The sequence below is a fragment of the Aplidium turbinatum genome, chromosome 14 (genome assembly GCF_918807975.1).
Source record: "Aplidium turbinatum chromosome 14, kaAplTurb1.1, whole genome shotgun sequence".
Lineage (NCBI taxonomy): Eukaryota > Metazoa > Chordata > Ascidiacea > Aplousobranchia > Polyclinidae > Aplidium > Aplidium turbinatum.
Window position 1 is genome coordinate 14199365 of NC_137485.1, and position 144179 is coordinate 14343543.

General features: G+C 36.9%; 5 protein-coding genes and 1 pseudogene across 6 annotated transcripts in view; 2 read left to right on the top strand and 4 right to left on the bottom strand.

The window, feature by feature from the left end:
• Nucleotides 1-12454: 12454 nt before the first annotated feature.
• LOC145783207 (uncharacterized) lies at nucleotides 12455-28559 on the bottom strand. The gene is made up of 4 exons (XM_082595009.1): nucleotides 28278-28559; nucleotides 15924-15980; nucleotides 15345-15418; nucleotides 12455-14952 (listed from the first exon to the last, which is right to left on the bottom strand). The coding sequence occupies exons 1-4, from the start codon at nucleotides 28486-28488 to the stop codon at nucleotides 13831-13833; spliced, it is 1464 nt and encodes a 487-aa protein (XP_082451135.1). The 5' UTR covers nucleotides 28489-28559; the 3' UTR covers nucleotides 12455-13830.
• Nucleotides 28560-36430: 7871 nt separating this feature from the next.
• On the top strand, nucleotides 36431-37515 carry LOC145783695 (uncharacterized; annotated as a pseudogene).
• Nucleotides 37516-47635: 10120 nt separating this feature from the next.
• LOC145783384 (uncharacterized) lies at nucleotides 47636-60862 on the top strand. The gene is made up of 4 exons (XM_082595239.1): nucleotides 47636-47887; nucleotides 57038-57094; nucleotides 58156-58229; nucleotides 59286-60862. The coding sequence occupies exons 1-4, from the start codon at nucleotides 47674-47676 to the stop codon at nucleotides 60438-60440; spliced, it is 1500 nt and encodes a 499-aa protein (XP_082451365.1). The 5' UTR covers nucleotides 47636-47673; the 3' UTR covers nucleotides 60441-60862.
• Nucleotides 60863-60990: 128 nt separating this feature from the next.
• On the bottom strand, nucleotides 60991-69205 carry LOC145783385 (uncharacterized). Of its 2 annotated transcripts, XM_082595240.1 has the most exons (7): nucleotides 69029-69205; nucleotides 68262-68417; nucleotides 66618-66708; nucleotides 66346-66441; nucleotides 64178-64306; nucleotides 62267-62398; nucleotides 60991-62028 (listed from the first exon to the last, which is right to left on the bottom strand). In XM_082595240.1, exons 1-7 carry the CDS (start codon nucleotides 69034-69036, stop codon nucleotides 61351-61353), a joined length of 1290 nt encoding a protein of 429 aa, XP_082451366.1. In that variant the 5' UTR covers nucleotides 69037-69205; the 3' UTR covers nucleotides 60991-61350. The 2 variants fall into 2 exon arrangements, with proteins under 2 accessions (XP_082451366.1, XP_082451367.1); XM_082595241.1 differs by lacking the exon at nucleotides 68262-68417.
• A 7458-nt stretch (nucleotides 69206-76663) lies between these two features.
• Nucleotides 76664-107124, bottom strand: LOC145782919 (transcription intermediary factor 1-alpha-like). Its single transcript, XM_082594679.1, has 27 exons — nucleotides 106570-107124; nucleotides 104082-104386; nucleotides 102776-102891; nucleotides 102313-102433; nucleotides 101879-101948; nucleotides 100450-100622; nucleotides 98102-98237; nucleotides 97220-97337; nucleotides 94698-94818; nucleotides 93330-93429; nucleotides 92822-92909; nucleotides 91481-91694; nucleotides 89645-89760; nucleotides 88858-88913; nucleotides 88412-88535; nucleotides 88062-88211; nucleotides 83609-83687; nucleotides 83213-83354; nucleotides 82770-82884; nucleotides 82143-82234; nucleotides 81601-81722; nucleotides 80365-80473; nucleotides 79952-80026; nucleotides 79172-79324; nucleotides 78815-78974; nucleotides 78299-78414; nucleotides 76664-77965 (listed from the first exon to the last, which is right to left on the bottom strand). The coding sequence occupies exons 1-27, from the start codon at nucleotides 107122-107124 to the stop codon at nucleotides 77798-77800; spliced, it is 3894 nt and encodes a 1297-aa protein (XP_082450805.1). The 3' UTR covers nucleotides 76664-77797.
• Nucleotides 107125-126817: 19693 nt separating this feature from the next.
• The window catches only part of LOC145782920 (uncharacterized), a 24477-nt gene continuing 7115 nt past the window's right edge, over nucleotides 126818-144179 (bottom strand). The window contains exons 7-20 of the mRNA XM_082594680.1: nucleotides 136896-137033; nucleotides 136468-136634; nucleotides 135852-136020; nucleotides 135434-135557; nucleotides 134690-134891; nucleotides 134079-134200; nucleotides 133619-133743; nucleotides 133198-133345; nucleotides 132474-132579; nucleotides 131761-131895; nucleotides 130828-131137; nucleotides 130291-130424; nucleotides 129680-129818; nucleotides 126818-129039 (exon numbers count right to left, since the gene is read on the bottom strand). Of these exons, the coding sequence (XP_082450806.1) occupies nucleotides 128926-129039; nucleotides 129680-129818; nucleotides 130291-130424; nucleotides 130828-131137; nucleotides 131761-131895; nucleotides 132474-132579; nucleotides 133198-133345; nucleotides 133619-133743; nucleotides 134079-134200; nucleotides 134690-134891; nucleotides 135434-135557; nucleotides 135852-136020; nucleotides 136468-136634; nucleotides 136896-137033 (2133 nt within the window). The 3' untranslated portion in view covers nucleotides 126818-128925. The remainder of the gene's footprint in view (nucleotides 129040-129679; nucleotides 129819-130290; nucleotides 130425-130827; nucleotides 131138-131760; nucleotides 131896-132473; nucleotides 132580-133197; nucleotides 133346-133618; nucleotides 133744-134078; nucleotides 134201-134689; nucleotides 134892-135433; nucleotides 135558-135851; nucleotides 136021-136467; nucleotides 136635-136895; nucleotides 137034-144179) is intronic.

Sequence of the window (144179 nt, forward strand, 5' to 3'; positions counted from 1 at the left end):
GTAATAACATTAATATAATACTGTGTAATAAACACACTATTACTGATATTACACAGTCAACAATAATACAAAATTGCATTTTCATCATATTCTGCTAATAATAATGCATCGGCCTGGGGAAGTGAGAATTATAAAAATTCTTACAAAATGTGTTAATTTAAGAACGTCAGTATACATTAAAGAATAGCGTTTTGTAGTCAGGTTCACATTAAGTCTATTGCCAAAACACAGTTCATGTTCCAAAGCAACTTTAAGTGTTATACAAGCACTTTCATGACTCAACTGGCATATTACATAACATCACTCACCAATTGAAGAATCCACTTCCAAAAATAATGGGTATTAGTAGCTTATATTTGTAAAAATGATTGTGTAAATGATAACCCCTTGTTACACAACCAGCATAAAGCGAAAAAATACTGGTGGTTAAAACTATGTGTAAAAGACCCATGGTGCCCAATAAAGGTAAATACTTTATGCAATGAGTCAGAAAGTCAAGTTGTAAAACCCGCTTTTAGTTTAATAACAAAAAAAATTAATATTGCTTCTTTGTTGAAATTAATTCAGAAAAAAAATGTATCATAACACTACTAGTTTAGTGCTGCTGCGTTTAGATTTAAACAAATTTAGAGTGAATGCGGCTGTCACAACGAATATCAGTCATCTTGTGTTACAAGAAGACACTGGTAGTCGTTTCTGTCTTTGGTAAGTCAAATTTCCACCAAGAAAGAATGTCAACATTTTTCGGCAACTTTCTCTGCAGGACACCCAACAAAGCATCAAGCGCGCGAAGGGTCAAATTTCGCGCGGAATCGTGTGACCACGTGACCACATTTGACGCAAACTCAGCAGACACTTCGTGTTGAAAATTAGTTTGTGAAAGTATTTTTCCGGTTTTATTGTAATTTTTCCAGGGTGCTAAAATAGTTTAGGCTTCGTCATGTAGAGCTCCTAACACACGTTGAAAGTCATGTAGACTGAAGAGCTCTTCACACATTGTAAGAAAGTGGTGACTGTTGGGTTATTTTATATAGATTGCGATTAATATATATATACTTACTGCTGGGTTATTTCCGGAGGTGCACAAGAGCCGGAGTTTTGGAGTAATTAGCAGCCGGAGTCTCGGGTTTCTGCCGGAGTCGAAGTGGAGCCGGAGTTTGAATTTCTTGGCAAAAACAGGAGCCAGATTGAAGCCGGAGTCCGAGTTTTTATCACTTGATATTTTTAACGTAGGCCTATAAATATTTAGCCTCCATCCGGAGTCGAAGTGGAGTTTGGAGTTCCCAAAATATTTATAGACATAGTAGGAGTGGAGTTTGGAGTCACAAACTTCAGAGTCGAAGTGGAACAGGAGTCCAAAAAAACTGACTGGGTAGGCTTATACCACTGGTTATTTCACTTTCCAAAAACATTAAAAAGGAACATGTTTTCACATCAATAGGCTAATTGTTTGTTTGCATACGGTAATCGGTAAAAGTATGCAATCTGCTTGGTCACAGCGGTAAACCATAATTTCTTCGTGGGAAAATTGTAACTTAAAGTTCCCGGATCCTTTCGTCTGCATATAATGACCGAAGAAACACACACTTGAACTTCTTTTCAAACAGTGTATTTCTGTAAAAATTAGCCCACGGCTACCAAAAACGAGGGGGTGCAACGCGTACACCACTGAAAACTGTCACTACAGAACAGATTACTTGGATAAAAGACGGAACTTTTGTCCAGCTAGCAAGCACTAAGCCAACAGTTAAATGTGCGGCCAACTTTCAAACAATCATTTTACGAATGACCAGAATAGATATCAATATCTCAAATTCACGTAGAAAGTAACTGTGACGCAATAAATGAAAGACAATTATGAAGTCATTCCAACAGGTGTTTAAGCTGATGTAATATTTCCTGTTTAAACAGGCCCAAACAGGTCTTATGAACGATGGTGCAATTTTGGCACATGCTTTAGGAATTTCCATGACGTAATATTCAGTAGACTTGAACGGTTTTTATATGACGTTTGATTTGGTGAAAATTGTCGGGAACATAGCGGCCCCTAGTTATGACAGTCTGACATGGCATAACTAAAAAGAAATGACGACAATTGTGAGCCAATGAATAAAAACACATGATACACAAATTGTTTGAATCACTCACGTTTAAGTTAATACGCAAATACAAAGGGCATGCAAAGAATGAACAGCAATAAGAATAAACACGACGATACATGAAATTGGTACCATAGGTACACGCTAAATGACGCTATATACAATGGTTGCGCTAATAACCGACTGTTCCGGGCTCAGACAAGGGTCGGCCACCGCAGACAAAACCAGGCTCAAACCCTAACACTTAGGTGTTCTTTACGGGGGCGAGGCACGAAATATCCCTCAACACGTAGTCTACTTTCACTTTCCCCGTACTCTCATCATAGTTGCAGACGGCAACTTTGGCTCTACGAACCACAGGCTTCCCTTTCCTAATTTGTGGAACTACCTCATGCACCCTCCCAAGTTGATACTTCCCACGTTTACCAATGTCTTGGAGAGAACCTACCACTACAAGTTGACCAGGCTCCAAATTCTCGGCCATTTTTAGCCATTTTTTCCGGCCCTGAAGACCTGGCAAGTAAAAATCGATCCATTTATTCCAAAACTGCTGAGAAAGTGACAAATTGAACCGATAATCCCTTCTTAATTGGTCACGATCATGTGGTTGCCCAACAGCACAGTATGGGTCTAAGTATGGGGTCAAAAGTGAGGCAGGGGTGATGACAGTAAAATCCCTAGGGTCGTCACTCAAAGGTACCAAAGGGCGTTCGTTCACGATCCGAACGGCACTGCCTGTGTACGTAAGCAGTTCAATAGAATTGGGCTTACGAATTGAAGAGTCCAAAATGTGAAAAAAGTATTTGGTCACATCAGCCATGAAACCAAATCTTTCAAGCCGAAATCTAGCCAAGACATCTGCCAGAGGGTTTAACAAGTCAGACAATTCAGGACAAGAAGACATTACATCATTTACACAAGTTCCTCGGAATTCAGATTGTTTTAAAGCCTTCTTCTTTAAATCAGCAGCTCTATCTGACGCCAACACAAAATTGTTAGGTAAATCAGTATCTTCCTTCAACGGAACAGGTATCTCAAATCGACCATCTTTCAACTCAATATTCGGTTCGACAAGTTCTCTAGCCAAATTACCCTATCATTGCGAGACAATTCACAGGTTTCATTTTGCAACGTCAAATCCTGAATGACTTTATTCAGGTCTGCTATTTCCATATCACGAGACTCAATTTTACGCTGAAAGCCAGAGATGACATCCGACTCTGAAGACGTCTGCACTCTGCACACTTTAGCAACGCTTTCAACTAAGGGTGACTTACCACCACAAGCCAACCAACCGAGAGGAGTGAGCAAAGCATGCGGTTCACTGCGATTTTCACCAACACGTTCTTCTTTTGCCCACATCAAATAAGCGTTGTCATTGCCAATCAGTACATCTACAGTACTACAATCATTCAAATGAAACATATTCACGTCATGAAAATGACGGAAACCACTTAAATCTTGTTTATGAGGTAAAGTTTTAACATCGTCAGCCCAAGCTGGGTTAACCACCGAGGTTATATCACAAAACAGTTCATCAGTCTCTAACGACTGGATGTTGAGTTTAACAAGGTCAGCACAAGTAGGTTTCTGACCAGCCAGAGTATCTATTTTAAACGACGCTTTATCATACGGTTTAAGACCAAGTTCGCACACCAAGTCACTCGAAACAAAGGTCAACTGCGAACCAGGATCATGCTGACAATACACCAACTTCGATTTGCCAGTCATTGGATTCAAAACACGAGCAGCAGTAACGCGGTTAAAGGCTGCTTTAACATTTCCAATCTTAACATTACGCACAGGAACTCTGGCACCAGCATCATCTTTACCGACCGAATCCAGAGAATCACGTGACGTCACATAAAAATCATGCAGAAGAAAATAGTGTTTCCTATCGTTGGTAGGTCCACACTTACGACAGTTATTTGCATGATTACAGTCTCTAACCATATGCTGGCGCAAACAATTCAAGCATTTGCCAGCTTTCACAATGACATCTCTCCGATCTTTAGGTGTCAAGCGCAAAAATTCTTTACAATTAGACAAAAATGATATTCAACTTGACCACGTGACGAACAACAAAAACACGCCGGTATGTCACTATGTCTGGCCACACCGCCGCGCGGTGCGCCAACAGCAGTCGAGTACTGCGAACTCCCTGAAATCACATTATCATGGGGCTTTACCGACGTCTGCCTAACCGGACATGAAGGCAATTTTCCTTTGCCAAACTTTTTAAAATGCTGCGACTCACCAGAATCGCCCATTAGCATAATGCTAAAATCAGTCGACTTGCGCGTTTCCTCCCGTACTACAAAATCAAACAAACTCTGAAAGGTAGGTTCCTCAGTGCTACCATACTGATCACCTAAAAAGTCAAGATAACGCTGCTTAGCGTCAAACGGGAGTCGCTTAGCCAAATCCAAAACAAAACGTCCTTCTAATTTATCACGCTGACCATAAGCTTTCGCGTAAAGCAAACACTGCGACAATTCATCTTTAAACTCTTTCAAATCACTGGAAGAGATAGAAGTCAATTTGCTACCATAGCGATACTTTCTAATTTCTGGTTCTGCGAAAAGACCTCCACGAACTCCAAAACGTTGGGACAAGCGAGATAACGACATTTCTATCCTGTCTTCCTCTGACAAGCCAGGAGTGTCGGAAACCAAATTAGCAATCGTTTGTGCAGCTGTTCTAACACAAGCTGCTTGCAACAAAGTCAAACGAGTTCCCTTAAAGGGCGAAGCTGCCATCAAGGCCATAACACGATTTTTAAAGAAGACAAATGGCATATTATTACCATCGTAACCAATCAAGGCCGCCTTATCGAAGAACGTCCTACTATTTTGGTATTCAAAAAAGCAATCCTGCTGTTGAGAACTCGATTTAGCGGGAGAAGACAAGCTATATCCCTTAATGGGCTGAGTGGGCTCAGTCACATGCACAGCCCGATCACGATCCTCACATACGTTAAAATCAGGAGACACGATACGCCTCTCACAACCACCCAAATTACGTGTAGCTGGGCGATCAAAAACTAGCGGCGCTGAAAACTGTGAAGGGGGCAAAGCATTACTGCTAATGGCGGCCCCGTGACCTGTACGCTCTGGGGGAGGAGTTCGGTTGTAATTTGCAGACCTTGGCTCTACAGCCTTCGGAAGATCCTTAGCCGCGGCCCCGAGACCTCCTGAAACAGCTGGAAAACATGTGGATTGTACAGGTCCACTTACGGATTGAACAGGCGTGTGGAAAAGGTTAGGTAAATTAAACTGTGATTGATGTTCACTTCTGGAATGCCTAGAAGAGCCCTTCCTAGAGCTACGCCGGGAGCCCAACTCAGAACGATATTCAGCTAAAACTACCTCTTTACGTTGTTCGGCCCTCAACTGAGCGTCTTTGAGTGCGAACTCAGCAGCTCTAGCTTCGGCTCTCGCGGCGGCCTCAGCAGCTCTCGCTTCGGCCTCAGCAGCTCTCGCGTCGGCCTCAGCTCTCGCGGCAGCCTCAGCTCGTATGGCCTCAGCTCGTATGGCCTCAGCTCTTGCGGCAGCCTCTGCTCGTGCGGCAGCCTCAGCTCGTATGGCTTCAGCTCTTGCGATGGCCTCAGCAGCTCTTGCTTCGGCCTCAGCTTGGATCTGGAGCTCCTCTCGTCTTAACTGTAGGTTAATTTGTGCAACTATCCGTGACGAGCTCTCAGACATCCTAGTGCTTACATTTGAGGCGCTATCCTCAGGATGTATGTCAGCATCCAACCTATCTGACAACTCACTTTCTTTTTGTTCGAAGTTATTTTTTAACGAGTTAAATTCGGGATCTACCCTATCACGAAGTTCTGCCAAGATTGCAGAGTTAACAATTTTACTCAAAAGAGCATGGAAATGCCGTAATTCCTCTTCTAAAGTAGATAACTTAGATCTAAAAATTAACAGTTCCTGCTTATCACTCAAAGAACCTAGGGCTACAGAAAGTTTCCCAATTTGAGTCAAAATATCCCGTCTAAGATGCCGGGCCTCTCGAACTGACTTAGCCTCATCGTTAATGGGTCCCTCCCCAGAATGGCCTGCCCGACCGCAAAGAACATCATCAGGCTTAAACTCAGTCGAGTCGACGGCGGTCGAGTCCCTGTCGCCACCGAGTGTAGACATATTAAATGTTAGGTCTAAATTTAACAATTAAAAAATTAAGTTACACAAACACACAAATTACAGTAGTTATAAAAAACTTAACTGCAAAGACCGTAAAAATACAAAAAAGAATTTAAATGCACGATACCGTAGCTGTACGAGTATGTGAAGTCCAAACGTCCACAAAACTTGCTTGGATTCTTCCACTTGAATCTTCATGCACAGATGGATTGCCTTTAATCTTCTTTCTTGCCAATGAATGTCAAAGTTATTTTTTCTTCTGTACCAAACTGAGAAGAAATGTCTTTAATTTTCTTTGCTTCTTTAGACTACCAACCAACAAGATCTTCTTTTATTATTTCTTTGCTTTTGTAGCCTACCAACCAACAACTTCGTCTTTTATTTTTTTATGCTTCTAGTGCTTCTTGGCCTACCAACTGACAAGAACTCGTCTTTTATTTTTTATGGTCACAGCGGTAAACCATAATTTCTTCGTGGGAAAATTGTAACTTAAAGTTCCCGGATCCTTTCGTCTGCATATAATGACCGAAGAAACACACACTTGAACTTCTTTTCAAACAGTGTATTTCTGTAAAAATTAGCCCACGGCTACCAAAAACGAGGGGGTGCAACGCGTACACCACTGAAAACTGTCACTACAGAACAGATTACTTGGATAAAAGACGGAACTTTTGTCCAGCTAGCAAGCACTAAGCCAACAGTTAAATGTGCGGCCAACTTTCAAACAATCATTTTACGAATGACCAGAATAGATATCAATATCTCAAATTCACGTAGAAAGTAACTGTGACGCAATAAATGAAAGACAATTATGAAGTCATTCCAACAGGTGTTTAAGCTGATGTAATATTTCCTGTTTAAACAGGCCCAAACAGGTCTTATGAACGATGGTGCAATTTTGGCACATGCTTTAGGAATTTCCATGACGTAATATTCAGTAGACTTGAACGGTTTTTATATGACGTTTGATTTGGTGAAAATTGTCGGGAACACTGCTATCCGCAACTAAAATTCTGTGATCTTTGAAAAAAGGATTTTAATTGCGCTTGGGCCCCAAAATGATTTCAGTGCAGTATCCTTATCCTCATCAGTCCTGCAGTAACTATCCTATTCCCTTCTTATTAGCCCAACTAAATCGGAATTTCTAGCCGTTTTGTTTCCACACAGATCATCACACTGTGTAGGCCTATCCGACCGGAGTCGTTTATTCACAAGAAAGTAGGCTATAGCCTACCACAAGGATGTGAATTTTATAAAGCAAATTGTGCAAATTTACCAATTGTTTTCACTTGCAAAGTTTCTTTGATTGCAGCCTGCGATGTAGCTTAGCTCTCCACAAATTATGCAAGCAAGATCTTTGACATTGCAGCAAGTCGTCAGCACTCAGCATGAACTCCACCAGGACAATTTTTTTTTAAATCTGAATTACAATTATATTGGTGCGGTACGGTAGTTAAAAAAAAAAAAAAACTTTGAGACAATTTCAGCTTTTTTGATTTAGTGAGGACTGTGAGTTATAGCCTACGGTAGTCTATCTGTTGCAAAAGGAATTCAATCACATAATAGCCTATTTGAAAGCTAAAAAGTGAGACAAAATTCCTAGTGGAAGCAGCAGTGGATCCGGCGTGCAAGCTACTTGATCAAGTGCAGCCCAAAAACAAAAAGACAAGGAAAACCAGCATGTTCTTTTCGTTTTGCAAGATTTTCTAACTCTCTAGTTCATAGGCGTAGCCAGGGGGGGGGGCGAAAGGGGCCATGCTCCCCCCCAAATTTTCAAAGTTTGGATTCCGAAGTTGAGCCCTTTGTTGAAAATATAATAAAATTTGTAGAAATTTATAACGTTTTCCAAGACATCTGGCTATTAACACCCCCAGGAACTTGTTTTAGACACACAGAAAGATACTAATAAATTTTGCAAATCGTAAATCGCGCAAAATTTACGAGATTTACGTTTCTTTTAACTAATTTTTGGAAGCAATTTCAGAATGGCTTACTCTGTTGGGTTTTTGTGTAGTTATCGAGTTTTTGTGTAGCTGAGTTTTTGGTGTTCTCTAATTTTAGCCGCACTTTTTGCCCGTTTGTGTGTAAGAGCTACCTTTAATAAGTTAATAGCTGTTCATCTGCTAATAAATTTTATACAAATATTACCCTAAAAGTGTTTCCAGAAAGCGCTATAATCTATTATTTGAGTGTAATTTGGCAAACATTTTCCGAGAGAGCATGCCCCCGGACTCCCCTAGAATACGCGTGCCTTCGTCACGCTCTAACCCCCATCAGGATACGCCACTGCACATCGGGTGGCGATGGTTTAAATCAAACACTTTGTCGTTTTCTTCAATTCATCAAATATTTGCCCCCGTTCCAAAAAAAATTTCTGGCTACGCCACTGCTCTAGTATCGTAGCCTACCCTGGCTCAATCAGATCACATTAGCATAACCGGTGGCACGCGTGTTATGAATCAGCAGCGGATTTATAGGTCAAGAACTTAGTCAGGTAGGCTACCCCTCGACAACACCCCTCCTCCCCCCCCCCTACATCGCCCCCATCCGGGCTAAAGAGATGCAATAGTTTAGCGAAAACCCCGCAGAATGCAATATAGGGGAGAGCAAAAACCCCACGCGGCGTAAGTTCGACTTCATTCTGCCAATCTCGGTAACCGGCCCAGTGTCAAAGCCTCTACTACAAGTATGCGAACGAAACTACCAGGAATAACAACCAAAACCAAACCAAGCCGAAGAATGTGATATAATATAGGAGAGGAGAGGAGCGATAGCGCATTCTCAAAGAGTTGGAATGATTAGACTGCATATCGACTTAAATATCCGCTCATAGGCCTATAGTCCAAAGTAAAAACCGAACGACTCACGCATACATGATGTCTTATGCTTGTCTACCAACTAACCACTAGGCCTAACCAAATTTGTTCTGTGAATTGAAATCAAGACGTCAGTTTTATCCTTAGCCTACATCAATAGGCTATAGCAGTAGGCCTATTTTACAAAGTTTTTGGATGTTTCAATTTATAATGAAAAGCAGATAAAAATTATCACATCCGTTGATATGATATGTCACTTAATATACAAAAAGATATTTAAACCTTCATATTGCCTTGCTGTAGCCTATGAAAATGATATTAAATAACACAATATTATAAAGTTATATAGCTAGACTAATGCACCATTCTTCGAGCAAAACAAGATTATCAGAGATTGTTGATTTGAGGGTAGGCTACTTTCGCATTATCAAATTTGGTATGCTTTGGGAAAAGTTTGGATACTCCTGGACTACAGTAAAGCTAACTTAAATAACTTCTACTTCTTCGAAACAGCAGCTTCGATCAAAAAGTTAGTAAAAAGCAACATTTTGAAAAAAGATTGACGTAGAAAGCATGGTGGCCGTGGTCTAAAAAATTTTGAAAACCACGTACGCCTAGAAAGGTCAAGCTTGTAAGCTAACGGCTTTGAGGTCTTTGATTTGATCTGAACTGGGATCGGATTATTGATCGGGCCGTAGGCCCCATGCGGTATTCACTTAGTCGTCAGAGCAATTTGAGTTTGAGACCCCTAGATCAGCGGTTCTCAACCAGTGGGCCATGGCTCACTGGTGGGCCATAGAAGCATTTTGAGGTGGGCCACAGACAAATTTACAAAATTGAAACATTTTGTTTCATTTTTGTCACTATTGTCAATTTTAAACTTGTGTGTTTGTTTAGTAATGAATGATGCTGCTGTTTTTAGCTACAAAGTGGCAATCATCATTCTAATTATTGCAACATGCAGTTTTACATCAACTCAGTTTTACAACACTTTATGATATGATTGTAATAGACTAGAGTTTGGTTACAATTAAGCCATCTTTATAGGCTAAGCGGTAGCATTGTTGAACTTCTGCAGATCCGCTTTTTAGCACGTGCAGCATTTTATTTTGTGGATTATTTTGGGGAGGAATTAACAATACTTGAAGCTTTAAGTTTGATGAAAATCACATTCAGTACCGGTATGTACCGTACATCAATCTTTGATAAAAGGAAGAAAAAGGACAGTGTGTATTATGTTGTAAAGTTCTTAGTTATCATTCATTAGGGCTAGCAAAACTGAAACTTCACCTGGAAAAAAGTTCATTCTAATTACAAGGATGAAAATATGAATTTTTTTAACGAAAAGAAGACAGTGTGAAGCGTCAGCGCCTGGATTCAACAAGGGGATTCCAGCAACATCCAAAGGCAATATTCTGCTGCTTTTTGTTTATAAACTTTTTTGTAATTTTTTTCTTACATAAAAACTGAATGGGCCACAGAACTTTCATGCAAACAAAAATGGGCCACGAAAGAAAAAAGGTTGAGAACCACTGCCGTAGATCAAAGTCCACCAGAACCACTGGTAGTAGATTTGAACATTTTTTTCTAGTTTTCTATTTTCAGAGCTAAGTTTTTACCAAGTAATCTAGCTAACACATTTTGCTGCAAGCAAGCTAACTAAGGATATAAGTTTTGTTGTGGGTATGCAACCTTTGTTCGGAGACCAAGTCTGAGAACTATAATTATTAAAAGTTTGCCGCCTCCGAACTCCGAAGCGATGCAGATGTTCAAGAAGGTGCAGCCAGCGCTATGTTTTAGTGCAGTGACTAAAAACTTTTCCTTTAACAACACTTGGGAAGGTGGTCGTGATCTGAACCGGTATAGTTATACTAACACATAGGCCTAGTACTCCACCAGTTTGAGATTGGTAGACGGTAGTTTGTATTAATGATGACGTGGTCTGCGGATTGTTCAATGTTAAAGGAGTGACCGGCGTCGAAAATAAAAAAAAATGTTTAGATCAGTAAACTTTTTCTATTCTGTGTTCTTTGATGCTCATTCATAAGAATTAACCAAACCATTCTGTATTTTGGTTGCATGCAACTAATAAATAAAGTAAAAGCCCAAGTTAGCTGCATCATGTGAGGCTGGAGGTAATCGGTGGCGTTGATAAACGATTTCTAGCGACGTGTGGTAAAGACGACTTTTGGTGGCTAGGATGGCACACAGATCGATTAAACTTCAAAAGACTTTTTTGAAATGACGCATTTTGGGTGAAAGGTGTTGACATGAATTGTAGCGAAACTGTGAATCGTTTAAGCGTTCAAAAAAAAACGTGTTCTTTGCAAGTTATTTATCTGTTTCCAAGTTCGATCATACGATGCCAGATCAATCCATCGTTGCTGTCATTTCGGACACACCTATTGTAAAATTCCTTGCATTAAAGGAGAGATGAACTTTAGCACTAATTTGATAATAATATAAAAAGGTTAAATAACATGATATACGTTCTTCTGGTGCAAACTATGCGGAGCTATCACAAGATGTATAAAGTGATAATCTGGTTTTATTCCAACGATTCGTCGATCAGACACGGCTGACTTCTTCGAGGGACTAGGTCAGGTAGTTGTTCCAGACAATTGTTCACCTAATCAAACGTCATATAAAAACCGTTCAGGTCTACTGAATCTTAGCGTATTACGTCATGGAATTTTTCCTAAAAATGAGCCAAAATTGCACCATCGTTCGTAAGACTTGTGTCAAACCTGTTTAAACATGAAACATTGGATCACCACCTTTGAACACCTGTTAGAATTGCGTGACAATGTCTTTCATTATTGCGTCACAGTTACTGTTTACGTGAGTTTGAGATATCGCAAATTATTCTAGTCATTTTTAAAATTGTTGCTTGAAGAGATTGGTCGCATGTTTAACTGTTTTGCTTAGTGCTTGTCAGCTGGACGAAAATTTCCGTCTTTTATCCAAGTAATCTGTTCTGTAGTGACAAATTTTTTAGTGGTGTATCGCGTTGCACTCCATTTTCGACAGCTTTGAGGCTATTTTTACAGAAATACAATTCTCGAATAGACGTTTCCTGAAGAGTGTTTCTTTTCGGTCATTACATACAGACGAACGGATCTGGGAATCTTAGGTTACAATTTTCCCACGAAGAGATTATGGTTTACAGCTGTGACCAGTAGTAACTGGCATTCTGTGATTTACTTATCACAAGTACAAGTGAAGTTTTATGATGTATGTGAAAGGAGAACCTTGCAAACGATTTTGCTGATTTGTAGCCTACTGTTTGTTTTCTTCCCTTTGCTACTAGAATCACTAAGTTACTTGTTGTCTCCCAGCTGGTTGTCTACCCTTTACAGTACAAAACAAACAAAACTTAAGAACCGATTTTTGTTCAAAGCAACAAAATTTCAAACTTACAACTCGTCATGAAATTCAAATTACGTAAATACACAGTAAATTTGTTGAAATATTTTTAACGCAAAACATTCGATGATTTCAGTCAAAAACAAGCTGTCGTTTTTACATCGCTTAAAACACGACAACTTTTGGTTGACTGGAAGCACTGCCAATGTCTCGGTCTGCTGCATGGCAAGTTGGAAAGCACATTAAGCAACCAAGTAGAGTTTGAAAATTAACAATTTTATTTTTCAAATAAAACAATAGTAAGATTCAACCAAGCATGGGTAACATTTTGCATAAAAATGAAGAAGTAGCTTATGCGGAATACGATTGTAAAGTAAATAAAAACTAAGTCAGCATACAACTGTCATGATTATTCAGCAAATTCCAATAACAACTTGGTAACGTTTTAATAAACAGTCGCGTCAAGAAACGATATCTTTGTTAGCAAGTCTGTCTTCATTATAAAAACAAAAAGAAAATAAAAGAAAACTATCAAATATAAGCAGCCAGGTTACATTTCCCATAATTGTACTTTCCCCATATCTAGTCAGATACTAACGTTTACAAAAGCCAAGTATAAAAAATGTGCAAAAGTTTTCATCACTTTAAAGACAAAACTTACTTAAATTGTGGGTCAAAGCAGAACATTTTTAACAAAAGTTGAAGTTCTATTCCACAGACAAATGTTTAACCATGTGACAAAGCTTTAACAATATCCTATCACACAGTCAACATTATAATGCTGTAAGATAATTCTAGTAGTTTGAAATGAAATCTTCTTAGACCTGTAGAGATTTTTTGTTAATTGCCCAAGACAGGTAGTTGCACTGCGGTTCCTTGTTCTTAGTGGTTTAGTCCAGATCTCAAGACAGAATCCAATATTTGTCTTCTAGACTTTTTTTTCTTACGGTAGGCTTAGGCTACATAAAGCTCTTTATAAAAAAAAAGCATTAACCTTTGTAGGGCTATTTAAAACTGAAATATTTAATAAATTTTTCAAATTTTGAGATATTACGTTTTAATAAAAAAAAGTTCTTAGTTTTGTTTCGTGGGAAACATATTTTGTTTTTGCTGTAAATTCAAACGAAAATGACACTAGTTACCAAAATTATTCAAGAACGAGTGCTCAGCTCCAAAATATTTCGAAATTTTAATACACTTTGCTTCGACACAAATTTCGTTGTCATTATTTCAAGTTAAATATTATGAGCAATTTTTTTCTTGACCAATAAAAATTTGTTTTGAACCACCCTGTAAGTTTTTTCAGCCTACATTTTGATGAAAAATGATATTGTTTCAATCACTCAATAAAATCTTTAAAAGTTAGAAAAATAAATTAAAAAATACTTTTAAAAATTAATTTTAGTAACCTGTAACTTCAAATGTGGAGCCAAAGCCAACCTTTGGAAACCCATTGCTATTAAACGGGGTCAATCCATTTTTTCGCCCCCTGTTGCGCCGACAGTGATCTTGGTAGAGCGAAACCAAATCTCTTCTGTTTGAGTTGTTTTTTCGACTTAAAGTCGATGCATCTGAACTGCTACGTGATCTCCCAAACTCTCCCAGCTTGGAGTTCATAAAGCTTGAGCTTGGACCCACAAGACTGTTCAGAGATGTGTTTGATGAGGAAGCAGATGAGGATGTGATTAGCACTCCTGAATCTGACAACGAGCAAGCTTCAACTTGCTTGAACACATCCTCAGAACTGTTTGCTCTTACTTGTGACAAGGTTAAAGTCCTTGGAATTTGGACGGAGGATGGTTCACTTGCGATGGCGTTTCTTCGTCGCTGATATCTCATTGATGCAGGTGGCTTTGTTTCTTCCTCTTCCTCTTCAATGTTCTCAGGAATGCATGAGATGTTTCTACTTGTATCAATTAGATCTTCCGTGTTGATTGGTTCGGTAAAGTTCTTGAACTGGTGCGCATTTGGAAGGCGCAATATAGGAGCAGTAGCTTGTCTTTTCAGCGTGTTAGTCAAGGAAGATACTAAAACTTCGTTCGCATTACTATTGTGATGATTGTGTGCGATATTTTTAAGCGCTTCAGATGCACATGTGCAAGCGTCTGAATTCAACACTGAAATTTTGTCTTGAATTCTGTAAGAATTTTTTCTTCGATGACTGCTAGATGGCGATCTTGGACTGAGTCTTGAAAACTCACGCCATAAATTTTCAAACACTTCGCTCGATTCGTTCCTTGATTCTTTGACTGATATTTCACGGAAGACATGACATCCCAAATCCCGCGCGAGGGCGACGCCTTCTTCGAACGAAACCATTCTTTCTCTCTCTGCTAAATCAACTTTGTTCCCGACCAGAATCCAAACGGGTGTAAAGTTCGCTCTCAATTTCGAATGCGTGTAGCTTGCAATGAACTTTAACCTTGTCAGCTCATCAAAGCTGTATTTGTCTGTGACGTCATAAACAAAAACGAAGCTTTCTCCCCATTTGCATTTGTCTTCCAACATCAACGGGTTGTCTGCCTGAAACCATAGAAAAACCTTCAAAATGTATTTGCTACCATTGGATGATAAGTTTACACTTACATGAGCTTTGATATCTTGAAAGTGTTGCTAGTCAGCACACAAAACTTTCCTTTTATGTTTATGCAAAACTAAATCGTTACCAAACGTTTTTATCAGGTAAAAACTTAATCTAGTTTTCACATCACTTTTCATTTCAATTGCACTTTTGTAACTTTTTAGAGTAGATTTAAGATTTTCCACTGTGTTTGCAACTCACTTAGATAAGAAAACCGAAGTGAAAATATAAGTTACGAGGACTGAAAAAAAGATAAATTAGCTTAACTAAAAATGTCGATAAATAAAGTAATATTAACAGCATATAATTTCTAAAGTTAAAAGATATTCCTCACTTGTCCAGCTGTGTCCATAATTTCAAAGTTCACCAATTGCTCATCAATGACTGTTGTATGTCGGTAAATAGTTTCTAAAATAAGAATAAATATGTGTGAAGGAACGTTTGATCTGCGTTGCGGGTCTGATTGGCATATGTATTTTGAAAGCTATCAACAACCTCTATTGATCAACATTCTAAACAGTCTTGCGATGACATATCAAAGCATTCTTAGCAAAGCTTGCATTCAGTTTTTGTCACAAAATACAGACTGTATCATAATGATGAAAAAAAAGGTTACGCTTCGATTGCAATCCCTTGAGGCAACTTATCAGAATCTTCTATCAAAGCTACTGCATTGTGTCAATATCATACAAAATCATCTTCACAGCAAATGGCAACATTGTCTGCTTTCAAAACAAATTTTCTTGATGTTTGATCAAACACAGTCTGAAGATTAACGTTTGCCCAAAAAAGTCATGTCAACATGGTTCATTTACAAGGGTTAAAAATCTAAGTGTTGAAAAGAATCACTACTTATCTGGAGGCAGTGTGTGGCCTTTCAAGTTCAAAATAATAACAAAGTAAACAACCTCACCTAACGTCGGGTCGTAGTCTCCTATGAAACGCTTTGTCACGAACCGTACCGACATTGCTGCAAAAGAAGTTTTAAGCATGATACGTTTTAATTCGATTGAATCACTTTACTATTAAGTAACCAAGAAAGCAAGCCAAAGATGACTTTTTGGTTTCGGCAACAACTGAAAAAAAAATCGTTTTTATTTTCGTTTGTTGCGACAGCATACAGTGGCAAGTAACCTAATGTAAAGGTAAATATATTCAGCTTGCCTGTAGCTAAAAAGCAAACTAAAAACTCGACATTCTTTTTGAGCAATTGGTAGAAAGTGATGTAAATTAGTTGCAACCGTGAACAGACAGCGCTTCAACGCTTAAAAAGGAGAAAGCAATCGGTGTTTGACAACATGTCAAACGAGACACCAAAGACAACAACAATTAAGATTTTTCTTAAAACATATTGCAAATTGGATGAATTCTCATTATCTTGTTTTATTTTTAGCAGCTCCTTAGTACTACCTTTTATGGTTGTCCAAAACGACTTGTTCTGAGCAAAACAAACATTTTTACAAATATTTCAATTCGAAATGAAACGAAACCAACAAAAACGTTTCATGCCAAAACAAATAATTTCGCAATATTTTCTGCTTTGAGCATCTTACTGCTTTGGTATATTATGGCAAAGTATACAATGAAATGTGTACTTGAGCATTACTGCTAAACAAAATCTGTTAGTTGACCACTTTACCTTGTTCTTCCATTTATAGAAGAATAAAACCACATGTGTGACTGTGAAAACAGTTTGTACTTCTTTTTTTAAAACTTGGTTTTACGTAAAAAAAAATGTTTTTACAAAAATCAAACGATTTTTATAGAAAGATGTCGGCCTACAAATAAAGCTACATGAATGTTATGAAAGTTTTGTAATAATTGGCTTTTAAAAATGTAGTGTGGCACTCTCGGCCAGTTCTTACATTTACTTTTTGATTAAAAAGAAGAAATTTCTACAACGCTGTTTCAGATGTAGCCTGAGTTTTTTATTGCTAGTTACTTAAATATCTTGAACCATAGACAAATAAAAACCTTAGACTTAAATATCTGTCTACCAAATATTCAAGGTCAATCTAAATTACTTCATCCAAGCGAAGAACGACAAACTCTATTTTCTAAGCATTTTAGAAATCTCTGATATGGTTTTAATGGCAATTACATAAGTTTTGGGTCGAGTTCAAAGTGATTATATCAAACCAAACAGGCAATTGACGAAAAAGCGAACTTGTTAGGAGGCGCCGGTCCCACTTATGAGCGCGGTTACAAAGGTACGGCTGGCTGGCTATGCAAAATGTTTACACACAAATAACTTACATATCATTCTTAACCGTAATACACTGTGGTAACGACAGCACATGGTTATTACTTTCAAATGCACTGTCAGTTCTGTATGATCGACATATGACGCTATTTTCACTTTAGTTTAATATTTAAAGCTATTGGGTTGAAATGAAATCACTTAATAGTTTGATGGAAGTGATGTCTGTGACCTAACTTTTGCAAATTCGATTAAGATCAAAGAAAAGTCTCAACTTTGTCTCTGCAGGAAACTGAGTGAGAAGCACGAAGACATTTAAAAATGTTCATTCACTGCAAAAATGTTATGTAATGAATGGAGCATTATGTGAGAAAACGTTGATGCTGTTGAACTATTTGTTTGATGTAATAATAACTGATCGACTGGTAGAAGACACTTTGCCGCGCAAGCAGAATACCCTTTGGGTTACAAACGCATCAGCTATTTCCCAGACAGCAAATCAGTCATTTTTACATTTTTTACGTTTGTAGACGTTGAATCAATGTAAGAAAAGACTCATTTGCTGTCTGGGTTAGAACTGGAATGGTAGGCTGTGTAGAATTGTAGATTTCCAAATAACCACTCTTTAAAAAGACTGAAAAAAAACATTTGCCTAACCATTGAAGTGAACTAACGAAAGAAGATTGTTTTTAGCATACTTGATAAACAAAGAAAAACATTTATTTTGTACTGAAAAATAACAAAAAAATTTCTTAAACTTTTGCGTAAAGATGTTGTTGATACTACGTTTTTGAAGATTTTTAAAGAAATAATTACACATTTCCAAATACGAGCAGCATTAATTATTATTATTATCAATGCCACAAAGATATCCTTCCAACAAAAGCACCATGTACGCGCAAAAAGCTCAAAGTTATGTCAAAGCAGTAATTTCTTGAAATTGTAACGTCATAACTAAAGCCAAAGTTCGTCAACATTTACGAATATATTCGTCCATGCAAAAGGCGACCCAGCATTGACATTCAAACAAGTGATTAAGATTGATATTGACCGGTAGAAAAATGATTGAAAAATGTGTTATAATGATAATTTTTTTAATTTTCAACAAACAGTTTTACGTGTTTATTACAATAGTTTTCTAGTAACAAACCACTGCCGCATTAAATTGCCAACAGTTTTGATACGTCATCGTCGTACGATCGTGTTTATGATGAAAATGTCTACAATTGTTATTAAGCTGTAAAGAATTTTGTTTTTTTGATGCACTATTTTACTGTCACAAATAGATGTTACGACAGTTAAGCAATATCAAATGCGCTGTGCGTAAGTCATTTATTCTCTTTATGGTAATAAACGCTGTTGACACATAAAATCGCGGAAAAACCCTAAAATACAAAAAATATGTGGGCATTGGTCACCCAAATCTAAAGCATCGATAACATTCAAAAAGACGATAATAGTAACGAAAAATAGAACGTTGATGATGAAAAATGGATTCAAGCAAAACAAAGTCCAGCAAAGACTTACTTGTGAGCAGCTTATTGTATCTATGACCATAGAGGCAAAGGTTGACAAAAGACAGCGTGAGAAACACTGCGCCATTTGACAAATAAAACCGTTTTACTAAATTATAAGTGAGACAAAAGTTTGGCCTTTTGATCCATTTTAATTGTCTCCACTCTCTACCCCTGAGCACAATTCTACCTATGCATGTAAGATAAGGGAATGTAGGACAAACTCTATGGTACGGAAAATAACCAGCCTGGAAAATATCCTTATTTATCAAAAAAGAGGATACTTTCTGAGTAGATGTTTTCCCAGTGAGGAATTTCCAGTTTTCGTGTAGATATTTTCTGTATGGATACTTTCCAGTCGAGATATTTTCTGTGTTGATACTTTCTATATGGATTTTTTCCGTAGGAATTTTTACCGGTTACCGTGATAAAGTGCTCTTTTGATGCTAACATGTTTGCAGTGCCAATCGCTTTATGCTGCTGTTGGCTAATCCTGCAGTTTTTATATTTTGAAAATGACGCTTGAGTTGTATATTGGACTATGCTTTACAAGACTGTTTACATCTGTAGTACTTTGGTTTTCGAAGCGTTTTCTAAACATGAGTTTACCATCCACATTTTGGGTTCTTTATATTTTGGTAAAACAAACAAGCAGTTTGTGGGATAATTCAAACTTTTTGTGACCTAGCTACACTTTAATGGTCACAATTGTTTTGTTGTACATCGCCATAGTGTTGACTATAAATCACACAGGCTATTGACTTAAAAAATACTGAAGAGACGATTAGTCAAAGTGTTAACATTCCTTTAAATTTTTTTAAACTATTTGGTCCTTAATTCCTTTGTAAAAGGATAAGCTCTGTTCAAACAAACTTTTAAACATTTTTTCACAGTTCAGGTTAACAAGCATGTGCTGTCAAGAAAGGATTTTGTTGCTGATCATTATCGTAACTGCATCTGTTTGTTGAGCTATCCTTGAACTTATGATTTGACACTTGCAATGTATTGTATTTCGCCTCCTTAGGAGCAGAGTTACAGCTGAGAACTCATAAAGACTGAGCTGTATATTCTTGCTTCCTAAAATTTCAAACACTCGTCCACCGAAGAAAATAGCAAAGAGGGCAATGAAATTTCTCGGTCACCATGAATTCGAATACGCATCTCCATGGACAACTTGATGTAATTTTAACACTTTCATGTGACTTTTGTCAATAAAATAATGACGATTAAACATATTCTTGAGCTTCATTTGGTACCCACACTAATCAAGTTAAATCGAACAATTAACGTTCTATCACATGTCAACATTTCAAAGCTTTTACAATATCAAACTGCTAAAAAGCAAGCGAAGTTAGATGCTTTTTAAACTTTAACTTTATTTTTGCCTACTATAACCCATGCGTTACGTAACAAACCGAACAAACTTAACAAATAAACGATAATTCGAATCGACGCAACATCAACCTCAGAAAACCCAATATTTCAGGCACATTGCATGAAACTAATCTTTGGGAAATCTAATTTTGACTAGGTTGAAACAAGGCAAGCGTAATAAGGATGATTAAAAAATTAAACACTTAGACAATATCAAAACAAATTACAAGTCTGAAATTCATGGCGGAATTATAAATAAAAACGAAAGACACCATTAAATGGAGACCGTTCATAAAGGAGATCTCAGCCTATCAAGCTTGATCAATCTGTTGAAATAAAGAATAACTTTCATGATAGTACTTTCCTATCCAAAATTTTATCCAGACCTTAAATCAATGTAAAAACTGGTTGATTTGCTGTCTGGGTATGTCTTGAAAAGATTGCTTCTACACACAAAAAAACAGTAGGATATGCATAAGTTTTATTTTTACACGAAGTATTTGTGGTCATGGAGACAAAACCATTCATTTTTGTCATAAAAATATAACTAAAGTTAAAAAATGTGCTTACTAGCATCAAGTACCACAGCGTCACAGTAAAAAAAAGATGCAAAGCACTGATATCCTCTCCCTAACGACCAATAACCCTTGGAGCAGCTTGTTTAACAAACAACATCATAGAGAAAAGTTGATTTTTTCTATAGGCTGTACCATGGCTGTACACTCACTGTGTACAGCATGATGGACCATACTGTACATTTGAAATTTGTTGATTAGAATGCCTGTGATTCAAAAAAAACATTGTAGATTCTAAAAAAATATTGAAACAAAAACAACAAAGATTGTAGAGCAACAGTAACTTGTAGCCAATGTTGATAAACCGTAAAACAAGGTGTTTTTACCAAACTTCACTTATTAAGAAAACTGTGAATTTAAGGTGAAAACAGTTGAAAATAATACGCTAAGATCACGCTTCATTCTGTTAAAAGCTTTTTCAATGCCAAAGTAAAGTTTATTGTTTGATTTTGACGTTCCAGTTCGCTATTATCTTTGACTAATGTACGTTGGAATGTTTGCTGAAAAGCTAGACTGACGCGGAGATGCCCGTTTTAAACCCAAACCAATAGTTTTCTAAGAAACTTTACTCTTCTATACTTCAAATCACGCCTCAACCTTGTATCACTTATGCTGCGCGTTAGATAAGCAGAAACAAGACCCAGTGGTTTGATGTCGAGTTTTATTTCACCGATATTCTTGAATTGGCGATACCGTGACAAATACCTTGAAGAGTTTTATGAATCGTAAATGTATAAATGCTTTAAGCCAATGAACGCTTCGTTTTCTTCATTTGTGCTTTTCAGTGGAAAACCTTTGACACCATATTATGGCATCGCAGTATCTCCAGTCGATAAACATGAATGATTTTCAATAATAATTTTTTTTATCATAAACAGATAAAAATCTGTCTATGGTTGAAGAAAGTCACCTCTTTACCAAAATTGTAGCGACTTCGTTTATCGCCTTCGTTAATTCAAACTAACGCTGTCAAATTCAACATTTTTAACTTAATTAAATGACACTTCGTTACATAAGAAGCTGAATTCAATAGAAACCAAATGACGTTATTATCGACAAATACGTGATTGTCAAACAATTTATCAGATCAATATTTCCCAATCGTTGCGACTCTATTTATTTTTCTCTTTCGGACTGGTTCAAGCAAACAGTATCGAAACGCAACTGCGTCAAACTGCATTGAATCAATTTTGTTAATGTACTCTACTCCAGTTCATTGACCTGATTTGTCGAAAAGAAAAAAAATTAAAAGTTATTAAAACTAACTTTCTAGGCTAACATTTGGTGTTTAAACATAGGCTAGGCTCTGGATGTATCTAATGTATCGAAAATCATGCGTTTGTCAAAGTTTTTTAGTTAAGGAAAGATTTCAATGCACGTCTTCAATATACTGAGCTGATACGTCTGCAAGTTCTTGCAAAAAAGCACAAGTTTTATGCTAGTTTACATATTACTGGCGAAGTGGTAAATAAAATTGAGTAGCCTAGACTTCATCGAAACTATTTGTAATTTTTTAATACATAACTTTTATTAATGTGGTTATTCAAAAAGAATGGGTTATTTTTGTCTAAAAATTAAGAAAAGACCCAGTGGTTTGATGTCGAGTTTTATTTCACCGATATTCTTGAATTGGCGATACCGGGACAAATACCTTGAAAATTTTTATGAATCGTAAATGTATAAATGCAATGTCTTGTATGTCAACAAGACATTTATCGACTAGAGCTAGGGAACACCTGAATTTGAATTCTATACAGAAAAGCGCAATTAAAGATCACATTTTCTTATGTACAGAATGCCAAAATAACGTTTCTGTCAAGCAATTTGAGATCATCTATAGAGGCAGGTCTGAGTATCAAACTAAGATCTTGGAAGCCTTGTACATAAAACGTCACAATCCACTTTTGAACAGACAATTGTATGCTTGCGGCTCGTCTGTCTTGCGCTCTGTATTTTAAAATTAGTTTTTTCGCACCTTGCCTTTCTACCATATCGTGTGATCTGTTTAACACGTTTTGATGCAGTTACCTTTGATTCTCGTGGACCAGCTCAGTGGCCGAGTGGTTTCGCCTTCGGCTCTGGTGCTGGTAGATCTGAGATCGATTCCAGGTCGGGTCAAACCGAAGACTTTAAAAACGGTACCGATTGTGTTCTATCCTGCATGGCGCAGTGAGAATGAGTCGGGTAATAATGTGATAACATCGTAAACCTGATATAAATTAAAAATGAGCCCTGTCGCTAAAAGACCTTAGCTGTTGTAGAGTGACAATAAATAAAAACCATAACATTATTATTATTGATTCTCGTGGAGCCTATCGTTGAGTTTGAGCTAGTCAGAAGTACTGTGCAGTTTTTGTCTTTTCCTGTTGATAGATTTAGTTAACCACTGTATTTTATTCAGATGTAGTTGTTGTATGTATATTACTCCTGAAGAGGACATCTTGTGATGTCGAAAACGTTCGATATTTAATTTGTTGCGTAGTTTTGTGTTAATAAACTTGAAGATGTTAAACTTGATCACGTTACTCGGCTTCATATGCCTATGGTTCAAATTAAGAAAAGATACCAACGAGAAATTACGACAATGACTTAAATTTAGGTTATTCGGCATTTAGAAAAAACAACTTATAAAAATGCATAGTCAATTTTGATATTCTCTACTTAGCTTTCATATTAATATTTTTGTCATTTCGAAAACCTATAGGACTCTATTTTAAATGTGTGGGCTTGTGGATTACCACGTGTAATGTTCGCATTGTCATAGCATTGGTATTTTTGACTTTAGCTTACAAATCAACATAGTCACATAGAACTGTTGCTCCATGAAATATGTTAGCGAATATTTTTCATTGCTGCGGTGTCGTGCACCCAACAGCTATGCTATTGAACACGTTAGATGTGATGCAGAGTTAATAATTCTAAAAACAACTTTATGATTTCTTCTAATCCAACATAGCAAATTTTTATTTATTTCTTTGTTTTTTTACTTAGATAAATTTTAAAATTTCACTTACTCGTTTTTTCTCTTTGTTTCTCTGAATTTAAAATTGTACTAATATGTTGCGACCGTGCCACGATATCCTGTTTCAGTATTAAGCACACCCTAACGTTCACGTTTTGTCGCTTCTACCTCTTTCTAAACCTCAGCTATGTTTGAAATATATTGTTTTTCGTTGTGAAAGTCAGAAATAAAAACAAACTGAACTGAATTACTTTCTGATGAATTGGTATAGCATTTGGAATTTATAGGCACTGCATCTTAGTCATTCAATCCGATAGTCAGCCATTTCCGAAAAATGGAGCCAATATGAACGTTTTAGACAAAACGATGCCATTCGCTCTTCCGTCTCTAAACAAAAAAGACTTTCTGGCCAAGTGGTCTCAAACGACTCGAGAAAATAACATTTGACTAAAAATTGAGCTTTTTGATTTAAAATTGAGCGTTTTTGGCTCCTGGGACTCCAACTAAGTTACAATTAGTGTTCTTTACATTGTTTAAAATAGTGTGCTTACTGCTTACATCCATTACGTCTACCGTGGCCAATCTTTAGGTGGCCATACGTCTACTAAACTAAACAAGTGATCATTTTACAAAATCTCAATTTAAAATCTACCTTACACCTTATCTACCTTCATCTACCTTCACCTTACAAAAAAATTGCAACAACTTGATATTCCGTGACGTGACTAAATGCTCTTTTGATGTATTGTTGTGGAATAATTACAATGTTACATTTACACTACCGGTACATTGCACGTTGTTTGTATTTCAAGTGATAGGGAGTTAATTCCATGGGTCCAAAATTGAACTAAAATGAAGAGCAGGAATTTATTAAAAAACATACTGCTTTTTATGCTAAATGTTTTTATCACCGTTTTGATATTAGTTTTGATATGATGCATCAAAAGTAATTTCAAAAATTACGTTACCACCACGAGATAAACTATATTAAAACTTTAGATATTTTGTTATTGCTGAGGATGTTGGGTGTTGGTGAAACCTTTGATACAGTGAAACAAGGTTTCATGCTTAATTTCATTTAAGCCATGGCTCAACAAGCAACTCAGCTGTTGCGAGTAAGGTTAAAATCTATTGAAGTACCGATAAAAATCAAGCTGTTGGTGGAAGAATCATTACAAGAGATTAACCAGACATAGCGGGGTAGCATACATTCACATCACAAGATTATAGTTGTACATGCAATCATCTGACTGTAAGTTGAACTACTGTACCTCAGGCAACGTCAGGTAAACAGATAACTTGTAGATGACGTCCTTGTTCTTAAATTACTATGTAGACTGCATTTTTATTATACAACAACAGTAGACAAAATTAGGCTACAATTCTCAAAATATTCGGTTATGTTCTGATACGGTTGCGACAACGTTTCTATTTCTACATGATTTATATTAGGTGGTGATGGCAATTGTAGTAAATTTTTATATTTTTGCAAACAAACCATTCAACAAAAGTGGTAATTTAAGGAAAAAATTCACAAACAAAATAGTGAAATCGTACACACTAAATCCCTATCTGAAAGATTTTGAGCTAAAGACACTCTTCTATGAATCGAACATTTCCTTTTTTGTCGGAAATTGTTTATGCAATCTTCAAAGCTACTGTAGAAAGCAAAACTTTCTCAGAATTTGACAGCTAGTTGCACGCTTACATAAAAAGTGAACGTGCATGCGCATGTACTCAAGAATTTTGAAGCCTTCACTTTAAGCCCGTTGTGATGTTGTTTGCAATTTTTTTCAAAAGCAACCTGTTGTACAGAATCAACCAGAAATATTTGGACATGCTGCTACTTTTTCAAACTTTTATTATAGTTCTTGATTGAGAGCAGAAAACGCTTTCTTTTGTAAAATTTTTCGTTTTTCTGGTATATTGGTGCACTTTCTTCATGAACGTGCTTCAGCACCGTAAAATCGCTGGTCTGAATGAGTCATGGACCAATGAAAATCCAGTTTCTATTCTTTTGAAGACAAAGGCTTCTTTATGAAATAAAGGTGAAAAATTCTTGTTTCTAAAGTAGGCTATATGTTTTTCAATTTTTTTTCGGTCGAGTTATGTTCTATCTGCAAAAAATGTGATGATGACAAGTTTAGCCCAAACTTAATCGACCACTGAGGGCGCTGTCAGGAATCCGGAAGTATTTTTCTTTAAATAAATTTGTCAGCCACCTCTTAATATCTTGATACTGCTGCTTTCCGGCTCAAAATCAAAAAATATGTTTCAAAAAATAACAAAAAATCATCATTTTCTCCCAAACGAACATCACATCCGGCCACTCAGAAGAGCATACATCACTTTGTTCCACAACAAAGATGCCAAGTTGTGGAATAAAATCAAAGAATTTAAATGTTAATTATTAAAGAGCGGCAATAAAACGTCATAGTCTGCTTGGCTAAACGATTTCCAATCAATAACAGCCAAACAGATGCATCAGAAGCAAAAGGAAAAGGGTTTGTTTATCTCGTAAAGATGCGTTTTGAGAGTGGATTTTATTTGTTCAATCCCATTGATCAACAGCACATTAGTTTTTCAACCGCATTCTATTCTCGCACGATAAACGCACATCTTGATTTTAACTTTCCAAAATCACCATTCCAATCTGTTAATTTAATTTTGATTAATTTGAACAACGCTTTCTAGGCACTGAACAGTTTATATAAAACGTAAACAATAGATGTATTCAAACCAATATAAAGTAAATTAAGAATGATTTAAATCCAAAAGTTTAACTGTCAATCAGTTTGGAGAAAAATGCCCTTTTGTGGGTTGAGATACAACAAATTCAATAACGTTCCATCACTTGTTGGTGTATTTACCCAAAGCTGACATCCGTTTATTGATACAATCATCCGTACCCTTGACAGGCTATATTGTTTCTTTATATGATATACAGGGTATGATATATAAAGCAAAATAACTTAACTTTTAACTTTAACATTTGAGTTGATTTTTTTAATATGTTATAGTACTGTATCTTTTCCTAATAAAACATGTTAAACCAGCTAAAGTTAGCCTATGCTTCAACAAAGCAAACTCTTTACCAAAGGTTTAATATACAGTAGGCTACACTATAAAAGTAGACACAGAAAAAGTAATTTCGTGCATCTGTGTATAAGAGGTAGCACTGCAAAACAAAAGCATCATGTTATTACAGCTTATTGGAACAATAGACTATATTACTTGACTATAGAACACTTTGAAAGTTTAGGCGTCCAAACTTTGAAAAATCTCTTGATGTTGAGAAGCGTGCATCCAGACAAAAATATATAAGTTTTTCCGTTTACTTTGTCTGACCCACAAAACCAAATCGAGTATCTTTTCACATTTGGGAGAAGCCAAAGTTAAAACAATGCTTCCAGCACTTGATGCAGTTAGAGTTCCCCAGGCTATATTTTGCGAGTAGTGCAAGTTCTTTCAGCATTATCAAGATTTTTAATCTAACAAATTGAGCTAATCGCTTAAACAAACTGTTTTTGCAAATTATGCAAAACAGTGGTGGTCTTTATTGTCATGTTTTAATCATTTTACCACCACGTGCAAAACAGTTCAACAATACTAGGTTGCAAAGTATACAATTTCAAAACAAGCAGTAGGCACACAATACTATGCTGTAGATTTAAGCATTTGAAAATCTGAATTGAAAAGTTTCTCAAGTCCAAAATACGACTTTTGTGAAAAAGCAAGCTAAAGTTTTCTCAAAGTTATAAAATCTTTTATTTCTATGCAAACACCAGCGTGTGTTCAGCAAAATTAATTCGTTTTTCAAATCAAGTTTTGCTCAGGGACAGACATTGTCTATTATACAGAATATTTTTTGGTGATCATTCAATTTCCACAAAATGTGACTTGAGTAGCTTTTAAACTGAGGTCTTCATTTTAAGCACTTAAGCAGTTGTGGATTTTAGCTGCTACATCTACAATAAGATAAACTCATAGCCTTGGTTGAAAGAATGTAGCCTATGCATATTGCACACCACCGAGGTTATATAAGTTTATTCGGCGTAAAAGTGCCTTAGCTTTTCAATCCGGAGCTTAATCACTGGATTGAAACCTATTTACAGATTTTATGCAAACGTTACTGTCTCTTCACAAAAATCAATATTTGCTATGGCATTTTGGAAAGTATGTTGCTAAAAGCTTTTGTAGCGTTGAGTGAATTTGCAGAAGTAACATTTGTATGCTGATGATATTTGGTACAAAGACAACAAAAACGCATTAAGTTTTTGAAATTGTAGGTGCTTGAAAGGATTTAGCGACATGAAGACACGGCTTTTGAAATCATTCAGTCCCACTAATATGCTATGTGCTGACAGATAAACATGTTTAAAACTACGCTACTGAAAGGGCTTTTAGTAAATAGGATGATACAGGATAAAAAACAATGTAGAATTATGCTTTCAAGAATAAACCAAATATACAAAACCAAGGCCGTTGAGAGGATAATTTGTTTATTACAATCTACAAGGTTGTCGGAGTAGTCTAAGCGCTTCCATTTTAGCCATTTCTTCTCCCCTTGACACAACCGTTAGTTATAGTAGCCGTGTACGGTAACTAGATGTAGCCTATGCCATTAAAACACACACCGTACCTGTTTTGCCTACTCCTCCAACTCCCAAAACGACGACGCGGACCGATCTAGAGGTAAGCCCAGTGATGGCTGATTGGCTGCGGCGCATATGATGACGTTTCGGCAGGCTAGCCAACGCTGCCGATCCAACCGATATCGCCCGATGTCTAGCGTTGTTCATTTTGTCGTTGTGGATGCTTTCTTTGACTTTGTGATGGATAAATTCTTGCATCAAACTTTTGAAGATAAAACTTTAATTTGTAGATGTAGGTTTACAGTTTTCAGACCATCGGCAGAAATACATTAAGCTACTCTTGTAAAAATATTTGAAAAAAACGTATACTGAAAAAAATTCACAATTTTTAAAAATGTTTATCTCCGGCCTTTCCATAGCTACAAATTACACTGGTCAACACATTTTTTCGTTTTTTCAATGGATTTAGGGTAATTTTGGGGCGCTGAATCCGAATCTGGTGTTAGTTTTTGCTCATCACATCACGTTTATGAGATATGAAAACTTCTTTTAAATAACATTTTTACCGATTCAAGTTATAAAAATTATGTTGCGTTTAAGCACCCATATATCATGATATATGGAATAATGTTGAATGTCCCTTCAAGAAAAAAAAGTTTTTGTTTTTGACCAGTGTTATAACAGCCCAAAGCATGGCTATCACACAACCTACTGATTACACAAGAGCGGAAAATTTACAAATGTGCTTATGCAAGTGCATAATGTCCGACGTTCATGAAAGTTATTGACAAGATATATTATTTATAACTTCGAACTTGCACCGTTGTAACCTCAATATTGGACTTTTATATTCCAATTAATCAAAGACTACTCCTATACGTTCAGTTAATATTATTTTGAGTTGTTCCATTGGGTAACTTGTAACAACGTGACAGCATTTTTTAAGTTGATAAAGTGTGTTTATTTTCTTTGTGGCTGCATTACTCTGTGGCTGAAGTTTTCTGACTGTGCCTCAAAAATTAAAAACTACTTTTTAAGTTTCTGTGACATATTTCTGTATTTTTTCTAGTAATTTGCCACCCACTTGCAACTGTGCGACTTTCGCTAGACTAAGAATTTCGTAGATTAGTCGCTGTTTTCATAAAGAACAGACTTTTCACGTAGCACGCCGCCTTTTTTCTGCGCCTTTGTTGACTTAAATATAGAACGAACTGACGCCAAGTGCGTGTTCCAACTAAGGAAAATAATTTACGCAAAATCAGTAATAAATTCTTTCATAGTTTGTTGTATTTGCTCACACAACCAGACACACATTTTCAATCACGCGTCGCTACGAATACCGAAAACACTGCTTAATGCAATTTTGACTTCAGAAATAATGTTCTTGACAACATAAGTTTGCAAGTACAACTAAATGACCAAAAGTAGGCTAATGCTTTAACAACTTTTTACACAACCATCACCACTGCACATGTTGATCTTAAATACATCATTTGTCACTGTTTTATACACGCTTGTTGATTGCTATCATACACACCTAAGATCAGGGCCATTTTTCGTGTGATTGCACTTGCCCGCCAGTAGTACAAAAAGCAAACTCTCTCCCAGGTTACGTTTTACTTGATACAGCCACATAGTTTCCAATTCTCACCCCCTCACTGACACCATGTTATTTGTGGCCTTTGAGGTAATAAATTAGACGTAAACACAAAGTTAAAATCTTTAGCCTACTCAAGAGATTATGCTTGAGCTTGTCTGGTGCAATAATCAAAAACTAGAATTGTAGTGACAGTAGCAGCTAAAGGAGACTGGGCTCTTTTAGTATGCTCGGTTTCTCCAACTGGATCTTTGCGTTTGCAACAAAACGAAATTTATCCAGCATTGATTTGGAAAAACGCTGATCACTGTAAAAAAAAAAAAAAAGGAAATAAAACAAAATGGTAGAGGTGATAACAGAATATAGATCGTAGAGTGGAGCCTAATATCCTATAAAAAAAAAGAATAATATTGCAATACAAAATAGCGTCAAATAGAATAGGAAATGGCAATTCTATTTGTTTTGTCCACTGTGGAGCTGTTTGATCTTGAAATGTATTACAGTATTTCGAATTGATTTCTTTTATTTAGCCTATTGCTTCTACAGATGCACATTTTAGGTGACAAATATTTTGTTCACAAAGATTGATAACCCGAAGCATTAGTAACGAAAGCATAAAAAGTTTTCTTTTGAATTTGCTTTTTTCTCCATCATCGTATGGGCATTGTTGACAAGACAATTCTGAACACCAACGTCAAAAAACGCTTTCTTTATCAGATTTTGTAAAATTCCGACTTCTATCTTCACTAAGTCTTCACTAAATACTTTGTTTATATCATTTCTAGCGAATCTGAGACTTGTGTCCTCAGTTGACTTCGCATATTTTCAAGCAAACATATTTTAAATTAAATTTGAAACAACATTATAATTGATATATTCTGTTATCTAATTTTTTTTTTATCTGCACAGCTGTTCATTCACGAATACAATGTAACAAAGAAGGCATAGTGTAAACAGACCAAACATACTTTCCAATTTTTTTAAAGAATATCTTGACTGATCTTCTATTCAATTGGGCGTGATGCGAAAAATATCTTTCACAAGTATTTGTTTAAAAATGTTCGGATGCAGAAAGAACAGTTTGTTTAACAAATGAAGACAAATGCGAAAGGTCATTGAAACTTCATCTTCGTTTGCGTTAGTCTAACGTTAGGTAACGCTTAAAAAGGTTTGAATTAACACATCCAAACAGGGTGTTTTAAAAAACTATCTGACCAATTTTTAGTTCTATCATTGTCATAAGCCCAGTAATCTCAATATGAAAGCGGTACTTGCAAGATGATGAAAACAAACTTCGCTGACCCAAAAGCAAGGGATGTTGTGTGAGTGACCGCTTTCAAATGGGTTTATTCGCATTTTGGAGTGGCCAGTGAGAGATATATACTACAGCTTAGAGAAGTTTCTACATTATTTTTACACCTTTTCGTCGTCTGGCGACTGAAGCCTTACAATCTTTTACGTGACTAACAAAACTGGTACCGGTAATGGCCCAAACTAAACAAAGTTATACTCACTCCGCTCAATGCATTGTGAAATTTTTCTCATGAAATAAGGGAGATACAAAATGGAAAAATATTTTTATGTAATCTTTGCAATTTGTGTTAAAAATAGAAAGACAACTTTTTGCTGGCCTTAATGGAGGAAATAAAAATTTAGATATTTTTGAAGCTATCAGACCACAAAGGCTACAGCGGTAAAATCGAAATTCTTGAAATTTGTAAGGTTTACGAAATTAGACTCTAAAAAATCTCTAAAAAGCATTCTTTGTTACAAAATGCAGCAAGAAGTATTACCGCTTTAAATATGTCAACAACTTTGTGGTTTCAAATCTGACGGTTTGATTTACAAACCGATTCAGACTGTTTTTTTAAAGAAGGGATTAAGCAGCGGATATTAAAGCTTTAGCACCTCGTAAAGTAGTTTTTTGTTTTGTGAGTGTAAGCTTCACTTACCAAACCCCTCACCCGTTATCAAAACAAACTTTGCCATAAACAAAATTGCTCTATTTTTGACTTGCAGTTGCTTGCACGGCAGTATAGGCTATTATGCAGGAGAAACAACTTCACTTCCATTACGTAAAGCTAATTTGAAAAGAAATAAAAATCATTCAACAATCAACAGTCTGTCATACTGCCCAGCCCCAAGCAAGTCTGAGTATCTTGGACCAAAAGACTGACTGCTCTCAATCATGTAGCATCTCGGTATAGTTCCGTGATTCATTGCCAATGTTGGATGCTAAAAGATAAACCTTCGGCCACAAAGGTCTGAACAATGCCGACAACAAAAGAGCATAATCTGCGGCATGTAACCTAATTATAAAAAAATAAAAGCATTTTTCAACTCACACCACAAAGCTACTCTTTTATCGGATTGAGCAAAGCCACCAATTATTTTCTGTCGCTGCTACCTTGCATGTATAATTGTTTACTGTATGCTGATGCCAAATTATCCAAAATTATTTTTTTAAACTTCTAAATTAAAACGTGTTTTGTTGCTGTAAGAAACACAAAGACAGTTTAAAATACTCAAGCATGGTTTTCCAAATATTGTTTAGTTGGACCATACTGTATAACTTTTTGGGTCCTTTTAAACACATGCGTTTTTACATTCCAACTACGTTTGCAAATTTTATTTTTAGAAATTTAAAATGCGTTGAAAAGATGTAAACAACTGTTCATCTGTCCTTAACGTTAATTCAAACATGTTTACTATTGAACATTACAAACAACTTACTGTAGTTAGAAATATCTTGTTGGTTGCAACAATAAATGACAGTCATGAAGCGTCGCATCGTAAACTTAATAACTTTTACGATTACATTTTTTACGTGGCTATTTTTAGCCATCATAAACTCATTGTTGTGGGATTTAGTTGTGACTTGTTATGTTGTTAATGAGCTTAATTATTAACTACAAGGAGTCTGAAATAGTTCACTTGTTGGCATAGATATAAATTATGACATAATTACATTCACTTCTCTTCAGTTTAGACGGCCTTTACAAACACAAACAGTTGACACAGGCTGTGACAGCAAAACATGAAATGCTCGCCTTTCAAGTCAGATTCTGTCGTAGAACTATACAATTCTGGATTTGTGCTAGATAATTGTGAATAATGACCATTTGCTTTGTTGATATTACAAATGAATCAACATCAGTTTCAATAATTTTTTTTGGCTTCATTTTATTAAGTACAAATTAAGTGTCTTATGATTTTTGTTTTTACTTGTTTCCCAATAAAATGCAATTTCAACACATCTAACAACAGCCGAATCTTACCGTAGTACAGCAAGGGGTTCTACTTCTGTAAACTCAATCTGGAGCTGGTTTCATTGCAGAAGATGATCGCTAATAGTAATAGGATATATTTTTTCGATGACAAAGCTTGAAGTTTACAGACCCTTTGTTGAAATAGTGAATTGCTTAAAGCTTTTAGAAAGGGAAGTTTGCATATAATGCATAATATGAAATCTTCTTGATTATCTATATTCTAAGACTATACAGTATACACTCACAGTAGCTGCAACAAAAGTAGACAAGAATGTCAAAAATCTTTTCCTTGTAAGAGGAAACTCTAAGGTAAGTATATAGCAATACTTTGACCTGTCAGGTTTATACCTTGTGCAAGAGAAACGAACCCTGACAAGTACGGCGCAAAAGGTTTATTTGCTTTTGCATAAGCTTCCAATTAATTTTCTAAAACTTGTTAAAGTTGGCTTAAAATTTCAAATCGAAATATATTTTGAAACTGCCACTTTGAAAAGCTTTATTAATTAACAGGTGGTCCACTTGTCATGCCATATAGCTATTGCCTCCTGTGTGTAAACTTATCTGTCGTCAAAAGAAATGACGTAACCAAAATTTTTTTGAAGAAATCACACTTGCTTGTAGTGAATATATCAAAGTTTAAAATGCGTTAGGCATGTTGCTATATTTTACAATGCGATCGTCAAGGCGGGTATTTAGAACAATGGTTTTTAAACTGGTATTCGTGGAACCCTTAGAGATTTTTGATTGAATGCATTGGTTTTAGGAACAGGTAGCCTAGTGGAATTGGAGCTCTAAATTCAAAAGCTTATATTTAAAACAAGCTCACTTTTTCAAAATTTCCACTGAATGGGATTCATGAAAGTTCAGGGGGTTGCAAGCTTGATGCGTTTTAGAAAGAGTTTGTGATTACAAAACAAAAGATTATGAACCACTGGTTTTTGGTAAGAATATAAATTTGACTATGCTTGGCATTTGCCAACAGCACGTTTTTGGCAATGCTAACTTCAAACATTACGCATCACGTTCTTTTTCAAACATCAAGAATTTGTAGTTTTCATAAAATTTAAGCAGTATTGAAACAATTCAAACTGTTAAAAGATATGCTCGTCTTTTCAACAAGTTGGAAACACGAGATGTCTATTTTTAACCATTTGCCAAGGAAGGCGTGCATTAAATTTAAATGTTGCCCGATGTTATTTAAATGTTCTCGCAGAAGAGTTATTTTAAAGTGGTGATAGCCAAAGTCTTGTTTATTCAGAGTTATTTCAAAATTAATTCGTTTCAAAGCTATATTTTATCAGGTCATCAAAGCCTGAAAATTTAATCTGCACACGAAAATTACAACTAGAAAAAAAAATAGCTATAGAATTTATCATTTGATACATGATACTGTTACTGTGCAATTGTGCATGCTTTAGGTGTAGGCTACTTGAAGTTTGAAAAAAATTCAAATGCTTGTCAAGAATCTTGCAAACATGTATAATACGGTAGTTTCTTTTTAGATAAAGTTTTCCAAGTAAATTTGCAAATATCATTGCAAGATAAGTTTTTCACATTTCTTTAAACTATTTATTCTATGAGGTTAAATTTGCCGCGAAGAGAAAAAATTAGAGGGGTAACGCTTTGCGTCTGGCAACACTGTCAGTTCAATTTTCACCATTTAATTTCATTCTCCGAAGTTACTAAACTGTAGCCTAAATGTAAAGTGTTGCTGTTGCAGAACAGCTCCTATAAAACCAAAGCTTTTAAAATGGTATCTGTTGCAAGAGTAGGCACTAGGTAGCACCAGTAATCATACACCATTTTAACATCTTTGGTCTTGTTAAAAACTTTGCTGTAGCAAGCAGTATCAATTTTGCTGACAAAACAGCAAATGTATTTCGGAGTGGCTATTTTTACCCACATATTGCTATGGTCACAATCAGGTTTTGCCAGAGTTAGGATTAAAGTTAGGATGGGTTAAGCTAAGGATCTTTGCCCAGGACTAAAAAAATTTCCAAAATACAAGTTTTGTTTTCAACAGCTTTGAACTTTTCTCAAATTAGGGCAGAATTCCTTATCTGGCAATGCTATTGATCCATATCTAATCTAGTTTGAATTGCTGATTAGAGCAGCTTGTTAATGCTTGAAGATAAACAATAACAATAATATAGCGATAACTTTTTGCACAGAAAATATTACTTAGCAATAGTGCCTAACAGGTTAAGGTTTTAGTGCAGTGATGACACCACAGGGTAGACGTATATTGTGCTGCAGTACTAAGTTATGCTCTATGTTATAATCTGCAATAATGGGTAGGCATTACCCGGCATTATTAGTCATTAGATTATTCAGTTTTGTGATGTGATCTAGGCCGTAGTCAGGATCGAGAGCAGCAATTAAATAGTTTGCATTTTTTCCAAAAATCCTTTTATTAACATTTAGTAATTTGATGTCGAATTTTTGAAAAATATCCTTGTACAAAGCCCAGAAGCAACCAAACTAGAGGAAATTTTGGCTGATATTCCAAAAACCACTTGGTTATAACCAGTATACGGTATATTTGTCAAATGTCACAAGGTTGAACAGACATAATCATCATGCACATTAAAATTTTTCTGTGGAAGTCAAGTGCCTCATTTTCGTCAATATAGCTACAGCCTTTGTTTAGATAGTTTATGTGCTTATACTGTAATTGTACATATTAATTATAAAATATGTTTGTAGCTTTAGCAATATTTGGAATACCGTTAATCGGGGTGACTTTTGACAGTCAGTGTGACTTTGACATTGGTTATCAAAGTCACACTGAACGTCACAATTGAACAATGGTGTCCAAAATTCTGTATAGTTGTGTTTTTATGATAGTAAATTCGTATTTTGTGTTGTCTTTGTAGATACTGATTAAGTTTGATACTATACTGTAACAATTATGCCACAAGTCTACAAATGGAAAGCTGGGTCGAGGGGGTATCAAACTGCATATACTCAAGTAGACCTAGAAAATGCTGTGCGGCAGGTGCAGAATGGACGATTGACCATTCATGCTGCATCGAAGCAGTTTAAAATACCACATGGAACGGTTTGGAACAAGACACGTCCAACAGTGAAACATGCAGGAAAACCAGGTGGACAATCAGTGTTATTGGCTGCTGAAGAGACAGCACTCGTAAAAGTCATCAACCACCTAACTGATTGGAAATTTCTATTATCGTCTTCTGACATTCGTTACCTTGTACAAGATGTTAATCGACAAGGTAAAACCTGCCTGGTTGGGACTGGCTAAAAAAATTTAAGGAACGTCAACATCTTACACAACGACTTGCTGACAATGTGAAGCTAAGCCGTGCTGAAATTAGTTCAACTATCGTGAAAGAATATTTCAAAAACATTTATGAGGAACTGCATGGGGTAGAGCCCCAAAACGTGTACAATTATGATGAAACCAATGTAACAGACAATCCAGGGGCTAAACAGTGCATTGTGAGAAGAGGACTTCGAAGAGTGGAAAGACATCACACTCCAAGCAAGCTGTGAGCATGATGTTTTGCGGAAATACAGTGGGAGAGTATCTCCCTCCGATGGTCGTGTATAAATCAAGAAATCTCTATGCTGGTTGGACGGAAGGTAGCCCACCTGGTGCATTATACAATCACTCAGTTAGTGGTTGGTTTGATTCCACTACGTTTGAGGAGTGGTTCAAGTTGTTTCTGGACCATGTAAAGGAGAAGCCTGGGAAGAAAGTGCTTATTGGGGATAATTTGGCATCACATTTCAGTACACAGGTGATAGCTGATTGTGAAGAAAATGATATCAAGTTTATCAGTTTAGTACCCAATGCAACCCATCTACTTCAACCACTGGATGTTGCCGTATTTGGGCCAGTAAAGAAGATGTGGAGAATGATACTGGAGGACTGGAGAAAGGAGAGCAGAGTGAGGGGCACCATACCAAAGACTGTGTTTCCATCGCTTTTGAAATGACTGTGTAACCAGATGGAGGAGAAAAAGGAAAACCTTGCAGCTGGATTCAAGGCTTGCGGTCTAGTACCTCAGGATGAGCAGCAGGTACTTAAGCGTCTCCCTGATGCAAACAACAATCCAACTGAGGCAGTCCAAGAGGCCCTGGGAGAAGTTGTGGCAAACATGTTGAAGGAGCACCTGTCTCCACCAGCAACAACACGTCAAAAACGTGGCCCCAAAGTAGCAGCAGGGAAGGCATATGTACGTCTGAAGACATAGCTGCACAGAAAGAAATGTCGAAGATGCCATCTGGAACAGGATCTGGAAGTACCAGTAGTCAGAGAGGCAAGAAACGCAAGGTCATTGAAGTACCATCGAGTTCTGAAGAAGAAGATGAAAGCGAAAGTGACAATGACGGTAGCTGTGATACTTTGCCACATCGAATTTTCAAGTTTTGACTGACCAGATTAGCAATTGAACCAAGCATATCAGCGTATGATTACAATTTTATGTTGAATGCTTTTTAACGCATCATTATGTCCATAAATTGTTCAGAAATGTAAAATATTTTGTCTGTTAACCATTGTAAAGCTGTTAGTATATGCAACTTTGTGCAGAAAAGTTACCCCTCTAATTTTTTCTCTTTGCGGCACGATATCCGGCCGTGTTATATCGTAGGCCACGCCCTCACTTGTTTGACTTTGAAACGGCGTTTTTGTGTGACAAATGTGTTTTTTTGCCTTGTAATTTAAAACGACTGAGTCTTTTTAAAAGAATTGATTTAATGAAATCAGCCCATGTAGGTTTAGATTCAAGGGTTAGTTTTTCAATTAAATTGTTTGTAGGCGATGGCTTTAAAGCACTTAAATGTTTTTAAAATCTGTCAACAACAAGCAAAAAATCACCAGAAAGTTTATGGAAAATTAAACTTAAATTTGAATCAGTGCGTATACAAGCTTATCTTCGTTTGTTCCTACAAATCTATTTATAATAACCTATATATTTGAAAATAAAAGTGTTCGATTTACATGACTAAGGTAAGCTATGTTCTGACTCACCATGAAAGTTATGATGTTCTCATCGAGGTTCAGTTTTCGTAACGACAGCACAAAAGTAAGCATTAATGTGTAGGCTACTAATCAACTTTTAACGGTCTTTGAGGCATTAGTGTTTTTGAAAACCAACTGAACGATAAATAATAGGCTACAGCTTAAAGCAAAACAACTTGACACATTTGTGAGACCCAAAACCATGGTTCTTTTGATGATAACTTGTATTTGCAAATATATCAGGCTTGGTTGGTTTTTGTCAATAAAAGGTTTTTTAACTTTTTTATGTTGTTTATCCTGAAAAACTTTCAAGGTAGTCACTACTGCAAATTGCACTGTAGAGCTACTCAAAATATAATCTCATGCTCTTGTCAAACGGGTTGGGGAACCTGATGGTCGGGAACAGGACCGTTAAAAAGATGGTTTGGGCCTGGTACCAATAAGATCCTCCGACCACATATCAAGATACTTCTAAGAAAAACACACTACACGCAATGAATACGCAGTGGTTCCTTCAAGTTTCCTGGTCTCTTGGAGATATTGCAGGCCCCTGAAATCATTCCGGATCCGGGTTCAAAAGTACCCCTGGACCCTCCGTGTCAACGCTACTGATCAGGAAGATGGAAAGCTACCACACCACTTCTATAAAGCTACAGCCATTTCTATTGTTTCACACTCCTGTGTGTGGTCACATCTTTTCTAAAAATAGCCGAACAGTTATCGCTGTGCAATTTAGAAGAGAAGATCGAAAATTTGTGAAATTGTTGAAAGAATGCTACAGATATACACGATAAAAATTTGCTACATCGGCTTGTGGTAAGCCTCAGCAAGTATGTTTAGAATGGGTTGTCGGACTTTCACGTTTAGATTTGTTCCTGATCGAAAGGCGTGAAGTTATCAATAGATTCTGTCACATGGTGGATTAAAATCTTAGTCTCCAATAAAAAAAAAGATCAGATGATAAAGTTACTGTGACGAAAAAGACTGAAAATATCGCCGTGTGTAGGTCTAGCCCACTGAAAACAATTATTGCAAACTTAAAGATCTACAACAGAATACATATAAGAGCGTTTAAGAATTAGGGATAACTCAACCGTCTTAAACGTACATGTTACCAGTCTTTTGAACAAAAATAAACGCACTTAAGTGAACCGCATTACGAAACCACTTTATCGAAAGGTGTGTACGATGTGAACAATATAATAATCAATTAATCATATAACATATTTAGAGATGCGTGCCAGTGACTACAGGCATTTCAAGCAACGCTGGCAACAGTAGCTAACTCTGTATTAGAGCAAGAAGTTTTGGAGTGAGAACAATTTTCACAGGCGGTGACAAGGTGCTATAGCTGGTTGCCTTGCAGTAACAAGGTTTGTCAAATCTTATCAGAACTTGAAAAGCTGCAAGTCACACTTTCTTGACGTTTTAATCACAGCCAGAAAACCCGATTGTGCATGAATATGACAAAAAAGTTTATCCAGCGTCGCTTTAATTTTCCTTTGAAAAATTCGTCATTTATTGAAATCCAAAAAAACTGTCTTTTTCAAAATAAAGTGAAAACATTATATTGCTTGTCTACCACCTAGTCACCTAGTATATAAATATTATACTGTACTTATAAAATAACGATTAAAGGAAAGCCACCTTGACGTGAAATGAAAGAAGTGATGTGAAGTAAAGAGCATAGCCTATAGGCCTAGATTGTGATTAAGTCTGTCCTGTAATTAAATTGTTGGATTTAATGAAACTTTACACATTTTTATCATTCGTTACAAACATACACTAATTTAAAACCATAAAGCTTTTCAAATTAAAGTAAGCTCAGTTTATTTAAAAAATCAAATTTCCGCCGCGACGCCCCTAGAAATTTTGAACGACGCACCAAGGCGTCAGGAAGCACACTTTGTGAGTCAGTGTACTACAGCATAACATCGCTTTTAGAACGGTTGGCTATTTATTTTTAATGTGTTAGTAAACTATAACTTACAATGTACCTTTATCATGGTAAGCATCATGGCTTGAGGATTATAAAGCCTCAGTGTTTGGAGCCAATGTAATATGTAATTTCTCTCCAGTTATAATGAAGTCGGCAAGTTTTCCAGTTTCGCTTCTCCGTTTTCAAGTTCCTGCCATTAAACCCCCTCCACCATATAAGGTGCTCTGCTGTCAAAAACACTTATACTTTTAGTCAAAGTCTTAGACCATGGACATGGTCATAGGAGAGGAGGCTTGGGAGAACATACACCTAGCAAAAAAGTTATCTTGCCCCCAAAAAATATCTTTGTAATGTTATTACAACGTTATAATGACATTGTACAGTATTATATGTTGTATGACGTTTCTTAAATGTTTGGCTGCATGCAGTAGGCTATAGCTTTATTTCAAACATTAAAATATTTGCTCCCCTTCCAATAGTTTCTTTTGCCCCCCAGAAATTTTCTTTGTAGCTACGTCACTGCCCTAGACCAAGCTGTTTTTTTATTACTTTGTTTTATTTCTTTATGCTTCTGTTTTATAGACAATTATTATTTAATCACTATTTAGTAGTCCTTGTTTATTAATTCCACGGTTAATAAGCCCACCCGCTAATTAAGCCAATTTGGCCCGGTCTGGAATTACTCCCATTCATTCCTGCTATAAAAAAAATCCGCTTTATAAGCCCAGAACCCCGCATAATAAGCTTATTATAAGAATTTTATGTTTTAGGCCTGTGGTTTGATTTTAGGTACACCTCATCAGACTCCCGTCCCTTTACAATGGTGAAGAAGGTTTGCTTTAATGGAAATTAATGCTTATTTTCATCTGCAGCTTACAATCTGTATTTTTCTCCTTAGGCCCAACCAAGCTAGAGAGATGAAGAGTAAAAAGACATGTATCGTGTAGTCCTGGACTGTCAGTTAACCATCTGACAATCCATCGAAAGGCTAACAACCCACCATGAAGAATAAATTACTGCAACGAAACCAAAGAAAAAAAAAGGATTTTTCTGAACTAATGTGTTTATGAAAACCAACTCGTGCAAAGTAGCCTGTCAGCTCTTCTCTCAAATACTAGACGCATCTTTGTTGCCCGTGAACTCTCTCGCTATTTCTCATTGCATCGCTCCAGCAAATGATCCACATGCGCGTTCCAGTGACCAGAAATGTCAATTGCTGGTTATTATGTGCGGGGCTCTGAATTGACCCAAAAGATACGAGAGTGACCATAATATTTTCCTGGCTAAATCTATTCTACTTTAAATGATCAAATGGGTGTCTGATCACAGCGTCTGATAGCCTATAATAATAACAACGTTATGGTCTTATTTATTGTCGCTCTACAACAGCTAAGGTGTTTTAGCGACAGGGCTCATTTTTTACTTTTATATCATATTTACGATGTTACCATATTATTACCCGACTTATTCTCGATGCGTTATGCAAGAAAAAACACAATCGGTACCGTTTTTAAAGTTATTGGAATGACCCGACCTGGAATCGACCTCACATCTATCATAACTAGTGCCGAAGGCGAAATCCTTCTGACACTTAGTTGGTATCTCACAAATGTTTGTCTGCAACAACTGCAAACTTTCCCCGTGGGCTTAAAAAATTTAATGAAGGTTTTCCTGTTTCGTGCAGTAACTCGATAAATTTTTCGGAGATGACCTCAATAAAAAAATAGAATACTAAAATAAATCCAATTTATACAGAAATAAGCCAAAGATGCTTGAGAAACTACAAAAAGCTATAAATGTGTTATTGAAAGAAAAGAAGAATCTCCTCAAAAACATAAACGTAGCGTATACCTTAGCACGTAATTTTCATCATACAGGATTCTCACAAATTGAAAACCAGCTTAACTGTTATTTTTGGAAAAGTGTTTTGCAATTTGTTCGTTTTATGATGGTCATTCAGCATCGTTGCAGTAAAACAAAATTTAGGTTGTTTCACCGAAATATTGATTTTCTGTGGACTAACTACATTGTGTTTTGTAAACGATATTATATGTTGGACGGCAAATCTCAATAGACGCAACGGCGACTGTGGGTCAGCCTGCGGTGTTTTCACAAAATATCTAATCACAAGTCTTTGCCTTTTCGTGTGTAGTGGTTGTATCCACGCCAAGCAAGTTGTTTTTGAGCACCAGGCAATAAAGTGTGCTTACGTCAGCTTTTTTACGTCATGGAAAACGGAACTTTATGAGAATGAAGGTTTTGTGGCAGAACAAAAACAACAATCGAACGTTATTTCTATTTATGGAAATGGGCTTCGCTGTAGGTTTTGATCAAAATTAATCGTATGCTATGTCTTTACAATTTTTCAAAGGTCTGACTCTTGCACAGCAATTTCGAATTTTTAACTCTACAGTCCTAGTTTACAACACTTATTTTAATGACTTTAATCAATCTCTAGTTTTAAGATTGATTTAATAAATTGTGGTTATATTACATAATAAAGTGTTCAGCTAGAACGACAGTTCAATAATAAGAAACATTTTTAATCTACTTTTTTTTCAAAAAACGCTACTAGTTATTATTTATTGCTTCACACGAATCTTTATGGAAACATCAAGAGGACAACAAAAATTAAAACTTTGTGCAGCAATACACTGGATATTGCAACTAATTTCTATCATGAAGCAGCAGAGACACGCATCCTATGAACACATTGCTTCTAATTTCAAACTTTTGTTTTCGTTCAGTATAGATTGCAATTCATGGTTTGCTTGAGAAATTGAAACGCAACGCTGACATCTTGTGGTGTGGTTTAAAACTCCATCTATCACCTTAACGCCACATGGGGGCATTGCCTGTCGCATTTCTGATGAGATTCCTAAATTGACGATGATAGTAGCGTAAAGCTGACGAAAGAAGGGTGGTAAAGGCCAGAGCTTCCCGACCCTTGAAGTGGCAAAGATAAAAAAGGTTCACACAAAAAAAAAGAAAAAAAAGAAGAAAATCGAGGCATTGCGCTCAAGATTGCTCGGATGCATATGCGCCCAGGTGGAGTTTAAACGTTTTAGCCTTCTTGCCGAAAAACGCTTCAAAATTTTTTACTCATTTATTGAAGCTACGTAGGTAAGTAGCTTTTGCGTGAATAAAACAGTATGTTACAATACTGACGTTCCTAACTTTTGTATGTTTGTGATACAACAGAGTGATCTTTCTACAAAAGCTCTATTGCACGAAAGGCAAGTGGAAAAAATGGTGTAGCACTGTATAGCATATCACTGAACATAAAAGCCAAAGCTGATTGTTAAGTTAAAGTTGAAGTTTAAAATTATTCTTTTCATATTTGACAAATTGTTTTAGTAAGTTATTTGTGTTTTGAAGAAGCTTTACGAACAATACCATTGCTGGAGTCATTTGTAATAGCTACCGATTGCTATTTCTGTGGTAGATTTTAGCTATAATCCAGTCACATTCTTCACATGCCTCTTGGAAGGTGGGTCCTTGTAAATTAAAACATCGTTCACAAATTCGTTGGAAAATACTTATTTACTTTTCATCTTTTGACCTTGTATTGTAATTTAAACGTGACATGAATCACTTTAATTTTATAATGATGATGTTAGTACTCACAGAAAACCCATCAATATGCAGTGAAAATTTGTAAAAGGAATTTAAATCGTTCAATTATGACAACAATTGTGCTTACACCGATCATTCAACTGCTATTCTTATATTCCAATGTCACACTGTCAGAAAAACAAAGGATAGGTTGTATCTTCTGTCTTTGTTAATGACGTAGGTACAGCACGCATTTATATAAGTAAAAATCTTCAAAACGTGGAATTGACATGATCTCCAAAACGTAAATGATAAACTATGATTTTCTTAAATTAGTTAAATTAATTTGTTTGCTATGGTTCTCGGCAAAAGAACCACTTATACCACCAGCAAATGGAAATTGCTTATACGACAGAGCATTACCTGCCCTAGAAGCATTATCTCACAAACGACAATCTTTTTCTCAGATTTGTTATCTGATGGCCAAAGACATGACACCACGTCAGATGGATGACCTAACACTGGCGCCATAAACTTTTCATTCATTTAATGTCGTACAAAGGAGGCTTTGCAAACGTACAAAGTAAAACAGTAAGAAAAATTTATGGATAGGCCTAAGGAAAGGCTATAGAACAACTTCTCCGGAGGTCTTTATTTTGCTGTATGATTGGAACAAGCCTTTCAATACACAAAACAGCAAATCAGTCGCTTCTTTACATTGATTCAACGTGTGCAGACGTTGAAATCGACTGATTTGCTGTCTAGGACCTTTGTCACAACAACAAGATTATCTGTATCATCAGTTTTATTTGCAAGGATTGTTAGAAAGCATAAAGTAAAAAGTTTAGTTGTTGGAAAGCAATTTTGCTTCTTCATTCGTGTGAGACAGGATTGTTCAGATTTTAAAGCAAATAGTGAAAAGCCAGGTGAGTGTAGCACTGTAGCTTCGTCTAGTGCTGCTATGCCATGCATTCCATTTGGCGCCTTTTAACTCAGCAAACTAAAGATTATTGTTTGTTTTATTAACCGTGTTCTTAAATTATATTATAAAATGTTTGACCCAAGTGGACCAACATCCATGCAGAAAATCGCTTAGATTTAGAAAACTTACTTTACAGCTGATTCTAGATATCACCAAATTTTCTTTGCTTATTTCTTTATTTTATTTCATTTTGAACACTTATCGGATTCATGGTTGCAAATGACACAGCAAACTCGATTGGCACAGCAAACTCATTAAAACAACAACCGTTTGTGAACTACCGCAGTCCACAATTGACTTTACTACAATGCTACTATCACTGCAACATAACCTACAAGAGCTGCCCAGAACTCGCATAAGTACGATAAAATGCACATGAAGAACATGTTTAAAATCACGCAGCCATAGAAACATATTTTAGACCCCTAGATGAGAGTGATCCTTTAGTGGTCCATAAAACTCAGCTCTTTAAAGCCCCTGTTATAGGCTAAGATTGAGTTTTGTTGCCAAGTTTCTAAAATCAGGTAACGTAGCTAAATTGGTTCCTTCTAGTTGTGACTATTTTCATTTCGTTGTAACGATTTCCTGATACAGGGCTCCATAGATGCTAAAAACCTTCAACGTATTTTGTATGCATTTTATTTGAAGGGATCCTAAACTGTGTGTATTATTAATTGATTGTATGTTTGTGGTACATCAGGTAAACTTCTATCAAGAACCAGTTAATTCAAGAGTAGGTCGATTTTTCTGGTCATCTAATAGAGTTGTTCTAATTTGCATGTCATTGACTTGGATACAACGAAATATGCTACGTTTGTGTATTTTGTGTGGTTTTTTACGTTAAACCCATTGCGTAAGAATGTGCCAATCTTTTAAACATGAATAAAGATTAAAAAAACTACTAGCAAAATATAACTTGGATTTGTTCATTGCACTTTTGAAAGGCATTTCTGAAAAGAGACAACCCTACCTATCATTATGACAGCAGTCATGGTGGCAAACGAAATAACTTGCATTAAACTGCATAGTTGTTTTTTCGCTTGTTCTTGAAAGCTTTTACTGACGTCAATAATGATGTAAATTTTCCTTCTGACGAAAGTCAGATGCTAATCAACTTTGTAAACCACAGTTGATACAAATCGAATCAAGCAGTCCTACGCTGCAGAATTAGTTTTACAGATTGCTTAGTGACGTCTAGTTCAAGTTTGAAAAATTAGATCAAAAGCCTTGGTTCAGATTAATTTGGTAACTCGACACTGAACTTGGAGACCGGAATCACGTAGTTTAGTTACAAATTTTCAATTGTACGGAAATTTACAGAACATCTTTTCTCTATCATCATTTTCAGCATTTTCTCTTGCGGTTTAAATACGTTCACAAAATTGGGTCAAAGTTTAACGCAATTGAAATTGTACGTAATTGAAATTGTAACGCATTGAAATTGTATGTAACAAATCGGCAAGGCACACCGATTATTATTTGCATGGTTTCTTTTCGGTCGATGATTGTGAAAAGGCTGCAGACCCTGTTCTATCAGATTAGCCAATTAGGCAACGTCTTGTTTAAGATTCCAGATTTAGATCAAACGTCATGTAGAAGAAGCGACTTTCGTAATTTGATACTGAGCTTAGAGAAGAAAGACATGTAGTTTATTGGATCTTTATTCTATTTCACTAAAATGCACGCAATCACTTTTCTCAACAAACTAAGTTACAAAATTATCAACTGCACTTATAAAATTGGGTCAAAGTTTGAGTTTAACGCAGTGTTAAATCAACTAAGAAATGCGAAGCTTTTGCTACCTAGTTCCAGCATATTGAGAGCACAGGGTAGCCTACACTAATCCTAATAGGTTATAGTTATACTGTATAATATAAGAAAAAAATAGCAATAAGCAATAATTTTATAATTGTAGATTTGCAACAGAAGATTTGAGTTTAAGAACTACAGCTACAAAAACGAGGTTTTGATAACATTGAAATTTATCTTACGATTTAAAGATATCTCACTTACCGGTTAGTATGACATAATGATGCCATTCATCAAATTAACTTGAAACACGGCAAAATGATTTGACCATTAAAATACATAACTTTAGCACAACATGAATTTTTAATAGTCGTTTTTAAGCTCAGCAGACCTTCAAACGTTATGATAAACCGTTTATATACTCCAAATTCTCAAATCTGTTTTACTTGAAATCAGAAACCAGTTTTCTATGGAAGACAATAAAACGTCTTTTAACTTTTTTAAATATACAGCTAGTTATCATTGTCAAAATACAAATATTTAACTTTGTATATCACACAAAGTTTAAACCTGAAACATTTTCTAATCAACTTCATACGTACAATAGAAATATAAAAAAAGATGTAAAAGTCTTATGCGTAACTTCAACATTCCCTTCCAATTCAAAAACAAGTTTCAGCCTAATACCATAACCAATAAAGTATGATCAGGATATCTTTATTATACATTTATAAAAATGCATCAGGCGCCTTTCGTGAATAAATCAGCAAACACGGTTAGTTTCTCGAAGCGACAGTACCAAGATGTGCCAGTTCGAAAAGCAAATTAGCGTGTATACTTTTTACTTTATTGTTTCTCATTTGTCTAGGTATTTTAACAGTTTAACTTGCGAAGTCTGTAATTACGTGAGCAGAAAATCTGAGGTCACCAGCATGTTGCACGCGAAGCCATTTTTAATGTATTTGAAACTAGCAAGAAGAGTGCTCTGGACCGCTGACAGATAAATAGAGACGTGCGTGATAGCGATAAGAAAAAAGTTTTGATGCTGCAAGGTGAGAGATTGTAGTTCATTTGTCAACAGCGCTCTTCAGGTTAAGGTTGCGTACTATAGTTCAACTTTATACAGATAAGAAAGTAGCGGTCGTAGCCTACCGACAATACGTCTTGGATGTGCTGACAAAGTGTTGTGAAACCATAAATATACAGGCATTTTGTTTACACAGTCATTTTTTAAAATTTTCAAATGTAAATTGAAATTTGTTCTTACAAAGTGAATGTACTGATTTCATAATTCTATTTCCAGCTAATTTTTAACTGAGCGAAAATATTAAAACTTAAAACAGAAAATTTAAATTTGATTTCATGCCAGTCCGAATAAATCAAAGTAGGATCAGTCTGGCCTCAGAAGAAAAGTCAGAAAAGAATATTTCCAGTGGCCCTTTAATCTTAATGAATTCAGCCTTGTCCAGCTTGTCCCTTCCTCATGGGATGAGACGGAGTCAGTCAGCAGGTTCCAATCTTTCTCCAAGATCGGTGCGTGTCGTAGTGCTTGGAGCAGGAGGAGTAGGAAAAACAGGTAAGCCATGTATGTTTGATTCTTATTTTTGTAATATCAACACAGATTTGTCAAGTGAAGTGTTTTGTTTTCTTATTTTATAGATAGGCTAATTACTTTAAAACTCACCAGTCTAAAATTTCCTTCGAGAACCTGATGTGTGATATTTTTATGCGCTAACGACTTATGTAAATTTATGAAGCATTCGAACGGTAGTAATGATCAAAAATTTATCGGTGTGTTTTCATAAACAAAGAAATTGGTGATTGCTGCACAAAAAAAGTAAAACTGCTGCGTTTGTTCATGTTCAATGAATCCATAGGCATCAAGTCGTTAAGGAACGTTCTAACTTACAAACGTTTAAGTATTTCAAGCATGAATGTTTGACAATTGTTTGAAAAGTAGAAAATTAGTTTACAGTTAGACCACTATACAACAGCAGAATTAAAAATATGCGATGAAGAAGTTTGAATATAATTACCGTAGTCAACTTACAAAATAAACGAAATAGCGTAAGGTTTTCAATGCGAAAATATTTAAACGTCTACACTATAAAGAAATTAAACGCATCGTTCATAAAGTATTTACGTTGTCCATTTTGAGGCTTGGTCAAAACATGTTATACCAATATTTGCAAACACATCTGAATCTAAATGTTCCATTAACCTGACACAAGCGAATTGAGTTCACCGTTTCATGGATGTCTTCTTTTATTGTTGCACTGGATTCCAAGAATTGATTGATTCTAAGCTTCATGGATGTACTTTTGGCAAAAATATATTGCTAATTGACATACAAAAAATGGAAAACTGGTCGTGGCGCTGGCAAAGTAGTGGTTTTTAGATAACCTAGTAGTCAATATTCCGGGAAAGCATAAATAGCCTACACTTAGTAGGCCTAGTAGTTTTTTTTTATAAAGGTGATATTTACTGAATTCCCTTCATCGATAACCATTTGTAGACATACGACGTTATTTCAACTGCCGATTAAATAAACAGTCTGCAAGTTCTAATGCAGAGCATTAGTTTCTTCTATGCAGTAAGTCATATTAAAAACGTCCTTTTTTAATTAAAATTAATAAATCACGTTGACGTATAGACATGGGTTATGTATGTAATGACCTTAGTCCTTAATAGCAAAAAAAATGTATTTTGTGGCGTAGATTGAATAGTTGGTCTTAAATATATTTAATAGTGAAGTTGTTTTAAGGATTGGTTTACAGTAGACAGACGATTCTTCCATTAAATTCAGCCACGACTTGGTTCCGTTGGTGCAAGATCTAAAGTTCCATTATTTTACATAAATCAATACTCGTGTCAAATTACCTTGAGTGGTTGCTTGAAGTCACAGTAAGGGCCTAAAATAAATTACGTTCTTGCGTCTTTAGAGTTTCAAGATTTAACTCAACATTTGCTTTGAAAACCCAGGAAGGGCGATTGAGTGATTTGATAATTCGATTGAAATTGTAGCTTTTGACATTCCCAATCTGCAAGCTTTGGATATGTTTTAGGTGGCCTATACTCTTGATGTTATCACAATGTATCCATGGACTAGTCTAATTTGTCGTGTAACAAATTTAACTTCGACTAAGAAACGAAATAGACTTTTGCTTCTAAGTTCGTGCAAAATTGTTACGATGAATAGTAAGTTACAAATTCGCAATCTATCTTCAGCTAATTTACTTACTGACCAGAAGAAATTCAAATTACCAAAGGATAAAAATCGTTAGGTCAACGCGATTTGGCTACAAAACACTTTTTATAATATGAAAAAAAACTTTTTGAAGCAGCACATCAAAAACCTATCTCTTGTCGCTGCTGAAATTTACCAGCAGATTTGATCAGTTATCATTTGTTTCTCCTTCTTTCATTTTGGTAACTGTAGTAGTTATAATGTTGCGTTTGCTTTTCAGTTTGGCAAAGAACTTATCTATCACATTTGTTGCCTCTTTTAAAATACTCTACAAACTCCATTCGAAAAATTGGGAATTAGCCTTTTTGTTTTGTGGCGTAGCAGTATGAGAAAGTAACCAAATGCCAATGATTCATCCAACAAACTGCAAGTTAAATTCAACATCATAAGAGTATTCGGTAATCATGAAGGAATTAAAAAAAGAACAAGCATCGCCATAATCCTCGCATAACATAAATTGTCTAATTTTGTGTTTGAGACTGCCGTTTTACAATAAACCTCTTTGTGAGTGTTTTGTGTGCTGATTTTACCAAATAAAGTAATCCGAGTTCACTTGTTTACAAATAACATGTGGTTGTACCATATCACTAAAATGGCAACACGTCGATGAAATATTATTTTTACTCAACCATCTTGACTAAGTAAATCCAACAAAATGGAGAAACACCAAACAAAAGTTTTAAGATTGAAAACCTCATGGTGTGTCAAACCCTACAAAGCAAGAAAAACCGTCGTCTGCCAAAACGTCTACAGACGTTGAATTAATATCAAACCGACCGATTTTGCTTGCTGCGTAACTTTCAGTAGCTAAATTTACAGAATATGTCATACGACGAACGATGTGATATCATAAGCTTTCTATCGAAAGCAAAAAATGCACAGATTTTTTTTATAGAGTGATTCAGTAAATTGGTAAATATGCCACAAAGCTCAAATCAAACAAGATCGAAGTAACGACGCATCTAAATAGGGCAATAGGCTATGTTGACTGAGTTTCACAACCTAATTTTGAAACATCTTGAAACTCACACGTGTACAGGGTTGAATTACCGTAGCACAATTGTGGCAATTCAAAGGATGCTTTTCCAAACTAAAGCAACTAAAGGCATGGTGATCTCGCATGTGTGCATTTTACCCTTGTTTTGACGTCACGTTTAATCATGTTCAGACAATGCAGTCAGTGTAAGACTTAACTTTATCTTGGCACGTGCAAACGTGGCTGATACGTTAAGCTTTGTTATTTCAAGTACTTTTTGAAAGACTCCAGATACTTTGATATTATCCTGGTTCTTCAGCTAAGTCCGACAAGTTTTTGCTACAAACAATGCATAAGTTTCCAGTCGACACCGCTTTAACTTACCGAACAAAACTGTATTTTAAACTGTAAAACAACAACAGGCACCCTATTAAAGAGAAACTAACCGAACAAAACTGTATCTTTCTCTTTGACAGGATGTCTGTTGTCTTGTTTTACAGTTTAAAATACCTTTAAAACGGAATTTTTAACTGGGTTATTGCCATAAGGCGACTTAACATTAAAATGATAACATCTGTGACTTTTAAAAAAAATTCTCCAAACTCTCTTTGATATACCATTTTTCATAAGTCATATGCCAAACCGAAATATTTTATTCTCAACTTGGTAACTGAAAATATAACTCAATATAACACTATGTCCATAAACATAACCAATTAGTAATCTGAGATAGGAGAATATGAAAACTTTGATAGCTTACACTTCAACTAAATAACTCTGTCATTTTACAACTTGTTCCATTTTCTTGCTTTATTTATACTTCGTGTTTTTGTGTTTCAATTTTCATATTGGGCTTCTGACAATGCGTTTAGAAAAAAAGAAATTCTAAGAATTTCTAGTTTAAAGATTAAAATTAGATTAAAATTAGTTTACAGAAATTCTATTGAAATTTCAAAAGCAACATTCTGCTCTGTTAAGTTATCTCAACGTTGCAAGCAACGATTTTCCGATGGATTGGTTGCTCTCATTGAATGGAGCATCACAGTAAGGCCACTAATCTGTGGTTTGGTTTGAGTGTCATTCAGTGTCAAAAGATAGTTCAACTTTTTCTTAATGTTTTCAGCAACAAAAATGACTTTTCATAAATTGTTTGACTTCTCAGCAAAGCTGGAATATACAGTACATCTGCTCATATAAAATAACCTTAGTTTTTATTGTATAGTAGCCAATTACGTTGGGCTAATTTTGCTTTTAGAAGGATTTTGAGTGCAGATCATATCGTTTTATGAAAGTGTGCTAAAGGATTTATCTTTCAAATAAACGCAATTTATCTGAAATACATTCCCATATTACCATAACAGCCTAAAGAGGAAGTTATCTATCATGCTATACAACACTTGAGGTTATAAACTGGAAGCTAAAAGTCAAGATACTCATCAGTGAACGAATGCTGTTAGTTTATAGCAGGAAATCTTGTCAGGATGAGCAACCAGCCATATCTTGCACAAGCTTTTAACTTATTATTTTAAGTTGTTTCCGTTGTACATTTGGTTTCAAAAAATAAGTTCTCCTTACCAAGCAACAACAGAATGGTTGTTGATGCATTGATCTTAAGTTATGAAGCGTTGAATGTATGTCAAAGTAGGCTTACAAAGTTCGCAATCCCATTTTTACCAATTTTTACTTGTTTTTCTAAACATTAAACATTTTCTTCCAATGCTTTTCCCGAATTAGTCCATTAGCCCTTTTTGACTAACCATCTATACAGCGGTCAAAAAACAACAAACACTCCAAACAACTTTTTAGTGATGCGCTTCTATTACGGAGAGTGAGCTTAAAGATTTTAACCACATCACGCGCAATGAGGTGAAAAATCAACAATTTTTTTCTATTTAGACGCAATAATAATATCAGACGTGTGAAACATTGCATAAAGTCGTTAAAGTATGAGTAAATAGGCTTTAACACATCATTTCATCGTATCAGTTTCTACTTCGTTGAATACAATTATTTGTTTCTCCCTCTTACGAAATCGATCAAGTTGGTTGAGGAAGCGTTGGAAATAAGAAAGTTTAGTCGTTTTGCATTCCTGTACTCAGTTGTCATCGTCGACTACGCATTGTCTTGTGTGCGCAAAACGTCTTTTAAAGTGGCAGTCTCAAGCAATTGTAGGTGCTTTACAAACCCTCCATACAAGCTTAGGATAAAATTTTTCTGTTTTTTTGGAAAGTGCTAGATACACCGGATTATGGTAAATGAAGGAAATAGCTGATCTAGGAGGGGGAGGACTTAATCTCGTCTCCCCCTCCAAAAAAAAAAAAAACGAGAAAAGATGCTTTTTTTACGGTTTTGCAAACAAATTTGCTCGGTTTGCTTGCTTTATCCCATTTCATCATCTTTTACAATCAATGACATAAGGGCAAGAGTGTTCCAAGTTGACAGCAGATTTTAGGGAGGACGGAAACAATGCTATTTTGTATGCAAAGGATCCTTGCTTAACTTTATAAAATTAGTAAGGTCAAAGCACATCTGAAGTCGTCCTCTGTTTGGGTTGTTATCAACTTCCTTGGTGAAGGTTAGGGTGCTCAAAACATTATAAAGAAAATAAATGTTTGAAATATTGATACTCCAGTTGTCATATTGAAGAAATGGTTTTAGCATGGAATACAAGTGAACAACTACGACTAATCTAATGCTTGTTGTTTTGAACCATAAAACTGTTACAGCCTACACCAGGGGTCACCAACTGGCGGCCCACGGGCCGCATGCGGCCCGCCATGCTGTTATGTGCAGCCCGCAGAAGGTATCAGCGTACAAGTATTACCACAAATGCTTTTCTTGAGGAGTTAAGAGCATGAATGCAAAAAATACTTTCCGGGAAGCATATTTTCGCTTTGCATACAATTCCACCGACCGACCAATCAGATTGTAGTTCTAGGTGGGGGTCGCTTAAAGTTATTCCAATGCGATGTCCAGCCACACTGCCCCAGTGGTTGAATAAAACGCGTACAAAGTGGAATTATTATGCTTCCTGACAGTTGAAAAATATTTAGCTTAGTAGCACTGCAATAGTGTTTTTAATCAACAATTCTTGCCATGCTGATAATCATCGCAAGTGACAGTTGTCTAATAGTAATCAAACACGGTTTTATAGACTCTCACAAAAAGGATGAAAAACCAACTCATTGCTTTTTCAGAGGGAACGCTGTTCATGAGTTACGATAGAAACGTTTTTTCGGTGACTTCCACAATCGTTTGTTTCATGGTGCCTGGTTTCTTTCTCCCTGTTATTAGAGCCTATTTTTTCTGATATGTTTGTAGATCACTATTGTTGCCTGTATTGCGATGTGTCAAACCAGTATGGTCATGGTCAAACATTCCCTTGTTTATTGAAACTGTTAATTGCAAGATATCATTTGTAAAACGAAGTGACAACACCACTCTTGCTTGGCGATGAATATTCTGATGAAACCGTTCGCCTCGTTATAAGTGCACAAAACAAGTGGCCTCGTTTATTAGACATTGTTAAAGAAGTCAAAAGTGTTGTCAAAGGAGCTTGGCCTGGCAGTAGCGTTGTTCGACTAATTTTGTTGCTGCGGTATTCTAAGATAAATATTAACAACATGTAACGCTGGATACTGGGTACGAAATGCGTTCTTTTCTAGCATAAGAGTCAACCTACCTAAAATTTTATTAGTACGGCCCGCCACAGCTCTCCTTAGTGCCAAAGTGGCCCGCATGCAAAAAAGGTTGGTGACCCTTGGCTTACACGATTTAAAGCATTGCTCATTTTTTTTCGTACGGCTGTGTATGCTTACAACGAGCCCGGTAAGATTTATGAATTATCTTAAAACCTTAAAAAGATCAGGTTTAGTCTAAACTGATCAGTGTTTTCTTACCTTTGATGTAGTGTAAGGTTTTCAGCGTTCTGAAGATATGTTTCAGCAATATGAGATACGGAATTTAAGATACAGAATCTGCCGACACAAATGAACTTTTTACTGTCTATATAGATTAATATTCAACGGCATTATGATTTTGAGATAAAAACACTAAGTGCTGTGACAAGTTTCCCTTGTTCCTAATAGTCTTGTTTTTACAAAATTAGAATATGTGGGCTAAAATATCTGTATTACAGTCGCTTTTATTATTGTACTTGCGTTAGAAAGCTCGTTAAAACAGAGTTTTCATCCTTTTTGAAAACTTGGACCAGCATCTAACCGTAGCCTATATCTTGGGCTGTACGGTATAAAATTAACAAGTTTGAGATGATGTTTGAATGAGTTTGTAACGAATCGATTAGAGAAAAGCAAAGGGCGTTATTTCTTATCAAATCCAATCATCTACTTTTGGAAATGTGAAATTTCGATACCGAAATAGAAATTTGTCTTGTTGGGCTTTGTTATTGGGCCAGGCGACTTTCTGATTGCACTCGCCACAATGTTCGTAAAGCAATGCAAAAATTTTAAAAACACTTTTCCCCAATTATCCGGCCTGCCTATTTTATATGTTTTGCTGTAAGTAGCCTACTATTAGCAAATGTAAACAAAGGTTAAGATCTCTTGTTATCGCATTGTCAGTTGGCCAACATTCTTAATGTTGTTTGATCGTAATAAAATGGTGGCTCATTGAAATTTTGTGAAGTTAGGTGTGATTTTCTAATCTTCGTTATAAAGTATAATGAAGTTTAAATGGTAAATAAAAACAGTTGTAAAATACTTTTTATTGTCATTTAATGTGAAAATTGTATGATTTATGATCACCCTGAAGCCACAGATTGTGTGCTCTCACTTTAATGACGCCGCAAAAACTTATAAATCGACCGGCAATGACATACCCATTACCTAATCAATATCGTGTTAATACCCTCTGATTAAACACTAGTTGCTTTGACTGGTCTTTTTTGAACTTTTGTACCAATGAAATCCTTGGGCCCCAAATCAAGGCATTTATAAAAAAATGCACTATATCCAAAACATGCGTTGTGGTTTCTTCGTGCTTCCTGGCCCCTTGGAAAAGTTTTGGGCCCCTAAAATTATCCCGGCCCGAGGTGTAAAAGTACTTCCTGGATCCCCCCCATCAACGCTACTTGTTAATATAATCGGTTTGGTTGTGATGTGACTGCTGCTTGCACTTTGTAAACATGTTTTGTCTGCATCCTTACACTACAGAATGCAGGAAATTTAAATCATTGCAAAACTATGGCTGGAGTAAGAACTTGACCGCTAAGCCTTTGAAATCATGTTTTGAAGATACCCTAATAATTTTAATGTATATTTAAGAAGAACATGTCATATCATTGCTTTCTGGACTTCGACTGGAAATTTTGTAGCTTAATTGTACTTTTGTTTGGTTGTGCTGAATACTTAGACGCGTGGCTGCGTTTTCTTCGTAACGCCTCAGAAGCATATCTCAGGAAGGCTACGCAAAGTGTCACTCCGCGTTACAAATCAGTGTCTAATCAAAACTTGTATATGAACTGACTCAACCTTCAATTCACTGAAAAGTTTGTGAGTCTGTCGCTATTTCCTTTTGTCACTTGTTGATCACTGGATACAACTGTCCTGTAATAAAAGCGGCACGTTTCTGTGAAAGGATATCTCTTTAGAAAAAAATCATGTAGCCTAACGAAAATCAAATAGTAAGAAAAGGTTCTTAAAAATTTGTGTTTTGTTTCATATTTCACCGATTTAACGGTGATTTGGTATCTCGCGTGAGGTTCAAAAGAGTCAATCGCATGAGATGCATAAGAGGACAATGAAGAAAGTTAAACAAATCTCTTACGTAGTTCGGCGATTAGAAACTAGCTATTACTTTAAGGCTAGTAAGCGAACCATCTTCAACACCTTCAGCAGAATTTGTGTGTTTTTCTCCTTTTGGACCAGGTGCCACTTAGCAACTTAGCTACGAGAAGCTGATAATTTTGTCACAGTGGATTTCTTAACAAATTGACTTTCAAAGAAAGCAAACAATTTCAAATTGCATTCAAACGTAGGCAAGAGATTTTTTAGTTTCTTCAAGCATAGCCCAATTCAAATCTTCAATCTAACGAATTTTAAATTATTTTTCCCCACTTTTCCAAGCACCCAAAAAAGCAGACTCATTTTTTAACTTTACTTCAGTCGGTTAGCCTACCTATAATTTTAAGTTAAACATTAATTTTCAAACAACCAATTGCAAAAATGAGAAATGTTTAGAATATCAGACAAATTATTTGAAAAGCTGTGGATTAAAATTCCACCAATGAAAGGTATTTCATTTTTGACACAAACCTCTTTGTGAAATTTTAGTCATATTTGAATTTCTTCATGTAAAAGTAGAACAAAATGTCAAAATCTGTAGTTGGATAAAACTAAGATTTTAATATCGCAAACCAGCAAAGCAACAACAGAACAGCAATTACCGGATCAGAGAGTGATTTTATTTCGCACATGACCTGATATTATTTTCATCGAAATGAAGGTCGAACTTGGTTAAAGTAAACACTCCCGTTTTTCTTTCAGCGATGTCTGTACGTTTCGTGACTAAGCGGTTCATTGGAGACTACGACCCGACACTGGGTGAGTTTAAATCTTCTTTGATTATTTTAGATTTTAGAGTTTATAAACTTTCTGCAGGATTATCGTACAAGCATGCTCTATGTCATCTACCTGCAAACTTTTTTTTGACTCTGATGGTTAACTTCTGATGAGATGTCTCAAAACAAAGAAAAAGCTCGCTTCAGATCACTTTGGAGCCTTGTACAATATTGAATGTAAAAGCATTTTCTTGTTTTACATCAATTCAACGTTTATTTACACGTTAGGGCAATGTGCAACATGTAAATCGTGCCAGACATTGATAGAAGAGACATGACAATTTTTATGCAATAAAGTTGACGGACCTGACGACAAAAAGTCGCGTTTATTTAATGGGCCAAATCAACCGAAACTTTCAAATCAAATCTACTTGTCTGTGAATAAGTTGCTTTTCAAAATACTTCAAATGTCACGTTGAAAGCCTCAATGACAAATGGGTTTGCGTGGAATGTCGTCTTGTATGAAAAAGTTTAAGTTGAACTGAAGCTATTTTACACTCGAGTAAGTTTCGCTTTAAAAATTACCAAAATATCTCAGGACTTTCCAAATGAATGCTGAAAGTACTGTGCATTTCACCTGATACAACACTGCACAAAAAAAACATTATGATTAAGCAAAAACTCTTATTCGCTTTAATTTCCAGTTCAATAAAGTGTTTTTGATAAATAATAATCCAGGTAATGAAATCTGGGTTGTTGTCTCTGTAGTCCACGGTTATAGGCAAATTGTTCGTAAGCAATTGTTCGTAAACTGTTTTTCGTAAAATGAAATCCATAAAACAATTCTTCGTAAAGCATTTCTTCGTATACATCAAATTTTACCTGCATGCACGAAAAAATGACTTAGGAAGAATTGTTTTACGAAGAATTAATTTTACGAACAATTGTTTTACGAACAATTGCTTACGAACAATTTGTCGGACACCGTAGTCCACACAACTAAGTTAGTTACCATTACCACCGATACTATTTCTTGGCTGCGGTCGTTTGATCAAAGCTTATTGGAAAAAATTCAGTTTGTGACGCTTTGTGTTTGTACTTCAGAAACAATCTATCGACACACAACTGTTGTGGACGACCAGCTAGTCAATTTTGAAATCATGGACACAGCAGGCCAGGTAATTAAAATTCATTATTATGTGTAATGTAGTTACCTGGGTGTAGATCATAAATCAGCACATTTTGGGCGTTTCTGGGTACAGGCTTTGTGTCCTTCTCATAACCGTTCCTTTGGCTGAATATTATACTTCACTGAGAAGACTCTGTACGCTCTATTTGCTCTTTTTTGCAAAATATTTCCACATACGGCAAATGAATACATCTTAACATCATTCTCTCACAGTGAAGTGAACACTCGAACAGGCTGTACTTGCGTTATACTAACATTAGAAAGCAATTTATTTACAAAAACTTTAATTGTCTGTTGATTGTTAGCCTTGCTGACCACAAGTATTCGAATGATCAAGTTTTTACGATCAGAAAAATAACCGGAAATTAATTGATTCAACTGAACTGCTTGTTAACAGATGAATGGAATATTTGAGATTGCTGAACCAAACTATTAGAAATTAATCGACAAGTAACATTTGCTTTATTTTTTGGGAAGCGCATTACCTGTTTGAAACATATTTTTGTAGCACGGCATCAACCCTACTAAAGCGGGTGATGAAAAAGAAATCACTTTTTGTCTTCCTTGTATCAATAATTCAAATAACATAATAATATTGACAAAATTTAATAGTTCATACTCTTTGTTTAACTGCATGATTTAACTTACAACTTTATTTCCAAAAACAATTCTGTTAGTGTGTCCGTCTCTACTGTACATCGGCAGACATATTTACGACGCCCTGTTGGGTCACACCAAAAACTTTTTAAAAGCGGTACAGAATCTTGTTTTTGCTTGGCACTCAGCAAAAGAAATCGATCTAGCAATGTAGCATAGGATGCAACGCTGTATAAGGCGGCACTGTCTGCTTTGTAAAGCGTTGAAGAAGCAACGCATAGCTGCAATGGATACAACACTACATAAACACACGTATCATTATTATGAATATTGTAAAGCAACGACTGGGACATACATCCAAGGGTGGGTAACTGTTTAAGGTTGTTTAGAATCAAAAACCTGAAAAGAATGTCCGGCTTGTTTTCAACATATCTCATTATTGTTTCAGGCAGACAACCCCTTGATGTTGGAAGACAAATGCAAATGGGGAGAAAGCTTCATTTTTGTTTATGACGTCACAGATAAATACAGCTTTGATGAGCTGACAAGGTTAAAGTTCATTGCAGGCTACACTCATTCGAAACTGAGAGCAAATTTCTCACCCTGCTGGGTCTTGGTTGGAAATAAGTCTGATTTAGCAAGCCATGAAAGAATGGTTTCGTTCGAAGAAGGCGTTGCTCTCGCGCGGGATTTGGGATGTCATGTCTTCCGTGAAATATCAGTCAAAGAATCAATGAACGAATCAAGCGAAGTGTTTGAAAATTTATGGCGTGAGTTTTCAAGACTCAGTCCAAGATCGCCATCTAGCAGTCATCGACGAAAAAACTCATGCAGAATTCAAGACAAAATTTCAGTGTTGAATTCTCACGCATGCACATGCGCGTCTGAAGTGCTCAAACACGGCGTGCATGGATGCTCGAATGGACCTGAGGTGGTTTCGTGTTTGACTAACTCTTTAAAGCGACATACCAGCGCCCCTTTTATAAACATATCCAGTTCCCGACATTGCAAAGAGATTTACTACAACGACGCAAACAACAATGATCAAAGACTTGATGTGACAAGAAACATTTCCTGCATCCCAGAAAACGTTAAAGAAGACGAAGATGATGAAATAGAAGAGCACACGATTCCTCCAGTGTTAAGATCACAGCGTTTGCGGAGAAACGCTGTTGCAAGTGGCGCGTTCCAATCGAAGAATCAGAGTCTTACATCGTTTTCCCACCGACAGCCCTTGAGCAAAGCGATGAGCGTAGACAATGTTTTCTCATCCGTCAATAACTCTTCTAGCGACACTTCAACATCATTCATGATCTCATCCTCTACGTCATCATCAAACTCTTCCTTAAACGGCTCGGTAAGTCCATCAGCAAGCTCAGGCGGTTTGAGAATGAAGGTCTTTGACAGCTTGAGACCCCGAAGTGGACCAGACATCCTTTCCGACAGCAAGACTTTTGGTTCTTCCCCTCAAACCGATGAAATGGTTTCATTATACCATGAGCACTGTAACCGTACCAGGGCCCGAAGACGTTCTTCCAGTAAATTCAATCGATCTTTGACAATCAACAGTTATAAACCTACCTGCGACGAATTAGGCTCCTAACTTTTTTCGTTCGCATCAAACCACTGTTTTGTTTTATCTTGTTTGTTACAAAATATTTGTTTGTACACTGAGTACATGCAAAGTATGACAACTGATGATTGCATGATTTGTCATAGTCATTATAAGGTGAACGGGATTTCTTGTTAGAGTTAGGAATCAGATTTAAAAACGAAGTTCTACCAGAGTTGAGTCTAATTTGTGGATTTTGCAAATCTTCATAAAAGTCAGCTTGCTTTTGCAAGTATGGTTCAGGGATGACACTTTAATTTTGGACATTGATTGTAGTGCTCCATGTCCATCACTACAGTATTTTGTCCATAATTCGTTGAACATACTTCATTTTTAACGTTGTGTGCTATGCTGTGGTTGCTAAATTTTGTTTCTTTGACGGTTGCTGTCCTGTTAAGTACGATTAAATAAAATACTCATGTTTGCCACGTTTATTTTAATAACACCGACGTTTTCAAAAGAGAAGAGATATTGGGTCTAGTTTGAATTCTATCAGAACATCTTTCATTTGTTTAGATTAGTAGGCTACAGTCTATCGAAGTACGGTACTTAAGAAGTCATTTATTGTTGCAATAAAATACATGTGATTAGACACTAAGACAGGTACATTATAGATAATTCAGATACGTTCAAACACTGTTTAATTCTTAACGCGTTTAAGTCTAACTTACTGATGTCAAGATATTGTAAGAATTACATAGCATGGCAAGCCAAGTATGTTTTACATAAACATCTAGCAGTATGTAATAATTCTTGGACTTTATGCTGGACGCAATTCATCTTAGGCAATTAGACTTCAATTTACGACAGTAACTTTTGTTTCGAAATCAGTTTCAACTCCAGCTTCTTCCACGGCTGCGTCCACTTAGGCTATATCACAACTCCATGCTTTCAAGAACGATTACGCAAACATTCTCTTCAAAGATGGAATCACGTGATAGGACACCATCCTATCAATGTCAAGTTTCTGTTCATCGTAATATTCAAGGAGAACTGTGGTAAAAATTGATTGCGCAAAAAAAGCGGCTAAACGACAAATAAAGTGTGGCTTTCTGCAATTTATTGCTGCTGTGGATTCTTCATAAGTCTCAATAAATTCAGTGCTTGTTGAAGATGATCTTTTGTTGCGATTTAAAGTAAAAAATTGCCAAATGTCTGTTTGACAGCCAAATTCATTTGTGTTCGTCCCCATTTGTTTAGATACATATCCGTTTGTATCAAGCCCATCAGCAAATCTTATCAGGTTTTCCATAAGCTCATGATTATGATAATGCAAAGGCAAGCCTGACGGCTGAGGAAGAATAGTAAAAGATGCTGATCCTGTTAGGGTTGCCGCATAAGAATCGTCTTCATTTTCCAATGAGTCCTCGGAATCAGTTTGACTATTTGATGAAGATACACTTGTGGAATCACTAGTAATAGCTTCACAGCAATAATTCTGATCGGAGTGTGTCATAGGTAAATCTGATGGTTTAGTCAAAGTCACGATGCTTTGACTCGGCTCTTGTAACATCTTTTCCAAACTTGTAATTTGTACATCTTTCTTAACCAACAATTCGCGTAGCTCCTCTATTGCTGCCTGAATACAACATAGTCAGAATGAATATTGTCAGGCTAGACTGGTGTGTAACTTTTCAAATCAACTGAATAACTCACAATTTTTAAAGCTTTAATTGCGATTACCCGTTTGAAATCGCTGTTGTATTTCTAGCTTCAGCTTAAAACAGAAGTATTTGCTGCAATGCAATAGGCCATACCCCTATTCAGTATTCACATAGGCCTACTGTAGGCCTACAGCTCGACCAAAAAACACAAACCATTAAATGAGGAGTTTCATCACTATCCTGTTTGCTCATTTCTTCGTGTTTTTCAATATATATTGATTCGGTTACTCCAGTTTCATTTTCTGCTACAGTTACATCATTCTCAAATGTTTCATTTTCAGATATCTGAAAGACACAACAATGCACTGACTTCATTACAAAGATAAGTTACAATACTTTTTTAACAGTGTGGCATTAGATTGAAAAAATATGAGAAAAATTCAATGATTTATTCAAACTAGAGGCAAGTTAAAATAATAAACTATACAGTATAATACGTGACCCTCAAGCATGCATCCTGCTAAAAAGCAAGGAGTTAAAAATTGGTATGAAGCAAGTAGCCTATGTTTTAAATCTTGTAAGAACCATACTTAATCAGATTGAGGCGAAGTGTTTTGTAGGCCCGTTTTGATAAAACATCTATTTTTCATTTAAAATTGTTTATAAACATAGTTCAGTATTTTGTGTGATTAAACTTTCTTCATTGCAGCTATAAATGTGAAATTTAAGTATTTTTTTGGAAGCTATATTTAGCCTATATGTGTCAGTCACGGATTACAGTACGGACACTTTTTAAGTTTGAAGAAAAACTATTGATGTATAGTGTAGGCCAGGGGTCACCAAACTTTTTTGCATGCGGGCCACTTTGGCACTAAGGAGAGCTATGGTGGGCCGCACTAATAAAATTTTAGGTAAGTTGACTCTTGTGCTAAAAAAGAACGCATTTCGTACCCAGTATCCAGCGTTACATGTTGTTAATATTTATCTCAGAATACCACAGCAACAAAATTAGTCGAACAAGGCTACTGCCAGGCCAAGCTCCTTTGACAACACTTTTGACTTCTTTAACATTGCCTAATAAACGAGGCCACTTGTTTTGCGCACTTATAGCGAGGCAAGCGGTTTCATCAGAATATTCATCGTCAAGCAAGAGTGGTGTTGTCACTTCGCTTCACAAAATATATTTTGCCATTAACAGTTTCAATAAACATGGAAATGTTTGACAGATCGCAATACAGGCAACAATAGTGACCTGCAAACATATCAGCGAAAAATAAGCTCCAATAACAGGGAGAAAGAAACCAGGCACCATGAAACAAACGATTGTGAAAATCACCGAAAAAACATTTTTATCGTAACTCATGAACAGTGTTTCCTCTAAAAAAGCAATGAGTTGGTTTTTCATCCTTTTTGTGAGAGTCCATAAAACCGTCTTTCCTTGATTATTAGACAAATGTCACTTGCGATGCTTATCAGCATGGCAAGAATTGTTGATTAACGACATTTTTGCAGTAGGCTACTAAGCTAAATATTTTCATAATACCAGAAAAAGTCTTTAAATTTATATATAATATTTTTCCAATTTATTATAAATTGAGTTGGCACACCGGCCTATTTTGCCAACAAAAACTTGCATAATAGGAACACAGCTCGTGAAACACAATAACGGTGAAACGCACACTAGTGTTTACAGGACATTTACAAACTTAAAATAAGCAAGCCCAGCATGCTCTCAGACATTTTCGAAATTCGGAAACAGACGTTTTAATCAACCACTGGGACAGTGTGGCTGGACATCGCGTTGGAATAACTTCAAACGACCCCCCACCTAGAACTACAATGTGATTGGTCGGTCGGTGGAATCGTATGCAAAGCGAAAATATGCTTCCCGGAAAGTATTTTTTGCCTTTATGCTGTTTCACTCCTCAAGAAAAGTATTTTTGGTTATACTCGTGCGCTGATACCTTCCGCGGGCCGCACATAACAGCGTGGCAGGCCGCATGCGGCCCGTGGGCCGCCATTTGGTGACCCTTGGTGTAGGCTATGCTGTACAGTGTATACTGTACACTTGTACAGTGTGCAGTGTGCACCTATTTATGCATAGTTTATTGGAAGAACACAGACCGTTAAAAATGGACCCTCATCGTTTTTGTTTAGTTGGCCCTGTTGTTCATCAATGCGTAAACATTCCGTCTCTTCAGTGTCACCCTTTGCTCTCATGACATCAGTTGTAACAGTTTCATTTCCAAATATCTAAAAAGTATAAAAAATAGCTTTAATTTTTATCTTCTGAAAAAGTGTTGTGTTCTTACGGAGTAGCAGCATAAGATACTAAGAAAAAGTGACATCGCGTATCCAAAAAAACGCAAGCTAGTTGTTTTTTATCATGACATCACCGATGCTCACTTTAAAAGAGCATAATTTGGGCCTAGTACAAATGAGGAGTCCAGGCCCAGGGGCGCCGGAACGATTTTTGACTGGGGGGCAGGATTATAAAAAAGGGCACTTTTATTGCTGAAAGGCCTTTTTTTAAGTTTTAAGACAGCGTTTCTTAACCTTTTCTGACTTTAGCACCCCTGTAACTAGGCCTGAACAGCCTAGCACCCCCTAACTATCGTTAACATACGACTACTACAGTGCCGGACAAAAGTGTAGTAGAGGCGGAAATTTTGACATGCTTGCAGATCGCTGGCGATATATTTTGTAATGAAGTCTCTTGTCGTCTAACAAACTGTGCTGTTATTTTAACGAAGTTGATTCAGAATTTGATATTTCACTTTCATTCACCAACAGAAATTCAATTAGAACCAGTGATGTACTCGCATACAAAAAATATTGACGCCTTCAGCGTAAACGCAAACGTTCGAAAAACATACGCCGTATGCGTCAACGTAACTTCAACTTGTAAAAAAAGTTGGCGGCGTCAGCGCATAACTAGCATAAACTCATTTTGATTGCTAGGTGCCAAACATTCACACGGTATAAACCACTCGAAGCAAACAAGTTTTATTTTGAATTTCCACGAAGAAACACAAGCATCTGAAACTGTTCATCTGACATTTTGCTGCGTTTTGGTTTCAATATGTCTTTGCCCATTGAAAACATTCCTTCAACTTATTCAAAATCTGGAAAGTTTGATAAAAAAAAAATACAAACAACAGCTAAGACATTAAAAAGTATGCGTTGAGGCTATGCGCTAAAAAAACGCGAAAACTTTACGGCGTAGCCTCAAGCGACAACTATCCAAAAACATGTGGCCGCAAGCGTTAGCGTAAACAAAAAGTCTACGCCGCAAGTATGCGGCGTAGAATTTGCGGCGTATAGGCTACGTACATCTCCGATTATAACCATATGTAAGTGAATCAACTCTATTAAAACAACAGCACAGTTTGTTAGACGACAAGAAACCTCACTACAAAATATACCGCCAGCAATCAAAAACCATGTCAAAATTTTGGCCCCGCCATTAACCTTTGGCGAAGGAAAGCGATGTACAAATTCATCATTTTGTTTATTCTCCAAAACTACTCTTCAGGGGTACATAGGTCCTAATAAACCAAAATTTGTGTGTTTCAATGCGTGCAATTCACGCATGCGGTAGCCACGCGGGTAAAAACGCATGGTGAGGTTATGTAGGTGAATACAAAACTGCAGGTACGCACCCACCAGGTAAGTTCGCACAATCTACTCAGGATCAAGTTGCGTACTTGACTGGGAGCTGACTACAATAACAGCAAACCATGTAGGCTACTTCGAAACAGCAATCATTGATATAACAACTACTGATACTGGCAGAAAGACGAAAAAATGCAGAAAAGTAAAATGGCATTTTTTGATATTATACAGCATGCATTTAGCACCCCCTACAGTCTATTCCAGCACCCCCAGGGGGTGCTAGCACCTCCGGTTAAGAAACGCTGTTTTAAGATATAGCGATAATGCTCATCTACCAGCTCATTATCGAGTAATGACACAAGAGTCCGATATACAAAAAACAATGGCACGGAAGGGCATCATACTATGTTAATGTTATAATGATGTAACCTACTGTGATACAGAATTTTATATCGTGAATATTATTTTAAGGCAAAAATGAAAGGTTATAATTAGGCTAAAAGCGAATAACAGGAATTGCAAAATGTGCAGGAGAGCATTCGCCCCCCTGCCCCCCGCTTCCGGCGCCCCTGTCCAGGCCTCTCGAAGATAAAACCGCTAAACAAATCAAGAAAGTACAGTAGGTTCCACAAATTAATTTACAGCTTCTAAAACATGGCTTAGCCTAGGTTATGTACTTGATGCTGTTTCTTTTCGGTTTTTAAATTTTTTATTCCTGGATTGATATTCTTTTCTGTGACTATTTCTTTTTCTATCATTTCGTTTTTGGGTATCTGAAAAGTGCCAAAAATGCAATTTAGATAAGAAATATTTTTCTGTAAAGTGTGACCAACGTGCTTTTTATATATTTTACAAGAACAAAAATTTATGTAACTTTCTAAACCTCTCCTTTATTTCATACTTAGGTTTTCAAATTAAAAAACTGGATGTGTTTAAGATAGTTTCAAACCTGAAACTTGTCAGAACTTTTTTCTATCTTGAGCTTGCTGTCGATTTCATGCTTCTCTGAGATTCCAGAGTACGGCGGATCGAGTGATAATCTGTGAAATTAGGAGAACACTTTTTGAATATATTTATTAATTATTACCACTCAAAACAACTCTTCCTTAATTTTGTTTGTTAACTTAACAGCACAATCGTTGGCTGCATAACCGAGTGATGAGACCACTAGCACGCACTCAAAAGGGCGCCGGTGCGACACCGCTCAAGAACATACGGCCGTGTCTTTAAAAAGACAGTTAAACCATGCCTGAGGTTGGCCACGAAAATTAGCTTCCTTGCCTTTCCGTCCAATTAATCTAAATCTTTAACCACCGGGCGTAATAGGCTACGACAAAAAGTATAAGCCCAATCATTAGCTCAATAAATAGATTGTCATTAAAAAAAGTATTGTATGTAACCAACTTTGTCGGCACTGGAAATTTGTATCTGTGGGTGGATAGGAGACTGGTTTGAGGTTTTCCCAGGAGCTTATTTTCTTTGAGATAAAAATTTCCAACATTTGTCGTACCATAAACAGTAGCCAATGGCAATATTACACTACTACGTATGATTGATTTGTTTATTCGTTTTACGTTGCAGTCTTGATAATTAGTTAAAATAAACCTAATCATATGTAAGCTCTGCAACCAAATGCTGTAATGATACATTGGATTTCAGTTTAAAACAGTCGTTCTCAACTTTTTTGTCTTGGCAGACCATTTTTGGCGCCCTTGAAGGGTCTGCGGACGTATAACAAAAATTTTATCTGAAATTTTAATATATCACGTCTCCTGAAACAAAATTGTTTCATTGGTTTCGAAGCGACACGCTCAGAAGAATATTATGCTGAGCTCGCAATGCATTCATGGCGATTGATGACATTCACGAAGTTATATTATGAGCTCTATGTTGGCACGCAAGAGAAAAAATCAGTAATCTATATGCTGATTAAATGTTTTTCTATAAATTATATCGAAAATTAATAGAATCTTTGTGACCTTTACAAAAAATTTCTCGTATTTTTCATTTGTATTTAATATTTCATTTGTAGTCACAGCCTTAGCAAAAATGTGCGCTAATAGAATGCTAACTAGCTTTTGCTTCTCCAAATTAAAGCATAGATCTAATCTGCTGTCTCAAAATAATCCTGTTGAACCTTATATACAAGAACAACGTTAAAAAAACTTTTTTGCATAACCTTTTTTTATGAGAAAACCGAACCTTTATACAACACCCTTTGAACTTTTAAAAGGCTCACCAGGGCGTTGAGACGTACAGTTTGAGACGTACAAATAAAGCACAAACAATTTTTTAAATGTCGTAATTTAGCAATCATACTGCACATTCAGAAACTTTCACGGACCCCCGAAAACGATTTGCGACCCTAGATTGAGATTGCTGGATTAAAATGTCAGATGAATTTTTTAGTTAAGAAGCGAAACATTTTGCGCCGCTTCGTCAAATTTTAAACGGCGTAAATTTTTTAAATGCTTTAATTAATTCATCATACTGCAAATTTGAAAACTTTTACGGACCCCTTGAAAACGTTTTGAGGACCCCCGGTTGAGAACCACTGTTCTAGGACTTTTATGTTTTACATAACCAAACTTGCTTTTCTATATTCTGTAACTTCATCTGTTCATTCTGCTTTTTGCGACTTTCAGAAAAGCGAAGATAAAAGCTTCGATTTGTAACCCACAGAGAAGGAGCTTCGTTGAGAGAAAGTTTAGACTTGTGAGAAGTATTTGCTTCTTGTTTCTTCACGTAGCTGCAACATTAAATTAGCAATTATTGCTAAGGTTCATAAAAATAAATCGCTACCAGGAGCGTTGTCAGGGTAGAGGAGGGTAAAATAGGCATATATTCCCCCCAAAAATATATTGTATGTGCAACCGAATAACATGCTTATAAGCTATTAAAAATTAATAGAAAAGTCTATGAATACTGAAAAGTTTGGGTGTTCATCAGGACAATATCGTTTCTAGCAGTAGTTGCAACGTTCATCTGATGAACGGTAACACCCCTGAGCAGCACTGTTGATAAGAATAATAATTAATTTAGACCCGGTTCCAAACAAGACGCCTGTCTGTGTAAATAAAAGTAAAACAAAGACAATACATCAAGAAAGAAAAAATGCTAGTTTATCAAAAAATGAAAGATACTTTTCCACCAAAAACAAAGAGTTGTCTCTAAAAGGAAAAGAATCTGAAATGGACGTAACCTACTGTACAGCAAACGCCTTTTCATCTTAATAAGATTTTAGAAAAATACACTGTGTTTTTTCGATTTTTCTGAAAGAATTTCAAACCCCTAAAATCATCTTGGACCAGGTCAAAACGGAACCCTGGATGGTTATTGCAAATGAGGTTTGTAACTTACCTTTGCATGATGACTTCAACATTGGCACAGTCGCTAAATAGAGTGATGCAGAAAATTTAACGCAACAACAATAAACAGAGTCAAGTTAACCCAATGGCGGGTTAACTGGCCCCGGCGTTTTCCTTTTTGTATTCTCGAATAAATAGCTATCCTAAAAGTTAGCTTGAACTTGGATAATTTAAAATGAATCTTATCTATGGTAAGTTAATTTAATTCCAATTTTCTTAGGTTCTATTGTGATGTCATAGACAAAAATGACGTAACTAATTTTGTTTTTCTCTTGAGCCTACAATTTTATCATTCATTCACTCTATTTTTCGTCATTAACGCGTCCGGGATGAAAAAGATACTACTGATTCCAAAAGTCGATATAGGCCTACCAGCACGTTAATGAACGGCAAAAGGCGGTAAAACCTTGAAAGGTTAAAACGTGCCGGAATAGTAAATCATGTAGTAGGCTATAGCCTATGTCTGTAGTTAGCGCCGCCACAAAACCCAAAAGAACAAATAGAAAAAAATAAAACAAAAACAGAGAGAAGCGCACATGTAGTAATAAATGACAGCTCAATGAAAAATGTTGTGGATTGAATTTGCCAGTTCCAATTGTGATGTGAATGAGCAGTCCAGTGGCGTAGGAGTATATGCTGCCGCCCCTGGCTTTCGTTGAAAATGCCGCCTTAAGTAGACTGCAGCAAATTTTGAAATAGTTTCATGTTCAAGCAATCTTTTCAATAAAAATAATTACAAATAATTTAATGTGCCACGTCTCAGAAATTCTATATTGCTTGAGAAAGAAGCCTCACTGTCTCAGCATTAAGGCCAAAAATAAAAGACAAAAAATGGACAACAAATGTATTAGGCAAATAAAAGATCAATAGCCGCCTCAAAATGGAAGTTTTCGAGCTTTCGCCGAAGCAAAATCAGCGATAATATCTTCAAAATCAAGTTTTTGAACGTAGTCTCTTTCTATAGAAAGAATCGATAGAGCTGATAGTCGATCATCATTTATGGTAGAACGTATATACGACTTTATCATTTTGAGCTTTGAGGTGTGCTAGCTGTCTCTTTGTAAATAATTTTCTTGTTTTACTTTTATTTATTTTTGCATTACGGTACTTCATTTCTCGTGCTGTGTGCACTGTGCAGCCTCATTTTGCCGCCCCTGGCGCAAAGCCAGAACCGCCAAGTGGCTGGTACGCCACTGGAGCAGTCATCATTGACCACATCAGTTTGCAACTGCCGCGGGTCAGGTTCCTGTAGACTTACTGACGAGACATAAAAAAATGTGTTTGCTGCTCTCATTATTTTTATACTCGATAGATTTGCAGTGCACTGGTGCCAGGTGCGGGTCCAGAGAGGGGGCACTTAGACGTAAAGACACATTGCTCACTCAACAATTAAATTAACCTATTTTAGTGTTAGTAAAAATATGAGGTAAATTGTGCCTTTTGTACCTACTATGTGGGGACTGGGAACCTGTCTAACAGATAATAATTAATCGAAATTTCTCTAAAACACTACCATACGTGATTATACAAGACTACAGTAGGCCTATAGGCAAAACTTCAACAAAATAAGTTATAAAAAAAGAAACTAGTTAGAACTGAACTTCAAAATCTTGTGGCTTTTCCATAGAAAAGTAGTTTTTTGTTAGATAAATTTGGTGAAATACTTTACTACGCAAAAAGCAACCAAAACAAGATAAAAAATTGCCAAGATTTTTTGGGGCCACAGACCCCTTGTCAATCTTTAAACGTTTTTGGCTCTCAATCAATACATTGTTCATTTCTCTTAGAATCTTTGAAATTTTTGGAGTCCACTTCAAAGTGAGCCTTCCATACAGTGGCAGCTAGTAAGTTGAAGTCGGCCCCGTTAGCTCAGTGGTAAAGCGCTCGAGTAAAGATCAAGTGGCGCTGGTTCGGCTGTCGGGGTGTGCGCTTGAGCAAGGCATTTGAGGATTGCTCTCCGTTCAACGGCTATTAGTGGATGGAATAATTTCCCGGCAAAACTATGGGAATTCCACTCCTTCAATCTCAGTAACCGCTCTACGTCAGAGATCCAAAGCCTCCACAAGCATGCGAAACTGCCAATAGCCTATTTTGCCAGTGTACCGACTGCTGTCTCGTATTCGTCATAAACCAATATTCTGCAGTGGTCGGATGAATATTTTCGTGATAAAAGGACTAGCGTAGCAAGATTCGTTTTTTTCCTCCCTTTTCAAATTGACACAACTTGGCGTGACCTGTTTTTGTCTCGGCTATCTGATGGCATCGACTTGTATGCTGGGTAATCAATAAAGAAGACCTTTGAGAAGCAACTGTAGTGCTTGATCTATGTATACAGAATGTTAGCTTAACCACTTCTGTCACAACCATCCTCTGCTTTCATCTCATCTGTTACACCAGTTTGAAACTAAAAATTCAAAATCAACCAAGAACTTCGACGAGCGGAAGTTTCACTTTGTCAATTTCGATGACCAAGACTGTGGTTTAAAGCCTCCACAATTACAAGTGTGAAAAACTGGCAGAAACAATCTTTCACAGTCAGGAAGCCAAGATTTTCATTACCAATCAGGCAATCAAATATCGCACGTGCCCGCTGGCGCCATTCATCGTAATTTACATTTGAATCTCTTTAGAAATCGGCTTCTGATGATCTTTGCAAACAAATAATCTTCCCTTTCGTTTAAATCTCCACCGAGCTACTCCGTACGAACTGGTGCCTTCAAAATAAAGTTTTGCAAGACTAAAAAGTGCCATTAGCAATTTTTTGTATATGCGCGAGGTAAAAACGACAACGTGAAAAAGTAGGTCTTCCTGAAAAAAACACCACATGAGAAAAGAACTGCCTAAATTAGGGTTGCCATACCGTCCGGAAAATTCCGGACATGTCCGGAATTTAGGGTTAAATTTTGCGTCCGGGAGGAATTTAAAAAAATGCTCAAATGTCCGGAATTTTATGATGGGCGTTTTGGGGGAATTAAAATTGCCGGAATAATCCTGTAAGTTAGGGGTGTCCTAGAAAATTCGCTCAGCCAGCTCATTTTACTGCATCTGCAATCGTACTGTGCACACTGCCAATCTAGAACATTGTTATTTCGTACCGTGTGCATTTTTTTTACTTCAAGGTTGTACGGAATTATGGTGTAACAGAGCGTTTTCCTTATCAATGATGTTTACCACTTAGAAGTTAGTGTTATAATTTTAGTCTTTTTAAAACCAAATCTGGTTTATTTTGCAACCGTTTGGTTTATTTTTTATTTTTTGTATTCAATGCAAGAGACTTCTCTCTCATAGCAAGACTCGCCGGCTCTCCTTGTTTCCTGGAATTTCAAGATTGTTAGAAATGTTTTCACCTCTGAAGTCCTACTTTTTGTCACAAGAACATCCGCCAATAGTTATTAACAGTGCTGTATTCGTAAAAAAAGCACAGGGCATACTGTCAGATTTTCCAAAATGATAAATAATACACAACTTGCAAAATACTAATCTTTATTCTATTTCTACCATAACATGAATTATCAACGTCAAAATTGTTTATTTTTCTATAAATACATTCCAAACAGTCTACATCTTTAACCTCTTTACAAATTTGAGATCTAGTATTCTTAGCTTCTTGTTGTTGCATCCACGCTTAGATCTGGTGGTTGAAGATTTAGATTAAGTGGACGGGAAGACAAGGAAGCCAATCTTCGTGTCCACCTTCATGCCTTAAAATGTTCTGCCAAAGACACAGCCGCATTAGGCTGGCGCAAAATCTCGAAAAGAAATTTTTTTTCTTTTAAATTTTTGGTCAGTTTGTAATATTGTTCCTTTTGGTAAATGTATTTCCTATACCAAATTTCACAAAAAAATATTAACGTTTGACCCTGGTTCACCTGGTTTAAATTTTTTCAAAATATCGAATTTTCGCTTATCCCTGAAACTGCTCACTCGCTATCTTCTAATGCACTCTAGCATCTTAATGGACACAATAAGAGGCAGTAACACAAACTTGTAGCAAGCAAAGTGGTTTAATTAGCAACTCCATGAACACTGACACGTGTATTACTTTCAAAATGTCGAATTCTACCACATTTCAAACATGATTTTCTTTGTGCACCGTTCACTGTAGTAAATATCTACTGCTTTCAGTTTCTTGGATCATTTGACGATGTTTATTGACTTTCACAGGCCAACAAAACTTTTTTTTTTATAAAGGCAGGACATGTGAGAGTCATTTTAAGGTATTTCGAGGCCCCTGATTCTGAAAATGCACTAAGTTTTATCGAATTGGCTCTAGTTTTTGAGTTAGCCAAGATTCCAGCTACCACTTTTGATAACTAAATCTTTAACTACTAGCCTACAGTAGGTGGTAGAAATGGTTTTGAGAAAAAAGCTTGACCTTGCTCCAAAACATTACTAAAGGTATTGAGGTTACTCTCAGTCATGCCCGTTTTCCTATTGTTTCAAGCAAGTCACCACTTGAAACAAGAGAGGGCGCAAACAAAAAACAGAAATAGCAACGTCCACGCAATGACTGCCTTGCACATTCCATGTAAACATGATGTTCCAACTTCCTTCGAACATGCTCACCGTACAGAACAGAAGTATCAATTTCATGGTGATTCCACGGCTCTCTTTATGCCATGGCACTCTGAACTTCTTAGCCTTGAGCCCAGAAACGGGTTTGAGTGCAATGTATGCATACTTTAGGAGGAACCCAGGACTTGTCTTGATCACCCAGCGTCATGTCAAAGTAATAATAATAATAATGCTTGTTTTTATATAGCGCTGTATCTATCGCAGAATGCGTTGCCTCATGCAGCAAAATATATCTGGGTTGTTTGTACAGCATCCTACTTGTCAAAGGCGTATTTCATTAGCCTATATGTCATTTATTTAGCCTATACACCAGAAAAAAACTTCTTGCAGCAAAGACTTGGCCTTAGCAAAGGCTTAGAATAAAATTTCATTTGTACAGTATCCATTTCAGTAGGTCTACCTTTTGAATATAAAGCTGCATTCATAAACTCATGACTTTCGGGATATTTTTCGTGTGATGTAGGCCTACTGATTCACAACTGTTTTCATTGAGTATTTATGTCTCCTTTACATTAAACACAGTTCATTTCAACCTTTGCTTGCGTTTTAAACTTTCATGCAATATGAACCAATTGAACTAGACAAGTGCAATTATGACATCATAGTGATAAACAGGGCTGAAAATAAGTAATTTGTTAATTGACAGCTTTTGAGTAACGATTTCAAAAATATGTTCATTGTCGAATATCTCGAAAACTAGAGCCAATTCGAAAAAACTAAGTGCATTTTCGGAATCAGGGGCCCTGAAATACTCTAAAATGACTCTCATCTTTTGTGCCAAAAATTTTTGTTGGCCTATATATTATAGATTCGCTGACTGCGAAAAGGCTGTAAAATCAACTAAAATGACACTAAAAGCATGCACTAGTAGTGACTCTCAGACTTGGAGAAGGGTGAAGATGTTCCATGTGGAAGTTAACAGAGGAAGTAACGTCAAAATCACGTGGTTAAATTTTGAGAAATCCCCTCTTCAGATACTGCTAAACCACTTCGAAATTTACCATTTTTTCAGAAAAATTTTGAATTTCTCCTTGGGTGAACCAGGGTCAAAGGTCAACCCCCAACAAAAATTTTTAGTTTGCAAATATCAGTGAGCAAAATGGAACATTATTCCAAACTGACAAAAATTTTAAAGAACATCAAGGAAAATGAGCCACCCTAAGCCGCATGCTCGTAAGCGGTATCGAACCGGCGCCTTTCGAGTGCCGCTCCAGGGCTCTCACCACTCGGCAATGCAGCCGGCTCTGCAGTCAGCTCGGCTATATATCTTTAGCTGATCGGTGGTTTAGCAGCTAGGATCTTACATATTTTTTAGCGGTAAACTGATACCCACAGGTAGTCCATTGCAATTAATAAACATCAAACAGCTCACATTATTAATGGTCCTCAAAGGGTTAAGTAGTTAGTTAGTTAGTAGTTATCAAGAATTAAGGATAGCATACGCACTCTCTTTGGAAAACCAGAAGGTATAGGCTACTAATAGTTTATCGAAAAAGCAGAGAGTATACTGCGTATACCGCCGTATACCCTCGAATACAGCACTGGTTATTACACGGTTCTTTGAGAATGAAATGAGCGAGTTATACCTTTGGCATATGCACTTACTAATGTCCGTGTTTCATGGACGTATTCAAGTAGTTGAGAGAGAAAACAATTCCGTTGCAGAAGTGCTAGAAAATTTGGAGCTGGTTCATAAGGTGCTTGTGGAAAGGAAGAATGAAAACTTTATGTCCTTGAAAGTTAAAAGGCTTTTAGTTGAAAAAAGAGAAGAGGGATATGAAGATGAATGTAACAATTTTCTTTCCGAAGTTGCAAACCTCTATGAGAGATGCTTGGAGTACCTGTGCAAATGGATGAAACCAATGGAAGAGTTTGCTTGTTTCAAATGGATGACCTTGACCGAGATACCAAGTTGGAAGGATGTAGACTGTAGAGCCTTGCCTGGAATATCTGATTTGTAAAGGGGTTGATGTGGACGATGCAAAGTGCTTTGACCAAATCTGTAACTTGAAGCAGTTTGTGGAAAGTTACCTACAGGACGAAGAATTTATTAAATTGCCAACGCAGAAGAAATGGTGCAAATATTTCGATCAGTCTACGAACATCACATGCCACTCAGAAATTTTAAGGATTGTAGCCTACAGTTTTTCTTTGCTGTTACATCCCACAATGCCAATGTAGAGAGACTCTTTTCACTGATGCAAAGTCAGTGGACTATAAAAAGAAACAAGTTGAGCGTTGCGACTATGAAAGGCATATTGACTCTTCAATATAATTTCAAAGATATGTGCTCTAGTGAATTTTTCTCATTTTTGAAATCACACAAGGCCCTATTGAAGAGAATTAGATCTTCAGAAAAATATGCATGGTCAGAAGAGTAAATTTGTAGTGACTTGACTTACAAGCGTGTCTTTAATTTGTTTTAAGCATGTAATTGCTGTTCTTCCTTTTTCGGCACAACCTAATTCTCATTATTATTTTTCACTCTGAAGTTGAGATTTTTTTCAGTGACGGTCCGTAGCTATATTTAGAGAGTGCTTACCCTGCCTGCTGGTGTGAGATTCTGCTCGTGACAGAAGACAATACTTTTCATTTCGGTAGCTGGCGCTTTAGCATGAGTATCGTACAACGTTTGCAGCTTTAGCATTTCGGTAGCGCATATATATGGTCTCATGAAAATAGTCATGCACTGTCCGGAATTTTGCTTTTTCAAATATGGTAACCCTAGCCTAAATGCAATATGACACTTCGCATTGCATCAAGTATGATAAGTACAAAAGCTATGTCGCCTTCGGGTAAAATAGAACAAAGGAACGATGACACAGGTAACAGCTTCCAGAATAGTCATAAGAAAAATTAATGAAATGAAGAAGTCACGTGACAAAACTACAAATTGAAAGTCGTTTCAGTCAGAGCCTTTCTGAAGGGGATGGACTGCTTCGCTCAATACTTAATGCCAGAAGACTTCTTTTGTATCCGCAATCTGCATCTTGTGTGGCCGGCATGTCTGAACTACGTTCATTCAGTAAAAGTGAGATGCTTCACACAGTAGCAAAGCTACACTGTTTTAATACGACTTAAGAGTTAATTATTCTAAGACGTAAGCATGTAAGCTTAAAGTAAAAGCAGTACATCAAAAAAATCAAATTGTTTCTCCACAAATGTCCACGCTACAATGATACAGCAGGAAAGTTTTGGAACACGCTATTCCCATATGTGTGAGGGGGCGTGTCATAGTTGCTTGGCGATAAATGCCATTTCTGAAAGTGAACAAACTACGCAATGTGAATCTATTGTAAAGACCTTTCAATGAAACAATCCTTGTAGGACCAGGGAGCGTTCACCCTTGTACAACTTCTTTGCTCCTCCCCCTCCCTTTGTATGACGCTAAATGTATCCTTCTCGTTTCCTATTGGAACAGCTTTGCTATTTAACAAGGTAGTACTGTGATGTGTGTGTAACATGAAGAATAAAGCATGCATGAAAGAAATGCAATAACTTAGTCATCAAACTAGTCCTTTTTTACATTGATTCAACGTCCGCAAGCGTTGAATCAATGTGAAAAAGACTAATTTGCTGACGGGAAAGCTCTCTTGAGCGGCAATAGTGTAGCAGTCAGGTTACTTAGCGAAGTTTGCATTATGCCAGAAACTCCATGAAAAATCGAAATCATACAAGGCAAAGTAAAACTCTCAGAAATATGAAGCCAAGGCAAAAGATGCATGGTGGGTAACTAACACAAGCTGTGAACGAACTAGTGCGACTTCGCCACAATATGTGGGTACTCACTGAAAGGTTGTGTCTACTTGTGTCATCATTGTTTTATAATTCAACCACAACAAACAAGAACACAGAAGAACAGGTGAAATCGAAGCAGCAAATTGATTAAAACACATCAATAAATTTCTAACCCCATACTGTAGCAAGCAGCAGAGTCATTGTGAAGACGAACGTGAGCTGACAAAGCTTTCACGTCATGGACCAACCCAGACAGCATGTGGCAAGGTTGAAAGAATGTAAAACAACAGGTTCTGTTCGGGTAGGTATTACCTAATGCAAGCGCGTAAGTCGTTTGTAGACGTCTGGTTGTATTCGGACAAGTTTTGCGAAGGCACAACGCTTAATATGATATGGCGAATTCACAGCCGAAACGTGTAACTAAAAAAAACATAATTAAATACACAGATTAAAGACGAAAGCGGCTAACTCTTCTTTTCGTCTTCTTTAAGCTGCCCTCGCTTGCAGTACTATCATCACTGCCATCTTCGTCGCCTTCTTCTTCGTCTTCGACGCTGTCTTCTACGACGTCGTTTTCAGAAGAGCGCTCCGACACCTCTTCAATAGACTCTATTTCCTGAAAAAAAAAAAAAAATTAAAATTAAAACATAAAAATCGTCTAACAGTGTAGTCACATGAATGACAGCAAAAAACCTAATGTTGTTTAAAGATTAAATCAACTACCCGTGGGCATGTTTTACGCTATTTCTCAATCGGTAAAAGTTGATGTTTTTACATTGTCTGGATACGCTGAAACAATGTAACAATAACAACTTTTGCTGATTTGGGGACACGGCATCAAATGCCAGACATAAATGTCATCCAACCAGTGTTGCGACTTCGCCACTGAGAAACATACTTTCACTCAGTAGTTTGTACAAACGTTGTTGAAAAACAAAACCGCAAATACCTCTTCGTCGTTTTCGTCTTGACCAGGCTGCCACAAGGTGTCACTTTCGTACGGGAGCTTACTTTTGTCGGTAGACGACTTCCGGTTTGGTGTGCTCGTCTTTGCTGGACTTGCTTCTGCAATTGTAGCCTTGGGTTACATCAGACAACTTGTGATGACATTACAAACGAAGTTATCATGATAGTCCTTCAGGAAAAAGGTCTTTTGACCCTTTGGGAGTGAAGGTCATCCGCCACACCAAACTGGTAGGCGGTGCTTACACCCCAGACAACAAATCAACCGTTTTTTACATTGATTTAACGTCTGCAGACGTTAAATCAATGTAAAAAGCGGTTGATTTGCTGTTTGGGACAGAGAAGCTACTGGAAGGCAGCCTGTCTTTGTTGCGAAAAGGAAGTGTGCTTTACATTCTACTACTAACATATCCGCAATGTATTGAGTCTTCTTTAAGCTGGATTCCACCTACGCATTTGCTAAACCAATCTTTCACCAAAGATTATCAAACGGGAGTTAAACCTGTTGACGTTTCAGAATCCCATGGGTTGTTGTCCAAAAATTGACGCTGTTGTTTCAATAGCTTTTCTAGGAAACCAGACATTTCCGGAAACTTTTCTTCGACTTGTTGAATGAAAAAGGTCTGCAATTTTTTTCCTATACTGCCCAAAGTGGATTCTTCCTGCAACAAAAAGAATGACTTCGTAAAATGAAGAACATTGCCTTGAGAAAAATTATCATGTTAAAACCTCTACTTTGTGCATTTATTTTTCAAATTTTTTAAATTGACCAAATTTATTTTACAACACTATCGTATCTTTAAAACCAACTTTTGCGAACGTTTAAACAACAAAACTCTCGTCGCATTCTCAATCTTACTCCGTTGAAATGGAAGCAATTCGTGAACATTTGTTGGATATCTTCCAGAAATTCCTCCACAGTAGAATAATGATGGAAGTTTGCCATTAAAAGCTTTTTCTTCACTTTCGACAAATCCATTGGATGTTTGATGACTCGGTGATAGTCTGGCACCTGCAAAATTAACCCAACTGCTTGTCCTCATCTCAATATGAATAAAAAATAAAAACCGCTCCACTGCCAAATGTTACACAAAGGGCTGAAAAGCTTCTGTTAATTCGAATATTTCCAAGTCTCGTAACGTATGGGCTGGCAACACTGTCGGACTTGGAATTATTTGAAATTAGAACAGGTTTAACAAACATTATAATTTAACCGTATATAGTTAAAACTACACATTGCCAAGCGCGTGCTGTTCATTGGTTTTATACACAGTATATTGTAGAACAACTAAGCAAACTCTCTGTTTTCTGCATTCTTCCCGCTTGAAAAATTTATTTTGGAAAATAAAAATGAGATTGAAAAGTTTAATCGAAAGTCAAGCGGAATTTTCATGCAAAGATTGTTTGATAAAAAACGATGCTTCGTCAAAAACCACAATTTTCTTTGCGTTCTACTTTCAGGGGTTCAAGATCGAAATATTAACCGAAACCTTCAACCTTTCAATTTCAGAGTACGCTATAGAATTACAGTCTGGCCAAAATCCAAGTAAGTGAAAGCATCATCACAACATTAATATTCAGTATTTAGGGCAATCCTTATTTATTTTTTAGTTGAAAAGCATCTAAACTGGAGACTCACCGACGTGCGAACAGCTTGATGAAAAGGGATGCTGTCAGAGTGGCAATACAACTCCAGAGTCAGTTTTTCACACAGCTGCGAGTTGAGGTTTAAAAGAGAGTCAAACAACGAATCGACGCAGGTGTCAGGTGTTTGTAGCTTTCACATTCATTGATGTGTTAACTTGCACAAAATTTAACTTGATAATACAAAGAATAGTACAAGTGGAGATAAAAGTTTTAAAAAAAATGCTTGAAATTAGGCACATGAAAACAACAATTGAAATATGCTGAATTTGAAAAAAAAAGCCAGTAAAAGCTTTATTTTGAGAGAAAACAATTTATTTGGCGTTGACAAGTTTTGTTCAATTGTATGTCACTGAAACAGTTTTTCTCTTCGTTTATTTTTGATAACACTTTTCAATGCTATTTCACCTTAAGCTCTTTGCCTTGCACTCCGATGACTCGTTTCCGCTTCGGATATTTCGATTCGGCTTCTAACATTTTGTTGATGTCACGACACAGCATGCATTGCCACGTGCCTCTGCGTTCACGTGGATATTAAGTTTCGCAATACTCCCACAAGATTGCGCAAGAAAGAAGATTATGTTGCAACCAGAATTGGATCCATTATACAGTTTTTAGTTCAATTACACTACAATTATATTGTTCTGAAATTTTCAAATTATAATTACGTTCAAATGTAGTTAATTACACATTTCAATTACGGAAATTAATGATCAATTAAATGTACTAATATTTATGTTCATCGATGATTTTTTACAGTATGATAGGGCGGGGAAACCCAAAGTAACTTTTGCGAGTTTTTTGTTTCAGCGTGATGTCATTGTGTAAAACATGCGTTTCAGAAAAAAAAAAAAAAAAATTGTTACCCTCGTCTTGCTAAGGCCGCTTTTGTTTGATCCCCGTTTGCGAGGCCTCGCGCACATCCAGCCGTGACGCTGTGACGTCACAAGGTACATACAGTATTGTTCAAATGAATTGAAACTGTCAAGAAAACAGGCTGAATTTGTGTATATTTGGTTTATTGCGATACTTTATCAGATGTGTGCAGTTTAATACCTAATGTAGCCTCCACCTTCTTTCAATATTGCACGAACACGGTTTGGAACAATTTTTAGGAAATTTTTGGAACAATATTTTTAATTCGAATAATACTGTATGTACCTTATGACGTCACAGCTGGATGCACGCGAGGCTTCGTAAACGGGGATCAAACAAAAGCGGCCTTAGCAAGACGAGGGCAACAAAATTTGGATTTTTTTTTTTTTCTAAAACGCATGTTGTACACAATGACATCACGCTGAAACAAAAAACTCGCAAAAGTTAATTTGGGTTTCCCCGCCCTTTAAAGACAAATATAATTGCATTTGATAAAGATTAGGTTGCAATGTACTGTACTGTCCCTTTTGAACTTCAACTAGCGGCTCAACAAAAGTACTGATATTATACTTGTACCTTACTAAATGTAATTGTAATTTGAACAAAATTTTTTTGAAAATACAAGGACACAACAACAAAAAGTCTCAATTACAGTACAATTATAATTACAGTTACATGAAAATGCATTAATTAAAAATTAATTACATTCAATTACAATTGTAATTGATCCGACTTTGGTTGCAACAGTGAAACAAACCGAAGACTTACGGAGGTGCAGACATTATCTCGGGAACGTGACAGTGGTAGTGGTACACCTTCGGACATGTGTCGCAGCATAGAAGATCTCCCCCATTGTTGCACACGGCACACCAGTCTTCGTTTGGATCGTACTAGAAACATGCCAAAGTATACAAGAATGAAAAATGGCTCGATTCCTAACAAAAAGTAAAAAAAACACCGTCTACAATGCAGAACAGTGTGCTGTGCATGCACTATGCATTGCAATGCAGCACAGCCAGCACTATGCTACTGCACTACGCAATGCAGCTGTGCAACGTATGGGCTAAATGCAAATACACAAGTTATTTGCAGACATTCCTTCTTTTCTTGAAAGGTTCCACCGCCTGCTAAAATTTTAAATGAGGGCAATCCAGCTTGCGAAATCCGTTATTTTTAAACCGAATTAAGATCTGCAGACGTTGAATCCATGTAAAAAAGACGGATGGTGCTAGCTGGGCGGCTCCACGAGATGGGCAATGGGCATTGGATTAAAAAACAAGAAGAAAAAAAGTAACATGTCTAGGTCTCACCTTTCTCCCTGAGGTGTTTAAATCGTACTTGTTCTCCGTGTCTACTCCCGAAAGGCTTTTTTCCTCTGTGGCACATGCCAGTGGAGGGGAATCTAACCACAATGATGCAGCATTAAACATATGTGGTTATGAAATTTGAACAAAAGCATAAAAAACTCACATTGACAATAAGTATGATCTACCCCTGCGTAAACAGAAAGTTCCAACATAACAAAGGCTTTCTGGACATCGCTAGAAACTTGACGGGAGGTTTGGATATTTCTTAAACGGATTTTTTATTTTCTCACATTTCTAAATTTACGATTACAAAATAATTGATACCAGCAAAACACACTGCTATCAAGTGACAAAAATAGCTATGCGGATCAAGAATGGGTTACAGCCAAAGGAAATTGAAACTCAAAACAGGAAGCAATACTTTAACAATAATATACCAAAATGATTTGTCACCAGCGTGAGACTGTCACTGCCAGGCTGACAGCACCAGCACCAGTCTGGCACTACAGCTACCAAGAACAAAGCTACAAATGGGCGAGCGAAGGTTTCAACATTGTAAAAACGCGCTGAATTACAGTGGGTGGAAACACAAAGCGATAGCACGCCTGCGGCGAAATGCACTCGACTCACATTGTTCGGCTTTGACGAAAAACTCTTTTTCTTTCCTTCGCCCTTCGGCAAGCGAGTAGAGTTCTTTCTCAACGTCAAATTCGTCCTCTTTTCTTTCTTCTTTTATCGTGGAAACCTGAAATCAATCGTTTGCCACTCTCGTTTTATTTTCTAATCTCAATTCAAACCTTTTTCACCTTTTCTATAGACAAAACCAATTTATTTTACACTGATTCAACGTACGTACGTGAAATTCACAAACAATTGTGGATTTAGCAGTTTAGCTGAAAACGTGATTAATTGAATTTAATGAAAGGCGAAAACAGCAGCCATTTTACTTTTTACAGGGATACATACATGTGGAAGATAGCTGCTGTTGCAATTCACTGTCATATCATGTCAAAATATTGCATAGGTTTCAACGAAATAACACAACTTTCGTGACAAAAAACCGTTTTGCTTACCTCAGCAGTATTAGTCACTTTGATTTCCCCCTGCGTCCCACATTCCTCATCTATTTTGACAAAATCAGTCAGATCGAAAAGAGCCGGTGGGGAAAAAGATAAATCGGTGTTTTTCTGACAAGGCCATTCAGTATTGGTGACGCTGAAACACAGTGGCAGGCTGCACAGGAGATGTCATTCACTTGACCTAATATTAATAGTGGGAAAAGTGTGGTACCTCATTGCATCCATTCAAGTGTCATTTAAACATTCTCAACAAATCATATGCAGGAAGCAAGTAAGTCGATCTTATTCATGAACTCATTGTATTCAGCACTTTGACTGCGATTGCGAAAATGCTCTCCCCAAGGAAACGATTGGTCACGTGAATAACTGAATATGCTAAAAATAATTTACCTTTCGGTCGGTTTCATAATCCCACCTCCAAATCCACTGTCGGCGCTTGAGATACTTCCTGGATTGTCTGCAATGGCGTCTAAAAAATAATGTATTCATAAATGCATGACCTGGTGGTTTTAAGATTTTGATTAAGCGAAATAAGAAACAAAAACTCTCAGAGACTGCTTTCAAAGAAGGTATGAATGGGTTCTGCCGAGACATAACCATGTGTTCGGCCAACATCGTCTGGTTCAGTGGTTCTTAGCCTTTTGCCTTGATGACATCAACTTGAAATCATAATTCTCGCACACCTCTTACAACGTTGTCTTTGAGGATTCATGTACGATGAATCCATGCACAAATCGAAAACAAAATCGTTACAAATCAGCACAAACACACACATACAACAGTTTTATACAACATTACAACATTTTTATACAACAGTTGCTTTGACTATTGAAGTCACAGGAGACAGTCGAAACAAAAATCCCATGCTTCACAGCATGATATCAAGATATTTATACCACAGATTAGACAAACGCAACCGTGACGCAACTAATTAGATTGAGTAGCTGTGACTTGTGAGAATCAATAAATTTTACATTCAAAGCAGGTGCAGTATTGTGTGAAAGATGTATGCATCAAGCAGATATAATCAATTTATGATTCAAAGTTACTGTAACACAAAACAAGAGTAATAATTTAAAATCAAACAGCGCCACTGAGGCAAGCTCAGAACTGGGTTTATGACAAAATCGCAATGTGTGCAAAAATAACGATAGTGATTTAGAATTTATGCAAAATGCCACATTTATACTGAAAAACACCACATTCTTGACGCAGTACATGGATCTGATTCAGTAAAATTACTATGATCTGATCCAAGCCAAGGTTATTCTTACTGCTCTGTTTACAACATCGTTCAAAATGAAAGATTTTGCCAGGGCTAGAACGTACGACAAGTTTATTTTCGTCATTCATGTGTTGGGGATGAGAAATAAAATATCAGCAGCATATACCAGCACACACCAATGAACAGAAAAAGGTGGCAAAACTTTCAAAAGAAAACATGCAGGCATGCATAGTTTAGTTGCTGGGTTTGCACTTTGCAAAGGATATTGTGTGAAGCTAGTAGGCTATAAAAAAAATAAAAATAAACAATCAAAATGAAAATGGCTTAAAAAAGTTTGGGGTTGCACTATGCAAAATGCACATTTGCATACATACTAGGGTGGGTCGAAATTTGGACTTTTTCTCTGATTTTATTGCTGCAAACTTTCTTTCTTGCAAATACTCATAAAACGATTTTTCTGAAAGTTTGAGCTTGATCGGACATCGTCTTCATTTCCAAAAATCGCGATTTACAAAGGTACCTGAAACGATTTTTTCGAGGCTTAAATATGCATTGTTTTTAATAGGGAGTTGTTTTTACAAGATTTGAAAACGTCATAAATTAATTAATTCTTATTGTAAAAAGATGATTTATACGTCAACAGATTCAATATAATTAGGAGAATGTAATTCAATGTGTACTGACTCCGAAAATGACGTCAATAAACAGTAATTTGCAAATAGCCATAAAACTGATAATCCTACATGCTCCATCTCTAAGTCATATGATTGATAATGAATTGATGTACTTTCTAAACATAAATATCATGCTGGTACTTGATGGCGTAATTGATGACGTCACCTACATTATTAAGATGAAACTGTTAAGTAGCATCAAGAACAGGTGGCAAGATTTTTGTTCGCGAAGAACACTACAGTGTTGTTCAGCAACCTGGAAATCAGTATTTAACTGCTGTCAGTCCAATATCAGGAACAGCCGAAGACATTACAAATGCTCTCATGGATTGTATCAAAATGTATAATATGGTGCATTGTGTCAAAGTAGTTGGGTGTGATTTCGTGAATGCAAACACTGGGTTTAAATCAAGTGTGATAACTGGACTGGAACAACGCCTTGGTCATCGCGTGAGTTGGTTTATACTGTATGCATGTTGCACACCAATGAGCTACCCCTTCGACATGTCTTCGCTACATTAGATGGACCTACCAGTGGTGACAGATCATTTAAAGAGCCAATAGGGAAGCTTCCAAGTAGAGTTGAGTTTGAAGAAGTCAACCCTTGATTTGTGCCTGTGAAGATGGTGCCAGGAAATCGTTTGCTACCGGAGCACATAGTAAAAGATCTATTGACTGATCAAAGGTATCTAGGTACGAGATTACCAATGCCATTAGGAATGGCTATGTTTCATCTAAATTGATGCAGGCCTACGCCGGCCTACGCTAAGAGATTGGTCCGTTAAATCATTCGCGGTAGCTAACTTTCGCTTCACGTTGCTGCAAACTACTGTATACATCAGTGATCACAATTTGCCAAGTGACATTGCAGAAAACTTGAAACTAATTATTGCGCATATAGTCATTCAACATGCCCAATGTTGGTTCGATATAAAATGTGAACCAGTGTACAAAAACGGACTAAAGCATCTCCTTAAATCATTGTAGTGCTGTTCGCTCTACTACTTTTGTCTGGTAAAATTCGAGACATTGCGTTGAAATACGTTGAAAAGAATGCCTATTTTTTAAAACCCGGAATGGCAGTGTGGAACAGATCTTTAAAGAGCAATATTGTTATTTAAAATCAAGAGAATCATAACTAATTGTTAACTACCCATTATCTATCACAAACGCAATATTTTCCAGAAGCCATCATACTGAAATGTAATTTAATAATGCAAGTGACGTCAACAATTACGCCATCATGTACTAGCATGATGTTTATGTTTGGAAAGTACATCAATTCATTATCATATAACTTAGAGATGAAGCATGTAGGATTATCAGTTTTATCGCTATTCGCAAATTACTGTTCAATGGCGTCATTGCTGACGTCATCACTTTTCGGAGTCAGTGCACATTGAATTAGATTCTCCTAATTATATTGAATCTGTTGACACATAAATCATCTTTTTATAGTAAGAATTGAGTCAGTTATGACTTTTTCAAATCTCGTGAAAACAACTCCCTATTAAAAACGGTACCCGGTCAATTGGTCGAAAGACAATTGGTCGACAGTCATTTGGTCGACAGACATTTGGTCGACAGACATTTGGTCGACAGACATTTGGTCGACAGACATTTGGTCGACAGGACGTTTGGTCGACAGACATTTGGTCAACAGGACATTTGGTCGACAGGACGTTTGGTCGACAGACATTTGGTCGACAGGACGTTTGGTCGACAGACATTTGGTCGACAAGATATTTCGTCGACAGGACATTTGGTCGACAGAACGATTCATTTTAGGGTTAGGGTTAACTAACCCTAAAATGGTTTAGGTTAGGTTAGGTTAGGGGTTTAGGTTAGGTTAGGGTTAACTAACGGTTTAGGTTAGGGTTAACTAACCCTAACCTAACCTAAACCTAACCCTTGCCCTAACCTAACCCTAACCTAACCTAACCCAAATGTCCTGTAGACCAAATGACTTGTCGACCAAATGTCTGTCGACCAAATGTCCTGTCGACCAAATGATTGTCGACCAAATGTCTTTCGACCAATCGACCGGCCACCTTAAAAACAATGCATTTTCAAGCCTCGAAAAAATCGCTTCAGGTACCTTCGTAAATCGCGATTTTTGGAAATGAAAACGATGTCCGATCAAGCTCAAACTTTCAAGAATGTCATTTTATGAGTACTGTATTCGCAAGAAAGAAAGTTTGCAGCAATCAAATCTGAGAAAAAGTCCAAATTTTGACCCACCCTAATACATCCATCAAACGCACATGTTGAAGAGTAGCCTACGTAATATGTTTTGTCAATACTACACTGTAAATTATGCAGCGGCGTACAGTTAACAAGTTCTGGAAATCGTATTTCTGAACTTGGGCAGCTAGTTTGATGGAATATATGTTTCCACGGCTGCATATTTGAGTTGGTAATTAATTGTATTTATTGTATGTGATAAAACACTATTTGTGCATTTTGAGAAAAACAAGTCTGATGCAAAATTAATTTTCAGCCTAAATGAGACCAGTTAAATTAGTGAATAAATTAGCTTTCTTGTGAATACGTGAATAAATTAGCTTTCTTGCTCAAAACAACTCCGTTTTTGTGTTTTACGGTAAGTTCTGTTTATTGAAGCAGTTATTGATGGGAAAGTTTTTTCGATCACTACAAGCATAAGTTTGTCAAGTTTAAACGAAGTTATTCAGAACTGCAACACATACTACGCAAGGTAATGTGAATCAAGCTGATCATACATAATGTACATAATTCATTAAATTCTGCGGTACCCTAGGCTTCGTATGCAGCCGATACACGAATAAATTAGTTAGGGTAGTTTATCTAACGTGTAATTGCGTGAACAGCTGGTACGGTTTTAGATTTACTGTGAATGTAAGTGGAATTTCGAAACATTATCCACAAGCGGCTTAGTTTTTAAGGTGATCAATCAGTCTCTTACCTTGTAAATGTAAGAGTGAATGTTGGTTTTGTGTCGTCAATGCCGATATATTATGCACCACTGGCGAACTTTGACCCCGTTCCGGTCCGAGGGCTTCCGGCACAGCAGAAATGAACGGTTGTGATGGGTAGCTTGGGGTTCTTTGAAGAACTGAAACGCATGTTTGCAGTGTTTTCAGAAATATGTCAGGATTGACGATGGCTAAATGATGTACAGCTGAAAACGCTTATAGCCTATTTGTGACACGGTAAATGTATTGTGGTTGTTTGGTATTTTTTAAATTTAAATTTATAGCCTTTGTTCCGACAACTTGACGTTGCAAGTAAGATATGCCACATTCCACAACTCACCTTGGACGTTTGGTGCTGCTCTGCGATGAGATGCTGACTGATTTTTAAATTGGTTTAAATCTACGATAAAGGTCTCTTTTGGATGCTGCTGGACGCTGCTTCCTCTTGTCACGAAAGGTTTGAGCTGCAAAAGGAAAAAAGAGCTTTCCAGTCATCGTATCTACCTCTTTTCAAGCACTTCCTCTTTTGAAGGTAGGAAATGAATTTTTTTGACTTTGGATGTCAAATCTGAAGAAAAACTTCTTGCTTAAAAAAAAAAACACTGCGGCATGGAAACCCTTCAATAGTCAAATATACCACACATAATCAGATTTTTATTGCGTTGTTTATAAAACAAACTACAGTATAATAAGCCTGCAATCCAGTCCCACTAGGAAGTTGTTGACATCGCCAACCCGAAGCATAATACAGTACAAGTATTTTGAAAGTTGTTGTGGAATACTTACGTCGCTAGTTTGAGACTGCACTTGTACTTTAGGTATCGCCGTACTGTCGCCACTGCCTGAATCATATGCGGAAATTGATCAATTTATTGAAAGTAGTGGAACAAAGTAATACAAAAACAATTGCACTCAGTGCTGAAAATAGAGATCCGGCTCAGTGTCGAACTGTTGCTTTATATTGACTCATGCTCGCTGGAGAAAGTAATTTGATTTTAACCAATACTGTGTGATTTTCGTCAAGGATAGTTAGTTTCTCAGGAAACATCAAATCTTTCCTTAAGCGTTAAATGTCTCAAAATGCCGTCTTCAGACAACACAAAAAATAAAAACAAGCAAAATTAACAACGCCAGCAGCATATATTTTGATTGTCTTCATCCGACCAAAAACAAACCTTTCTTAATATGCTTTAACTCGTGACGTATTTTGATTGACACAATCGTGTTTGAGTATAGCAAAATTGCAAAAAATAACCGGGGATAAGATTTTCGATGGTGAGCAGTGAGCTTCCTGGCGTCAGCACAAGGATGTCAGTACTCAAAATTGAACAGTTGACGCCAAGAAGATCGCTCCTTTTGAACAGTGTACACTGTACAGCACAACCAAAGAGTCAATTACAATGCTGCAGTGGGATTTTATGTTTTTATCAACGCTCTTTTTACAGGCCACCGATTGAGAAAGACTTTATGAAGGTTTTCTCACAATAATCACATCAGGAAAAACGCTCAGTTTAACAAAGTCTGGTATTTGTCACGAAATGTAATCAGACAGATGTTTTGAGACGCTGCTCACCAGATGGTTTCCTTATTGGAGTTGAGTTCAATATGTTGACGAACCTTCTTTGGGGGTTGTTCATCTTCTGGAATGCGATTTGGTTTTGCCTCGATACTTGTTGCTGATGGTCGTGCCTGATTGAAAACAACACGTCAGTGAACGAAAACTGCCATTTTTATCGTCTAGAGGAGGTTTTGGTCGTGAAATTAACATAACAAATGGAATCAACACTTGAATACATCTGCGAGACAGAATCTCCATATTGTCAAAGGGTAGACGACATTCGGCCGGTCTATACATAGGCCTTGGTTATTAGATTTAGAAACTGCTTTACAATAGATTGGACAATTGATAACTCCATAGAGGATGTGCCAATTGTGCCATACCATCATTCATGTTGAAAATGCATTTTAAATTTGTAGCAGCTACTTACAAAACGACAGACAAATATCATGACTGAGTAGGACCTGAGTGGTTCTGTTATAAAACTAAACCTAAAAGAGAAACCTATTTAAGGTTTGGTACGCCTAATGTTTATGAACAAATTGAGTATGGGCACAAACACAATTTCCATTATTTACATGTTGCAGTTAAACACACTGGTAAGTTGAAGACAACAATGTGAACCATCGAACGACAATTTTGGCATGTAAACAACAAAAAACAATACAAGCACATATCGCACCTAAAACTGATTTGCATAAATATGTTGAATCAACAAAATCGCTAACACATGCAGCCTAATCTTCTAATTTTTTTTGTTTGTCGTATCCAGGCTTACACCCGGTGGTTGAAGATTTAGATTAAGTGGACGGGAAGGCGAGGAAGCCAATCTTCGTGTCCACCTTCAGGCATGCCTTTAAGTGTCCTGCCACAGACACAGCCGCATGCTCGAGCGGTGTCGAACCGGCGCCCTTTCGATTGCCGTTCCAGGGTTCTCACCACTCGGCTATGCAGCCGACTGTCTAATTGAACAAGCACTGATTACTATAAGCGCAACCACTTCCTTTCCCGCAACAAACATATAATGATCGGTCCGTGAGTCATATGTTGTGAACCAATCACATGGCGGACTTTGAAACCATGAATCTTCATTAACATGAATCACGCCGATCACGTGGCTGAATCATGATATTTAATGAAGTAACGCTCTGTTGACTCAAATCAAAACACAATCACTCACGGGAAAAAAACTGAAAAAAAAAACTTTTTGGATACTGATTGGTTTTAAAAAGCAACAACTTTTAGATTAACAAATTGAAGCATAATTCAATAAAGTACTTTAATTATTGCTATCAATTAATAAATTATATATACTTAATTGATTAATTAAATTACGTCATCTGGTTAATTATAATCAAAATAATTAGAACGTACTCCTAACATTGAAGGATCAAAGCAGAAAAGCACAGGACTGCAAAAACATTTTCAAAAGATACGCTCCCGCTGCCTTTACGCCTGTACGTTCATTCAATTCTCCAGCTCAGAGTAACTTATTGCATCACAGGAAAACAAGATCTAGTCACCAAGGTCTCCATGGTCAGATGAGGAAATCGCACAACGCAAAGTTGTGCAACACTTTCGCGTCAATATAACGATAAAGAACGAAGCTGATACAGCGTTGATATACGCACGTAAGATTGCGCAATGTGCGACAGCGGAAAGCATAAAGCTGTAAGCAATGGCAACTCAACCAGTCAACCATGACAGAATTGAATTTATCATATAAAGTTACTTAACTGCGTTAGGATAATCTCTTATATCTTCATCTTTCGAAAATGGATGATAAATAAAGCTGATTGCAGCCTGATACTGTTCGAAAAGCAAACAAAGAATCATTTCACGTTTTTGTACCTTACAATTCGTTGTGGTTGAGGCTGCTGTTGAGGCTGCTGTTGCGGCTGCAGTTGCCGCTGCTGTTGCTGTTGAAATTGGTGTAGAAACTGACGCTGTTGGTTGGGGACTTGTCGTTTTTGCTGATGATGCACGGCCTGGGGATGTGGAATGGTATGGGTCCCATTTTTCGGCCTGTATCGGCCGGACGACTGAGTGCCACCCAGATCGTAGCCTAGAATAAAGGCAAAATTAACTAATTTCCATTTGAAAAATTTCAAATCAAATGCATAAAATTACAGCTATGGAAACAATTGTACCAAACCGAACCAACTTTACAAAAACTGTAACTGATAAAGCTATTAGTCTTTTCCCAGGCAGACCTTATCCTATATTTGTAACATTAGCCCTACACAGCTGGATAGTTAGTGTAAAGTCTGTTAGAGAGATTTGGACCTTGTTTGCACAGGTGGTCTGAACGGAATGCCAGAGAATGTGGAGTGTGTAAAGGATTTCGTGCTGTTTAAATCGTGATGCCAATTATCATGCCAGGGTTTGAAATAGTTGGTTTCGTTTTTTGATTAAGCTTTATATCGGTTCGTCACGGATACAATCCACAACAATTTGAAATGGAATGGTTTTACGATTATTGCACAGTTTACTTACGTTTGTTCGTGATAAGAAACGGTTTTTGAGATAAACTTTTTATCTTAAAATATACAGTAAAACGTCACTGCCAAATTAAAGTCGATTCAAAGTCCTTGCAAACAACAACCCATGAAAAAATAGGCGTGGGTTTATTCACCAAAAAGCAATTCTTGACTTTGAAGCAGACTCTTTGAAAAAGCACACGAAACATGGATAATTAATCTACAACGCAAGGTACAACATCCCACAAGACATTATTCTGACTCTCTGAGTAATACGATATTTCCAGGAGTGGCAACGTTCCCAATGGGAACTTCCCGTCATGGACCAACAACATACCAAGCACATGTCGCGCAAGCTTCCGTAAGTCATGGTGAATACATACAGTTGTCTAAAAAAACGACCTTTTCAACTTCGTGTCCCTACTTTGGCGATGTTGCACAACAAGATAATAAGCAATGCGATCAGAGCTGCATCAATTTGTCCTTCATTGGGAGTAAAACCAAGCAACCCCCACCACTCCGATAAATCACTTAATATTCAACTCAAAATCACTTAAATTTGTAACCTTTTCAGAGCTCACTCGTCACTACTTGTATCGTTCAGGACCAGAGATGTGTGCAATTTGTTGGTATGTCCATTGGAAATGTAGCGAGAGTATCTCAAGGATACTTACGAAAATCTGTACAAGGATGAGTCGCATAACATTCCTACCTTGAGCCTTTGCTGCAGAATGAGGCGTGTGGGGAGCTGAAACCGGCGATACCATGGCAGCGCCAGGATGGGGTTGCATCATCGGTCTCTGACACAAACAACAAACCATGCGATGAAACCGGTTGGTGCTGCAACTCTGTGTTGATTGCGACTAAGCTCGTGCGATCACGCGTGACAGGTTGTCACCATGAAACACGTTACATGCCAGGCAAGTAAATGACAGGTACCATTATCTGCAACCATCAGTCGCCGCAAGGATTTTACTTTGAAACACTAATACGAATAGACACATTCTGATATGATTTTTGTAAAATGATGCATAATAAAAATCTAACTTTTTATAACTTATATTTGATGCTAATTGTTGAGCTTTCATGACATATGCGCAACGTGACATTTCACATATGTAAAACATATGGATAGCCTGTAACAGCCATATGGAAAGCTTTCTGACAATGCAAGCAAACTAACTTAATAATTTTTGTCAATTTCACTGCATTGGACATACTTGTTGTGTTGAAGATGTCACGGACATTCCATTTTTATTGAGTGTCGATCTATAGTGAATAGCACCTCCAGGATACTGGGATGTAGCATGTGGAAGACTGCTGAAAAAAGGTGAAAATCTTGTTGAGCCGTCAGACCTTGAGGTCAATCTAGTTCAAATATTAAGAATACAATAAGCAAGCCCTCTACAAAACAAACTGTAAAGTATGCTTCGTAGTTGGGGATGGTTGAAAAAGTTTTTTTAATCCTTTTTTTTATTCGTTTGATTTGTTTTTCTGTTTTTTTTTTTGTATGCTATTTCCAATTGTTTCATTCATTTGTTCAAGTAACAACTGTTTTAATTATCACATTCACAACAAAGAACTGCAAAAGAAAGTGGTGAATTAAAACTGCTGAATAGCTTAATATAAATTAGTTCGCTGCAGTTTTGAATAAGTCCTGTTAGGCAGAAGTGTGGTCGCATGCTCAGCAAGTGGTACCAATGAACCGCCCAACTTCAAGTGCTACCAATGATGAGGATGAGGACTGTTCGGTCCCAGTGGTGACCATGTTACAGTCAACCTACTTTGTTGCTTGTCTTAATTTCTTTTTTTTAGTTTGTTTACTTCTTTCATTGCATGTAGCCAATTATGATGAGTATTATGACGTTTATTAAAGTCTAATCGGTGAATCCACAGTCAATCAACTGATACAGGGTAACTTATTGATAAAAAAAAAGTGGACAGTACCACACTCACTAAATTGACAAGTTCAAGTTCTTTCAATTTAAATTTAATAAACTTGGGTTTGTCAATTTTAGTGTGATACGTTCTTCTTTTTTTTTGATTATTTTATTACACTACGCATCCTTTTGGATCATTGGTGAAGTCAAAAGAAGAATTTAATGAAAAGTTTAGTGACAAAGTTTTATTTTGGTAACTTGTCGATGTCTTGATTATTTCAGAAAAAATATTTTAGAAAATAAAAAGTACAAATTTTGTTCCAACCTTTAAAATTTAGACAGACTGTTGGTGCAAAAAACAATCGTTTTTTTAAACCATGCTTAAAAAAACAACACAAAAACAAAAAACGACTCATATCTCTATTCATAGTTGACATTTGATTCAAGCCAACATTAAAGGGCGAACTCTTCTGCACACGAGCAGACACAACAGATAACTTCAATGTCAACGTTAGAAATTACCAAAAAAAACGTCATAGCAACAAAAGCAGTCCCCAATAGTAGTTGTGACAAAGACAAAACTAATCAAGGTGATTTACTAAGTCACCGTCGAACTATAATAAAACGTAAACATTCTACGCCACAGGCAGAATGTTGCTTTGTGTATTGTTTGAAGATTGTAGAACAAAGCAAACGTCATGAACTGACCTGGGACTACTTTGAGGTGTCGATTGTTGAAACTGACCAGACGGCTTTCTCTGCTTTTCTGGATGTTGCATATGATTTAAATTTATCACATTGGAAGCTGGCTCACCCCACAAAAGAGAACCTAAGAAAAGTATGACATGACTTTCTTCTTCTTTAACAGATTAATCATATTTGATTAGCTGTGGCCTCCCATATGAACTCCCTCCATTTTGCTGTGCTTTTTGTTTTTGCTAGTACTTCTGGCATACTTTTGTTCCGGTAATTTGTTTGATGTCAAAATATTTTTTGTCGCCCCTTTGTTCGTTTGCCTTGTACCATCCCAGTCAATATTAAATTTTCTAACGAATTGCTTCTTGCTATATGTTCGAAATACCTCAATTTTCTGAGGTTAATATTGTTAATCAGATTCTACTCATAGTCTATTTGTTGCGTAACAAATTCATTTGTTTTTCGTTCCATCCAGCTGATGCGTAACAGCCTCCTGTAGCACCACATTTCAAAACTTCTTAGCATTTTTAAATCATGTTTTTTGCATGTTCAAATCTCACATCCATACGTGGCAATTGGGAAACGAGAGTTCGCAGTAATCTTAACTTTGTGTTCTTACCAATTGACTTCTGTTGTAAGTGATGTCACAGCTGTTTTTGCCATTACGATTCGCTTTCTAATTTCTGTACTATCAACGTACCTGTCTGTTATGACACTGCCCAGATAGCAGAAATTACTTACATTTTCAACATTTCCATGACATGACTAGGGAAGTTAAAAAACAGGTTTTTTATTCATTGTTTCTTTATTTGTTTTTTTACGTTTTTAATTTAATTATCCTTTCACTTTGTTGGTTTTTATACCATTTCCGATCGTTTCATGTATTTTAGTTTTCAAGTAACTGTTCTCATTGATCGTAATACAAAACTGCAAAATTTTAGCTGCAGAATAATTTATCATAAATTTGTTAACTGTAGTTTTGACTTGGTTCTGTAAGTCAGAAGTGTGACTCAAGTGGTTATGAATGAAGCAATGATATTGAAAAGATAGTTGAGATATTACTTGGCCCTACCTACGGCCTAGCCAGTATCAAACTCTTTTGTTGTTAGTCTTAATTTATTTTATTAGTATGACTAAGAAACTATGACTAAATACTGAAAAGTTTGGGTGTTCATCAGGACAATTATCGTTTCTAGCACTAGTTTATACGTTCATCTGGTGAAATTGAAAGTAAAATTAACAACAAACAAGATGGCTTATTGCTTCACTGACGTTTCGCGCATCATGACAATGCGCATCCTCAGAGCGAATAACATACAAAATAAAATTTCACCAGGTTATATACTGCAGTGCGATTGAAGGCAAGAAAAAATAAAACACCCAATATTTTAAAAAATTGACCAATAATGTGTGAGCGGTTACTTTCCACGTTGAATTACGTAAAAACTTCCAACAATAAACATAAAAATTCGAAGCAGTGACAACCACCAGAAAAAAGTGCGATTGAAGGCAAGAGAAATAGAACACAATGTTTTAAAAATTGGCTAATGATGTGTGGTTACTTTCGACGTTAAATTACGTAAAAAACTTCCAACAATAAACATAAATTCGAAGCACTGAAGACCACTAGAAATTCGAGACAAAATGAGATTGCAATAACGTTTCCAACTGTGTTTAAGTAGGCTTCAAACCATTAGCCAATCTTTAAAACCTTGTGTTCTATTTCTTTTACCTTCCATCGCACTTTTTTCTGTTGGTCGTCACTGCTTCGAATTTTTATGTTTATTGTTGGAAGTTTTTACGTAATTTAACGTCGAAAGTAACCACACATCATTAGCCAATCTTTAAAACATTGTGTTATATTTCTCTTGCCTTCAATCGCACTTTTTTCTGTGGGTCGTCACTGCTTCGAAGTTTTATGTTTATTGTTGGAAGTTTTTACGTAATTTAACGTGGAAAGTAACCGCTCACACATCATTGGCCAATTTTTAAAAATATTGCGTGTTTTATTTTTTCTTGCCTTCAATCGCACTGCAGTATATAACCTGGTGAAATTTTATTTTGTATGTTATTCGCTCTGAGGATGCGCATTGTCAATTTTGTCATGGGGCGCGAAACGTCAGTGAAGCAATAAACCATCTTGTTTGTTGTTAATTTTACTTTCAATTTCATCAGATGAACGTATCAACTAGTGCTAGAAACGAAAACTGACTACATGACTAAGAGACCAACAAAATAAAGGAAAAAATCGATATGAGACAGTTGAAGAAAAAGACGCGCGATCACACACACGCTTCATTGTTTAACATTTATCACGTGACGTTCAACAACAAAACGAGGCATGTGTGAGCGGAGTGCCACCTAATCATTTGAATTACGAAATGAGATGACTTCGTCTCTCATGCCACACCCAAACGTCACGTGGGCAACGAAATTCACAAAACTAAACTTTTACAGTAAGCGTTTGGGTAATGGTTCAAACTAAAAAAGTAGAAAATCGTTTCAGGTGACAGGAGTGAAATTCAATAACTCACCAAGCTTCATTGTAATCGCTTTCATAATATTGTTGTCTGGAACAAACACTATGTCACTTGAAGCCACTGGGTTGGTCGTGAACTTTTGCCGCATCACTGTAGTTACATATTCAAAAATCTAAAAATAAAAACACCTAAGCATCACTATAACAAAACAAAGATGACTGGAACTATAACAGTGTACTAACTGTTAATATCTCCTAAAAAATTAATCTAAGGAAACAGGCGAGTTTGTTGTAGGTTTGACAGTTGTAGTGTCTACAAAACATTCAGCAATTTTTTTTTATTTGTTGTGAATAGATTTTACTTCTCGGTGGCAAATAGCAACCGTGTTTTGTGCAACAACAAATACGCCAATACAGCAAATTCCGTCATTTTGAAATGACTGGGGCACCACAAATGCTTCCAAAATAGCGTGTTTTCCAACACTTTAACACGCGTATAGGCTACGTTCTCTCATTTTCAGTCTTGCGCAACAACCCAGGTTACGCATTATCCTGGTTAAGAAAACTGGTTGAACTATGTTGCAAAGACATGAATCATCATCTCTCATTTTCAATCTTGCGCAACAAACAAGGTTACGCAATATCCTGGTTAAGAAAACTGGTTGAACTATGTCGCGAAGGCATGAATCAATACAAAGTATGATTACATTCGATAAAAAGGATGAACTATTGATGTTGTTTGTCTGCTTATTGTATTTGTTCCTAAAACAGGGACTAAAATTGCAAAATACTTACAAGCAGCCTAAGCTGCAAATCTGATGGGTGAAATAATGAATAAAAAAATAAAAGAAATCGAAACAGACAATTGTTGACTACGCAGCATAAATACATGAATTTTCGAAATCGAATAGTACACAGTTTTTGACTACTCACTTACCGTTTGCTTGGAGTCCAAAAGAGCAAGGCTGTTCTGCTTTTCGATAGCAAAATCGATGAACTTGACACAGTGATCAACAGCGGAAGACAGCCGCTCGGTAGCGAAGAGTTGATTTTTCAACTTTAAGCGACGGCCACTAATGTAAAGCGTATGGAACGTTACTAAAAGTGCATATGTTTTGGATGAAAAAGCGTACTTATTGTATGTGTGAAAAAATTGTATGTATTATTTAAATGTGTTATAGAGCAGAAAAAATGCTACAAAATAGCACTCAATTGTGCCACTTTGAAACCTTTAGCAGGTAGGACAGGCACACTCAAACGATATTTTACACTATTATTGTTAATGAGATTATTCATTAATTTAATTCAACACCAAGACATTGAATCATCGAAAGCGACTGATTTTCCGGCAGGACTAGTCTAGAATTGCCGAAGTACTTGCATCACATACACAGCTATAACAACATAGAGTTTTTCCGTAAGTGTAAGCAAAAAATACACAAATTACACACACTCAATAAAAATGAATGTAAAAATAAGGAATAAAGACTGAAAATAAAGCAACATGTAACAAATTCATGAAGATATAATCCTTTTTCAGCATGGGAGCAAGTCTATTAGGCGCAGACAGTTAGGCGCCGATCAAATAGGCGCGCACACTGTGGCGTCAGGATATTTAGGTGCGGAGCACTGTGGCGCTGGTTCATTTAGATGCTATTCCTAGTAAAGTCTGCAGATTGTATCAGCTTGGCAGGTAGGGCAATGCTTTTCACACAAAATGTTATGTTGAACAGAAAAATATGTTGTTTTGTTAATGCGCGTGGATTTATTTGCTGTTAGTCATGGCTTCAGTGAGTGAAGCTGCTTTATCCGGCAATGCTTTTCGCACAAAATGTTATTTTGAACAGAAAAAATATATTGTTTTTTTAATGCGCGTGTTCGGCATTTATTTGTTGTTGGTCCAGGTTTGCGTCGGCGAAAGCTTTATCAATAAATTATTCAAGTTTCAGAACATGACCGAGTTCACTTTTAGTTAAGTCAAATAATAACTACACTAAACAACAGTAAAAAATATATATACCGTAGCCTATATTCAAGCGGGTGGTAGGCTTGAGTGAAGAGTAGGCTAACTTAGTTTTCCGTTAATACCCAGACTAGGTTTCGCCAAAGCTGAGCTGATACAATCTGCAGACTTTACTAGGAATAGCACCTAAATGAAAGGGCGCTACAGTGCTTCGCACCTAAATATCCTGACGCCACAATGTGCGCGCCTATTTGACCGGCGCCTAACTGTCTGCGCCTAAAAGACGTGCCCCTTCAGCATGAAGCTGCTGTACTTGTACAGTACACGCATGAATCAATTAAATTTGTAATGACGCGTAACTACGACATTAGTTTTTACGATAATTGTTTACACGTTAGAAATAGTTTCGCCCCAGTTAGTTGGGTGATGTAATAATGCAATTATAAGTAAGTTATTTTCAACACGTCGGTATGGTTAAAACAGCGTTAGTCACAAATGTATTTTTATGGAAAAGATAATTTTCTGAGAGAAAATTGCTATCAGCTGGTATTCAGGCTAAATCAAGGGTCTCAAACTCAAATTGCTCTGAGGGCCAAATAAACACTTGTAAATTAACCCGAGGGCCCCAACACGCATAAAAAATCTATAAACAAAATAACACAGTAAGAACGCAATAAAAGAGGTAGGAATAACTAAGAACGCACCAAGAACATGAGATCACAATAAAAGAAATAAAGTAAATAAATTTAGTCGTAAAAACAAAGAGATGGAAAAACATTGTACGAACTCAAAAAAACGCAAACGAAAAAGAAAAACAAAAAAGAACGCAAACGAAAACGATTTGGACCCGGAGAGTAAAAATCTTGCTGCAATTAACTTTCAAAAAGCGCAAATAAAACTAAACCCTTGAAAGGTGACTGCCACAAATACCACCGGGGTTACTTTCGTACAACATTGCGATGACACAACAAGTGAATAGGCAATGTGATTGTAACGTAACAAAAAGAGTTTCTCGCCCACAATAAAATGGCGCGACAGTATAACTTAAAAGTCGTGTGAAGTTTGATAGGCATTTTCAGATTTTGGAGCAATTTTAGAGTGAATTTCGTCTTTTCAAATCTATAGAAAAAATGAGCAGCCTACTGTGATCGTTATTTAAAAATTCATCGTAGGCGGCATGACACACTTGAGCTAAATAGTAGAATTTATCCGACACAGAATCCAGATTGAACAAAATGTGGAATGCGTGCATCGTATCAAATACAGGACGAATAGGGGAAGATAAGCTGGTGCCTACCTCCTCCCATAAAACTTATTCTTACCTGGTAATTTCATGAATTTTATTCAGAAAAAACTGGCATTTCGCGGTTATTTTTTCGTGAAGATGCTGATGAAATTGCACAATCTCTTGGTTGGCTTTATCACGACATCCCAACATGGTATTTAGTCGTGTTTTTATTGTGCTTGAGGTTTGGTCCAGGAAAAACTTTTTCTCCTAAAACCAAAAAAAATAAATTTAATCGCTTTAAAAACAAGCGTAAAAATTGTTGCTCTCAAAAAGATGATTCTAGTAATTTGTTTCGCAGTCTTTCTGCACGGGCTTGCAACGAATCATTGTCTGAATCGGTAGGCATGGGTTCGATACCTTGTCGGGTCCTACCAAAGACTTTTTAAAAATGGTATTGAATCTAATTCCTGCTTGGCACTGAGCAATGGAGTGGATTCGGGTAATAATGTACTCAGTTGCGCCTCTATACGGCTGCACTGACACTGTCTGCTTTGTAAAGCGCTGAGGAGCAACGCATTCTGCGTTGGATACAGCGCTATATAAAAACGAACATTATTATTATTGGGCAAGGTTTCATTGACTTAAAACCTAAAAAAATGACTTATTGAATTGACTAAAAACATTAAAAAAAACGACAAAATTCGACTAAACAATCATTTTTTCTTGACTTTTTATAGGGAACGGACGCCGAGTTGAACACGTATACATGAATTGTAAAAGAAATTAGTTTAATTTCGAATATTCCGTTGCAGTGTGAACTTGAAAAAAAATCGATTTGCCAATTATTATTATTCAATCAGGTTTAGTAGTGTTAGCACAAAAAAATTGTCTTCTTTTATTCTGTTTTGACATAGAAATCGTTTTCTTGATCTCGCTTCGTTTCGAAATTCACTTTTTGTAAAGAAATATGCTTTAGTTTCGTAAAATGTTTCAAACAGCCCAAATACCAAGTGACCGATCGTAACACACTCGCATGATACTTCGTCTGACTTTAATTGTCGTGTTTAGACACCAATTGTTTAATTTACAAAAGAAAGCAATCCGGACTGCAGACACAAGAAAAAATTGCGAATTAAAACAAAAACGTTGTCAGGACTTTTTTTCACCAACACCAAAATAACATTTCGACTCCCATTGTTACTTTAAAAAATGACATTATTAACTAAAAAACAAAATAACTTTACATAAGTATATACACTGACTTTTTATTGACATACTAAGTTAAGAATCTTAAACCAACATCTATACCTTTCAGCTAAACACAAAAAACGTTGAGTAAGCTTTTACTAATAAATTGACTTTGTTGAAAAACTTTCCTTGTACGATCATGCATCGCGTGCATCTACTGTAATAGCATTTTAAGTGGAGTACATGCATCGTAAGGCATGATTTATTATTAGACGACGGCCTCCTCCCTTTAATCTCATGCCAACATGACTGATAAAGTTTCGTCAAACACTTACACTGAGTTTGCTTTGCATTGTTTCCAAAATTTTTGCTTGGCTTTCGGCAGCTTCAGAGACAAACATATACCTATAAACAAGTTTTAAAAAGAAATAAAATTAAAGCGTTAATAGAGGAGACCAAAAATGATAAACAGAATGGAGACTTCATAAATCTGGACGCCATTCCTTCACCTCTGACACCAACATCAATCTCATCGGGCGGCTCCTGCTGAGACATTGTATGGGTGCGTCTTAACCGCATCTCGAATGGCGTCGAGCCAACCACACATCAATGGGGAGTTGCATCTTGCTCTCCATGCAAGATTTGTGCTCAAAAACAGACTGCACACCACATCATAAACGACTGCATGATCCTTTTTAGCAAATGAAACAAGAAGTCTACAATCTACATGCCATTGATGACGAGATCAAAAATTAATGATATGACTTACTTGTGTTCTCTGTGAAATTCTAGCTGACAATCTCTGCAAGTAAGCTTGTTGCATGTTTCACAATACAATTTGATTTCTTCATTGACGTGTTTATCACAGCGAACAATTGAATTGCGAGTACCTATCGTTGTATCGATAAAAGATACCGTACTCAATTTTATCTATGAAAAATCTAGTGAACAATTGGATTGTACCTTATCTTATCGTTATCGTTGTATCGATAAAGAAATTCAATTTTATCCATGAAAAACCCGGTAACATTATCCATTCTCACCAAAGTATGTGAAAAAGTGCACAGAACTGAGAGGAGAATAACTTTAACAAGCAATAAAAAGAGTAGGCTAAACTTCATGATGAAGATGTCCGTGAATAAATCAGTGCCAGTACAATGCAAGAGTATATAAAACTTATGAAATGCACCACCTAAAATGATGTGAGCATAAACGCGTAGCCATACACTTACCACTTTCATTTTCAAGTGTTTTGATAACCTCTAACTCATGCTCTTTAGTAATCTTTACTCTTCTGTGGGCACTAACGCATTCTTCACAAAGATGTTCATTGCAATTCTTACAAAACCTATACCAATATACGACACATTATTGAAATGATCAAAGCACATTTTAACATAATACCCAACACTAAGAGGAATGTTATTTTATTACAATACACAGTCAATCTTCGCCTATAAAAATAGACGGAATGGCCGTTTCGGTGAGTCCGATCCCTTAACGGGGGATTTTTTTTTTTAATTATCGGGTACCGTAGCCTAATTATCATTGCCGTTTTAGGGTTAGGGGTTTGGGATTAGGGGTTAGAGGTTAGGAACTCACCGAATCGGACTCACCGAATAGTAGCAGATCCAAAAATAGATGGGCTAGACACAATGCAGAAGCCTTCGATGGTGAAAGCTGTCTTATAAGTTTGTGGTAAAGCAAAACATCACTATAAAAAGATTATTCTTTGGCAATTATCAAGTAACACTCCAGCAAGCGGAAGCTTCTCCTTTTCAAAGATTCGTTGCAGTTTCACAAAATGTTAAGTTTTTGCAAGTGTTTAAACTGGAAAGAGATTAGCTGTTTGGGAAATGCTAGCATTTAGCAGTGCTGTTAAAATGGAGACTTATCGCTAGCGTATTTATTGCGAAGAACATAATCTTCGAAGACGAAGTACAGCCATCAGCCCATCATCATCATATTATTATTAGTTACACAATCACGAAAAATGGAGTTGAAGGGTATATGACGGCTAGTTTGTATGTGTAATGTATTACATGTTAACAGATTTCCTTTGTGGCATTTTTTTAACTGACTCCTGACCCTGTGCTTTTGTAGCAATGTCATTGACACCCTGTTTTGTAGTTTGACTTAGGATCTGCAAATTGTAATCAGCTAAGCTAATCTACATCTTTGGAAAATGATTCATTGCAGTCAATATTGTTTATCATGCAATCTGAATGTCAGCATAATTGATAACTGATAAAGTAATACCAGCCAATGAAAATTCTTGCATCTACATAATAATAGAGAATTACATTCAATGCTTGGACTGTTACATTGTGTTTACACATTGCTTAAAGCATCTTAATCAAAAAATAAACAAAGAATTGCTTGAAGAAACATTTCAGTCAAGTATATATACTTTTTCATCTGTTCTAGACATTAGCCTGTAACTTTGAGGGTTTGTGCACTGCGTTTGGGTATCTACTTTCGTAGGCAAAGGTTCAAGTAAATGCCAAATTGAAAACAAACAGTTATGGCAAATCTTACCGTACAGCAATTGAATTTTCTTCACAGTTTGTGCATAACTTTTCAATTTCATTGCGGATAAGCTCTTGAATTTCAGGAGTATCTACTTCATTTATCTTGGCAACAAACTTGTTTTCTGAAATGACTTTAGCTCGAGTGTTGCATTCACAAACACTACATTTCACAACCAATCTGCCAACAGCATCAAAATTGTCCGCTATGTAGTTTTTCAAGTTGTCAAGACTTTCAAATGCTTCTTCAGGAATAGAGTCGACATTACCAAGCTTTTCATAGGATGTATGAACAGCTAAAGAATTTTTTCCATCCTAAATCACACATTAAATTTGACAATTCAAAACAGAACAATATCAAAAACATGAATAGACAACAGATTGTGAAAAGGAATGCTAACAAAACATCTTATGTCATCTTGATACAGTCGGAATGGCCGTTTCGGTGAATCCGATCCTTATTCGGTGATTTTTTCCAATTTTTTTTTAAATTATCGAGTATCGTAGCCTAATTATCATTGCTGTTTTAGGGTTAGAGGTTAGGAACTCACCGAATCGGACTCACCGAATAGTAGCAGACCCTAATACAGCAATAGCATTATTAAAAGTAATAGCTAATACTAGTTAATTATGCAATCTTACACTTGAGAAAGTGGTTTTAGAAGCTTAAATCTGGCAGAGATGAGTGGAAAAAGACGCTAATAATGTCATGGTATGCCTGAATGGATGATAACAAAATTGGCAGATTTGCAATTTTGCATACTTGTAAACCCCTGGTCATTAAGATTGACAGTAAAATTTCTGTTTAATGAAGCGCTGTTTTATGTAATTTATTCCATTCTCCAGGTGTTAGTAAATGGAGATTTCTATGAAATTTGTTGCTAAGTACGGTACATGCCTCCAGAGTAAAACCATGTTTTTTATCTTAGCGTTTCTTTGTACATGAAGTCAAGCACTGAACCGACAGTAGCATTAAGGCAGAGATCTACTTAACAAGCTCAATAAAAACGACACACTTTAACCTTGTCAGTCATGTAGCTAGCCAAATATGTGTGTTTCTGTATGTGTAGGACTCTCAAGTAATTACAATCACCCTACACCAGTGGTCTCCAACCTTTTTAAGAAGCGACCCCAATTTAAATGAAAATGAAATCAGCATTTACATGCGACCCCATTTTGTTTTCCGATACGGAGAAAAATATTTCAAGTAATGCTGAAACTAAATAATAAGAGTAAGTACGCGCAATTACAGAGAAATGTGGCTACACAAAAGTATTCCAAAATAACTGTTTTTTTGGTCTCTTTTTTTCCAGTCATGATTTTCACAACTTCCTTCAATACTGGCAGCAGCATTTTTTCTCCAATTGTATGGGCTTTCTTTTGCTTTGCAATCTGATAAGAGGCGACATACGAAGAATAAACAGCAGCTTTATTTACCGCTGTAAATGCTTTCATCACACTTGCTTGTGACGCAAGAGATTGCAATTTACGTTTAAAAAAAAATCAGATGGTTTATCCACGCAGCCTGGATGATTTTTTTTAAAATGACGTTTAATTTCATCGATTCTTTTGTTAGAATTTTAAGACAGATCACACACTTTGGTTTGCCATTAAATTCAGTGAAACCAAGTTTTAAAAAAGCCTCGTAATACTGATCTTTTTCTGGTCTTATTTTGCTGCCATTTTTGTATATTATTTAGCTATACTTGGTACTGTAACTACAAATTACCACTACTAGCTGCAAAGGAAACCGTAAACAGCCGGTGAAATGTCTGCACACTACACCAGTCCTGCATAAATAACTATTCGCACGTTCTGGAGTCACCTTGAATAATAAAAAGTTAGTCTAAACTAGCATCGTCAATGCTTTTGATCTGTGTCCTACTTGTCGCAACTATTGCGTTTTTGATTAATGCACCACAATGGTTTAATTGTGATGCGAGGTAGCTGTACTCCAAGGAGTCCAAAACACAGGCAAAGGTTGCGAACTAGAAGTAGAACAAAAAAAATTTTTGAAAAAGTATCAGTCTTTTTTTCGGTAATAAATTGAAACGATAATAAATTGAATATGGTGAGTTGTGGCGACCCCAGGAAAAGTTAAGGCGACCCCACTCGGGGTCGCGACCCACAGGTTGGAGACCACTGCCCTACACAACTTTATAAGTGCTGCCGCATCCAACTCAAACCCAGTAAAATTAATTGATTGAGTTTAGCTTTAAGTAACATGATTGTTGCTTACTTCACAATGTAGTTTTTAACGACCTGTTTTAGCCTGATGCTGCGAGTTCGCTGTGGTTGTAGCGAATTGCACTAGCTTCGGAACACAGTTTCCTAGTCATGTGCTATGACGAGCACATAACTAGGGAACTGTGTTCCGAAGCTAGTGCAATTCGCTACTACCACAGCGAATTCGCAGCATCAGGCTAAAACAGGTTGTTAAAAACTACACTGTAAAGTCAGTAAAATTAAAATCACAAAAATAATGCAAAACAAGTTACCTGAGCTTTTGCTTTAGGGACAGAGATTAAAGAGCTTAAACGAAAATATTGTCGTTGCAAAATACACTTTGAGCAATAGATGTGTAAACAGCCCAACATCAAAGGATTCTTTCCAGCAAGTGAACTATCACAGCTCATGCAAGTTCCAACAAATCTTTGATTTTTAATAACAGGAATATTGGCTTGAACTGAATCCGAAAAGGAAGGTATGTTCAAGACTGAAAGGATACTAATCTTGTTTTTCTCTGGAGAACTTTCTTGTAAAGACGATGTTTCTTCTTCCTTCACATCACCAGCAACAGATATCTCAGGCGTTGTACAGTGATCTACTGCTTCGATATTTAAATTAGTTGATGCTGCTGTTGAAACTGCAGTGTTCCTTTGCTCTTCGTCATTCATTAAACCATTTTCTTCTATGTCTTTCCTTTGCGTGTTGTCATCACTTAACTTAGAAAGTTTTGGCAGAGGGGCATCGTCTGTTTTCACATCTATAGACCTTTTCTGCCCTTGTGATTTATTATCAGTCTCCATCAAAAGCTCAAGAACGTCAGTCATATTTAGTAGAAAGTATCAAGTAGTCAATAATAATCATTCTTTACAAATATGAATAATTCTGCAAAAAATGCATTCCTCAAAATTATTCACTCTCGTTGCTATTTTACTTGGCCAGTTCAACAAATCACAACTAGATCTTTGGTCCATACCACTTCAAAAAAAATCTAATAGTCTTAACCTATGACTTTTTCAGGTTGTGCTACTAGCTGCTATATTCAAAATGATAAGATTACATGACACTCTGGGTTTTTTTTTGGTCATTGACCAATTTTTTAGCAAAATGTCGGAAAAAATATAGTCAATTTGGTCAAAATGTCCGAAAAAATATATACAGTAGTCAATTCGGTCAAAAAAATACTTTATCAAAAAAATGACCGAATTTTTTCAAGTCTAATGGACAAATGACCGAAAAGTCTCAGCAAAAAAAAACCCAGATGACACTGCCAATGCATTACCATTAATGGATGAACTATTACAGTTAGGGGACAACCAAACAACCATGCACATTGCACACTGTGCCGTCAGGATGTTTAGGTGCTATTTCTAGTAAAGTCTATTTTATTAGGTTCTTGATGGTAATACTGCTGACAGTAACTGTTTTCTCTATCTTTGAGCGAAAAGTAATTCTAGAATACCATGGACAGATTGTCGACAACAAATTTATTGAATTGAATGACACTTTTCATTCAATAAAAAAGAAAAATACTAACAAAGTATAACATACATATTGAAGTCTAATAGAGGTAGGTACTAGGTAGCCTATACTTGGAAATTGAACAGCATCATGAAACAGGGTTGCCATGTTGAATTAGTGGTGCAATACTGATGAACCCAGCTTCATGGGAGAAACATGTATCTATCGCTGTCAATTCTTGTTACACTACCGAGAGACACAGGGTTGCTATATTGGTGTTTTTAATAACCAAATTTGAAAAAGTTTTTTTTTTAATGCGTTTGCCAGGTAATTTTTGGTTTGGCATGTTGACATTTTTTGTCGTTTTTTTTTAGTTCTATTTTAGCATATTAAATAGAAGCTTAAAAATCTGTTTTATCTATTGGCAGTATTTATAAAAAATCAATTTTGAAATGGAAATCTTTTCTTTTAACATCATTTGCTGATTGCCTAGCTGATTTTATTCCTAAGCCGGTGTTGGTTGTTAAAGCACAAAGCAAAATAACTGACCACAGCAAAGATACATGCCAAACATAACAAATGTTTACTTACAGCAAATAGTTTAAAAATAGTATGCTCATTATGTTGGGTCGATAAACATTACCATAGTGAAAGCTCAGTTGAAGATGCTGATGAAGCTTTTGTTAATTTTTTTCAGGTACGATGCCAAGCATGCCATATAATTCCTTTTTTGAGGATAGTACCTATACCACACATGGTTATCGGCTGCTTGGCCGAGTGATATGAACGTCTTGAGATTCTCAAAAAGGCATTGTTTTGACACCACTTCAGATCAAGCAGCTGAGTAGTGTGTACATACTGAGAAGACACTAAATGGCATGCCAAAATAGTTATAACATCCAAGTTTACATAAATAGCGGGTCTGCTACTATTCGGTGAGTCCGATTCGGTGAGTCCGATTCGGTGAGAGCCTTTTTCGGTGAGAGCCCTATTCGGTGATTTTTTGAATTTTTTTTTGAAAATTATCGGGTACAGTAGCCTAATTAAAACCCCAAACCCAAAAACCCAAACCCCAAAAACCCCAAAACTCCCAAAAAAAACCAAACCCCCAACCCCAAAAACCCCCAAACCCTTAACCCCTACAACGGCAATGATAATTAGGCTACGGCGCGCAATAATTTTAAAAAAAACTCACCAAATAGGACTCTCACCGAAAAAGGCTCTCACCGAAAAGGGAACTCACCGAATCGGGCCATTCCGATAAATAGCATACCGATGTAGCGGTATAAACTTTTCTTAACTAACGAACGTTTCTGAACCAGGGTTGAGAAAAACCCGGGTTTTTTAAAAAAAGCCCAACCCGCCCGGGTTTTTTTAAAAAAACCCGGGTTTTTTTGGGTTTTATTAGGTTTTTTTAAAAAAGATGCAAAAAAAAGAAGATTCATGCTTATTTCACCTCAAAACTACTTTTTACGAATGAAGTGCTTTTCACTCACAGTACATGCTTGCATAACTCAATAAAATAATGCACTAGGGCTGTTGTTGCTTGAATGTTGCATCATCCATTAATTTCAAGATCAAGTTGGATGTTGCATCATCCAATGATTTCTATACCAAGTTGATGCTACCGTGGTAGAAAATAGAAATCACATTATTGCATCATTTGCTTTAGATTTGAAGGCAAGAAGCATTTATGCCATCATGTTTAAATATTTTTTATCATTTATATATATATTTTATATAGTAATGACTAATGGATGAGCAATTGCGTGGCCAATGGCCATTTAGGCAAATGCTCTGAAACAGCCATGCGTTAGGATCCAGAATCTGTAATTGGTAAATAACCTCCTAAATTGCATTTCACATCATATAATATATACAGACTACAATATAGAGTAGTACTTTCACCAGTTTACCTATAAGGCCTTCTTGCATAAATGAGTTTTAGCGTAGTATACACAAAGTGGCATTACTTGATTTTTGTGCACTGTACAATATCCACTGCGTTTTCAGTTTATTCTTGGAAATTTACTGCACAATCACATCCTTAAGTCCTAATTTAAAGTTTGTTTTAAGTGCCTTGTAGTGTTTTTGTTCATTTTTTTAATTTTTTATTAAAAACTGGACAAATATGATGCTCTGGGTTTTTTTATGGGTTTTTTTAAGTGGGTTTTTTAAAAAAAAACCACCCGGGTTTTTTTGGGTCGGGTAAAATACCGACAACCCTGTTCTGAACAGTCGAGTTTAGCAAGAATTGACAATGATAGTAGTAGTAAATCATTCCAGAGGGGTTGATTGCCTGATTGCCTCACTAAAACTCAGAAAAGTAACTGTATTTACCTTTTTTTTGCAAGGTTGTATTAATGTAGACCTACACAATACACATCATTATCGTTTATTAAAATCACCCCTACTAAAAATACTTGCTGGATCCGCTCTTGAGCGATAGTTGTTTTTTGCTCATGACTCATTAGCGGGGCAGCAGCAGTCAAGAGCTATGGCATAAATTAGTGGTGTGATACTGATGAACTCATCAACCGTCGTCATTAGCCAAATATGTGTCTATTGCTCTCAATTTTTGCTCCACTTGATTGCCGATAAACATTTGTTGAAGAAAACAAAGGCAGTAAAAGAAACAAAGGCAGTCCAAGAATGATTTGGACATCAAACATCACTAAATGGACAAAATTAAGTTATGAAAATGCAGTACGAACAGCTCATGGTTGAGAACAATGGCGCATTGTATCCAACCCTCAATACGACGAAGGAACATAATGATGATGATGAATCATGTTGTTCATGTTCATATTATCATTCATAATCAAATTCAAATTATTCATTACTTTTGTCAACAGGAAAATTGTTGTTTTGTGTCATATCTTTTCATTAGTTTTCTAGATTCAGTTTTTGACAAATCATTCCATCAGGTTAAGCAAAACCCCAAACAGATGAACTTGCTTCAGTAACAACTATGCCATTCCATAACTTGGTTATGGCAAGGATGATTCACAAGAAGGGGTGTTCTCCTAATTTCATCAATGTCGCTATTAGATAAGCTTCTTAGAATGGGTAGTTCCAACACATTCCTGTTTACTAGTTTGTAATAACATTTTGCACCAAAGTTTAACTTGGGAATAATGAACTTCCTGACAGTGGCTGTAGAAGCAGGCATGTCTGATTGTTCATCCTGCTCACTATCTGATTGCTCCAATGCCCCAGCATCAAAGTTGTCTTAATCAAAGATTACGGCTGATGTTGTATTACCACGCAAAGCATGTATTTTATTGACGGCTATTCTTCTGGTATCCTCATCTTCATCTCCATGCATGCAAAGTAATATATTTTCAAGATTTGCGAAGAAAGCATTTCTTTGCAGAGTTTTCAGAGCAATCATATGTACTTTTGAGTTTGGAAAGGTCATTATTCTTTTAATCATGTTGTAGAATTTTTTGGCACCGTCAGATATCAAATGTTTGTGTTTAATTTTAAACCAAGAGGGGAAAGAAACCTTTATAAATGCAAAATTCTACATTAGTGAGGAGGATGAACAATCAGAACCGCCTGCTTCTACAGCCACTGTCAGGAAGTTCATGATTCCCAAGTTAAACTTTGGTGCAATTCAGTTCGGAAAAATCTTGTAACCCAAGCAAATTGCCGTAATATTTTAAAAGCCATAGCTACTTACAGGATTGCGTTACAAACAAACAGCACTACAAAAGCAGTAACTTTTCCCGAATATAGTATGTTCATCAAATTACTAACGAGATAGCCGTGCTCGCTTGCTGTCAGTGAGTTTTTAAAATCGAGGCGTTATTTAGATTGTCAGCCTCAACTTCCAGCCTGTTTTGCTGATATAGTTTCAAATGCACACCTGTCGCTAAGTCCAGTCTTACAAAGTCAAGTTATTGCAAATGGAATCAGTTTTTGAATTACTAATTTTGAAACTGTAGGATATACTTGGTATGGTACCGTACCGGTACATGGAAGCCCAAACGTGGGTGTTTTCAGAATGTTTGGCTTATTTGTCTTTGAAGGACGCAAAAGAAATTTGATTTTCTGCTTTTGTCATTATGTCCATAAACTATTCTGCAACATGGATGGGAAGTTAAGGCAGATCTTTTCCAGCAAATGGATCAAATATCTAATCATTTTGGCTATTAATTGTTAGGGATTCTCCATAGTGGTGCACAAACTTTTTGGCAAGGTGTTCCAGTTGTCCAATAATGGTTTGCTTAATATCAACTTCTCTGCCACAATTAGCTGAGGAAACATATCGTACTCATCTCTGCTGACATAACTTTTCCAGAGTATGAGTTTTTTGTGGCAAGCAGAAACTTTTGCGGCATGATCAATCGCTGTAAAACCATTGCCTTGCATAGATAAATTTAGAGAATTCAGAGAGTTCTGTATATCGGCAAGGTGAGCAACTTTTGTGTTGAAACCTTCTTGTAAAAACGTCTCGGCTAATCCCACACAGTTCTGTTGCCTCAGGAAGATAGCAGTTTTTTCTCGCAAATTACAAACTCGCTTCAGGACACGACCTCGTAACAAACATCGCACTTCCATGTGCAGCAGCAATGTTTGATTATCACAATCCATGTCAGTGCAAAAAGACGAAAACAAACGCCAATTTAGTGGCCTTGCTTTGATGAAGTTTACAGTACACACTTCAGTGACACTTCACAACATCATTCAACACTTCCTGCAGCTCTTGAGACAGCTTTCTTGCAGCAAGGGCCTCTCTGTGGAGAAAGCAATGAGTCCATACAGCACTTTGATGTGTTTTACCACACCAGACTTGATGGTTGATGCCAGTACTTTTTTAAGCTGCTGCGTCATCGGTGCAAATGCCAGCACATTTATCACAAGGAATGGAATACTCCGTAAAGAAATCATCCCAAGGTTTACATTTAGTAATAATAATTATACCAAACATAAAAACGAAAACTGTTAAAAGTTCTTGCACTATTAACATTTAACAATCAACAAGCTACAAAGATTTCTGATGTCTTGACAAGAAAAGCTTCAAGACTTGTGTCTCAGGTACTTTTCTAGCTGACCAGCAGACCGAATAATCGACTGACTTTACACTCCAGCTTTGTGATCGATCTCTTCACGTTTTAATTTTTTTTATTGTTATTTTTTTAGCCCAAGATACAATATGCTTGAAAAACAAGCAACCCAAAAAAATGCCTGCCATGTGATCTAGAAAGTAGTTTCAGGATTTAGGGAGGCAATTCAACAAAACAAGATGATGTGTGGGGTAGGTGTACAAAAATTCGACTTTGTAAAACCACCATTAATAAACTTTTCTGTGTCTTCAAAGGGGAGGAGACAATCACACCCCCTGGGTCCGCCATTGATGTAATGATAAAAATCATAAACAAAGTTCTACACAAACTTGAACAGCTGAACTGGTTAAGTAGGTACTTTTCTAGGCTAGCCACAGACCAGCAGACCGAATAGCAGTGTTCCCATTGATTTGAGTCTCCAAAACATCAGATTAGTTCCGAAAAGTTCTAAACTAACATTATCAGACTCAAAATCTTATTGATTTCAATAATAATCTAAAAGTTTCTCAAACTTAAGGTTGTAGAAGTGACAAGAAGCCTTTGAGTGGATCATTAGTTTTCCTTATCCAAACCTTTAGGTCTTCATTTTCGAGCCAGCGCTAGTTATAACTCTGTGAATATTCCAATTTCTTCCTTTTTATAATTGGTTCATCAGCACTTTCTGAATAACTAGGACTAGACATATGAATAGTTCCTTAGAAGCCTGGAGAGTGTGGACACATAAAGCCTAAGGCTAGTTATGCTGTACGAAATACAATCAGAACACAAACCTACAGTATTCATATAGAAGTAGTCTGTCCTAATAAAAACCGCCTTCATATACCGGTACAGTATACAGAAGTACTCTGCCGTAGAAAAAAAATTTCACATCAATACATCAGATCATTTAGATGTGTATTAACACTGCCGAGTGCCGATTGCCGAATGGTTCACTGACTTTACCTCCATTGCAGGCTGACAGCTGACCAAAAAGAGAATCGTTCAACTGCTCCACAAACTGTTCTTTTCCCGCTCAACACTGTGTACCTCACTCCATATGCTCGCACACACATGTTGATGTAAAAACACACACACTATAAAAACAGGATAAGGTTGCTGAATGTATGTGCGTGCACGACAAAAAAGAGAGTTCGTCATCCGCATACATCACTTGCGCATGATTCCGAGAGCGAAAAAGAGACATTTTTTTGGTTTCTTTTCAATGTAACAGTTCATTGTGGTTGATTTCTTACTGTTTATTCCTGTCACAAGTTAAGGGAAAAAAAGGGTTTGAGAGAGTGTGTCACTTTTCAACTTCTCGCCAACCAAAAATTCTCGTTGGGCGCGCTTTTTTGGATGGCGCCCAATTGGGCTACTTTTTTTTAAAGTATAATATAACCTTTTTATGTAAAAATTGTGTCATGTTTAAGATTTTTACCTAATTCGTAGTTATTTCATTGAGGAGGAGCATTTTTGGAGGCCTCGGTCAGGCAGGGTTACCAATTTAGTAGGCTATAAAGATGCCAATTTTCAAAAATGTGCATGTTTAGGCTTTAATGTCTGGCAATCCTGGCAACTTAAGTGATCCATGTTATTGTTATCATGAAAATGCAGTGACTGGACATCAGTTCAGATTTGTTTTTATTTCTGACCATCGCAACGAAAAACAATGTACGGTATGTCAACATAGCAAGGGTCTAGAAAAAGGTAGAAACGACAAAACACGGACGCTATAACGTGCATGATGCCAAAGCAGGACAATCAGTTATGGCATGGTCGCAACACTTTAATAAAGTTTTTACAAAATGTAGAAAGATGAGAAAAAAATGGTTAGTGAAGGCATTTTTTGTGTTTAGGTACCGGTACCTGTTTGTAGCTATTTTAACAAACAGTTGATTGATTGAATCTTTATCCTCGGCCTAGGAAAGCTTCTTGAATAGCTTAATCCTGGCAGTTTCGCATACTTGTAGAGGCTTTAAATTACTGACGCAGGCCCGGTCACCGAGATTGACAGAGTGAAGTTGTCGATTGTTGAAGTGTTGTCGCCGGGGAATTATCCCATCCATTAGGTGCCACTGAATGGAGAGCAGTCCTGAAAATGAGTTGCTCAAGCGCACACCCCGAGAGTCAAACCAGCGCCGCTTGATCTTGAAGCTTCTTCGTTCTTGAAGTCACGCGCTATGCGCTAACCAAGTATCATCTGAGCTATCGGGTGAATGCATGGTTGCCAATCTGTTTGAAAGATGTGAAGAACTGGAAAAACACTTAAAATTTGGGACTGATGATCAAGCGCTTCAGAATAATTTTGTATATTAGCTTATCTCTTTGCTTGGGCTCCATTTTGGGCTCTATTTTAGAACCCCCCAAAAAATTGGGCTACTTTTGGGCTACTTTTTGCATATGCTTGGGCTCTTTTTTATATTACCCTCTGGCAACCCTATTCGTCCACCCCGATAGCTCAGTCTCAGTTGGTGAGTGCGTGACTTCACGAAGAAGAAGCTTCAAGATCAAGCGGCGCTGGCTTGACTCTTGGGGTGTACGCTTGAATTGAGCAACGCATTCTAAGGACTGCTCCCCATTCAATTTTATTTTTCATTGCTGCGCGAACATGTTAAGAACGATAAAGTAAGCACACGAACTAGACACCAAAAAAAGGAAAACATGACCAAACCAAATTGTTTAAAATATGCAGCGATGAAACAGTGTTTGGAAAACATTACAACAGTTGTTTGCCGTAGGTGCTTCTTATTTGCTTAACGTATTTTCTTAATTCATCATATGATGCGTGTTTGCCTTGCGGAATCAACCGCCATGTGATGTGCCTTTCTCCTCTGCTTTGCCGTTTAATTCTTATGCATTTCGTTGTCAATTCGTTGTGTAGATCAGTTATTTATTTCAATGTAGCCTAAATGTAAAATCAGTTATTACTTTTTCGTCACTTGAAAAGGGCTAACATGTGTATGGCCGAAAACGTTCGTAGTTTAGCCTATAGTTTATGTTCAGTTTAATACAGAGGTGTGCAACGTGCGGCCCGCGAAGATGTGCCAATTTTGAATTGTGTGCGGCCCGCGAAACGTGTTTATAATTTAGTTTAGTCTGGTACGTTTGAACAATTCATTGTGGAGTGGATTATTGTAAATATTGCACCTTCTGTTAGGTAACCATTTTAGAAGTCTCCCACCGGCCACCGCTATTCCATTGTATTTAATTATTTGGAACGTAAAAATGTATGGTCACATAAAAGGCATTATGAACAAAGTACGACTTTGGAAAGCTCACGTACAGACAGGAAATCTTTTCCACTTCCCAACTTTAAGAGACTATGGAATGCATCCTAAGAAGAAAACTGAATTTGCTGACCAACTTGAAAAATTGTTGTATGAATTTTTGGCTCGTTTCAAGGACTTCAAATCTCATGAACATTTGTTTGGTATATTCGCTTCGCCATTCAACACAGACATTAACAAAGCACCAGAAGTAATAACTTGAACTGATTGATCTTTAAGAGAAAACGGATTTGAAAGCAAAGTATTTAAAAATGAATCTTGGCGAGTTTTACCGAAAACATTTCAACTAAGATAACTTTCCACATTTGAAAAATCCATGGCTTCAAAAATGGCACTGTTTGGCTCAACATATTTGTGCAAACATTTTTTTCTAAAACGGGCGTCATGAAATCTTCCTATTGATCGGTTCTGACAGATGAACACTTGGAAAATGGACTTCGAATTGCGATCACTTCCATTAAAGTAAATTTGGAAAAAGCCGTCGGGAAAAGAAGCCAGCAGCAAACTTCTCACTGAGCTCGTTTAAAGACGGTGTGACAATAAATTTGAATAGCAGTTTTCTTCAGAAATTTATGCGTCCTAACGTATTATTTCTGGAAGGAGATAACCCCTAATATAAAAATAATATGAATAACAAAAACACTACTCTTTTTTGCCTGCAACTAATAGAAATCATATGTTAAATAAACGTGCGGCCCGCGGTTTCACCCAATTATTCATATCTGGCCCTCCTGTAATAAAGGTTGCACACCCCTGGTTTAATATATTATGTTAAATGCCGTGTGGTTGCTTGATTTTATCTGTTTATGGTTGAAGAAAGTTACCTCTTTACCAAAATTGTATTACAACCGACCAAACAAATATTTTCTTTTTTCTCATTCTTTTTTAAGTTTGGTCGCTGTGCATTTTTAAGATGGAAAGACTTCACAATCATGGAGTCAACTACATTAGCCTACATTACGTGTCCTCACAGTACAGCAATGACAACAGTGTAACGGAATTTATGTTTGGACCACCCCGGGCGGCACTTTCAGACTACGATTTTTGATTTTGATTAGAATCTGATAAAAAAACGCATTTCATTTTCACATGCTTTTTCTTGAAAGGGCGGCAAAATCTGAATCCGCCCCGGGCGGTACATTCCCTAGCTACGCCACTGCCCATGTGTGACTCACGAGCCTATGCCCCCACCAAGCGCTGCTACCTTGACTGTGCCATAATCTAACCAACAGCTGTAACTTACAATGCATTGTTTTTACTTTTCATTTAATGTTTATTTATAGACTACGTGGTGTTGTAACAACCCCATAGCCTATCACCAACTACAGTAGCCTACCCAGCCTACGTCACAACTTGATATAACTGGATTTGGTAAAAACTATACGTGACTCATTATTCATCTTAGTGTTTCGTAAACCAAATAGTGGTTTCCTGAAAATAATGTTGATGCCTCGGAAATGCATGCGAAGCGTGGCCCAAAAACTATACACATTGTGTTGTTATTTTCCCCGATCATTTATCGGAGTTTCACGATGGGCGATATCGTGTTTAAGTTGTTGAATCGTTTTATATATGTCGGAGCTTTCGTAAACATATCGGACCCATTCATGATTCACTCGGAGGATGTCACGACAGTGTCGAATAAAATTAGTTAATTGCAGAGTGATAAATTATAAAAACTTTCGTAGTTGCATTTATTTGATTGGTCAATGAAGTGTCTATGACTCTATGTGGACCCAGGGCCGGATTAAGGCGGGGGCTAATGGGGCTGCAGCCCCAGGCCCACCGATAACAACTTACTAAGAGCAACTGACATGCTTATTATCAGGATCGAAAAAATAAAGGACGAATATCATAGAACGAACGCTAACTGTGTAAACCAGTGGTTCTTAACTCATTTGCCAACAATTAAGCCTTCGTCTGATACACGTTGGGAGGCACACGATATGACGTTATAGGCCTACATGCGCTAAGAAAAAGTTATCAGGCAGTTCTTCAAGTCTTGAAAGCAATGTCTGATGACAATGACGAACAATCACAGACTAAAGAAACAGCCAAGGGGTTTATCTTGTCAATGGAAAAGCTTGAAACCGTTATTTTAATTGAGTTATGGTCTTGCATAATGGAACGGTTTTATAAAACTAGTCGGGCGCTCCAGGATAGCAAAATTACTTTGAATAAGGCAACAAATCTGCTTCAGGGTCTACATAACTTTGTTCAAAAATTTAGATCCCAATTTCAAAAGCTCAAAGAAAAGGGTAGAGCAGGGCTACTCAACTGGCGGACCGCGGTCTGAATCCGGACCTTCTGGGGGTTGATGGTGGACCTTGAGCTTTTGGAAGAATACCCTCTTTGCCACGTTTCAGGGCTTTTTTAAACATATTTCTACTGGAAGGAAGCAATTTCTTCTGTGATTATCCTAATTGCTGGGGTCTTCGACTCCCAAATTCTCCAATACTTCCTCAGAAATCTAATTCGAGTTACATTTTACCTAAGAAAGTGGTTTGATAAAATAGTTTAGCTTTCGTGGTTGCGTGTGAAATAACTTGTTCACCGGACCGCTAAAAATATACAACTTGTCAAACTGGACCTTTGTTAAGATTAATTGAGTAATCCTGGGGGGGAGTATTAAGTGGCTGTCATCATTATATTGAATGAAGAAATTTCAAGAAGGAAGAGAAGAAAAGTAGGCTATGCTTGGATAGCGAAGGTGGATCTGAAAACACATCACTTGATTCATCGTGCAGATTCAAAGTAGACTCATATTTGCCAATCATTGACCAAATTATTTTGTGTATGAAATCCCGCATCGCAGCATACGATCGTCTTCAAATAAGATTTTCGTTTCTGGCGGAATTAAACACCATGTCTAACTGTAAAATTGAAGAGAGTGCTAAAACATTGCTTCACTATTATCCAGATGATCTAGATTCTGGAAGAATCACTGCCTGAAGAGATGATTCATTTTTCTGCACTGCTATTTTAACAGCAAATGCAGCAAAAAAACTCGAATGTTTAGACTCATCAATGAAAATGAGTTTATGTAGGCTATGCATGTCCTAACGTATCTGTTGTAGGCTACTAAGAATGTATCTTTGTCTGATGATTTCTAATTGTTCAGGTGAGCGCTCATTTTCAGTGCTTAAAAGAGTAAAGAATCAACTGCGTTCATCCATGGACCAGAAAAGATTGCATTCCTTAGCTCTACTCTGCATTGAAAACAAAATTTTGGAAAAAAATAGACACCGATGATGTTATTAACAGCTTTGCTTTGTCTAAATCCAGAAAACATGTCATTTGAATGAGTTTAATAAGTAAATTCTGTACTTCGGCAGTGGCGCCGGCAGGGGGGGGCAGGCGGGGCAGCTGCCCCCCCAATGTTTTGGGCATTATCTTTTTTTATTTTTTTATTAATACATATTAATATTATTTTTTTAATATTTGGATCCCAACCTCAAGTAAGTCAACTCAAGTTGCAAGGGGGGGGGGGGGGGGGGGGGAGGTAAAAGCTCTCTCTTAAAAGAAAGTATGGAAAACCTTGATGACTAAATTGTACAGTAGATAAAAAGATTTTCTACAGAAGCAAAGATATAGACTTTTTAAAGTTTTAACTAACGTCATATTGATGTAGAAAAATAAAAACCTGTTAAATTTTTGATACCTCACACTCCCATGACTTCTTCCGCGCGCATTTTAGCATTGGTTGCTTGCAGTGGTTCTTTCACTTAAACAAAACGTTTTGTTTCAGCAGTTTTGAGTTGTTCGATTTTTAAGTTGTAAAGGAGACTCAATTTCTCCAATATTTATCATTTATGTTTCTTCTTTAATCTCCGCAGAGTATAAAACTTGTAAAAGTTTTTCATCCATACGACGTCATGAATGAAATTATATCTCAAATCGGCGTAATGACGTAACATCATCTAAACATTTTACCGAATAATAAATTAACAAATTCGATCGTCAAAAGTGGTTTGGTGGTGGTAAATATTACGTAATGAAAAAAATGTGATAAGGTTGGAAGACATTACGTCATGTATTTATGTATTTTCAGTACAAATATGAAGTTTAAAATTTATTCTTTTGTTCATAGTCGTAATTCACCTTCAAAGCGGTACTACAAAGAACAATTATCGATAAGGGGGGCATCAAGAATATGTCGACATGACTTTTAAGGTTTAGGACAGCTCCGTAGATCAGTAAAATATAAGGTTCTCATTATCGTGATTGTAAGCCGCGGTTTTTCTCTAAAAAACAGATTCCCAGGAAGCTAAACATTTTTTCCAGCCCTGGTCGAAAACAAGAGAAATTAAATAATATACCACTGTCTTGCACCAGTGGAGTAGCCAAGGGAGGGGGTTCGGGGGCTTCAACCCTTCAAATTGAATTTACGGATGTTAATACATTGTTTACAAGAAAAATTTTAGCCTATGATGTAATTTCTCGTCAAACTGTGCAAGGATGCAAGCCATCTGCAACTGCTGAGATCGCTTGTTCGATCTAGATTAACATCTAAACAGCTATTCGTTATACAAAACTTGAATATATCAGAAATAACCTAAAGTAACTTCATTGTCTCAAAGCTTTTTGTTTGACACTCATCAAGATGTATGATCTCTATGACGTTACATTTTCTAAACTTTGGGTTGACTTCAGAGCATAAAAGTTAGTGACTTACCGGAATAAGATCGTTTTTTGAATCAACCAAAGAGAAAATTGATAAATAATAAAACTGTAATAATCTCGCAAAAAAAAGCAATCAACCTATGTCTCTAAAAAAAAGTTTGCCTAATTTTAAACCAAACTGTATTAAAAGAGCGAGTTTTGCCAATACCAAACATTCAAATATCTCAGTCTTGAATTAGCAACAAGAAAACATAGAGACTTAGCTTTATTTCCGAAAAATCCTTTTGCTATGCCACCGGACAGCACCATTTTACAGAAATATTCATACCCACAATTTTGTTGAAAATGCTCTCAGAATGCACCAAACGGAAAGTAATTTTTCAAAATTTTCTGGGGGGGGGGCCCCCCAGACCCCCCGCCGCTAAGTGTCGCCTTCGGCGTCAAGCGTCAACACCCCCCCTTTCAAAATTTTGGACTATGCTACTGACTACTGTCTTGCACTGTCAATATTTTGCCCCCCCAATGTTGAAGGTCTGGCGGCGCCACTGTACTTCGGGTATAATTTTTGTTATTTCGTTTTAATTCTGATTGGTACAATGAGGGGAATGAAATATAGGCCTCAGATTACCAATAGCCCCAGGTCCATGAAAACTTTAATCCGGCCCTGTGTGGACCTATTCGAGTATTTCATTGGCTGGACCAGACATATCAGCAGGTGTTTGCTTGCCAGAAGTTAGTTGAATTTATTTGGGTTTTCATCTAGACCAGCTCAGGTGCGCGTCAAGCATCGGCATATGTTTATATGGCTGGACCTATTGTGTTAGACTGTTTCAATGCATTAATATAATCAATGTATAATATAACATGTGTTGTAGTCTTGTCCAGAAAAGTTAAGCCAGGGCAATATCAGGACTCACGAACAATTTGAATAAAGAACTCAAACCCCGAATAAGTCAACTTAAGTAAATTACGCCAATCGGAACTATACAATAATTATATGAGCGCCTTAGGCGACATGTGGGTGTCATAGTATTATTGAAACAAATTATATTGACTTGATAATTGTTTAACTTTTCTCTTAAAGTCAAACGCATCGGTCGGGAGGCCATCGCCGTCAAGGGGTCCATTCTGTACAACGCTTTTTGGTGATTTTAACCAGTAGCCTAGGCTATCCAACCCACCGGAGCAATAGTTTGTCTCTCCAGCTTTTTTGGTTGGTTGAAATGTAAAAAATGTTGCTACTAAAAGCTCGTTATTTAAAGCTTTTCCGCCCTGATATATTAGTAACTCAATTGGTAGCACCCCAATTTGTGCAATGTGCATTTAGAAACATACAGTAATTACATAAGATCAAGCTGCTCTAGGTCAGCTCTCGTTGTGTGCGCTTGTGCAACGCATTTCAAGGACAGATCATCATCGTCCATCGGCACCAAGTGAACCATAAAACCCATTTTTGGTGAGAGTGGTCCATTTAAGCGGATGGTGATCGGATTAAGCGGGGTTGACTGTATTTGCTTTCGCGTTGCAAAAGACCAACAACTCTGCGAAAATGGCTTGAGCATCAGGCCACTTGATCTTAACTATGATGTCAAGCGTTACCACCGAGATAACGTGTATCGTGTGAAGACCCGAATTAAGACTAGGCCGATTTGTAGCAACACTTTTTACCTTGCAGTAGAAGAAAGTATTTTACTGGTAGGGCTATATAGCCTACGTTGATTAAATGAGTCTCTTACAAGTCAGCAGTTGTGAACAAAGCAAGCGACAAGTGATAACTGAGTAAACTGCATTTTAGCAATTGGATGAAATTGGTAAATGATGAAACTGAGCAAGCTATAACTTGGCATGTCACAAGCCAGCAAATTCAGTTTGGCAAGCAAGTCCGACATTAGCACGTAAATCTCATTTGCTGACTTGGCAGTAGCTGAAATGTAGCCCAACTGCTGATCGAGTTGCCGGATGACCTGATTAGGCTAAATAATTATAACTTGTACAGTAGGTCAGAGGTAAATCAACGTGTGGCAGAAGATTCCAAATTCTTTGGTGTGCCTTGGTGTGAAAAGCGCCGTGCTAGAGTTTCAACTAATAGGCTACCGTAGGGCTACCATATGTCCTCTTTTAAGAAGATTTGTCCTCTTTTTTGAAAAAAAAAAAATTGTCCTCCGAGTACACCCAAAAATGCTCAAATGTCCTCTTTTTTTACATTTTCAGTTTTCTTGCTCATATTTTCAACAAGATTTCATTGTTATGTGACTTTTTCTCAATTTCCAACCATTTCTGTACCAATGCAACATTCTGATTTATTGATTTTCAAAAAACATTGACGTACTATTTGATCTGCTGTTCTAAACAATCTTAGATGTTTATTGAAACATACTAGGGCAAAGTGGGGCGTGTTGTCACAATTTTTACAAATCAGCATATATCTCGTTCTGTACCAATGGTATCGAAATGCTAGATAGTGCAATTGAAAGAGGTATCATTCGACTTCTTTTAGCTACAGCTAAAGTTTTTCTGGATTATTTTGTTTTTACATAAATGCATGTTTAATGCAAGTGAATGGACTGTGACAACACGCCCCACCCCGGGGCGTGTTGTCACAGAGCATGGGGCGTGTTGTCACAAAATTTCTGCACATGCTTTATGACTAAAATATGACAGAAACCAAAAAATTATTTTAATACAGGCTGAACGAATAAAAAAATATGCGAAATACAAAAAAATTTAATTTACAACATATTGGTAAAAATTTTATGCCCATTATCAAAAACAATAAAAATGTCATCTTGAGAATTATGTGTCACTATCGAATATATGTGTGTATCATTATCTAATATTAATTTTTATTTCCTAAAATAGCGTTGTATTTTAACAAATACGCATATTACCTCGTTGTATAAGCATAAATATTTTTTATGTTTTTTAATATTAAAAATGCGCACCACGGGGCGAGTAGTCACAGCTGTGACAACACGCCCCGTGGTATGAAATCAGGTGGTTTCAACAACCATGTGTACATCTCTACTTGCATGTCTTATCTGTTTGGTATGATGAAAAGAGCAGGCTTAAAGCTAACGAATGGTATCTTTCCTGATCAGTTATGATCATACCTTAGTTTGCCAGACCATTTTTTAGTTTAGTTAAAAAACCTGATTTTGCCAAAATTCAATGGCACTCCTCATAATTTCTGCTGTGGTGACAAATTTATTAATCCTCACTGCTTGTACGAAAGAGAACTGAAAACTATGCCTTCCATTGAAAACTCGTGGTTATACGCTTGGGTTATCACATGGAAATCGTGCTGTGACAACACGCCCCTGTGACAACACGCCCCACTTTGCCCTACATTGCTTTGCGATTGTCTTAAAAGCCAAACAGCCGAATGGTCAGCGATGAGTGCAAGTGGAACTGCAAATCCACTTGTGAGGAAATTTCCTCATTGACGAGATCTGATCAACCCATTTATAAAAATGAAAAATTGGACAAATTAAAAAAAATGGAGTAAATCACAAAGAAATGAGAAACATTAAAAAACGCAAAAACTTTCAAAACAGTTTGATATGTTTTTGTTTTGTTGTTGTTGTTGTTTTATTATCTTTATCCTGCATTGCGGGAAAGCGGACTTGAGCGCTATGCATCGGTGTACGCCTTCCGACGTACACCTGACCCACGCTGCAGCCGACTGCAATGTCTGTTTCCGGTTGTCTACTCTATTTATGACTTAAATTTGGTACTACCCATTACTCGAAATCGATCACTGGGTAGAGGCAATCATCGTAAAGTTTTTTGCCCAGAGAAACAACAGCAAGTGCGGGTGGCTGGAGTCGAACACGCAGGCTCTCGACTGCGAGCCCAACGCGCTAACCACTCGGCCACTCCTGCCACATATTTACATTTTGAGGTTATCACACTTTTACAATAAGTTATTATTTTACCCAGATCTATTTTGTATTGATTCAGCGCTTGTAAACGTTGCTGATTAGGCCTACCAACCAGTGGCGTAACCAGGGGGGGGGTCACAACCCCACCCTTGGCATGCGTGTGACGTCACGATATTGAGAATGATGCTTTCAGTGTCTTCATGCTTGAGAATGATGCTTTCAGTCTAAAAAAATTGCCTAATTTTAAACAAAACTGCATTAAAAGAGCGAGTTTTGCCAATACCAGACATTCAAACAGCTCAGCCAGGAATTAGCAACAAGAAAACATAGAGACTTAGCTTTATTTCCAAAAAATGCCGAAGAAAACATGATCTTATCCTTTTGTTATGCCACCGGACAGCAGCATTTTACAGGAATATTCATACCCACATTTTTGTTGAAAATACTCTCAGAATGCACAAAATTCAAAGTAATTTTTCAAAATTTTCTGGAGGAGGCCCCCCAGCCGTTAGGTCGTCAAAACCCCCTCCCCTTTCAAAATTCCTGGCTACGCTACTGCTACCAACTTAATAGTTTGGCTAATTTGTCAAGTGAAGCAAATCGAAAAATAATCCAAAGTGCACTATGCATGACATGTACCCTATTTCAAAATAAATCGTGGCATATACTGTAGATACTTACAACTTATGCGAGTGCAAATGTAGAATGACTTTAATTTATGAGGCAGCCACAAATGTACAAGGAAAGAAATAATAACAGCCTTTTAGTTGAGTCTGTCCTTGGCATCTCATTAACCGCTGTATACAACTTCAATTACTGTATATTTCGTGCAGAGATCCCTGATTTCGTGCAAGTAATTTTATGATTTCGTAAAGCTGATCCTTTTTTTTCTAAAAAAAGTTAAGGCATGGCTACCTGCAGATACTGCCTGATTTGTCACATTTTTATGACATTATCACATCACATTTTGTCACACAATAAATCAATCAAATCGACTTTCTAAAAACAAACAAACTTGTATGTTTTTTTACTGTAACTTTTCCTGCATGCGTCTATAATTATCCAAAAGGATGTAAAAAATTCTTCATACGTGGGCTACCTGTATTTTACTCTTTGGCGAAACGTGTCCTCTTTGTAAGCGATGAAAATATGGTAGGCCTAGGCCACCGTGTTACATTAATTATGCTAGTGCACTGCTTAGCCTACAGTTGAAGTGCAGTAGGTAGGCCTACAAGGACTCTAGATGCAAAGTTAAAGAAATTAATTATCAGTAAGTTAATGCAAGAGCAGGCGTGTGTAGGCTATTCGGGACAAGTTTTTCATCAGTTGCAGTCACAGAAAGTCCGTCTGGAGATACTGATAATTAGTCACAAACGTCACTACCGGTAGCCTAGCTACTAGGTTAATGAAACATCACTACGGTACCGTACTGGTAGTAGCCTAGTTAATGAAGTAATTTAGTCACTACCAGAATCTGCCATTGAAAAAGCATCCTCCTCATAAGCAGCATGCTCATTTACCTGAGTGATCATCAGCGTCTTGCACTAGCTCTAAATAGACTGCTGTCTGTAACGGTAGCCTATAGATCTGCCAGAGTTATGAAGACCAGCATGAATAGAAATAACTTCTCTAATAATAAGTTTGCAGTGACCAGTGCTGATTTGCATTGTTTTCACCTGTCGATATTTATGACCTTAAAAGAACGCGTGACCGTTAAATCTAGAAATTTTAAAAACCCAGTTTCCACTTCCACAGTTGTTTTGGGCTTCTGATTCTGGCTTTGGTCATACATGCACCAAACACCCCAATCAGTATTATCGGTTCCTTTTTATATTGATTCAAGGTCTGCTCATGTTGAGTCAAAATGGAAGAGGAACTGTTTGCTGTGTATGACCTGATTGAACATTTGGTTCTATTTTTGGTTCTAGTTTCGTAAATTTTGCTTTGGACTTGTGCGTTTGGTAGCCGCATGGACATCTGACACCTGGACGTTTTGGCTTTAAATAGCTATGTTAAACTTTTGCTGCTTGAACACCTGACAGGTGGCCACCCGCCTTTCTCTGGGAGGACTATCAAACAAGTTATAAAGAGAATCGTACAATTGCGGTAAGAGTTCAGTTGCCGATACGGAGGAGAGGAGTATGGAGGTGTAACTACGTAACCTTCCATGCTCTGGTCAATAGTCATGCCTTGCAAATATTATACCAGAAGTAGTCGAACCAGCTGTGTATTTATCGAAATTAGAAAGCATCCATCTGTGTGACAAACGACAAAACCAGAACCAACACTGTTGAAAATTAAAACAATATTTTTGTTTTCAAATAATACCCTTGTCTTGATTTAAACCAAGTTTCACATAAAGTAGGCTACATCGAATAGAAAAATTCACGTGATTATGTTTCGTCAGTGCAGGGGCGTATCCTCAATGGAAGCAAGGGAAGCATTGCTTCCCCTGTCAAAATTGAAAAAGAGAAGCTGATATTTTTCAGTAAAACGATTTCGTAATTTCTTTACCTAAATGCGATTTAGAACGGTTTTTAACTCATGTCCCCCCGTATGATTTTGAACTCGGTTTTAATTTAAAAAAAGTTGGAAGCCAACGGAAGCGAAGATTCGTATTGCATCCGTTGCTCTCGTTTTTGCAACAAGAAGAAACAAGTTTGAAAGAAAGGAAAAAAGCAGCGCAAAGTTTCGCAATTTACGTTTCTTTTAACTAATCGCTGGAAGCGATTTGAAAATTGCTTCCAGTCGCGGGGTTGCCAGATTAGCCAAATTCCGCGAATTAGTTTTTTTTTAAATAACTTTTTAAAATGCACAATAATCAATATTTCTCTAATATTGTAACCTTACCAGATGAAACCATATTCATCATTGTTCAATACATGTTCTATACTTGTTTAATACTCGTAATGTGGCGGATCAAAACTCATCCGCTACTTTTATAGGCTAACTTGCTATTTTTTGGACTACTTTCAGAATTATTTTTGCTACAATTTATTAAAATCCACTACAAGTTATAAAATATATATGTAAATTTTATTATTTTTGATAGAAACAGGTAAATATATCCATTTGGCCTTTTTTGTCTAATATTTTCTTTGTTTTGGCCTTTTCTTTGTATTATTTTGGCTTTAAGACTTTTTCATAGTCTGGCAACTCTGTTCTGTTGGATGTTGTGCCAGTGAGCTATGTAATGAGAAAATCTAGGGCACTGTTATGGTTATAATGTCGGCCTTGTAAGCAAAAGTTTGAGCCAAATGTTGGCTTTACACTGTTATCCTGGCTGGATAGACTTTGGAATAAGACAGGATATGTGAGGTCTAAGCTAGACTTGACTTTGTAGCTGAGTTTTTGGTGTTCTCTAATTATAGTCGCATTTTTGCCCTTTGTTCGTTCGTGTGTAAGAGCTACCTTTAATAAGTTAATAGCTGTTTATGTGCTAATAAATTTCATACAAAAATTACCCTAAAAGTGTTTCCAGAAAGCAGTATAATTCATTATTTGAGTGTAATTTTGCAAAAATTTTCCGGGGGAGCATGCCCCCGGACCCCCCTAGAAAACACGTGCCATCGGCACGCTCTATTCCCCCACGAGTTTTATTGCTTCCCTTGCTCAACCAACCAGGATACGCCACTGCGTCAGTGGTAGGCCTAACTTAGTTCAGCACAAAGAAAACTGGTTTCAAACACTCCCTAAATATAACACAAAACATACAGTGAAATGTTAAAGCTGAAAAAAAATTTAAATATGAACGTTTTACTCATACCCCATCAAAAAACAACTGATTAACCGTATGAAACTGTTTGCTGGCGTATTGCGAATACCATTTGAGTTCGCAAATTAGTCTTTTCTACACTATATCAACGTCTGCAGAAGAATATATGTCGGATAAATAATAAAGGCCTCAATATACCTGATCCAATTAGCCTATATTGCACAATAGAGACCTATTGTGCTGAAATTTTAGTTTCAAGAATTTGGATTATTCAACAGTTGAAAGTATATACAATACATTCACTAATGGCGATGGGTTAACATGAACATTATTGGCGTTCGTTCTTTCCATTCATAATTTTAAACTTTCGGCACAAGAGGATGAGTTATAGGCGAGCATGATACAAAAGCTCAAACCTTACCATCTTACTTGCTCATCACAGTGTTTCCAAGATAAAAACATTAAAAAAATGATATACAGTGCTTTTCTGAAAGCAATAGTACAATATCGTCCAACAAAAACAACTTACAGCGCACCAATTGCGTCTCGCTGTTTGGATGAAAACGATGTAGGGCTGTAGGCTAATTCAACTCACTGTCAGTCTTGTAGTTTACAAGCCATCTAAATGAGTTCGTATTCCCTGCGATGCGGTGACCAAGTCTTCACCAGATGAGTCTCTCAATGCCAATATGTGGCCGTTGACCTCTCGCAATGTTTCAATGGACTGAAAGTTAAAATTCACTAGATTATAAACGTGATAAAAACATATTTCTTCAATAGCAATGATTTTTTCCTAAAACTGGGTTTATGTCAGTGCTCTTCAACGGATCCCTAGGTTTCAGAAGTAGGCCTATATGTAGTGAGGTTTCGTGAGTTTAACAGGTTCGGTGAGAGTTCCTCGTTTTTTAGGGAAATTAGTTTCTTGCTTCAATATATTAATGCGCCATTCTTAATATTTTAGATCACCGTGCCGCATTCACACTCCAAGTAGGATAGTTGGAGTCAAACAAGAGATTGAGTGCAGTCAACAGCAAAACATTGATAGTTGTTGAGTCACCTGTTCATTGTTATGCTGCTAACAAGAACGCTATTGTTTCAATCTAAATTTTTGTTAGTGGGGGTTTCGTGACAAACGCGAAACCAAATCAGGAGGTTCCGTAATGACAAAAAGGTTGAAGGGCGCTGGTCTACATGCCTGCTCTTAAGAGAGCAGTAATTTACAAGAAATCGGATGTTAAATTACATCATTTCCTTGTTAATTTCACGTAAAGAAATCGAAACTAGAAACCTACCGCGGCTACAATCAAGCCACGGAAGAACTGGACTAAAAACTGGTCAACTACGAAAACCAGAGAATGATTTACCTGCTCATCGTACTTCACAAGCAGGGAATTGTTGTTTCTGTCGCTAAATGCGACGGTTCGAAGTTTGTTCAAAAGAAAACTGGAGACAGTTGCCGCAGCCAAAGCGGATTCGCGAGAAACGATTTCATTCAACTTGACCCTGAAGAAAAGTAATTTGTAACCTTTACCTCGAACGATCAAAGCCATTGGATTGTGTATCACGATTCATTTTGAATCAATGTCTTCAACTTTTTTGTACCTCGACTAATGCCCCGCGGTTGAACATTTATATTACGTAGACAAAATACAGTATACTATATAGTATACTTAACTCAGGGATCTCTGACTTAACTGAAGACAAACTTTAAAGACATATATATACTTACGTAGACAAAATACAAGAAAAGAAACTTTCGTGTTACCTTCAGACGTATCATTAAGTGTCTTGCCAAAAACACAGCCACGTGCGCTCAACCAGTGTCGAACCAAAGTGCAAGCGTTTTTAACACTCAGCTACGCAAATGACAATGTCTTTAATGAAATCAATCATGCAAACGATAAGTAAGAAGATACAGACAACACAGCACAAATATTTTATTTTACCACACATGTAAAAGTTTTAAATTTTTTACATGTATTCTTCGATCATTTGCTCCACAAGGTTTGGATTGAGCACAGAAGCCAAGTTTGTGGTTTCCTTTAATGTGGAAGTAGCTTGCTCAAATAAGCTTCTCAGGACATGATTCAATGAAATCAAATAATCCATCTGAAAAAGAAGTTTTATCTTTGCTCTAATAACAATAACATCTGGTAGCCAGTGTCACGGTTGGAACGGCACGGTCGGTTTTACAACAGACAGCAACGGCTGAAAACGTTCTATCGTTGTAAAAAATGACAATTTGCTGGATGGTAGATACCATGCAGCAGCCTTCGTTTGTAATCACATTAATGAAACGCACATTCAATTAGGGCTGTTCAGTGTTCACATTTACACATCTCATTTTTTTCTTTTGGATGTCTGCTATGTAGAGTAAGCGTTAGAAAACCGCTTTTGATAGTGAGTAAAATATGACTTAAAAGCCAACTGCATGTACTAAAACGATGCAATATACTATGAAAGATAATGCTAGGGTTTCAAGAGCTTGTTCTGAGTCGTTCAAACCACATACTTGTCCTGGGGTTGCGTTGTGATATCGATAAGAAAAGGCGAGAAGTGACTTTGAAACTTCTTCATCAGTGTTCGAAGCAGTTGATGATCGATTCTTAGCACTATCACCAAACGTCACTTCAACGTGACATGTTATTTGCTTGATCAAGCGTGGCCAGTCACGTGCTGTCCACGCATCATGAACTGCGCTTTTCAATGACGAAATCAAGACTCTTCCAGAACGCAAACAAAATCCAGCATCATCTGGATGAAGAAAGACTGAAATTGCTCTCCTGTCTGTGCTGGAGGTGTGTGAAAACATCCGAGTAACTCTGAAAAAGTATTTTTTTAAAGAATCAATGACGCTAAAAGTGATGCATAACTAGTGCTGACATACTTGACTGTTACTTGAAACTGATTTGAAACTTTCCCTGTGCTTTTTGTGCATAAATATGAATGAAACACAGTAGCTTCCGCTTTAAAAGCTAAACGTTAAGCCCCACACGATATGCAATGGTAGTGGGCATGTTGCTAAATAAACATATGCCCCACCCCACTTAACAATCTCAATTTTTGACCCTCTTTGAATTAATTCAAAAACAATGCTTACAAAGACATCTCGGTTAGTTACTTTCCTCACAAGTTTTAAAACGTTGTTTTGTCAACAAGTAACTTGTAAACTTGCACCAAGGCAGTCAATGATGCAATCGACTACTGATGACCTTCTCTTACCAATTCTTATTGACCAACCACCTTATGCTTGTTGGTATGGGTTCGACCATTCACAAAATCTTATATGCCGCTTTATAAGCCACCTTGCTCAATAAGTCCAAACTGGCCGATTTCGAAATAGGCTCACTGCCGAAGTGTTTTGCTATCAGTTAATGTATTTAAAGGCTACGGTGTATTTAATGCAGAGATCATTTTACAGCAGGTTGGAAATAACAAAACTCACCGATTGCTCCCGTTATCAGCAAAGTAGACAAGCATTCGTTTTGTCACTAGTATATACCGCCAAGATAGGGGGTAGAAAATTGAAAAGATAATAATTTGTTTTCCGCTTACAGCAGCCGCGTACTCACTCTCAAATCTGAAAAAAAAACACAATGTAATATCAAATTTTAAATGCAAGAAAACTTAATTATCTGTTGTCTGAAGTAAAACTTTAAAACATAAATTTGATCTAAAAGCAAAATATTACAAAAGTCAGGTTACAAATTTCAATTATTTCTTGAATATAAAAGCGACGAACCCACGGCTTAATTTGATATAAAATAGATTTCACACACAAATTGTCTGGACAAGCATTTTGTGAAGCTTATATATATGCGCATGCTCAAATCTTCCTTCAGCACACTCTCAAGTAACTGGGACAGCTGATTTTAAAGTGGACCAAGTTAAAAAAATGTCTTTGAGATAATCGAGTTTCAATACTCATGCTATAATAAAAATTGTCAGTGAAAGTTTGTAATCTTTACTTTGCATGTGAGAAAACTTGAGTGAGCAAGAAACTATTTATGATAATAATTGATTTAACTTAGTGATGTAAAAACGGAGTTATTGTAAAAGATTAATATTTCTTTTTGCAAACAACCACCTTACAGTATGCATTATGTCAGACGCTAAATGAAGAAATGTACTACGGTTGTGCTAAAGACATAGTCTCACCTTGCCGGTGTGGCTATCAGGTGTCTGAGGTTCAAAGTGACGCTGCCGAATTTCACTTCGTGAAGTACGACGCCTCGCGGAATTAAATTCTCCAAGTGAGACAAGACTGAAACAGAATGAAATGCAATTACAAAGCTCAGTCAGTCAGAGCCAAATAAAGTCAATTACAAAGCTTTGCCTAATGCCTCCCCAACTGGTCCAGTTAATCTCAATTTTCAATGCTTGGACTTAACAAAAGGCATGTGTTACCTAGTGGACGTCGCTATTATAGCATCTGAACTGGAAGCCAAACGCTGCCGTCTAAGATGAGGCATGAAAAGGATTGCCATATTGGCTGTTTCAACGCCAAACTGGAGAAATTTGGAGTTTTTTTAGTGGTTTCTCAGGTTAAATATGACACGGTTGCAACACATTAGGCTATGGTAGTAATCATGCTGTAGACAAAATCAGCTCAAAATGCAATATCATGAAAAGCATCATCAACATTCGGAAAAAGTTGCCTTTTCAAACCTGATGTTTCGTAAATAGGCTGCTGCGAATTGATATAACTATTAGAATGCTAAAAAAAAACGCCAAAAATTTGTCAACATGCCAAACTCAAAATAGCCTGTCAACGCAATACAAAAAAACGCCAATATGGCAATCCTTTTTAGGCCTCATCTTGGACGGCAGCGTTTGGCTTCCAATCAGGATACTATTACAGCGACGTCTACGATTAACTCACCTAGTTGTGCAAGCGAGGTAGAAGCCAAGTTAATTTGGTTGGGCGGTCCCTTGATGTAACAATGCTCATCAACGTCAAGTGAAGAGAGATAGGGAGAAATCGATCCGAAGTAAACACTCGGTGACGTCAATGCACTGCAGACTATCACCTGTAACAACGAGTCACAAAAGTGCCATGTTGAAACGAAAATGAAACAATTTGAGTTAATGTTTACGCTTTACACTAGTGTTTACGCTTTCACGTCAACTTAGTTGTCTTTTTCAGTTTGCAAGGTTCAAATTGCCGCTGAAAAAATCACTTGTAAACGGCTATTTCGATGAGTTTAAAGTGTATGAGTAACGTTGCTTTAAAAAGAAGGGAAATTCTTCATCATTTGCGAAAGGCATTCCGTTTGTTAAACGGGACGCAACACAGCAATCACCTGAAATGGTCCACGAATCAATGGTAGCCCAGTGACAGTGTCGCCAGGAGGTGCAATGAGTATCTGAGCGGCTAGTTCGTTAGCTTGTCTGAATCCCAGCACGTTGTGAAGAATCAAAGCAGATCCTGGTAACAAAAATGAATCATAATTTGCATCAGAGACTCAAAGATTTTACAGCATGGCTAAACCATTCAGAGCTTAAAAATCAACGCTACCACCATACGTCAAAAAATCTCACCACTCTAACAATGCGCAAAAAGCAGTTAAAATAAACGAGTAGGCTACTGGCCGCCATGTAAGAACTGCATGAAGACAGCACTAAATCAACCAAAATACTCTTTGTTTAAAATTTAGCGGCAATATACTTTCCTCTGAGCTAGGTTACTGTATTATACAGAATATATTTAGGTACAAAAACTAAAAAATCTGCCAAGTTAAACTTTAGAAACTTTTCTCATACTCTGGCCAAATGCTGATGTCCCCGTCACATTGCTGACGTCACTCAAACCTCCAACCAGAACGATTTTCTTTTGCAAGACACGATTTGCAACGGCAGCGTCGGATTCGAACAAAACTTGAACGCTGTAAAAAAATCATTCCTCGCCACATTTCGTCATCTCTATACTATTAATACAATGTTTATACTGTACTACGTTAAGTCATACTAGCTAGTACACTATTTTAGTAATGTATATTCAAGCTGTTAAAGTAATCCATTGAAAATTGATGTCCATTTTTTTAAACTGTAAATTGATAACCTCAAGAGCTTGAAAAAAAAAAAAAATTTTCTTACATCCAATAAATGAAATGAAACAAACAAAATATATTTCCAGTTTACAAATCATGTAAACTTGGTTTTCTATCTGAAATACTATGTCAAACCTTGTGTTTTGTTTAGAAACATTATTTGCCTACAACAAAATAAACTCTAACATAAGCTCTATCACAAGAAACAATAAAAAAAATAAACACAAATCAGTATAGTGAATGAAAAACACCATAAAAAATTATGACAAAAACTATTCGCTTGCTTAGAACAAGCGTTCATGCGGCAAAGCATCTCCAATTCACCTCATGCTTGCTTTTCTAAGCAAAGATACGAAAATGGGATGAGGATTCGGAGGAAGATAGTCTTCCTTCAGCAGAAGATGTTGCAAGAACTCTCTGAGGATAAGATCAAGACGCATGTCAGAGCAGTACTGCATCGCCGTGTAGTAGGGTGCGATGGCTTTCGGAGCTTGGGAATTGGCAATATTCAACAGCTTGTCAACTTCTGCAAAGCGAATAAACCTTTGTATTGTTAAAGTAAGGTGAGTCCCACACTGGATCCAAGCATCGGGAGATAAGATTAGGTTCTCACTATATCAAGCTGTCGGTGCTACCTTTGTATCGTAAAATGACATAAATGAGAAACTTTTGCCCGCTGGGTAAGTAACATTTTAGTATAATACATACTAGCATGTTGACACTCGTACATCGGCCCATCAAATACGTTTACATACCTGTACTAGTATAGGTAAATCTCAAGGCTTAGGTACAATATTGTGATGCAACTACTTAGTCAAAGTGTTAAGAGTTCAAGGCACAATTATTGATAGTGCTAAGCAACAAGCATGCATTTCATTTCAACCTAACTTCAAGGCTTTTAGAACAAGGTATTTCAATAATATTTATGAATAATGTTGAAGTTTTATTCTTTCAGTAAGGTCTTGTACAGAAAGCTAATCAGTCTTTGTGACAGGTAGCTTGTGAAGCTTTGGCTTGAGCCTTGCAAACCAGAAAACACTAATTTCAATGAAAAAGGCGAGCCCATACTCATGTTATCGACGTTTTGCCACCCCTGCATTTTGACACCATGCTGACGATGAGATACTTTCTCCACTGGAGCCGGGCGTGGGACAAGATGAGGAAACAAAGCGTTCATGCGTGCTTTGAGGTTCTGCAGATGTAAGTAACTATGTTACTATAATGACAAACCTACATTCCTACGAGCGGTGACAATTGTTTCATGTGCATACTACAAAGAACAAAACAATTAAAAAATGCAATGAAAGCTATGGCTGTTGTCATGGTAAATATGACGAGTGAAGGAAATTATATATCATTAATTAATTCAATAAAGCGTTGGATCACATAATTACTAATCGAATACATCGCATGCACAATAACTTTTTTCCAAAATGATGTTTGTACATTGTTTAATGTTTATCCTTTCAAAATGGCGATGACTTACCACAATAGCCGGGCAGTGTTCGAGCGCGTCTTCGACGTATCCTAACGAAATCAATGATATGCTGAAGGACAGCTGCTGTAGGTCTTTCAAAGATGGCTTCCCGTTATGTTTGTCCAGAATTCTTTCAGTAAATTTCTCCAATGTTTTCAGTTCTGACGACATTGTGCAGCTAAGAATTGAAAAGATTTAGAACGTATCAAAAAATAGGTAGTAAGTATTCCGAGACTTAGCAATGCTTTGTAAAAAAAAACCCACTGAATGGCCAAAACAACATATTTGCAAAGCAAGCAAAAATAGATCTTTAAATCAATTAGAAAAAAACGTATCTTTTAGAGCTGGGAACCATTGTAACTAAGTCATTAAAACATATGGACAAAATTACAAGATGGGCAGAGATAATAATAAAAATGAAAAAAAAGGAAGACCCATACTCGATTTTCACCCATATTTGAGTGTGGATAGGATCATCAGTGGTGTTCGAAAACACAGATAATGAATATGCACCACTGATGATTCCAAACAAGGGTGAAACTTGAGTATAGAGTACGGTATTCTACTTTTGTTCGATCGGGCCTTAATGACAGTCGTTCCTGGTCATAAAAAGTAGAAAACTCACTAGTTTGTTTGGAAGATATCGAACAGTTGAGAAGAGTACCACGACATCGCATTGGCAAGGAGATCAGTTTGGTCATCATGTGGGTTAGTTTGAAGTTTGTGAACGGCAGACTGCATCACCAGCAAGTTGTTCAGTTTAAATGCTGTTCCTTCGTGGATCCGACAGATCTAAAAGTTAGGGACAATTGTTCAAGTGAAGATATTGATATGGTGAGTGAGCCAAACTGGTCCCAACCACGAAACTAGTCTTTTTTAGATTGATTCAACGTCTCCAGACGTTGAATCGATAAAAAGGGACTGGTTAGTGTGTTGGATTGAAGCTTAATACTGGCATATACAAGCCAGTGAGTACTCAGGGTGTAAAAATAATGTACAAAAACAAAGAAAGGTGATTTTATTTTCAATCTTATAATCCGGCAGATTGCACACCTGAATCGCAACGTCGTCCTCACTGTGATTGGAAAAAGTCTTTGTCCTTTTCTGCGTCAAGTGCAACAGCAGCATGTAGTGCACGGTTGGAAATGCGTTGTGCTCCAGATCTTGACTTGCGATTTTCATTTGCCAAGCCTGATCGACAAATGATCAAACATGTAAATAAACATACTGAAGCTTTAGCAAATGACTAGTTCTGTTGGATTTATTCTTCTTAAGTCTTTCTTAAGTTCTTCTTAAGTTCTTAAGTCTTTCTTCTTAAGTGAATTTATTCTTCTTAAGTTTATTCCTCTTCCTAAGTCCAACCGTTCTCCTCAACGTGGTGGAGAGGTAGCAACAACGTATGCTATATACGTTGGCTAAACGGCTCTGGCCTGGGGAAAGACCTGGAAACCTACCCCAGAACTTTTGCCAAAATACTCTATGATGACAAAACGAAAAAGTGGAGACAAAATGGTACCAGAAAGTGGAACCTCCAGGCTGGACGGTACCAATCAAGCTACTGGAGAAAAACAAAGAGAAGGTCAAATGAACTCAAGTACTAATGACGTGAATAGGGCAAAGCCTTTTGGTCCCCTAATTGCTGAAACGGCTTGCAGTGAAATTACCACTCTACGCTTCACTAAACCATATAAAATTGGAACATGGTATGTCAATGGACTAAATACAGGAAAACTGGAAATCATAAAAAACGATATGAATCGACTCAATATTATCATCCTTGGGTTAAGCGAAGTGCATTGGATTAGCAACGGTTTTTTCAACTCTGATGAACACATTGTTTATTACTATGGCAATGATACAACAAGACAAAGAGGGGTTGGGTTTATTACAACAAAGAAAGTGTCGAAATGCATCGAAAACTATCAGGTATTCAGTGACAGAATAATGACCATACGAATTCGAGGAAAACCTTACAGTGTTACAATCATCCAGGTATACGCTCCTACAGCAGATGCTCTAGAACAAGATTTGGATAACTTCTATGAGGATCTACATAACACTTTGAAGCAAACACAGTCTACAAAAGATATTATATACATTATGGGAGACTTCAACGCTAAAATTGGAAGTACCGTAAACCGGGGTGGCTTTGGCCCAATTTTACTATCATTTTTTTTATGTTTTCTCTGATATTCTGATTACCTAATGACTTAGGGTTGATTTTATATTATTATATTGTAAACAGAGCTCTTTTGTTATCATAACCCAAAAATAATTTTTAAATTATGTCAATTTGACGTGTTTGTTTTTTTTAACAAAACTTGGGCCAAAGTCATCCCGTGGTTGGGTTGACTTTGGCCCATGTCTGCTTTTGCCTTCCCATCCTACCCAAATTTAATTTTGAACAATGTAACAAAGTCAGGAGGGTGTCTTTGGCCCAAAACCGGGTTAAAAATGGCAGTATAGTATACACTATACAGCATGTCACAATATAACACATTGACAATTACGCATACAGATACATTTATTTTAATCATGGATTTTCAGGTAGGGTGAGTACGTTTTTTTTAAGTTATGAAATTATGAATGAAATACTATTTAGCCTAATCTGATTGTGATTTAATAAGCATGTATATATATACAATACTTCTGACTCACATTCATTACATTTTCTCTAGCATAGTCGGAGGTGAAGTTTGAAACAAACTGCCGTTGGGCCAAAGCCACCGCGAAAACGCCATTTTTATACACTATTATACACTTTGGCATTTATCTGAGATATAAGGATTTGTGGAAACAAAAAAGTATATAATATACACCTCATCACAACATCCCAATAACCCACATTAAATGAAAAATAATAATTAGAAAATTATATTTGACATACTTTGGCAGAGAAGTTTGAGAATGTTTTTTTGCTAAAAGTTTGACATTCTTTAACCTGCCCAACATAATATCATAAAAAGTTTCTTATATTAGTTGTATTTATAGTTCTGATTCCTGAAATTGAAAATACAGATTGTTATCTTTCATTTGACACCAAAACTGAGTATAAAAATAAACATGTCAGAAAATTACACCATTTCATATAATTTTATAAATTTTGGGCCAACGTCACCCTCAAGGGCCAAAGCCACCCCGGTTTACGGTACATTAGAACCGGGAATTACCGGTGGGTTTGGTTGGGTCACCGAAACGAATCAGGAGAAAGATTATTTCAATTTTGCCAAGAACATCAACTTTCAATAACCAACAAGTAATGTTTAAACAACCTAAAAGAAGATTGTACACTTGGACTTCATCAAACGGACAATACAGAAATCAAATTGATTATATTTTATGCCAAAAAAATGGTCAAGCTCCACTCTGGCGACAAAGACACATCCGGGAGCTGACTGTGGAACAGATCACCAGTTGCTAGTAACCATACTAAAAGTACGATTTTGCAACGCCGTTACAAAACAAGAAAAAAGAAACATGATATATGACACAGAACAGATTGGACCAAATTATATAGCTGAAGTTGAAAACAGTTTGAAATTTCTAAACACTGAAAATAAGCGAGCTGATATGATAAGGGACAATATAAAGGAAAAGATCTTGGACGCAGCTGCAAATAAAGTACCGAGTAAAAAGACATCCAAATCTGCTCAATGGATTTCCCCTGCAACAATTAATATAGCAGAACATAGAAGGAAAGCAAACGCAAATGGAAACAGAATACAATTCAAAAAGCTAAACGCAGAATTCTAAAGACAAGCTCGGAAAGATAAAAACATATATTGGGAAGAAAAATGTAGGAAGATGGAATCAGCAAGTAAAACTGGGAACATGCGAGAGCTTTACTCACAAGTAAAGAAAGCAAGATCAACCTTCACGGCCAAGAATGCTACAGTACGTGGGAAAAATGGAGATCTGCACGACAAACAAGCAATTTTGAATCGGTGGAAGGAGTATATATGTTGAGCAGTTATATCAGGACCCTCAACTGCAACCACAGATTGAAGAACATAAAAGTCAACAGTTTGACCTTGAACCCGATATACTGGAAAAAGAAGTTATCTGGGCAAGACACCAACTATCTAAACAAAAAGCACCAGGAGTCGATGGAATTCCAGCAGAATTACTAAGACATGTGCCAATTCAAATACTATTGGCCTTATGCCAATGTATTTGGAAATTACAAGAATGGCCAAAAGATTGGAAAAGATCAATATTTATTCCAATTCCAAAGAAAGGAGACATACGGACATGTTCAAACTATCGAACCATAGCCTTAATACCTCATGCAAGCAAAATTCTTTTGAAAATCATCCAAAAACGACAGGGCTCAATTATTGAAAGAGAAATGCCAGATGAGCAGGCTGAATTTAGAAAAAGCAAAGGTACCCGTGACCAAATTGCAAATCTCTGATGGATTATGCAAACCAGCTGGGAGTACAAAAAAAAACTGTACATGTGTTTTATTGATTATTCGAAAGCTTTTGATGTTATCCAACATAACATTCTTTGGAGTAGTCTGAGAGACATGGGAACACCAATGCACCTGCTGGAACTCATAAGGTCATTGTATGAAAATCAAGAAGCTACAGTTCGAACAGCATACGGAAATACAGCCTGGTTTAAAATTGAAAAAGGAACACGCCAAGGGTGCATTTTATCTCCTTCTCTATTTAATATGTACAGTACTACAGTTGTACACAGAAATGGTCATGAGGAGAGCAGGGTTGAATAATTCCAATAAAGGAGTGAAAATCGGTAGCAGAATTATAAACAACTTGAGATATGCAGATGACACTACCCTTTTGGCCGAGAACGCACAAGATCTTGAAGATTTAATCATCAAAGTGAAAAAAGAAAGTGAAAGGGCTGGATTGAAACTCAACATCAAAAAACAAAAATTATAACAACTGGTAAAGCAGATAACATAAATATCAAGATCGAAAATCAAAAAATTGAAACAGTGAATGAATTCATATTTCTAAGCTCAAAAATAAGCTGGGATTCTAATAACTCACCAGAGATAAGGAGAAGAATAGCGCTGAGAAGAAATGCATTTGTTGGAATGAATAGCATTTGAAAGAGCAAGGATATAAAATTAGAAACAAAAAAGAAGCTGATCAAAACTATTATATATATTCCCAATTGCAACTTACGGATGCGAAACATGGACAATGAACAAAACAGACAGAAGAAAGATTGACGCATTTGAATTGTGGTGTTGAAGAAGGTTACTGCGTGTTCCTTGGACAGCCAAAGTAACAATTGAGAAAATTCTCGAACAAATTAAACCGGACATATCCCTAGAAGCTAGAATCGTCAGGCAGAAACTTTCATATTTTGGCCACATAATGAGAAGCAAATCAATGGAAAAAGACATCATGCTTGGTTTGGTCAGCGGAGGAAGAGGAAGGGGCGCCCAAAAACAAGATGGCTTGACACAATTGTAAATGACAGTGGTATGGGAGTGCATGAATTGAAGGAGACTGCGTGGGATCGAGAGATCTGGAGAAAGATGACGTATAGAGTGACCGAGAGTCGTAAACGACTGAACGGATGAAGAAGTTGGATTTATAATGTTTATACATCATTCATAATGGTCTGGAAAGGCATTTGCAAACTCTCAATTCCAAAATGGTAAACGATCATCAATAACAGGGTAGTGCAATGAATAAGAAGCAAGTTCACCCAAATGCAAAGAAAATCAGTTTTTTTAAGGGCAGTAAAAACTCTACACCATGCAGACACTGTTTTTATTAGGAGTGGGCTATACATGGGTCAAAAATACTTTTTTTGTTATTTTTCACTGGGGACAGTTTTTTTCTATTCCATTTAACCTATCTCAACACAAAATGACAAAATTTTTGATCTTGTATTCAAGAAAAAAGTGTGCAGAGCAAAAATCCAAAATGGCCGCTATTTTCCATGAAAAATCACATTTTTAGCCATAACATTGCTATTTTGGGGTTGTTTTCACTGGTTCTGGTGTCCAACCCTATGTTTGTGGGGTCAGGCAATCTGTTAGTGCATATCAGAAAAGTCACTGACGATTGGAGGTTGACTTAATACTAATTTTTACAAAATTTATCGTTTTTTTTACCTTTATTGGGTTTCTTTAAACACAGTTTCAATTTCAGGAGCATTGTTTAAAATGTAACATTGGGTTCTCCCAGAAAAGACCCAAGTTCCTGAAACTGTCACAGGGACAATTTGTTGCTCCATGGTGTCCTGAAGGTCATCAGTGCCAGGTGGTCGCTGCCAAGTTTCATCTCCTATGCCAGCACGCATCAGATGATCCACTCGAAATGTTGCATCCCTATTGTCGTCAAGGTAAAACCCAATGTACCATCTTTTGTTTTCTCCCACATCCCATATGACGGCAAGTGACTGGTTTGGCTGGAACACCAGGCCTTCATTATACTGACCCTCTGCCTCTTTAGCTCCTGTAAGTGTTTGCACTATTTCCTCTTCACAAGGGAAGACTACTGCTTCCTCAACCTGGAAATCATCTCCAAGGAGTAGAGATGTACCGATACCAATATTGTGGCCGATACCGATCCCGATATCACTTTTTTAGGCCGATACCGATACTGATACCGATATTTTGGCCGATACTTTGGTGTTACAAAAAGATGCAATTTTGGTATTTGCAAGGTATTATATCAAATGCTAAGTTTTACCTTATTTGCATAAAACTATTAAAAAAAGCTTTCAATTGGTATAATTTATTAAAGATTCAAGAATCCAATCTCAACCGCATTTTTGTGTCATAATAGTAGGTTTTAGTAATGAAAGGCCACCACAATTGAGGACTAGGGTATAAGGGAAGAAACATTACATCATCATTGGGGTTTCTGAAAAATTAAATAAAGTGTTTGCGCAAACTCTCCAAATAGGCTATCATAATTGATAATAAGATGTAAAATGTAAACCAAGTGATTTGTGTAGTCGTACAAAAACTATTCGACAAGTAATATGCAACCTAAGGGCGCTTGTCGTTTGGTTGAAAAGCTTTTGCCAGGCCAAGACCACCCAGGCAGCAAAAATGCACAATCCCGCATCGCCCCCACGCTGCTAAACGTCCAAAAAAACTATGCAACTCGGCTGTCCCCAGCAAGCCGGCTCCACCAGTCCGCGACCCAACTTCCACCCCTCGCTGCAACATACCCACCAAGCCCAAACAATTCCACGGCAGAACTAGCAGGCCCAACACGAAAGCAATGGGACCACGAATCCTCACCAAACCAATCAAAACGGTCCTGCCGCGCCCAAGACGACAACCCCACCGCGAAGAAAGGAGCGCCCCTCCCGGCCACCAGCACAAGGCCGAGCACCCACCAGCACAGCGAGCAGCTGCGACCCGCTAACCACAACGGTGCAGCTTCCACACTAGCCATTTCAATTCTTGTCGATGTCAATTCTTGCTGCAAAACGGCTGCCGAGAAACATATAGTTGATTGGATGGTCTAAATGGCTAGCGTGGAAGCCACACCGCTATGGCCAGCGAATTGCAACAGCCCGCCAAACCAGTGAGTGCCCAGCACCGCGCCGACAGCCGAGAAGAACGCTCCCCCCACAACGAGGCCGCCATCCCAGGTGCATCAAGACCACTTATTGACCAGCCCAGCGAGGACTCGCAGTCTCACCGCTCCCACCCACTCCGCCACGACATTGCCCAAGCTTGGCGAGTCCACCATAACTAAATGCGGAAACCAAATCACAAACCGACAGAACCAGCCCACCAAAATGAACCAAGTTACACGGGTCCCCCAAACGTCCAGCCACGCAAAAACGATGCAAAATTATACACATTTCCGCCACCTGGGCAGTCCTGGCCTGGTTTTATCCTCTGTTGAGAGTAAAAAAGAAACATAAATGATAAATATTGGGGAAATTGAGTCTCCTTCACAACTTAAGAATCGAACAACGCAAAACTTCTGAAACAAAACGTTTTGTTTGAGTGAAAGAATCACTGTAAGCAAACAATGCCAAAAGGTGTGCGCATGAAGTCATGGGAGTGTGAGGTATCAAAAATTTGAACAGGTTTTTATTTTTCTACATCAATGTGACGTTAGTTACTACTTTAAAAAATCTATATCTTTGCTTCTGCAGAAAATTCGCAGCAAACGCCTTTTTATTACATGTTTAGTATCGGCCACAGTATCGGCCAAATTTTGCCGATACCAATGTCGATACCGATACTCAAAAAATGGCCGATATCACCGATACCGATGCCGATACCGATATATCGGTACATCTCTACCAAGGAGTACAGTGAGGTTCTCAATCATCTCCTCTTGGGATACCTTGTTGACCTGGTAAATATCTCTGCGGACA

Coding starts and splice junctions, on each gene's coding strand:
- LOC145783384 (XM_082595239.1), top strand. CDS start 47,674: ATGCCAGTCCGAATAAATCAAAGTAGGATCAGTCTGGCCTCAGAAGAA. Junction 47,888..57,037: donor AGGAGGAGTAGGAAAAACAG/GTAAGCCATGTA, acceptor TTTTTCTTTCAG/CGATGTCTGTACGTTTCGTG. Junction 58,230..59,285: donor TCATGGACACAGCAGGCCAG/GTAATTAAAATT, acceptor TTATTGTTTCAG/GCAGACAACCCCTTGATGTT.
- LOC145782919 (XM_082594679.1), bottom strand. CDS start 107,124: ATGACTGACGTTCTTGAGCTTTTGATGGAGACTGATAATAAATCACAA. Junction 93,430..94,697: donor ACACCTCAAAGTAGTCCCAG/GTCAGTTCATGA, acceptor ACCTTTTTTCAG/CAGTCTTCCACATGCTACAT. Junction 78,415..78,814: donor GGATTCTGAAACGTCAACAG/GTTTAACTCCCG, acceptor CTACAATTGCAG/AAGCAAGTCCAGCAAAGACG.
- LOC145783207 (XM_082595009.1), bottom strand. CDS start 28,488: ATGCAAGAATTTATCCATCACAAAGTCAAAGAAAGCATCCACAACGAC. Junction 15,419..15,923: donor AGACTACGACCCGACGTTAG/GTGAGGTTGTTT, acceptor TTCTTATTTTAG/AAACTATTTACCGACATACA. Junction 14,953..15,344: donor TTATGGACACAGCTGGACAA/GTGAGGAATATC, acceptor CTATGGTTTCAG/GCAGACAACCCGTTGATGTT.
- LOC145783385 (XM_082595240.1), bottom strand. Junction 66,442..66,617: donor AAAGTTCTGACAAGTTTCAG/GTTTGAAACTAT, acceptor GGCACTTTTCAG/ATACCCAAAAACGAAATGAT. Junction 62,029..62,266: donor ATGAAACTCCTCATTTAATG/GTTTGTGTTTTT, acceptor TGTTGTATTCAG/GCAGCAATAGAGGAGCTACG.